This window comes from Pholcus phalangioides, unplaced genomic scaffold, assembly GCF_987345545.1.
Source record: "Pholcus phalangioides strain wild (caught in Gottingen) unplaced genomic scaffold, Ppha-v1.0 ptg000007l_1, whole genome shotgun sequence".
NCBI classification, from domain to species: domain Eukaryota; kingdom Metazoa; phylum Arthropoda; class Arachnida; order Araneae; family Pholcidae; genus Pholcus; species Pholcus phalangioides.
The window spans coordinates 31,451,949-31,578,440 of NW_028301600.1; the positions used below are offsets into that span (position 1 = coordinate 31,451,949).

Consider the following 126,492-nt stretch of genomic DNA (forward strand, 5'->3'; position numbering starts at 1 on the left):
CTTTAATCTATTCTATTTATATCTATTCATTATTATATTCATTATTATTCAACACATTTGAATTGTATTTTTTTTATTGTAAGCGTAGACACTTTCAAGTACCAGGTTAATTAATTGGCTATGTGCTAAATAATTTTTTAAATTTTTCTTTTCAGTTTTTATGCTTTATTCAGAACTGAAATGACCTATCAGGAAATTTACTTGATTACTACTTCATTTTCTTTCATGGAATGGTCCAGGGGGCGATAGAAGCTACGGATTTAATATAGGATCCAATGGGATCACTTGAGTTGGGGGGAGGGCGATGAGAGAAAAACAATTTGATGAAGGCGGCGATGGACTAAGAAGTTTGGGAAACTATGGTGTATATAGTATAGTATAACATATAGTACGATTTATCATATTTAATTTTTACGCTTGGCATTATCCGTAAAGTGATTAATTTAAGGAAATTTATCAAATTTACTAATGCCATTTGAGTACTATGCATAACTGCCAGTAAAAGTGATAAATTTAGAAAAATTTATCAAACTTTCAAAAATGCTCGGATGCATAATAACTGGTTATCATGTATAATGACTGCATTTGTCACATTTACCTTAATATATATATATATTTTTTAGCTTTCATTACTTAAACGGTTTCCCGTATAAAAAAGTTGACCGTAAAAACTCGGAATTATAACAGTATAAAAACTTATCAAATGGATTACATGGTTTCTAGTGAAAAAAGTTTTGGATTTGTTGGAAAACTTGCATAAAAATTCTAGACATAGAAAAAAAAAACACGAAAAAAAAAGTAATAGTAATAGCAGGCGAGAACAACACACAAAAATAAGACAAAATAAATATATATATATAAAAAAAAAAAAAAAAAACGAAACAGACCAGTGGTTGCAATGGAATTGTTTAATCGCAGCGATGTTTGTGCACGTTCACTTTATGTAAAATGCATCGGTTGGAGTGGGATTTTGTCGGAATTCGCGGAGGCACAAAAAAGAGAACGGACTTTTCGCAGATCAGCTTCGGCCATTAGATGCGTTTCGCACAAAAAATACACACACACAATAATAACAAAAAAAAAACAAGGTATATGTGTGCTTCTGGTACTGCGATTGGTGAACGTCGTCTCAAGTACAGAACACAACTACAGAGAAAGGGAGGATGAGAGACCCATTCGCAATGCACAACAATCGGCTCCATTAAGGAGCCGCTATCAATAAAAGATTCGATTCTCGGGGTGGTGTTTTTTTATTTTATTTTATTTTTTGGCGTGCGCGTGTTCCTCTTCAGTCTTTTTTGTGCATCACATACACACACAACACACTCTCTCACCTTTTATTTTTTTTTTTTTTGTACAGAGAAAAGCGTTCTGCATCCAAAGAGATTGGTACGACAGGGATGGGAAGAGGAAACCTAAAGATTTAGTTGGATAGGATTGGATATACGGGAGCGGGTGCGAAGTAGAAATGTGCGTTTGGTTGCCGTAAAGCTGTTTGGGTGAAAACAGAAGGTCGATCCGATGCAATGAGCACTAATCGGGACTAGTGGCTGCCGTTGCACTGAGACGTGGCCACGAGACGTTCGGGGACCCTTATTCCTATAACGAAATGCCATGGGATTCTCTGTATCACTTGCGGACTTTTACACTTATTTTCTGTTATTTTTCCCGTATCTGAAAACAGAGATTTTTTTGCCTGAAACTCTCGTCTCATCAATACAAAGGCAAATCCTTCAGGTAATCGTCAAAAAATATATCAGTATAACACCATTGAAAATTTTTATCGAGGTTTCCAAAATATTATCGGGGACGAACGTCTTGTGTTGCAGAGATGATGTTAATAATAATAAAAACAGAGATTTTCATCTAAATTTTTAAAAATCGCTCATTTCAAGAACGAATCTTTCAAATGGCATTCTTGACGCTCTAGGTCCAGTGTATATTTGAATACACAAGGCAAATAAATAGTCAAAAAGCTCATTATACCAATTTTCTTCGCTCAATCTTTTGGTATTTTAGAAAGTATATCTTAGTGTCATTTCAGTACAAAATGCAGCTAAATACAATACTTTTTTTATCTGGGAAGAGTTGAGTTTTTGTCAGTGTCATTTTTGAGAGATGCTGACACTTTACGTGTTCAGAAATTGATAAAATCACACCAAAAATTGAGGATATTCGAAATAAAAATCAAGGTAAAAACTATTCAACGTTTCGAAGTTTTTCATCTACTTGTAGATAACATTAAATTCGAGGCAAACTGTATATTTTACCCTTATATAATTAATCATTTTAGACAATTAAAAAAAATCTATTCTAATTATTTAAAATGTTGTGTTGATGTATTGTTTCAATTAAAAATATGTTAACAGCACCAATTTACATCCATTTTTTGTAAAAAAAATGCAATAAGTTTATATGGGGTGGACGATAAAGGGTTAAAAGAAAGTTGAGAAACAACAAATATTTCCTAAGATTTATAGGCTATAAAAAATCATTTATACATTCTTAATATCCATAGATGTGTTTAAATCTTCGGTTGCAAACAATACCTAAGAAGTTCAAAATAAAAATTAGTTGTAACGATTCGTTGGATACTTTCATTCGATGAAAGTATCCAACTATTTTTGTATCAATATTGTTCAATAATTACCATATTTCTTGGCTAATCTATCGAGATGTTAAATTTTTCACGACATACTTTTGGAGACTTATTGGTGATTATACCGAGAGAGGGGGGAGAGAGAGAGAGAGAGAGAGAGAGAGAGAGATGTGAGATGCAAATGATGATATGAATATTTTCATTTGTTTAATATACAGGGTGAATAAGTAACAGGGCGTAGGACATTTTACTGAAGAACCGTTGATCCTAGAGGCATACTTCCAATTAGAAAAAGTATTCAAATAACGTGTAGTACTCAGATATGCCATTCCTGTTGCAAGGGGTTGTATAGTTATTAAAATAAAAAAAGTAATTTTTTATACGACACCCTGTGTTCAAAAACCCAATTTGAAACTTTGATTTTTTCCAACAACCAAAAGAAAAACAGTGTTAAATACGGGTAAATCATTTTACCTGTATTTAAAATGCTGTTTTTCTCTCTAACTTTCCTCCGAATTCGAATATCTCAGTTAATATTGTACATAAAAACGTGAAAAAACGTTAAAAACGTTCTTTGTTGGCATCAGGAGAGACAGGGTAACAACTTTTTAATTGGGTTTTTGAGCACAGGGTATTCGTATAAAAAGTTTACATTTCTATTTTAATAACTATACAAAGCCCCTTGCAACACGAATAACTTATCTGGATAGTACACGTTATTTGGATACTTTTTCTAATTGGAAGTATGCCTCTAGGATCAACGGTTCTCCAGTAAAATGTCCTACGCCGTGTTACCTATGCTCTCTGCATATTTAAAAAAAATAAGTATTATTGAAATACCAACTAATTTAATTGTATTTCAACTTTTCAATGTTGTTTATGAATCTCTAGTAATAATTTTATGACCAATATTCGTTTACAAAATATAGAAAAACAGTAATTATATGAAAGTTGAGTTTTATTCTGGGAGATTTTAGATGACACTGAACAAGTTTTATTTCGATATATATAGTTTTGACTGCGGCGTTTACGCCGAGAAATATGGTACAATTATCAGTTCACACGAATTTTTATTACCGATTTAAATTAAGAATTAATACCTGGCATGAATGAAGAAAAAAACTGAACGTGACACACACACACAGCATAAATACGGTACATCTCGCATGAAAAGAGTACTTTGGAGATAAAATAAATGCTTTGCCACTTGACTACTGATAGTCTCACATGAATTCGCTGTAAAATTCATCATTATGACAATCATCCACTAAGGTATTACCAGAATACCAACGAATCCTATACGACTGCCTTATGTTAGCCTCATCCATCAATTCTTTTTGGAATGTTTCCAGCTTGGCAAGACTTCACGAGCGCTCGTTCTTCCTTTTCTTTTGCTGATAAGCAAGAGTATAATTGTTTAATTTATGGAAGTCTCAGACCATGTCGCCCACGCAACAACATGTGCATTAGATTCTCAAAGCACCAACCATCAAGAAACTGTATATTCAGTCACACCCGATCAAGTTTCTCTAACCCTAACTTAGGGAAGCGTCGCAGTCACTCTATTTGAGGTATGGAATCTATTAAAGCGAATATTCGCTTAGAAATTGCCAAAAAAATTATAAATCAGATATTTTGGGGTGGCAAATAGTAAAAGAAAAAACATTAAAGATTCAAAAGTTACGTAATATAAAAAAACGTTTAAATTTAACGTTTTTAACGTTTTTTGAAGCACGCGTGTAAGCTTCAACTAAATTTTCTTCATTTTCAGTTTAGATTTTCAAACTTCAATAGTGGCAAAACTATAGAAATTAGTAAAATATTATCCATTAGAAATATATTTATAACAATGATTGATTCTCTTGTTTCCTTAAAAGTTTTGTTAGCGGTACCGTCATTGGATTATGAACATTATAAAACAACAATCTCCAAACCGATATACGACTGAATGAGCATCGATAATGGATATCTATACACATACTCGTGCCATATAATGCGTAGCATTGGATCGAATCCAGTTTCTGTATTCTCTTTTTGTCATCTTATCCTCTAGTTTTATGTGAGTATGGTCATCAATACCGTTGTAGGAAAGTACACCGACCTACGGAACAAGCACTTTGGTTTGCTTTTTATTTTTAATCTCTTACTGTTATCATCAAGATGAACCTGTACTGTTACGGTGATTTTATCAGATATAAAAGCAGAAATATTTCGAGCACATAATGGTCACCACGAACAAACATTCTGACTCATCGATATAGTTCAGTCTTGGTTGCAGTATAATGTAGTTGAATAATATTTAAAAGAAAATTGCTATAAACTAAATAACCAGAATTTTCAAATTCGCAATTTATTTGCATATGATATTGTTCCTCTATGTGTTATATTCAGCATAACAACTACATTTCATGCAGGGATTTTCTGCCAGTTTTTTTACTAATTGTGTTATCAAGTCAGCAGATGTTTTTACATGATACTTTTTTTTTGGTAAATATATTTTGAGGTGCTTTTTTTTTATACATAATTTCGTGTGGTCAATCCCGACCTCTGAAATATTCAGTGATAAATCATACAGGACTGGAATTTTGGCCAAATGTGTCGTGTATACATTGGCTGTTGAGAAATCAATAAAAAATATTAAATTTCTGTATGTTTAATAACGATATTTCAACACATTATCGATTTAGTTAACGATATGAAACGTGTGTTATAAGATCTTTTAAAAGTATAATTTTTGACATTGTTTGTTGGGCGAATAGTTTCAAGAAGTGAATGTACTTTATTACAGTTTTGTAATATCATGCAACTGGGGTATGAATAGTGGATGAATCATAATAAACAATATATAAAAATAGTTTAATTCTTCCTCATGCCACACGTGCTAATTACCGGATAGGCAAAGTCATGTCGAATAAATAATTGAAAGATTGTATGGATCTTTGGACCACTGATAAATTTCGTTGAAAGTATAATTTGGTTTCGTTTTGCTCAGTTATAATGATAATATTTGCTGACGACAAGCTTCAACTTTCATTTAACCCTTTCCCCGACATAATTATTATCACTAACTAGCATTATAAATTGCTTTAGTAGAAATTGAATTCTTCGCAAAATCCCACATCTTCTATCATGAAGTAGTTTTTCTTCTGATTTCCAGCGGGTACTTGAGACTTCTCCATAAGACTGAATGTTCCTTCGAGAAGAAAGCTTAACGAAATCTTTGGGCTCATCCTTGACGAAATAGGAGACATTTAAACAGGCGAGATAGTTTGTCAATGCCGAAATACAAAGCATCGGTTCTAGCGAGATCTCCCGTCAATGACTGTGAGAGGGTTAAGAGACAGTTCACGTACACCTATACGACAGAAGTGCAGATAGGATCAGGTACAAAGTTTACCCAATAACCGCTAAAACTCGAGACATGACAACTCATTATCATGGAATACGTCACTTTCCCCCAAGTCCTGTACGATTATCACTGATTATGACATTAAAAAGAAAATGTAAAATACACTATACAAGGAGGAAAAAACACTACTACGCACGTACACAAAACTTTTTCTGCAAGGAAATTGATCTGCATTAAAACACGTGATGCATACTTTTAAATATGGGTATAATGTATACATATAATATAATATATACACATTGCATTCCATGAATTCTGCATGTAATTCTACCAACGGTGACGATCTGTTTCTTTCTCGTCAAAGTCACTCCAAAAAACAGTATCAGTTTAGCGTCACTGTTGCTTTCCTACACAAACATTCACGAACCATTAAAAAAAAAACTCGGTTGCATTTGATTCTCTTTCTTCTGTTGAATTCTTTCACATTTTCACATTCACAGTTTGCCGATGAAGAAAACACACAAATCGCACTTTTCACACGTTATTATTATTATTATTATTATTATTTAATATTTAATTATTGTCACAGAGTTAAAAGGTATTGGCAAACGGAAACGCAAAAGCTCGGAAGAAGTAATATGAAAAAATATTTGTCACGGGTCATAACGAACGAAGGATATTTTCTTCACGAAGACCTTTTTGTCAGATCAAGTTCTTCTTAAACACTGGATATGATTTCCGATTAGATTGTCAAAGAGGTGGTAATTCCGTTCAAAAAACTCGCTATATTTATATCTTTCATTTTATTTTCTTGCCGCATACAGATACGAACGTCACTAAACTGTACGCACGCAATCAATGTCAGATGAGGGCAAGTCGAGACGCTATGATAAGTAAAATCATCCAACGTTCATCTTTACCTATAAATAAATATTGTCAAAATCGAATATCAATTACTGAAATCAAAAAATTTTAAATCATCTAAAACTTTTTTGAATTTTTTTGCAGAGAATTCTCATACCGTATAAAATTATTGCATAATTTTAAAATGGTTTCTCTATCAGAATGATGCAATCATCAATTTTCTGTTCATACGCAATATTGATAACAATTTAACGACTCACTTATTACATTGTTATAATTTTACGTAATCACCTGAGCTTGCCGTCGAGCTAGAAGTTGCTATCTGTGCGACTTGTAATTCAGCTGTCTCGTGTCTACCTTCGAAAAAGACTTCTTCGCTACGTCGAACAATTGCTTTTGCAAGAGTCGATTCACAGCGAAGACGAAGCTCTCCTTGCCGTAGATGATGTTGCTGAACATGGAAGCGTAAACCCAAAACACGCCATGACTGCTGTGAGACTGGATCTCTCAGAGATGGATATTCCACTAGATGCATTCTAGGCACCTACGCAATAAAATAAAAAACAAACATACAGTCACAATTCGTCTCTCAATATAATGGGTATACAGCACTCCCCATTTATAAGTCCACTCAAATTTAATTGAGCCACCATTTTGATGAACCATGCTAAAAATTATATTTATCCTGCTCCTCCAAAAAGACTAGAAAAAAGGTGTTTTGGCAGTATTTTCCATACATCTTCAATTAAACAGGGTGTTTCAAAACTCGTGGCGCATACGTTAGAAGTTGATAGAGCACAATTAGACAAGCACAAATCGCCGTACAACCCATGCACAGAACTCAAGTGGTGAAGCGCTAGAAGGCGTTTTTCAGCGGATGCAATAAATACGCAGTTCACAGCAACCATTGTCATTTGTGCTGTCGATCACTGACAAGATGGATGCGTAAACGAACCGAGAGAACGAGGACATGCATTACATATACTTGGCTATAAAGTCAATGCAAGGGAAGGCCAAAAGTTCTACCAAGAACGTTTTCTGACAAGACACGTGCCAGAAGCGAAAACCTTTCAGCGATTACACTAACTGCGAAAGGCGCTCCTTTGCGAGTTGCATGCCAAGGCAAAGAACCTTTGGATTCAAGTTACTTATACTTTTCTTAAAGACCCTGAGACTTACAAAATAATGGTGTCCAAATGTAAGAGGCTTAATCGAGGAAACTGTAAGTACGCTTATATTCGCTTCCCATGTTTTGATGTTGCAGTTGTATTGGTAATAACGAAGTAACGGATTTTAAAAGCTACACCTAATTAAAATGAAAACAAAAAGGCAATTACAAATCATTAGAAAATTCAGAAGATAATCGAAATTATCTGCCTTGATTTGAATTCTAATTAATCCAATAAAACTAAATTCAACTAAATGATTCAACTGAAATAGATCCTAGACAAATTCTGTTAGTGGAAGTTACCTCATAAGCAAATGCAAAACTTCATATTTTAAATGCTTAAAAGGTAACGAAGCAAGCCAATAAATAAACAGATACTAATGGAAAATATTCGAAAGATAAATTTTGGAAAAAAATCAGTAAAATGGGAAGGTCAGCGATTGTGCAAACTACCGTAATTAACAAGGTAGCAAAGCGGGCTCACACTCGGTTCTGCAAGCTAATGACGTCACGCGTGACGTCAGCTGTTACCAACTCCAGCCAACACCATGAAACAGCCCTTGTTATAGGGCCCTGGTTGCATGCAGGATACAAACGTGCAAGGGAGTTGCTGAATAAAAAATGGTCCTTAAATTCATTGGTGTCCTTTTAATCTATTTGTCTTGTTTCTCATCATTTCATGACACAGCACGATCACCCTCTAGCGCTTAACCACTTGAATTCCGGACATGGGTTGTATGGTGATTTGTGCTAGTCTAGTTGTGTTCTATAACCCCGTAACGTATTCGCCATGAGTTTCGAAACACCCTGTTTACAAAAACTAGGGAAAATCATGTAAGTGTCCAACAAGACAACGCATTCATTGGCACAAACAGCATCACATCGTGGTTTGCTCTTCAAAAAAGTGGAGTTGGATTGTAGATACTAAACTGACTAGCATGCTAGCCTAACCTAAACTACATGGAAGATGTTTGGGGACTCGTTGAGCAAGTTATATGCAAATAAATTCAGTTTGTTGGAAAATTGAAGCAAGTAATAGAAGATATATGAAAAATTTTTAACAGGACCGATCTTGAAATTATTGTTGGGAATAGAATAAATACATTTTTTTTGCTATCATTTATTAAAACTATGGTCCCGTTATTTATTAATTTGGGTGAATCTATTGGAAAGTCTCTATGTCACTTTCTTTCATTTTTTTATTTATAAGTCAATGGAAGTTCATTGGAATGTTAATTATCCTATATAAGGGGTTTTCTTGAAAATATAAACTCACCCACATTTTATGGTTAGAGAAAACTAAAAATATCTGTCTGGGTTGGTACGCAGTGCCGTCTGAAGGCATGGACCCACCTGGGCACGGCCCGGGGGACCTCAAGAGAAAAGGGGCCTCACAAAAATGAGATCTGGTTAAAAATCCTGAGAATTTGCCTGGTAGGGCCTCAGAAAGATCACTTCGCCCGGGGGCCCATAATGCTCTTAAGACGGCCCTGTTGGTACGTCAAATTGAAATGCAGGTGTTGTTTTTGATTTCAAAAACCAAACATTAGAGCTCTTGTATTGAGTTCGAAAGTGGATTATTTGCCAACTCTGAAAGTCTTTGAGCGAAATAATGATTAAAATAATAATCATAAACTACAACTTCACTGTATTTTCGTAAAATTACTGAATGGAAAAGATTTCGCAAATACGAAAACGACTTGAAATCAAATTTCGAAATATCCATTGCATTATTTTTTCTTATGAAAATAGAAAAAAATGTTAGGCGTGGAGAGAGAAAGTTATCACATGTTGATCGTAGACCGGACTATCAACGTATTGTATTGTACTTGCCATGTACTTCCTCAATAATGCAGCTTTCATTGCGGTTTCTGTCATTTCGAACGAAACCTCCCATTGAGCTAAAGGATACGTGACTCATTTACTTTAACGCGGGGGGAAATCCATTAATCTTCACAAGCGTAAGTTAATCTGTCCGACTATCTATCGTCTATCATGTGAGAGTTCACTTCAGTCTACCTGATACTCCACTCTTTTCCAACAGCGTTCCACATGAAACTAATACGTTTACTCCAAAACGGTCATTCTGGTAATCTTAGGAAGAGTCATAAGTTTGAAGTATTCATCGATGATACATATGCACTAACATTAGCCGTAAATGTTCAGCGCACTTTATGGAGCATAGCATCAAAAGTTTAAATTTTTAATGAAATATAAGTCGTTTTTTAAAGTGGTTCTTTCTGTTAGGGCTACAACAAAAAAAATATAACATAATATATACACAGTCGAGTCATATTAGTGAGATCCCAAGCTTATATCCAGAAAAATAGTTTTGTGAGGTCCGAGCAGCAGTAAAATTGTCTGAAGTGGCATAATAAGATAATGAAGGTTGTTAAATATATCTAGATCCAAACAACTGTAACCCATTCAATAGCTGCTGAAAAGTGTGTAGAGGAAGAGCTATAGAGAGACCGATGGTGATCGTGTTTGTTCAAATGTGCTCGATTGGATTCAAGTCTGGAGAATTGGATGACCAAAAAAGTAATTAGAAATCTTGTTCATGCTCTCTCTACAATTTTCCAACATTTCGGAGTCACATAGAATGTCATATTGGTAGATCACATACGCCCATGAAAGACATACTTTTACTTATTTACACTATCTGCAAAGATGAATTCATAATCACAATGGTTGTGGTGAAAATGGCTTCCAGATGTATAAGACAATCTAGACCATGCCACAATGACAATTTTCAGCCAATATTGCTTCTATTACCAGTTTTGTGTTCTTTCAGCAATGATTATATATGCAATTTACTTCACTTCAGCAATAGGGTCTTGTTTTTCCCGGATGCAACAGTAGGCATCCATAACACGTAACATTGGATGCGATTCACATCCTACGTAAGACTACCCTAAGAAAGATACCACACAGCAAATTGAGGTTGTTTTTACCGGATCAACTTTTATTACCCCGAGTGCAGCGAGTATTCATTTGCTTTGGAGCACCATACACAAAAAGGTTCGATGCGCTGACATTTCAAATGAAATTCTGGTAGGCAATTGTCCCTTGAGAGATCATTTGCACAGCTGATTACTCAACTGTGAATGTTTCTGTCTGCATTTTACACTTTCTCAGTAGACGTTGTTTTGCGCATCAACGGCACTTGTTCCACTGTCTTTGCTTCAGTTTTTTTTTTATTCGAAGTGTTTTCATTTGTCTAGTTACTGGGCACTAGAACGACATGAGTACGCAAATGTTTCACAAACTGCCCAGAGTTTCAGTAATACTTTCTTTCTTTAAAGCCAAGCACAACTCCGGTCTATTATCATTAGCAATCTACTACCGAATGAGTTGTGCCGGAAATGTGCACCTAACAGTTTGAATGTGTATTTGGGACTGTGGGTGAATTTTTAGTGCTGGCATCTAATTTTTGAAACTATGAGCAAAGAGTAATGATTGAATATTTGTAGCATTATAGGCCGGTTGCACTCTGCGGTGAGACTTTTAAACTGGGCGATCAGCTTGCGATCGCATTTTGAAGTTGTGAAACCATAGAAAACCAACTTCGGGAGTTCAAATCAACTACAACGAAATTTTTTCATATCTTGATTGGAATTGCCTACAGGCTAATGTTAAACTCCTTCCGATGAAACGATATCCTTTAATACGATAAATTCCTCGGTAACGATACTTTTCGAAGAGATTCTGCAACTGCTACAAAGATTTTTTATATTTTGATCAAAATCACCTTCATTATATGTGTAAATTCATCACCGATTTTTGTTCTTTCGAGAGTGCTAAATAACATCGGTATTTTGCACTGTCCACCCTCTAAGTGTTAATGAAGTTTCCATGAAGCTACTTTCTGTGCAATACACACTTCGTTAAATCACTTCAAAGTGTAAGACAACAAACCGGATTTTATTAATGAACTTTTCAATTAAAATGTTGCGAAAAAATACTTACAAAAACATTTTACGGCTGTACTGACAACACCAATTCAGAAGAGACGCCAACAGAAGTGTTAATTTTTGCGGCAACTGATGATAATGCTACCTCTTGGTTTAACGATAATTCTTTTACAACAGACATGCTCAACACATGGCCCGTTACCTCAAACAGAATTTCATAAAAATGAACTGAATGATGTTTTGTACTAGTATTGTTTGGTCTTTTTTTATGTGTTAGGGTGATCACAAACAGAGGTTACCCAACATTGGGGGAGAGGCTTTATTGTAGCTTCCCCTACGAACAAGCCCCAATGTTGCCCGAATATTTCAGTGGCTCTGTAGTTAATATTGCTTCATCCATCGTACGTAAATTCCCACGTAAAGAAACGATGGTGGTTTTGGTTTAAATTTTTCACTATGTAATATAAAATGTAAAAAAGCATTCAAAGTCATAAAAAATTTTTTCATCAAGTTTTTCTGAAGTAATAATTCACTTCGTCCAATTTCTTTCAGCAAAAATGAATAACGTTAAATTAAGTTTTTAATACCAAAAAACCCGTTTTTATCCCTATTTTCTCACTTCAAAGTAAAAGCGAATACTTGATAAATGTTTGTTATGTACTTATGAACTGTACTGTTTTAAAAAATTTATTACAGAAAAAGGAAGTCCAAGAATAAAAATATTGCACAAATTCGAAGATAAACTTTATAATGACTTACTTAATTGCAGGAAACATAAAATAATGTATACTGTACAGCAGTGTTTTTCAACGGACCCTGTGGGTTCATGGGATTATTTTCACATTTACTATTACTACTCATCATTGCATGAAGGACACGTTTAGTGTTGTCAAATTGTAATTTATTATGATACGCAATTTTTATAATATGCTTCAATATTTTATGATAGGCAATACAGGGAGTCTGCGGTGCCTTGACCTTCCCTAAAGGGGATCCACTACATTAAAAAAGTTGGGAAATACTGCTGTACGCCTACATTACAAAAATACATTCATTTTCAAAATGAACAAAACAAACCTTCTTACAAAAATTATTTGAACTTATTTTACTCTCTCTCTCTCTGTTCAAAGGTAATATTTTAATTCATAAATGAATTATTGTTTTTAAACTAGCCGGATAGTACGGAGATCGGATAGTCGAGAGCCAGATAGTCTAGAGTCTACTGTACTTATTTATATTTACGCACTTATGTCTATGTTTTCAAACTACGACGCTTCTTTGGTGAACTGTTCGCTAGATAAAATTCATCGAACGTCGTTCTGGTACACCACACAGACGCGCTATAAGTATCGAAAGCAATGGCAATCTAGCGAAGGAGCCGTAAGTTGTCTGGAAGGCAACAACAACCGTTTTTCCTCAAAGGTACAGAACTTCTTGTGAGGTACTCGCTTTCCCCCCATGGTGGTAGGTCACTCTAATAAAGCTAATTACATCATTATTCAAGTCCCTACGAGTGGTGCGGAGTATTCGATCAACGTTTACCGTCTTTGCTTTTTCGAGTACAGCGTGTACCAATCGATCGGTCCATCGATCGCACGAAAAGGGGCATCTGCTTGGCGTGCTTTTTGGTAGTCTCTTGTTTTTACTATCGTTTCCATCTTTTATATATGTTTCATTATTTTTTTTTATGTTTCGTCTTCTTTTTGGTCGTTGACAAGACGCACCTGCTCGTCTTTTCTGTTCAGAAAACTTGCTCGGAAAGAACACAGTTTGACGAACTTTTTGCTTCTATTATCTCTTCTCTATTCATTTCAGAACAAGATTTAACGACGCCATATCAACGTTTAAGACAAAATTACTTTAGTCGTCGTCGTCTTGTGTCATTGTAAATAATTACGACCTTTTTCCTATCACTATATAGCTTCTAATAAACAGAGTTTGGATCTAATGTTTTTTTTTGCTCGACATTTTTTTTTTTTTTTTTTTGGAGCTTCTCAATACCCGTCACTCAATAGTATTTTTTAAAGGAAAAACCTTTTTAGCATTCCTAATAGCGGTGGAAATTAAGAAATTTCCCTTGGACAAACACAGTAGGAACTGTAGTACACCAGTAGTAGTACTGTGACTAGGCCTGCTAAATCCAGTGGTCACTCACGAACGCGATAAAGAAAACAATTTCAACGTTGGCTGAGAACTCCAAGCAGATATTACTTTCATACTAAGCTCATCAAACAAAGTACAAGTAAAAAAAATTCACTCGTCTATTTATCACATCTATCATTTATTTTTAGTAAGTATATATTTATTAACTGAAACATACCACACAGTCAAATCTTTGAGGTACGGACGCCTGCTTCATATGGAATCCTGCGCCACCAAAACTGAACACTCTCTTCAGATTTAAGTCCTCTAATACTTAAGCATTTGTATGAAAACCCTGTTTTCTACTGCATCTTTTTTCATTGAACTTGAGCTATCGTTTTTTAATGATGGTTTTTACTTTTTTTTCTTGCTCCATACTCTTTCCAACTTGACAGAGTGCTCGGTAGAACTATCAATATAATTTTCAAAATTTCATTCTCATCGTCTCAAACTTAGTGAGCTTTTGAGAAGTTGTCTTCTCCGACAGTGATTCCAAAGATATTGATGGTTTAAAATTTGCATACTTTATGTTTCTGAGCATTTTCCACTCGGAATATGATTTTTCTGTAGAGAGACCAAATAATTGACGCATTTCTTTCAGCTCACTGTCTCCATACTGTTGCAAAAATTCGTCTGACTGAGGGGAACATGACGGTATCTAATTTTTGAGCCATACGATCACATGGGCCATCTTCTCCACAAAATCTTTTTCCTATTTTTTCCATCTGCCAAATATCTTAATCCGTGAAATGATTCATTCTCATCTCTCAAATGTCTAACCACCACGTGGCGAGTCGATACTGTTAATTTTGCCTTTTAATTCCTATAAGTATAAACGTATACTTGGATAAAGACGTTATCGTAATTTTTCGATGAAGTACCACGGCGTTTACGTGTTTAAAAATTATATTTTGGCTTATAAGGCGTTTATGCGCACGTTTTGTTACCCGAATATGTATTTCCCAAAATTTATTTATGGGCAACTAACTGCATTATTAGCCAAGTTGATACTATCATACCAAAAAGAAAGTGATTGTGAGCTATGAAGTTTAAGTCGGAGGTGATTTTATTCATCTAGATACATAATACTAGCTAATTCGCAAAATAATGTAAGCTAAAGTGAATAATTAATTGGTTTATAATTATAATTATGCAATTATTTTTTAATTAAAATCTCCTCTTACAATCTCGATGTGAATTTGATGGTGTGTTGATTGCTACTTGAAGACTAAGTACAGTATAGCAGAGATGAAAAATCTTTGTCACTTCTATGCCTAGCAATACCAAGTTTTGTCAGATGCCTATCTCTCTGGCATTAACACCTATTTGCTTTTAATGGGGCTGAGGGGATTTTCTGATAAGAATTAATGCTAAGAATTGAAATTTTCGTAAAGAACAATTCCTTTGAAATATATAATATATAAGTATAAAATATCAAGGTTTTACAGAATGTAGCCTCCAATATTCAAGGACAAATATAAAACAATATCGAGATTGGCATTTCCGGAAGGAAAAACTCAAAAAAGGCATTTTTACAAAGAAGTTTAAAAATAGGCAAAAAAAGGTGTTTATGACATTTTGCCTGAACTTCGGGGCTGTAATCATGACAATAAAATATTTAGGAAGAGCTTAGACACGAAATTTCATACTTTCAATGCCACTAATGTTTGACATATCACGCAGGAAACAAGACCCCCAAAAAGCCAAGGAAATTTCACTACAGAAATTGCAAACGCGCGTTCATTGCCCCTTGCTCAAATACGAAATAATTATTTAATACAGCAGACTCTACTCCCATAGTTATTATTTAAACATTATTAAAAAAACTAGCAATTATTTATTTTAGGCATTACTTTTAAACATTAAAGTAGATAATAAGTATCGCTTCTCAACGCAGGGTCACACTGTGTGTGAGAGAGCCACTGTGAAAATTATAATATATATATACATATATATATATATATACACATACATATTTTTTTTCTTTGTTGCTTTTATGAGGAAGAGAGAGGACCGCCCTCTACCAGCTCAGACTCTTTTCAGGATTAAATGGAAGGGCCGATTCGCAATTAGCCGCAGCGCTCCATTATCTCGTGGATCTATCCATCTCTCATACATATATCTAACGTAAAGGGAGACGTGAATGACGTTGTGTGTTGGGAGGGCAATGTTGGATGAGTAGAAGTATAGCAAGATCGCTCGATGAATTTTGACTGACGGGCTATAACTCAGTGAGAGCGATTCCCAAGGGAACGACAGCCTCGCTGATCAGCCTCGAACAAGCAAAACCACTCTACACAATCAAACGACGACGGGCAACAGGCTTGCCTTTAAAGTCGTGTAAGTCCGACGCTTTCCAGCGTGTTTGCCAGAGTGCTAGCGTTAATGAACGTGAGAATACCGACCCCTAGTCTCTCATTCCTCTCTCTCTCTCTCTCTCTCTAGCTCATGCCCATGTTTTAAGTGCCGAACTTTCAGATCAACATCAAAATGAAACTACACTGTCCATTCAAATCGGCCAAAAAATATCTACAGTGGAACTTCCCAAAAACGGACACTAACGGGACAGAGCAAATTTATTGCAGGGCTGGACTATCTATTGCCCGACTTGCCCGGGGCATGTAAAAACTCCGTTGGGGCACGTATTTTTTTTCGATCACATGTCCGACGCGGGCATGTAAAAAATCCAAATAATACCGAACATTTTTTTTTAGATTGATGGGAAATTTTGAGAGTTAAAGCAAATGAAAAATGCAAAATTATAATATTATATGTTTCTCATTATTCAAAATAGATGGAAATATTATTAATCATTATTAAATAATTTTCATTAATAGATAGCAACATTTGGCCCGATAAGAGCTGATATATCCGTAGAATAATTTGCACCTTCTACGATGTGATATAATATTTTTTCATTTTCTCTTCGTTTGCTCTTGACAGCGTACGTAATGACGCTTTCAGAAAAACTGTCGTCAAACCAAACTCGCAGAGCTGGGCAGCTAAATTTTTCTAATTTGCTTACGTCCTACGTTAAATTCTAATGCCCTACGTGGCATTACTAATTTTTAATCGTTGTTTGAAATTATGGACATTTGATCCAGACACCCTGTATTGTGATTTGACCGTACTTATATCAAACCCCACCGTCGCCACAGTGGTGGTTGGCTGAAGTTGGTTTTCTGTGGTCCCCAACTTCGAGGCGAAAATGCGGGCCAAGGTCCCCGTTAAAATGTCTCCCCACAGAGTGCAACGATACAATTATTCAATCATTACACTTCACTCATAGTTAGAAAAACAGATAACGGCACTACACATAAACAGAATTACACAGAAACAAACTTCACGTGAGATTCACAACACGTACACACACATTCCAACATGTACTAATTCGTCAGAAGTTCAGCAGATGAATGAGGACGACGTGCATGTGTGGTTTAGTAGTAGTGCTTATATCAGAATCAATTGATTCAACTAATTTGGCAGATTTTCAGTCAGCACGTACCAAAAATATCCAATGTGCAATAATAAGATAGATTGAAGAAGATTAAAAATAGTTGCAGAAAAGAACACATAATAACAACGAAATCAATAAGTTTGGCTTCAAACTTATTATCAGTAAAAATATTTATCTACAGTATTTCTAGCATTTAACATCAGGAGCTCTGTAATCGGCAGCACTTTCATAGTTTGCAAAGCTGACTGATATGATTAACGTTCGGATAATACGATTAAAACACTGGCGATTTTTACAGGATTCTGAAAATTGTCTCGTTTTCAAAATTAGATAAAATCCAATTGGATTTTTAACTGGCACTTTCCCTATGCTCTCTTACGAAACGCACCGTCGGAAATATCAACTAGTAGATAACAAGGCTTTAGGGTTCTCAACCTTTTTTGACTCACGGAGCCCTTTTTTAGTATATAATATCCATGACGAAGCCCCGTTGGCTTCTTTTCTTTTGTATACAGGGACCCGATTATATTCTACTACGGTTATAACGACAACTCGGCTATAACGTCATTAATTGGCAGTTTTGTCTAATTTATATGAAAAGTAATGTTAACAGACCATTGTGAACGGCCAACTGAAATGCAACGACCTCGGATATAACGAATTTTTTGTCATTATTCTATTTTATCATACTTAGGGAGATAATATGACACGTATAAGGAAAAATTTTCGTAACTTTTTCCTTCTTGACTTTTTTTTTTCTCATTAAAAAGTCCATTCCCTTCAACACAAAGCTTACTTCAATTCATAACTCTTACTAAAATAGGGAACGAATGCGTATGTGCGGTAATTGTGACTATAAATATCAATATTGATCTCACATACAGGGTGATTATAAAAAAACCATCCCGACATATGGGCCCCTAACTATCATACCATTCACAGAAACTGAATGAAATTTTGGCATAAGGTATTTTGATGTATGCGCTCAAGAATGATATGGAAAACAACAGTGTGACTCTAACAGTTACGGTTACAGTGAGAAAATTTCGAAAATATCAAATGGCAACACCAAGTTTTTTGTATTGGAATTTGATCTCCATTGTGAAAAACCCTAAATAGCGTTCGAACGGCAACTGTAGCATGAAAATCACCGGCGGTAGATAGGCTAAAAGTGAGGACAACCAATAAGGACAGAGAAGCAGCATAAAATAAAGCATTTTATTGTGTTTCACAAATTTTCCACATGACCTTGTGGAGGACTAATCAGGCTGGGATCTCAGCCGGAGAAACGGTGTGACGAATGAAATGAACATTAATGCTCTGGTGCACGGCAAAGTCCTTTTTACTTTTTCCTTGCCTAGCTCCGGGGATTTTCGTGCTACAGGTTCCATTCCAACGCTATTTAGTGTTTTTCAGTATGGAGATCGCATTCCAATACAAAAAACTTGGTGTTGCCGTTTGATATTTTCGAAATTTTCTCACTGTAACCGTAACTGTTAGAGTGACACTGTTGTTTTCCATATCATTCTTGAGCGCATACATCAAAATACCTTATGCCAAAATTTCATTCAGTTTCTGTGAATGGTATGATAGTTAGGGGCCCATATGTCGGGATAGTTTTTTTATAATCACCCCGTATTTGCCATGTTCAGTGCAGTCTTAACGCATGGACTTATCCAGGCACAGTTCGAGGGCCTCAAGTGCAAAAAGGGCGTCGTGAATTTTCAATAGTGAGTATGAAATTGGGTAGCACAGGTATTTCTCTTTCTCTCTCTCTCTCTCTCTCCCACTCTCCCCCTCTCTCTCTAGCCAAGTAGGGAGCCCCAGAGAACAATCAATTCGCCCTTGGGCCTGTGATGCCGTTAAGACAGCCCTGTTCAACATTTTTTCCCCTGTGAAATACATTTTACATCACTACAGACTTGCTGTAGCACCGTATTTCTCGCCAAGGGTTATTTGTGAGGAATTGGTGATTTTTGTCTGGACAATTGCAACATTTTAGCGAGAATTGACGATGTTCCGCATTTATGATTTCGATTTCCCGTATTTTTCCTGATCAAATATGGTCACCCTGAATAAAACAACTTAATCAGCCCTACTTGATTGCATCTGAAAAGATTTCTCTAACTTAACAGGTCTTGAAAGCGTCGACCTTGGTTGTAACGACACCTCGGTTATAACGACAAAATTTCGCGGAACATTCGTTGTCGTTATAATTGAGTATCACTATATTTTTATCAAATTTACCCTCGAGCGGCCGCGAAGCCCCTGGGAAGAGCACGCGGAGCTCCAAGGGTTCCGGGAAGCACCGGTTGAGAACCGCTGCTTTAGGGATTCCCATGGTGACCAGTCCATAAAAAATGCTTGGAGTAGTCTTTACAAGGGAAGGTTCGAGAAGCAGAATAGATTCCTTTTTATAGATTGTGAAATATGAATTTTCTCTCCAGAGGCCAACCTCGAATAATTTAAGAACCATTCTTTGCTCGAGATACCATACCACCGCAAATTCATTTCCAAGTGATATAGAATCCCTACAGGATTCCGATGTATGAGAATCTTGCGGAATTTTCCGCGAAATGAAGTCATCAACTACGCCCTCCCGACGGAAAATGTCTTATCTCCAGAAGGAAACATAGGATGTCGAACATGTCTTTCTAATTTCGAAGCTTCCTCTAGCAGATAATCGTGTTCTGAATTCGATTTCTCTGGAAGATTTAAAAGAAAAATATTAATACTTGCCTCACGTGCACTCGTGACAAAAACGAATACTAAAAGAAAGGTGGGGGGATAAGCCATATTACGGGAGTAATTACCTTTCAAAGAAACGGTTTTCGTGTGAACTTACCTCTCTGTCATTGATGTACCACCTCAGAATGGGAAGCGTGCCTTGTTCTTTGGCTGATGTACAATTCACGTCCACCAAATCACCAACGTCGTAACGAACCCAGCTGCCGCTCACTCGAGGGCGTCTCTTGCTTGGCACTACGTGTGGAGCTACGACAGACAATGAATGAGCAAAAGAAAAAAAAAAAACATTACTTGCCTTTGAATGAGTCGAAGACTGAACATATTCATCAAAAAACAACTTAATTCTGACTCTAAAATGGCTTTCTATGGATGATTTTCACTAGCGACGGTATTAGAATCGAAGTGTTCGGCTGAACCACCAATTACTTCGAACGTGTTCTATTCTACATAGCAAAGAAAAAACTGCTTTGTATTTGAAATAACAGTGTTTTATCCCGTATAATATCACCAACTGAAAGCGGATCTATTTCTTTCAAAATTAATGAAGGTGGTTATTATCAGGATCTGTTGTATTTCCAGTGTGACCTTGTATATTGATGTAATGAGTTGCAAATCTACGATGTTCGGCCCCAAGTGTAATTGTAGGTTGATGACAACAACTTCAAGAACAGTCGTAACCAATTAGTTTTTACATGATTTTACCCTCCATATTGATTTATATGCTCATGATGACGTGTGTCTTATTTATTAAACTTTTTGTGAAAGTGACACAAAAATTCTGATTAAAACTTAAAGCTATATAAACTAAAATTTATCTGAGATGTAAAAGAATCTTGGAGATTTTATTAATATCTAAAAGTATTTACACACAAACCCTAAGACACAAATTTATAAAAAATTGTTTCATGTATTCATCCATTTTGCCAAACCAAAGGCAGATTATCCACTCAGAGACTGGGCATACAGTTTAGAGGTGATTTTAGATGATTTCAAACAATGATACCGAATTGAAATTCGTAGAAATTTTGGTGTAACAAGTGGTTGGATGCATCAGCGCAATACGAACCAAACGCACCCATATAATCCTTGATACGATAAATGGAAATTCTAATACAGAAGTTTTTACGATAGTATAGAAAACGATTCGAATGCAAAACCAAGTAGAACGCGAAATACCCATGAAAATTGCAATTTACATTTTTTCATGTCACACTATATAGATATTTTATATTATAAATTTAAATGGGTCTAGACATTTTTTCATAAGTGAGTAAAAGTATTAAGAATCTCAGAGAAGTTTTTTACACTGCAAATACAATGATTCAATCAAGTACAAACAAATATTTATATATTTACCATGTGTTTTTTTACATTTGCCCGAACACATCAGCAATGTGAGACAGTAAATGACGATATAGATGGTACATACCATTTTGTGGTCCAGGACCGGACAGTCTCTCTCCAATAATAATCTCGTCAAAAGCTCTGGCGTAAATAATATCCACCTGAGCAATGCACTGGAGGCGTAGACCACCGCGTCTTATGTACTCACCGGACATTACAAATAAGAGTCGAGCCGAGCACCACTGTAGACCTTCTTGCATGCGACGTGGAGGCAAATGAGTGACGTGACGTCCAGGAGCCTGAAAACGCAAAACCGCCTTTTGATGATAATAAAAATAAAATAAAAAAATTAAAAGAAAAGAAAACACTTTTTTGTGTGCTGTTAGAGAAAACTCGCACCCATAACACTGCAAAAGCTGCAGAAACATGATCCATCAAAAGACTACCACCCATTTCTTATTTTTTTTTTTTTTGTTTCCTCCGTTTCCCGAAATCGCCCCTTACACAGGAATGACTTCTCTGACAGAAAACTGCACGCAAACTTTAGAAGCCAGTAGTGAAGGCTGAAAAGTAATCCACAGAAGTGTTTCTCGTTAAACCACTGATTTGCAATCGCAACGTGTTTCTTTTCGCAGAGAAAACTCTAATCAAGAAAATTGAGGTTAGGGAAGGGGCATCGGCAAAGCCAAGCATTCCTCCACAAGACATTGTCCGTTCGCTTTCTCCTTATTTTCACTTCCTTCTCACTCAAAATCTTCTCTTCAAACTCTGTGTGGTATGTGTTCCGTGGCTAGCTCTCAAATTACGATAACTCTTCTTTCGAAACAATCGGATTCACATCATTACCTCTCATTACAGTGAGCGATATGCCGTCATTTATGAAGCTGATAGACTTTACATTGGCCCTGTATGGGAGAAGAAAAAAAAAACACAACTTTGCCATCACAAGCACCGACTTGTTTATATTTTTCGAGGAATGAATATCTTTGCTTCGAACACAGACGCAAAATACTTGAAACTTGGTAAATTTTAAAGCAAATATCTACATGATATATGACGAACAAACTTTGTTTTTTCGCGTGTGATTTGTACTTATCATTGGTGCCTTTAACTTTAATTGTGTTGAGAGAATTTCTGTCGAAATTTGGAATTCAAAGTAGCGTGAAGTCTCCGTATCAATTCTGATAATAATAAGCGTGATGACATTTGGCGTATAATTAGAACATTTAACGGAATGAGTTCTTATATTTTAAACGTACTTCACATTCACAGAATATCTTTCGTTAACTTTCAAGTATATATTGTCCATATACACGTATTATCGCATTTCATAAATAAAGTTCATTACCAAGGAAACAGTTATTTTCCGGATATTATGCTGAGGTGAGCTCGGAACGAAAAGTCATCACGTCTCCGCCGGGACTCGAACCCAGGCCCTCTTGCATACCGGGCAAGCATGCTACCATCTACACCACTGGAGACACATGAATCTGCCTTCCAAATTTCACGCACTGTGTCGTGAGGCGCTGAAGTAGAGGCATTAGTTGCCTCTCTTAACTTCAGGAAATGGCCCCCGGGTGGGACGGTTTAGAGAGATATAGATGGCTTTTTTCTCAGCCAGAGATATCAAGGAAACAGTTATTTTCCGGATATTATGCTGAGGTGAGCTCGGAACGAAAAGTCATCACGTCTCCGCCGGGACTCGAACCCAGGCCCTCTTGCATACCGGGCAAGCATGCTACCATCTACACCACTGGAGACACATGAATCTGCCTTCCAAATTTCACGCACTGTGTCGTGAGGCGCTGAAGTAGAGGCATTAGTTGCCTCTCTTAACTTCAGGAAATGGCCCCCGGGTGGGACGGTTTAGAGAGATATAGATGGCTTTTTTCTCAGCCAGAGATATCAAGGAAACAGTTATTTTCCGGATATTATGCTGAGGTGAGCTCGGAACGAAAAGTCATCACGTCTCCGCCGGGACTCGAACCCAGGCCCTCTTGCATACCGGGCAAGCATGCTACCATCTACACCACTGGAGACACATGAATCTGCCTTCCAAATTTCACGCACTGTGTCGTGAGGCGCTGAAGTAGAGGCATTAGTTGCCTCTCTTAACTTCAGGAAATGGCCCCCGGGTGGGACGGTTTAGAGAGATATAGATGGCTTTTTTCTCAGCCAGAGATATCAAGGAAACAGTTATTTTCCGGATATTATGCTGAGGTGAGCTCGGAACGAAAAGTCATCACGTCTCCGCCGGGACTCGAACCCGTTCCGAGCTCACCTCAGCATAATATCCGGAAAATAACTGTTTCCTTGATATCTCTGGCTGAGAAAAAAGCCATCTATATCTCTCTAAAGTTCATTACTTTTGAAAATATGCTGAATACGTCAGATGCCATTATCTGGTTCCCAGATAAAATAGTTGACATTTCAATATGAAAATGACCTTTTGTATCTTGTTATACAGGATGATTCCAAACCCAAAATACTCTGGATCTATCGTAGCAGCGCTACGCCTCTCAAAAACTGGTTTTTGCGGTTTGGCTGAGGCGATTCTTCCGTCAAAAACAAGTTTTTTCGTGGCACCCAGTTGCGAAGGACGGTGTGGAACCCAGGGCTATATAGTAACGACTGTCTCAACCTCTTGAATTTTCTCTTGCAGCGTTGGCTCAGTGGGCTTGGTCTCGGATCAGGTGCATGACACTCGTCACTGGTCTAATAATTTTACTTTTTCTAATAAATGACAGGGTAACCAATGGCAATCATCCTGTCCTGTCAGAGCGATGACGTCAGTTGGTACCGTTCCGGCGCGTCATGAGACAGCCCTTATTATATGGTCCTGGTGGAACCGGTTCTAGAAGTGATAGAGCACACTGGAACAAAAACATTTCTTTTGTCAGAAAATGAAATGGACGCAATTGACACGTTTAGGTTCATAGGCCTATCTGAAGGCTGTTAGTGGTATTTGAAACTCAACAAATCAACAAATTCTCTTCCTCTTTTCAATTTCTTAAAATTCCTTATCCACAATGTCTCGTCTCGTACTCATTGGTGTGTGTGTGTTTTCCGGTAGAAGGCCCTTTTTGGCTTGTTATGTCTGTATTTAAAACGTGTAAAACTGCAGTCACAACTAATCCCCCAAGTTCTTATGGAATGAATCTATTGATAATATTCCATTTAGGGGGGGAGGGGGGTATATTTTAAGCATACCAAGCAGGGTCGCAACTAGGGGGTGCAAATTTCATTCTGAAACCTCTCCTTCAACATTGCAAGGGGGCGTCAAAAAGTGCGCTTGTCCCGGGTGACCAAGCATCTAGTTGCGGCCCTGATACCGTTAAAAAAACACATTGCAAATATTAACGCAGTAAATAAGAAATTTGTTTTGGTTCTTGTGTCGCTTTTATCTAATAGCAATTTGATTTAAAATCATCTAAATAGTCAGATAGAGCCCAAATGCGTCACTTTATCCATCCATCTTGGTAAAAATGTTTATTTCTATATGCTCTATCACCTCTCTATCAGTTTATAACACGAGTTCAGAATCAGCTTCCCTGAAAATTTCATTTATCATCCACAAAAATAATTAGCAATAAGCATCATTAGTAGTACCCCAAAATAACAAACCCTAATAATAGGATGACCTCTGAAAATAAATTTACAATAAAAAATAATGTAACATTCTTTACCAATCTGTCATTGATGTACCATTCAAGTTTAGCTGGAGGTTTAGACGGTCCGAAGGAACACGTAATATTCACTTGATCACCGATTTGGTACCGAGGTTGTAAGCCACCTATCTCTGGACCATCCGAAGGTAAAGCTAAATACATATAGAAAAACTATTATAATTCCTATAAAAAAATACAGTAAAACTCCGTTGTGACAAGAGTTTACAATCAAAACGAAAACTCGTTGTAACGAACTTTCCGTTATAAGTCGAATCTCAATTTTTTTGCTTTGTCACGTTATAAAATTTTGGAAAATTGCTATATCTGTATTAAAACGATGTTTAGATCATTTCGTTCTAATATTAATGAATGAACAGAATTCTAGTCGTGAAATTGATTATTAGGGGTCTCACAGCAGTTAATTCTCTGAGACATTTTTGCATAGAATTTCGTATTATCAAAACTATTTAGTCGACCGACCAAACATTTAAAATTCTCAATTATTGTACCCCTTTGTACTCTCACATGGCGCTGTATGGACTCGTTAATATTTTCCCGCTAATCGGAAAGGTGCTTCAGCACGATTTGTCAGTAATTCGGAGACAGATTGAAATTGCAAGTTCTCTGGTCCCATATAGTCTCTTACACAAAGACAAAGGCCACAACAGGCAAATTGCCCAACGTATATCCGTTATTTTAATAAATGGCGTTAACCATAGTTACCGATCGAATAGTGTTATCCGAAACCGGAGTCCCGATGCGAACACATTAAGCGGCGTGCACTGTACCAGTTGTACAACAACTGAATAATTTTTCATTCAGTTAGAATTAAAATTATCAAGTCTGCCTGCGGACCACTTGTACCATCGCCCCGCGGACCATACGTTGAGAAACGCTGCTATAGACCTGTAAACGTCAGTATTGTTTTAGAGAACAAAAGCACGACAAGTATATAACCCGTAATTTCATTAATTAAATTTGTCAGGTTAATGAGACAGCCAAAATTGTTTGCTGAATTTGTACCATGTCTCAAGAGACAGTAGTAATAAGTTGTTGTGCGTGCCAGTTTCATGAATACCACCACCGCGTTTAGTTTGTTGATGCTGTTTTTTTTTTTTTTTTTACATAAAAATGGATAAGGACTAGCGAGAGGTTGAGAGTGTGTGGTGGCTTTCATTTTTGGTTCTTCTGTGTGTGTGTGCATGTGTGTGGCCTGAATTGTGTTGCGCCACCATCGCACCACTTACTCCGGTTTTGCTTCAATGGATTATTATCTATAGTTGCGACTAACGGAGCGTGCATAATGAAACAAGGATTGATGGCTAGTCAGTGGCTGTTCCACCATGGTGCGTCGTCGTTCTTGTTATCATTTTTATTTCTTTTCTTTCTTTTTTTTTCCACTTCTTGCTTCTCGGGGCATTTCATATACTTTCCTCACAATTCATTTCTTGTTCCGCATGTGAAGCAAGCGTGGGGGGGGGGGGGGGAAAGATGGTTGCTCTCAAAATATGAGCTACTCGTTACAATGATGGGGAGAAAATATTCATTGCGAATGATATTATAAAGAGCTTTATATTAACGCTTGCCAAAACGTAAACATTCCATTTTCTCATATATAACATCCTTTCCTTAATTAAATCTAGTGTAATTGCATTTTTTTTTAATTTTCTTTTAATATAGTACAGTTAAAGTCCGATATAACGAATACGGCTTATAACGAGTATCTCGCTACAACGAGTGATTTTGCAAGTGATTGTCGAATAGCTAATGTTAAATAGATTGAAGCCTGAGAGTGGCGTGGTGGAAAGATGCGCTTCTACCGTGAAGGTTGCCGTCAGGTCCCAGGTTCGATCTGGGGGGGGGGGGAAGAATATAGGTAACAAGGTATTTTTCCTAACGAGCTTGAGGTGACCATCCATAGATGGTGTCTTCATTTCCAACCCAATTCGTTAACGTCAGTGAATTGCGTATAGCGATATGGTTGGCGAAGTAGTATGTTAAAGATGCAAAAAATATTCGGTTATAGCGTGATGAAAATTAGGAGCATTCCCTATAACGCCGAAAAATTTCTCAAAATTGCCGATAATTTTTTTTCTCTCTCTTCAAGAATTGAGAGAGTTGAAGTTAAATTTTAAACAATTCTGCCAAGTCCAGAAATGCAATCTAGAAGTGCTAAACTATTGGAAGGAAAAATGAACCAAGCTTCATCTTCAATAGCTCATCACTAGGTTGTGAAATCACAAAATTTTTAACACGGGAATCTATATATATGTAAACAGTTCTAGTTAAACCTTCTTTTCCTCAAAATAAGTTTTAATTGACTTACACCACTCTGACTTTAACCCCCTCAATTGTACATAGTGACACTTATCATGACACGTGCCACTTGTCGAAGTTTACTCTGAGGTATTTCTAACAAAAGATGTTAGAAACAGAAAAGCAGGGCCACAACTAAAAACTAAAATTTTCTCTGTCGCCCAGGGCAAGTATGGATTTTGTGGCTCTCATTCTTATGTGATCACATTAAGCGGCGTGGAGTGTATATCTGAAGAAAATTTCCAGTTGTTCGACCAATAGCCTTCAGGCCACGATCGTCAAAGTACGATGACCACATGTTTCGTTTGATCAAATGATAGAACTCTTTTTCTTTCCGACATATTTCAAAATGTTAAATTGTGCATTTTTGTAATTGTTCTAAGTCAGAATTTTCCCTCCGTGAGCTAAAATCCTTTTCGCTATTCTGAAATTCTGAATTAGAATGGAACTGTGTGATATGTATTTGGAATTGCGAAATTATTTATAATGTATATTATATACCGTACATTCCATAGATTCCCTTGTGAAAGCTTTCCGGCCGAGGAACTGTCAATGTGGCCGGTCGAAAGAAACTGGCCATCAACTGAAGAAAGGGACTTTTTTTTACCTTGCATATACAAATACAAATACAAATACAAATACACAAATGCCTTCACTTTTGGATAGCCATTGCAAGTAGCTACTACGACCTGATTAGAACATTGAAAACCTTAGTACGAGAAAGAATTTTTATCAATAAGGGAGCCTTCGGACCTTCTACATAGTCTTGCAGATTGATAACGATAATTAATAGGGAAAAAATTCAATCTGGTTCAATCTTATCTTCAAAATATGCAAAAAGAGAAAAACTTTCGACACAAACAATTGATAACATAAACCGAAGTCCTGGTAACTGTAAACGAATTTTTCCCATGTTATGATATTGGTTCGTTCATAGCATTATCCATTATTTTCTAATAAGCTCCGTCCACTGTATTGATAATATTCTTCAAACAAAAATTAGAATTTCATACTCATAGTTACCGCATCTCATCCATGAAAATACGATAACTAAGTACAGCTAATTTTAGCCGAAAAATGCAATTTACGGCAAATTAGCTAATTATTGCTAAAATTGATGAATAGTAGAAAAATAAAGTACTACGGCAAATCGTAGTAATATATGTATTTCACGAGAAGAAAAAAAAACATTCATCATTATCAGGTGACCATATTTTATCCAAAAAAATACGTGAAACTGATTTGAAACATGGGATAAAATTTGAAATACGGGATATTGACGATTGTTTCCATAAACATTGCCATAAGTTGGTGAAATCACCAATCGTTGCTGAAGCGGCCGAAAATTGCCAGTGAGCGGAAAATAAAGGACTACTGGAACTGGCAGTAAATTGAAGTGTAGTTCGCGGAAAAAAAATTGAGCATGACTAAAATGTGATAAATATTTATAGTCATAATTACCTTATTATAATTTAAAAGTTTTGGAAATTATCTTCATTCACGATGCTAGTAAAAATTACAAATTCAAATAAGCTTCATTGAGACAACGGGAAAATTGAATAAAAAAAATCGGAATGAATAAAAATACGGTACACATGATCACGCTACTATTGTTGTCTGTCGAATTTTTTCATATCTTTTGCTGGTCCTTGGGTACCAGGTTTGAGAAAAGCTGGTGTATACAGGAGTATTACTAGAGCCCAGATTATATGCACTAAGGAAGCAGTAAAATATGCTCTAATATATGCAAATAGGCACTTAAATGCCAAAATATGCTCTTAAAAATGTCAAAATATGCTCTTAAAAGTGACAAAATATTCACTTAAAAATGCCAAAATATGAATTAAAAACTCAAAATATGCACTTAAAAATGCCAAAATATGAATTGAAAAACGAGAAAACATGCATTAAATAAATCCCCATGGGAAAAAACGAAATGCGTATTTACTATTTCTTAGTGCATATTCGTTCACCAAAGAATATCTTCACATATGTACAGTATATACTGCACATACAAATAACCTCTACATATTTTTTGATTTAGGCATTTTTTATTTTTAATGCGTTGCAGTAACTCAGTAACAAAACACCAGTAAAAAAAGAATTTTGACACTAACGCTTTGATTACACTATAAAAGTTTGATAAAAGCTCTTTTACAAAACTTGAAAAAACAGCTACAAGTCTATTAGTTACATTCGCTTGAATGCAAGCGGTAAGCTTATTAGTTGAATTTTTCAAGTTTTATAAATGAACTTTCATCAAATTTTCATAGTGGAATCCCGGGCTATTTCAAAAAAAAAATTGAACACATTTGACATATCTCTAGAAATAGTGTAAGGCTGGTATTACATTACAAATGTTTGATAAAAATTATTTTATAAAACTTGAAAATGTAACTAATAAGCACATCTGTTACATTCTATCGAACTTAACTGATCCGCCTATTGGTTGAATTTTTCAAGTTTTATAAAAGAACTTTCATAAAACTTAAAAAAAACAGTCAATAAGCCTATTGGGTACATTCGCTTGAATGTCACCGATACGCTTATTGGTTGCATTTTTCAAGTTTTATAAAATAACTTTTATAGTGTAATGCCGTCCTTTACAGTAAAACGGTTGATATTTGGAAAATACTGACATACAAAAATAACCAATAAACATATAAAAATAACCGGAAAAAAAACCAATGTTATGATCACATTATGAGCAATATTTATTTGAAAAATTATAAAAAAATGATTGAGCTTAGACCGGAATTGCACTACAAAAGTTTTGTAAAAATTCTTTTATAAAACAGCAAACGTATCTAATAATCTTATCTACTCCATTTGCTCGAGTGTAACCGGTAAGCTTATTGGTTGCAATTATCAAGTTTTGTAAACGAACTTTTATAAAACTTTTACAAGTTTAATCCCGGCCTTAAATGAACCTCTAAAAATATGCGCTTATTCTGAAAATTTTTTGATTTTATGCATTTATATGCATAAATGACCGAACTATACAAATGCATGCTTATTCAATCCGGGCTCTAATTCTTACTATATAAATAGGGAGTTTAATTGATATATAGAATATTTTCTAGTTTAAGAGCCATTTAACATACCATAAATTCTCATTTCATCCTCAGATTTAGCTGTGCTGAATGATGGAGCTTCTCCAGAAACTTCACAGCCATACAAACCTTCTGAATTCAAATTCGTAGTCGTGAGAAACACGTGACTGCTATTGGAGCGTTCTAACTGGAAATAAAATGCAGTAAATTCCTGTTAGTAACCAGCACGTAAAAAAAATGTTGTAATGAAAATGCCGCAGCAGTAAATTTGTTGAAACGAAGTGATTTGATTGTAAAATTCAGTAAAACATGACAAAATATCCATAAAACAAGAGAGAAATGAAATTCTATGATAAACTCCGTGAAATAATAATCGCGGAAAATATAAACATATTAGAATTTTATACTGGCTCCTAATCAAAAAATTGTCGACTAGTAAAATTTTCTCTTCTCTTTATTGTATTCAAAAAAAAAAAATTTCGATGAAAATTCGCTGAGGTATTGGTGATTGAAATTCTTTGTTTTTGCCCCTTTTCGAAGTACTGAGATTTTTTTAGATTAGCATATACGTATTTGACCCGGAATGAGATTCGTGAACTTGATTGGTCTAAAAGATATTCTATGTCTAAGATCCGATATTTCGCTGGTGTAAGAAGAGTTGGACTAATAAGTAGAATGGCGTTGGACAGTATTTCTCAAAGTGTGCGCCGCGGCTCCTCGGGGCATTGCCAAGCTTTCTCAGGGGCATAACCGTGAGCTTGAGGTATTGACTTGTGTGCCTATTTGCGTTTTGAAGTGGTTCTTTTATGAGTGAAAAATATCTACAAAACTATTCTTGGGAGCAGCAGATAAGCCTTGAATCGGGCAAGTGAGCCACTGGTGACAAAAGTTTAAGAGAGGCACTGGACTAGGAGATACATGGTGTGCTTGGCCAGACATGGTCTTGTTGAAAGAAATGACCACCAGAACACATGACATGGCTGTTGGAGTTCCTTGCATCTCGACCAGAGAGGATCTGCAGTCGTATGATATATAACATTTTACATTATTACACCCATGTCACAGCGGTGCACCGTTTAAGAATAGGATGTGGATTGGAGCACTATCCCGGTTGCATTCAAACGTGAATCCGACGATCGCTATCCCCAAAGCAGAAAACGGTTATTCATTATTACAGTAAAAACGATTCACGGTAAGTGTCACATATGTTACAGTATGTGCTCTGTTATTGTACCTATCATCCGAAATCGGAAGTGAAAAACTGTAATCAATGAATACGTATTTCTTGCTCGCTTCAGCGAGACATTTTTAAAGGGATCACCGGCTTGCATTTGCATCTCGAACTTTGAACTACAGAAAATTTTAGCTGGCCCTCCACTATGCCAATCTCAATGCTCTAACTCGGGCTTTCGTGAAGCCACGACGATACTCACACGACCGCACAGTGCACAGCTATCTAGCATTTACAAAGAGAGTTTTCGGGAAAACCCACATCACACAAACATATACTTCAAAAACTACATTGAAACAATCACTGCCGAATAGAAAAATAAAAGATGGTGGCACCTATATATACCGGGACACTATTAAAGCTATCTGTACCGTATATTCCAGACATAACTAGACCCTTTCGGGGGTAAAACGGTAGTAAATTAATTTAACAGCGACAAACCATCTTTGTCCTAAAAAGAAAGTCCATTCCACTGTGCCAAGACCACTTAATCACAAACGTTAAAAATCGAAAGCGAATCGGCATTCACACAAGCCCTGTCATAAGTACGTCTCCAACTATTTTGCACAGTTTTTCGTCTAATGAGCTCTCATTTGCACATTGAATGACCATGATTTGACTGGTCAATAAAATATGGTAGATTTCAGCAATGAGATCAACTACTTATATATAGCTATTATATTAAGGTGAGGGCAATATGGTCATGCTATGCTTCAGTAATGTTTGTTGAGGTATGATGAATTCTAAAAAACAGATAATGTTCAAAAAGACTTGGAGGAATTATTAAAAGGAAAAATTAATGATCCATGGTATATCTTAACAGAAAATATGAAAAATGGTTTCTGTTCAAAGAGTCTATTTCTTGGCCATATTCCCATCAGGTGAAGGTAAATCAAGTTCTCAACGTTCATATCTCAACAAATTAAGTCATTTGATTTAAAAAATTTATCCAACTAGGTAAACTTTCCATTGGAAATTAAATACAAAAAGAAATGTACTTCGTCCAGAAAACGAGTTTCGTATTTTTTTTCGTATATTATCGAAGTTTCAATTAAATTAAATAATGAATCAAAAATTTAAAATTTTTTGAGGGAATTAAGAGACACATTTTTCGGACAGATAAATCCTATTTCTTCCTTCTTAGTCAATAGAAATTGGAAAAAAGGGCCCCAGAAACCTTCTATTTGGCCCTAAAGACCATGATTCTAACATATTACTTGGCCCATAATAATAACAGTACAAAATGACTTGTATTGTAAAGTTATTCCAGTAACACTTAAGACATGGTGTCAAGAAAAAGATGAGCTTTCTCTCACATGAAATTTCTGACAAAAAAAAATTGATACTCACACATGCACAGTGAATATAGAATACCTGGCCATAAAATCAACCTATCAAATATTCTAAAAAATTAGATTGATTCGATCAGATTGAATATTTTCCGACAGAAACACTGTTATGTTAGGTCCGATAAATAAATGAAATCATATGATATAATTAGCCTCGAAACGACCGTTCATCTTTATTGACACTACAACAGTTCTTTGTCTCTTCATATTCAAATCTCGCGATACAATGAGAGAGTCAAGCTCGTGTACGAATATAACGGATATAACACGAATATGCAGAGGTCACTCTCCCCTGTTATAGGATTATTAGGAGAATTTATTTGTTAAGACTTTCCTTGTCTTCATAGTTTAGTTGGTAGAGCGCTCGTCCGGCAAATGAGAGACCGGGGTTCGAGTCCCCGTGAGGGCAAAGAGGAATTTTCCTTGCAACACCGATATCTCTTCATTGAGCCAGTTTTCCTTGTCTGTTATATGGCATGAATATTCTATGGTTAGTTAGGCTCTAACATGATTGTGTTCCATTTGGACTCTTTCTCTTAACTAAAACTATTGAGTCGCTGTTCATAGATTAACATTACCGTTGTTTGCCGCCTAACAATAGTAAGTTATCAAAGATGATACCCACGAGACACAACAATATTCTTGTTTAAACAAATAGTATATTTTCAGACTACACAAAAAACCTATTGGATTAAAGAAAAGTGTTTTAGTGATGATAAATTTCTATTGTTTCGTTGTAAACAATGTAACGGGAATCTAGAAATAAAGGTAAAACACCTGCAGTTATAGTTACAGGAATAAATGGGGATGGGACACAATCATGTACAGCTTCCAACTGAAAAATGTCAATCATTAAAATTTTCAACTTTCATCGTTTGCAGTAAAAGTAATTTCCCGTAGCATTTCGATAAAATTTTGCTGAGACATCAGTGTTTGTTGATTTTTGCGAATTTCCCTCAAAAATTCTTCTGAAACGTATCAAAAATTTTCAAGACTTCGAAAAAGAGAAATAGAGAAAAAAAAATCAAGAATTTTAAAAATCGCTGACATCTGTTTGGGAATTTTCATTCAATATTTGCAGGATAAATTTCTTTCAGTTTAATTAACAGAGACGCACATTTTCCTAATAATCATTTTTTTTTTAGTGGAGAGAGAGAGAGAGAACCATATAAAAACTTGAATATTCATGTCTCACCTAAATTATTATTTTACGGAAGTGTCACTATCAATGCTAAATTTTCCCATTTTTTCTGCTTATATTCTTTCATTTTTCATTTTAAAATTAACTGTATAATTTTTATTTTAATGCGGGTAAAACGGTTTTTCCGCGTTTAGAGATGTTTTTTTCCCAACTTAGTTGAACCCTAATACCCTCAGTGAATATTTCACATAAAAACATGGAAATTGTTTTTGTTGGCATCAGCAGAGACCGGGCAACAACTTCCTAATTGGGTTTTGGGGAACACGGAGACTGTGTAAAAAGTTGTTGTTTTTTTATTTTAATATCTATACAACCCCTTGAAACATGAATCACATGTTCCTGAAAAGTACTACACGTTATTCGGAAACTTTTTTCTGATTGGACGTATACCTCTATAAGATCAACGGTTCGCCGGTAAAACACCATACCCCTGTGTCCCTGTTTGCTACGTACCCGGTGTATATATATATATATTCGCTGAGATATCCGAATTCAAAAATTAGAGAAAAGTTGGGAAAGGAGCGTTGTCTTTTAGTTTATGCTGATCTTTCATAACTCTTTTCTCTGGTTTTTGAATTCAAATGTCTTAGCGAATATTGCACTTAGAAACATTGAATTTTTTTTGTTGGCCTCAGGATAGACTGGGAAAGAACTTTGTAATTGGGTTCTTGAGCACACGGGGACCGTATAAAAATTTAGATTTTTTTCTTTTGTGACACACTGTATTTCCACTCTGAAAACTGCTACAGGGTAATTTTTGAATGCCTTTTGAGCATTTTTAAAATTGGAATCATACCTCTACGACGGACGGTTGATGAGATAAAAGGCCGCATTCGCACTTGCAGGACACCCTGTATGCTTGGATAACACACTGATGGTTTATAACCCTTTCAGACCCACAAATATGGGGGTTGCTTTTCTCACTGTAGAATATTTTCTTTTAACCTCAGGGAGTTAAACTTTAACTTAAAGGGATTGTATAAGTTTTTAGTTACATAAAAATATGGTAAATATGAAGTTTGAGATAGCGTAATATATATATATATTATATACATATATATATCATCAACGACAACAACCATTTTCGATCCACTGCTAGATGATGGTCTGATAAATGTGATTTATTACATAAAATTTAGCAATAAAATTCTGGAAAAAAATTGTATGTGAAGATGAATATACCCTGCATCACCTTGACTGAAAAGATTTGAATGAAGTGAATTATTTCTTCACAAAAATATTGAAAATATAATTTTAATATTTACTATCATTGATGTTTTTAACGCAATTTCTGAGTATCGAAAATGCAAAAAAATTTTGAAAATTCCAAAAATGAATACTCGGGTCTGAAAGTGATATACGGAAAAAAAAAAGTCATAACATAAACATATTTCTGACAACTGTTTTATTTATTGCTCTGCTGTATCACGTTTCATTCTATTTCTACACGATACGCCATGAAAACGATAGAAAAATGGCGGGTTCTTATCAATCAATCAATCAATTAATGCTAATAATAAGTGAATAATTCTTATAACTCCTCACCCCGTTAAGACATAAGTACGTATCATGTTGCTTTTTATCGTAAATTGATTTCCACTGACCTGGATAATGTGAGTGACTGTGTGGAATTGCTTATTCATATTCCAAGAATGTCCTCTAAGTATTTGAACCATGTTCTGTGTGACACGTGGACAAATCGTTCTAATTTTTTTTACTTTTAAGTCTCGTTCCAAATGTTTTGTTTTGTTCTCTTGCTCATAGCTAGAAAATTTAGCTGGCAACTTCTAGCTAAAAAATCACCTTGAAGTTGGATTTTTACTAGATTTTGAGAATGTTCTACTCAATCATAGGCTACACAAATGTCATCGATTTTTCCATAGAAACTATAGAAGCGTATGCAATTTTTTCAGACACAAAAACAGATGGTCTAAATAGAATACGATCGTTTGTTTTTCGATGTTAAAAACTGCAGGGGGTGAAACAAAAAAAGACATCGTGTATTAACCAATTCAGTATATGTTTGTATGACACACTGTAGAACATCTATTGATATTTACGTATCGTAAAAAAAGGGAACCACATGCCGGGTTCCTGTGCTCTATTATAGTGAAAAGAGGGGAAAATTTTCATTCGGATAAGCATACGCTGCAGGCCGAGTCCAATCAATTCAATCGATGGTCAGTACAGTATCCTTCATTGAGTTTTCCTTCGAACTGGAAAATCGTTGACTGCATTTGACGCCAGAGTTCCTGTCGAGAGGAACAGAATGACATCCAAAAACTATATATATACAATTTTTCCTTTTTTTTTTTTTTCATCTTTTCTTATATACGATATATCTCTTTATAATACTAAATTTTTTTTTCACTATCATTAATGTTGAAATTTCGTTGCCATTTCCAGCACCTTTGGACATCGACTAATATCAGAACACCCACTAAACGGATACAAATATACGCACACCATTGATTTGTTAACGGCTTGGTTCCGTTTGCTTGTTTTCGATTTCGGTTAGCAACATGCGGATCGTCAGGAACTTGACATCTGTTGCCCGAATGCTCCTATCCCAGCCTATTTAGCTGTCAAGAAACCTGATTCTGGTCGATATAAGATAGTTTATGAACGAAAAAAAAAGTGATAAGAAGAAGATATTTCTGACAATTTTTTATTATTCTGCGATGTCATGTGTTTCCTTCTACTTCAGCATGTTACGACACGAAAAATGACCGATTTTTATGACTGTCAATCAATTAATGCTAGTCATAATTGAATAATTCTTGTGACCCTTCACCCCGTTAAGACATAAATATGATGTTGTTTTTTATCCTAAATTGATTTCCACTGACCCGAATAATAGGCTTGATATTGATTGTTTGTGACTGTGTTGAACTGCTTAACCAACCATGTTCTAAAAATGCCATCTAAGTATTCGAATCTCGTGTACACATTTTTTTTTATTTAGCAATTTATTTATTTAGCAGAAAAAAATTTACAACACACAAATAGAGAGAACGTGAACATGATTGTTGCATACTGGAAGATGGGTTTTTCATATTAATAAAAGTACAATGTGTGAAAAAGGGGAATAAATATCTATATACAACTTTTATAGATAGACGCAAATATGCATGGGGAGGAGTTCGTAGTTAAATATTAAGTAATATATTGGTGAAGGGAAAAAAATTAACGTTCTTCATCGTTCAACTTTTCTTACTTTCAAGTCTCTGTCCCAAGTATTTTGATTTGTTGCCTTGCGCATATAGTTATTATTTCACAGATTGAAAAGCAATAATCAAGTATAGAATTTTTAGTATCTACGTAATATCTATTTTAGTGTCAACACATGAAAATTCCATCTTAAGTTCTTGGGTTTATGCGGATGTCCAAATTCTGCTCAGAAAATATTATTGTATATAAAAATGAAGTTCTTGAAAAATAGAGAACTGAAAATTCCAAATGAGATGTGGTGAAATTAAGAGCATTGAATAGCGCAAATCATTCATAACTCTAATTCTGCAGGTATCATTTGTAGTGGGTACTTGATTCCAATGAGAATGAGATACTGCAGAGCATCTTATTTTGCACTATGTATACAACCAAGTAGAGTTCGTAGGTGTCCCCTTCCATTTGCGTTTTAGTCAGCTCATTTTTGTGTCTGATGCTTAAAGTCTTGCACTGAGAGAATGCGTGCTCTCAAAAAATAGGCTCTTTTTTCTTTTTAAACGCATATTCAACATTAGCTTAATCTTTCATTTCACATGAAATGGTTCAAAAACTTTCAGAAAGAGAAGTAGAGGTAAAATTTTGAAAAAGATTCTGAGGTGAAAATGAATCAATCGGGCTCGAACAATAATTCTGATGATGATTGGAGCTGAAATTAAGCTTACGACGCGGCTTCTTTATGTTGGCGCGTGCATTCACATATCAACGAAAATGTTCGTTAGCCGAGGCAGAAAAATTATGAAAAAAAAAATCTTCGTTAGCCGAGGTATCACTGAACAGAAAATTATTCTTTTATGTCTACAATATAAATTTGCCTAGTGGAAGATGCCTGTGTTTTGGTGTTAATCTTTAAATAGGATGTTAATTTCTTAAATTAATTAAAAAGTTAATCCGATTTTCTTTGTAATTTTTATAGGTTCTGGAGCCTAATATTATTTTATATGTTCGGGTCATCTCTCTATATAACTGTGTGTGGTTGCAACGAATAAAAAATATTGTCCTCCTCCCGCAAATATTAAACATTTCAGTAATAAAACAAGCAGTATTCAACAAATTGATTGAATTAGATTAATCATCCAAAGTTAAAATAATACGTATACTAACCAAAGCCAAATTTTATCAAGACTAAGATGTTACACTAAAATACTGCAGACAAAATTGTGCAATATTTTCATAAAATCCTTAAAACACAGGTTATGATAAAAGTAGGTGGTAAAGAAAATTCGAGATAATTATGAGAGCTTTGGGCACCATTTTTAATCATGGAGGCTTATTCTGGCGGCTATAATTCGAATCACCTCTCTATTTCATTTACAGCGGCTGTGGCGTCATCTAAAATAAGAAGTTAAAGTATATGCTCAAGTCACCCCAATTTACAGTATCCTAGCACTTGCTTTTCGAAAGTGGCCCTCCTTTTACTAGGGACTCCTTTGACCATTGAAGTTATTGCAAACATTAGAAAGCCTGATTCCGACGGTCCATCAGCGTTGACTCCGTCTAAATGGATTCACCAATTCAGTTTGAGTTTAAAAAATACAGTGAGAACTAGCACAATGCGAAGTAGAGGGAAATGAGAGAACGCTGATTACAATGCTCAACACTTATTTTGTTCCCAAAGATATTTCCATGATTTTTGGGCAATGATTCCGAATCTGGCATTGGTTTTGTCAGATTGCCTCTAGTTTTTGCGATTAAGTGAAAATGAAATTTCAATGATAATACATAAGCAGCGCATTGTAGCGCATAAGCAGCAATCACGTTGAAACTGTGCGAAATTTAAATCATTAATAAACTCAATATCAATACATAAAATGCAAAATCATCATAAATGGAGATCAGTGGTCTTTATGTATTGATATTACATAAAGATATTACATGCATTTATTTTTTTTTTGGTTGAGCAATTTAACTGAAAAGAGATCGATTATCCTTCCAGAGTGGTGCAGAATCTTAATGACTAATCATTCAGCTAGGTGCTGATAATTAAGGAGTTTAGTAAGAATGTAAATGTCGCTTGTATGGTTTCGAACAGTGACGCACCAATAAATTTGGCTCACTCTGGATTGTCAGAATAGAACACAAAATCCAAATGTAATGGGTCGGTGTGAATCCCTGGACCAACACTTTCTTCATTGGTTCCAGAATTCCTCCTCGATATGTTCTAGTTTGCTAAAAAAGAATTTCGGTATTTCTTTTTTGTCGGCCATCTTGATTTTTGCGATGTTGAAGATGTTTGTCGAGCAAACAAATTCAACGTCGCCAAGGGTCAAAAACCAGGGCGAAGTTGGAAATACCCAATTTGGCGCAACTCTGGAATCTTAGCCAAAATGGTGCTAAAATATACAAGGATAGCACGTTGACTTGAAAAATATTATTGTCGTAAATGAAAAATTAGCGCCAAGTGTTGGCGACAAAAATATAGTTTCCAAATTTGGTGTTACCCAACTCACGGAATCTTAGCGAGGCTTGGTATTAACAGCTCCTATCATATTGTATTACTATCCCCCTCCCCCCACCAGTGAGCTTTCTGAACACGCTCTCTATTTATATGCCATAAAAACCCCCATATTTGCTTTATTACGCACCCATACAGTTGTAGTGATTCGTAAAATGACTGATCTTGCAACGCCGCCGATTAATAAAAGCACAAAATTTGTTTTAATTTTTTGGTTTTTTTTACGTGCCCGCGTCGAGCATGTGGTTGAAAAAAATGCATGCCCAATAAGAATTTTTACATGCCCCGGCCATGTCGGACAATGGATTTAGCCAGCCCTGGTTAATGGTTTGAATTACTATAGCCAGTTATCTGTAACAACATTGACCTTCGCTTCTTTAAAAAACCACATTTTCCACACGAAAAAAAAAATATTTTTAAAGTTTCTTTTATATAAAACATTTGAAAAAACCGCAAAAATACAGATTCCAATTGATTCCTATATTTCGAAATGGAAATGGTCAATAGCCAAAAAATAACAACAACAATACAAAAAAAATCAATAAACCAGGATGCACGAGAATCCAAGAGGGGATAATAAATGATCGCATGTTTCTAGCAATTAACGCTCTAGTATAATTACTCATTACCGAAGCTGTTGGAGGAGAAGAAGAAACAAAGAAAAAAAAAAGCACTGTAGTAAGTGATGATTTTTGTGTTCTTTAGTGAGCGGCATACGGAACACCCAATTATCAGAACATTCATAGCGTTTCCATTCTATTAGGGACGAATTCCACACTGCGTTTTTCTAAACAGATGCGTATCATTGATCGTTTCACAGACAAGAATGTGTCATTATGCTAATAAGTAAATAATGATAATAATAAAAAAAAGTAAACATTTTAAATGCTAATTACTTGGAAATTTAAATGCTATTCACTCGTGAAAAATAATCTGGAAAAAAAACAAAAACATTTAAAGACATCCCTATCAATGTATCGCAAAACATTGGTTGGACACGTTACGTACAGGGTGTCCCGGCTGCATATAAACAAAGTTTACTTTCCTAGATATAATACATGCGGTTTGGCGCCTCGTGATTGGTCGCGATGAACCAATACGTCACTTGTAAAAAAGTGCTTGGCGAAATTTACGTTTGGCGCACTCTCTCTTTCTCTTTTTTTTCCAACTACGACGTACGTGTTCAGCGCTGACGGCTGTATAAATTTAAAATTTAATAGAAAACCGTAATTTACTGCGAATAATCCGCGGCTGCATGAAGTTCGGAGAAGATACGAATTTCACCACTTTGGAAAAAGCTTGTTCATTATATAATCCGTAATGAATATCATTCACCAACAATGACATTTTGGGGAATGGAAGAAATTTTTGGTCATGTTTTCAAAGAGAAAATTTTGATTTTTCAACTGGATATTGATTTTTTATTTGTTTAGAAATCATTGATTATTATTCCTTATAAACTTTTTTTTTTCAAATACGATATTTCTCTTTCAACCTCTCGGCGAAAAAAAAAACCGCAGATAACAGGCAGCGGTACTTAATCGGCATCCAGAAATTCAGATTTTTCTAACGAATAAAAGTTTATTAAAGTGAAGAATTTCTTACCGTATTATTACAAGAACATTGTTTCATATGTGCAAGATTTTTCAGTTACACGGTATTTTTGATCCCGAGAACTGAAAATGACGCCCTTAATTATCTGAGCAGGGTCAGATAATTATGGTGATAAGGTCAGATAATTAATAACAAAAAGTGTCCGAGGCTTGCTTCCCCGATGCCCGAGAAGGATGACTGGACCCAGTCGTAGTGAGAAGGGCCTTTATGGCGGAACGCAGTTTCGCAAAAAAGCTATGCCCCTCTTGACGTTTTGGTATCTTCTTTACCAATCACTGCGTGCTAATTCCTCCAGTAGAACTACTATTGAACCACACATGCACCTCGACCATATTCCTCTCCGGAACCTCTAACGAATTGGTACATGTTGGAATGTGCGTGTACGTGTAGTGAAACCTGACGTGAAGTTTGTTTCTGTATGATGCTTGTTATGTTAAGTGCTGCCATCTGCCACCAGTTTTTCTAACTATGAGTGAAGTGTAATTAATGATTGAATAATGGTATCGTTGTAGGCCTGTTGCTCTCTGTGGCGAGACCTCTAGTAGAACTAAGAATGTAAGCTTTGTAATTACGCGTCTGGGCTAAAATTATACAAAAGTAATGGTTTAAAGCAGGGGTCTTCGACGCATGGCTCGCGGGACACTTTTGGCCGTTGGAGCTCTTTACCGTGGCCCGCCGAGCATTTTTAGAAAATGATTAACAACATCGATAGCCGATTAAGGAAAAAATAATACTGTGGGGGTTTTTGCCCATAGGCCAGGGAGAAATGGAGCACGAGGGCCAAACAATTTTTGAAAGTCCCTGATTTTATATATTTCAGACGGAAAAGTTGACATCCAAAAAGAAATACCTAATTACAGATTTCACAAGAAATGCCAAAAAATACATACCTTAAATAAAAAATAATTTCACAAATTTAAAAAAATAAATAATTTCGGAAATAACGAAAGAAATCATTCAGGAACTTTTGAAATTATTTCGTAATTAATAAATGTTTTTAATTAATGGAATAATAATTCTAGAATTACTGAAACAAGTAGTTTCCGAATTGGTGAAAGAACTACTTTCCAGCGCCAGCGATAGGAATTATTTCATAACTGATAAAAACAATAATAATTTCAGAAATATTGAAAGATATTATTCCCGAATTACTGAAAGAAATCACTTCAGAATTAATGAAAGCAATATTTTCTGAATTAATGAAAGAAACGATTTCAAGATATATTAAAGGAGATAATTTCAGAGTTAACGGTGTAAATAATTACAGAATCATTTAATGTAAATTCAGAATAATTAAAAGAAATAATTAATCAGAAACTTTTGCAGAATTTGGGGAAGAAATGATGTCAGAACTAGTCTATAAGGTTTTCGCGGCCATCATTTGATAAAAATTGTTTTTTCGGGTTCGAAGACCGTCGTCCGTTTGAGTTTGTTCTCAACGTTTCCCCAACACTAGTGGTTGGCATCATCAGGAGAATTGATAAACTGGATCAAAGTCAAGTTTTCCGGAGTCTCAGGTTGTATTTATGCACATAAGTGGCTTGAACTACACTATTGTTTTGCGATTGGTCAGTTGATTCTATGGCTGGCAGCGTATTGTAAACAGTTGTTATGCTGGTAGAACCTGATTGGCCGAGAGATGTGGAGTTATCTGATTGGCTGTTGTCATCATTCTGTTGCTGGACCTTGAAGGGGAAGGTTCTTGTTCTTCTGAGAGCTGGTGTCCAGGATCTGCTCAATTTCAAAGTTTCTTCTCTTCTATTATAGCTGTTTTTGTGCTTGTATATTTCAATAGCCTCTCTGTAGATTCGTGGGAAGAAGTGGTCAACATTAGCTATTACCTGTGTTTTGCTGAACTGTACACTGTGGTTGTCGTAAAGCGCATGCTCTGCCACCGCCGACTTTTCTGTTTGGCCCATTCTGCAGCATCGTTCGTGCTCTTTTATAATGGAAATTGACAATTATTAATAAAAAAACTTTCAGAATACACGAAATCCTCCATTATTTTCGGTCCCTGTTTATCTCAGGGGGGTTACGTTGGCCCTTCTGTTAAGATGTCACTGTGCCATTACAAATATCTGGAGAGATTCCATCTTATAATTTTAAATTACTCAGTGATGAGTTGGAAGTTTCAATTTGACCCGCGATGTCTGAAAGGTTAAACCCCCCTGGCTTATAACGAGAGATAGTTATACATGATTAGTTATAAATTTTAGTTGCAATAAAGAGGATTACTTCTCAAGTTCATTTGCACGTTAATAAAGCTTAGTGTGAGCACTATTAGTAGCTGTGCAGATGTCCAAACAGTACCGAGTGTTTCCTAGCATTTGAGTACGTTATTAAATTTACTGCTGCAGAGATACGCAGTTGATGTGGGAGGCTTTATATCCCATTCAGTTTTTACACAGCATTTGACACACGCGTGACTGATTTAAATTCACCTAGCCAAAGCATACACTGAACCTTACGTCTTGCCATCCACATGCTGACTAGCAGTCAGCGCGCGACTGCTGTGAAAAGCGTCTCAAAGCAGCTGTCGACAGTGCACATGCGCACAACCTTAATAGAAAACTTGGATCAATTTCCCTATCGACGACACATCACTTTCATAACAAAACATGCATGGTTCTCTCTGTATAAGCCTTCTGGATATCTTTGGCCTGGACAACCTGTATGAGACCTTTATAATAACAGTATTCGAGTCGATGCGTAAAAACTTTATAACACTTCTTATCGTGTTGTACCGAAAAGGAGTATTTACACAATCCTTGAATTCATCAGACGTCTACAAACGATGTGTAAAACGCTCTCTTTCAAGTAATCCTAGAGAAAGTAGTCTGGATATGAATGGAAATCGTCAAAGTGGGAAATTACACTATTTGAAAAAGTCTGCTGCTGTTATCTTGAAAGAAGCAGATGGCGTCCACCAACTGTTCTTCTCGCAATTCTCGGATGACTACATTCTGAAAAATTTCACATTAGCGGTCAGTATTTACAATCACCACACGTCTGGTATCATCCTCAAAACTAGAATAGGAAACAATCCTACTCATTTGCAAATTGCACATCACTCCACCTTTTTTTACTTTTTTTCCGAGGCAACCCATGTGAAAGTCGAGGATTTCCACGCAACCCCATCTGCACCGGCCAACGATAATTGGTATATCGATTTTTCAACTGTTAAGTGATTTACGTATACCATGCATACAAATTCCGATAGGATTACCGACACAAATCGGAAGTCAACATACGCGTCACCTTGTATTCTACCATGTTGAGTAAACTAAACACTTTTAAATTTTTTAATCATGAAATAAAGGATACTTACATCCACCGACGTTCCTAAAAGCCTGTATTCTTGTCCAGGAGGCTTGTCTCGTGGCTGATAGCGATAAAATTCTACGTGGTTTTTATACCACTTCACAGAGTAAAGTTCATCACCTTCGAGATCGAAATCACATTTTAGCCATACACCTCTTCCTGAAGGTACAATTCCAGGAACAGATATGTTAAGAAACCTAAGGCTCTGGCATCCTGTAAAAGTATATATGACATTATATGAGACATCTATTCATTATATAATCTCTAAAAAAAGTAGTATAGGGGATACTGTTGTGCCTTGCACATTATTTTTCAAACTTTTTTTTCTCAGTTAATTAATTTTTACCAAAAAAATTCACTAAATTCATTTTTAGTAACTGTAAACAAAGTGTATGAAACATCATATAAATTTTAAACTAACTTTCTTTTCTTACTGTAATCATGAAATATAGATTTTTGAAAACACAAAAATGTTCCAAGGTACAACAGAGGGGTCTTGTACCTTGAACCCTTGTACCTCATTGTCGTACTTTGAAACAGGGTAAAATTACAAAGATAAAAAAATACAAATGTTACAGGAAAAATAATATAATAAGCATTTTTTTAAATATATAAATCTTATATTGAAACATCAAATATCAAAATAATAACACAAATATGATTATTAATATATATGAATAATAGTAACAATAATGGAGGTAGGAACGTAGATGAAATGAATAATTGTTCTCTATTATACTTGTAGAAAAGAAAATTATGTTTCTAAATCTTTACAGTAGCGTTCAAAAAAAAATCGGACATTCGGTTTTTTCCCTTGAAATGAAATGTAAATCATGTTATGCAAATCGGAATCGCGTTGTACGACGTCTATCTACATAGCTTAAACATGGTTAGTGGTTAAACATGGTGGTGGTAACGTGATGGTGTGGGGCTGCTTTGGATCATCCGGTGCTGGTCCTTTAGTGCGAATAATAAGCATCATGGACCAAAAAAGTAATTGAACATTCTAAAGGCTCATATGTTGCTCTTTGGCAGATCTCAAATGCCTCGAGGATGGATTTTTCAACAAGACATAGATCCAAAATACACAGCCAAATTTGTGAGGCGGTTTACTGCCAAAAAAATGAGAGTTCTGACATGTCCATCGTGGTCACCTGACCTGAATTCAATAGAGAATTAATGGCAGGTGCTTAAACGTCGCTGTAAAGCTACGAAATTTTCCAATCTGGATGTAAAATTTCAGTTTCTGCAGAAGATTGGAAAAAAATACCTACCAAAACTTTGAGTGATTTTATGGACTCAATGCCCCACAGATGCAGTGCAGTAATTAAATCCATGGAGTACCCTACCAAATATTGAAAAGTATGTTATTCGTTATGTTTATTTTTGATACTTCGATAATTCTTGTAAATCGTCCGATATTTTTTTCTATCTCATAAGTTTGAGTATTTTTGCAATAAACAAAGTATATGATTTTCGATTACGAGATCATTTTCAGATAAATATTTCATTAGTAGGAAGAGTCCAATCTATATGCTTTATATACCGATTTAACCCATGCATTAGAATATTTGAACAAAAATAAGAACGTCCGACTTTTTATGAATGCAACTGTATATTGGCAATAAGGATTTAAGTTATAACTTCGATTTATTTCAAGACTAAATACACTTGGGGTAGAAGCCTGATATTCGCTTGATATTGTCCCGTTCAGGGTATCTTAGGAAAAATGCACAAAATATTAATGGTGTACTACAATAAACTTGTTCTGAAAGTACTGAAACAAGACTTGAAACTCAATGTCTAATTCAGCTAACTTTTTCATTCTATTTTAAAATTATCTAAGAATTTCATTCATTTTCAAAGTGTTTCACAATAGAAATCGCGTGACAATATCAATGGAGGGAAGTAATTTAAAAACTGAATAAAGGCAATTTTTATAACCCATAAATATAATATTTAAAATACTGCGTGCTTATATTTAATATTTTTAAGCGATGTGTGTTAAATTAAGATTTAATACCACTATCTTATTCTATGTTTAAAACCGAAATTTGATGCTTGGACTCGAGAGGAAAAGTGAAAGAAAACTCTCCCCAAGTGTGTATATGTGTGTGTGCGATGCGATGAATCCCGAGCTCATTATACCCAAATCTGTCTACGTGGTCATCTTGGAGAAAAGCTTTTCTCGGGTTTCAATTAAGAATTACCCTTTTACGATAGAATGATACGATCCTCCTTCTCTTTTGTGCCGCGAAAACAATTGGATTTCCTTCCCTTCCCTCAAAAAATAATAATAATAAAAAAAATAAATCAATCAATTAAGAGCGAAAACTCTTCAGACGATGAGCCAACTAATTCGCGTAATGAGCCAAAGAGTTTGTTTCTCTCACATCCAATAAAAGAGCTCAATCATCGTTGAATGGAAATTTCGAAAACCCGATTTTAAGAGTTACTTTATTTTATCTTTTTCTTTTAATACAATAACACGGCTCGATGTACATATATCCGGCTGTTATCTTGAATGTTTATGAAGCAATTATCATCTTAAGCTTGGTATATATCTTAGTTAAATTGTGAGCTATCTACATAGATACATGTGTATCTACGACCAATCTTGACCAATCTTCTAATAACTCATTTACTTTCTGTTTTATTCTTATAAATGCTAAAATATGTTTATGAGTTTTCTTTATAGTATAACCTTATACTGACTCGTTATTTTGTGGGGTTGTACAAAACTTTTGGTAAATTCTTTGAGGGAAAATATAGGTCATCAAAATGAATCATATTCACATAAAAAAGCATTATCCCGAAAGTCACTTGAAAGTACGTGATGTTCGCCAACGATCTAGATGGTTTACTGTGGGGCCATGGTGTGTACGAAACGTCTGTTAATTGAGAAATACATATACAGTGATAACCCGAAGTTACGCGATAGGTGGGGCCATTGACGTACGCAAGGGGGGGGAAGGGTTTGGGGTTCTTACTCCCCCAAGCCGAGATTATAGTGTTATTTTGCCGGAAAAAACGTAACCCCCCCCCCCTTGAGTAAGAAAAAAACTGAAACCCCCCCTTGAGAAAATTCTGCGTACGCCTATGTGTGGGACCGACGGTAACCGCGTAAGTTGGGGTACGATTTCGCATACAAATACATGTTAATATTAGTTAGTTGGGAAAATAATTTCTCTTAAAAACTCCTGTCTTTTTTTTTATTTCTTATTATGAATGCACCATTAAGGTACTTTACTATGATTTCATAAAATTTAACTTGCTTTCTAAGGGTCCGGTCCTTAACTGGACTGTATTCAACTAAAATCAGAGTTACATGTTAAACTCTTTGAATGTTTTGACGCTTTGATCCATCAAAAGAAATGGGCTGCTTGTGTTAGGCAAGAAAGAACTTTCATCCGTGGGTCGAAATAAATTGAGAGTTACAGACAAGGTGCATATTGCCATCAAAGAGAGAGCATGACGTTGAATAAATTTTACCCAAGTCTACCAATAACTTTGAATTTCATAGATGCAATTGCGATTTCTTCTGCGAAAATCGCAGAATAAACCATATTCTGCGAATATGGTATATACCGATTTTCTGCCGAATATACCGATATATATACCGATAATATACCGATTTTCTGCGAAAATCGCATATACCATACAAGCTTTGGGATTTCATTTCCAAAGCTGCACGGCAAATTTTACTTCTTTATTTACTGTAGTCACTCATAATTTAGTGTACTTCCATTAAATATGATGTTCTGATCGAATAAAACGATTCTTGCTTATCACTTAATAATCTCTACTATTTCCACAATAATAGAGTGATTATGCTTGAATTTCAGAAATGTGCATTTCTGACAGAAAGTCGTGTAACACCGAAATCGTGCAATTCGGGATAGTGTAAGTTGTGGTATTGCTGTATTCGTAGAAAAAAAATCTAAATCACCGATATTAGCTGTGGTTCATGCATCATACTGGTGATATGTATACAGTACTTCTACCGTACATTTTTGAAAATATATCTGTAGTTTTACGGATATCATCATCGGCAATGACGAATGAGGTTCATCCCAAAGACAGTGGGTTTTTCTCATACCACTGCATCGTATACGTATATGGCAATTGAAACAAATTCTCAATCTTGACAACTGGTGACCAGCTCTTTCTATCTTCTTCGGATAAGTTTACCATCCACGCTCTTTATGTTAATACAATTCATTGTGATGCTGTATATAACCACTCCAAATTTCGCGCCTAGAGCTCTGAACTACCCTGCATATTCTTAGATTATACGAAAAATTTCCAGTATATTTATATACATTTCCAATATTTTTGATCTTTACAAATAAAAAAACTCAGAATAATCCAATCCTAACATCTTAAAACTGTTAATCATACTATAAAAGTTAATAATATTAGTTATTCAAACCAGAACATTTAAGGTTTATGACAATTCTCGAATCGTAGCACGCTACGAACCGCGCAAAAACACGTTTTTGATGGCAGAATCACCTCAGCACCACCTTAAAGCAGGTTTCTACAGCGCGTGCAGCGTGAAAACTCTGATTGGTTAAAAAAACCTGAATTTCAAGTTTTTAACCAATCAGCGTTTTCACGCTGCACACGGCGCAGAAATTCTACTCCTAGGAAAACCCGGCTTTAAAACCAGTTTTTGAGCTGCTTGGAGTGGCGTAGCACTGCGGCTGCGGAACCGGCGTACTGTGAGTATAAATTGCGCAATATCGTATGAAAGTATGCGGCACATTGCGAATTATCGCACGCTCTCCCGGCATACTCTACCGAAAATACTTCCTGCATTTCCGACCTTTCATTTTTAATTTTCAGTTTCAATTATTCAATGTTCAAATTTAAAAATTTAATACAAATACACCGCCACAACAGGCAAATTGCCCAACGAGGTGGCTGACTTAAGAACATCACGGATCCCCGAGCCATTTTTTGGAGGCCCTACCTACTACTGCTACACCACACATGCACCCCCCCCCCCACACACACACCCCGCCCCCGCGGAACCACCAACGAATCGGTACATGCGGAAATGTGCGTGTACGTGTAGTGAAACCTGACGTGAAGTTTTTCTTTCTCTGTAATGCTTGTTATGTGTAGTGCTGCCATCTGCCACCAGTTTTTCTAACTATGAGTGAAGTGTTATGATTGAATGATTTATCGTTGTAGGACTGTTGCTCTCTGTGGCGAGACTTCTTAATGGGGAGATCGGCTCGCATTTGCGCCTTGAAGTTGGGAACCACAGAAAACCAACTTCAGCCGGCCACCACTGTGGGGTTCGAACCCGGATCCTCGCATCGCGAGTGCGTCGACCACCACAGCGGCCTGAATTAGAGCAAGGAATTTAATGTCTATGACAATTATAGAAAAATTATTTACGATTTCATAGTTTTGGTAGTATATTTAAATCGGTTTTATACGCTTGGAGTTAATTAATGGGTGTACAAAAATAAATGTTCACATAATACAATTTGCATTCATAGAAACTGAAGGAATCGGTACATTTGAATGCGGTCTGTGAAGAAGTTATTATACAAAAAAGGAATTTTTTCGGTATAGAAAAAAAATTTACTTCCATGGTAAATAAAATGCCAGGTCAAACTAAACGTGCCCTAAAATACCGTTTAAACGAACATAGAAGATACGTAACCAACAAAGATTTTAACCGCTAATCCATAGCCCAACACTGCTGGTCCTTCGACCATTAATTTTATTTTTCTTCTGCCAAAATTTTGAAAAATGTCCCTCAGCGTCGGACTTGGACTTCTTCGACTCATTCCACATCACCAAGAACTCAAACCAGTTGGTCAACGACCTAACTAGCACACCACCCTTCTCAAAAATCTGGCAACAGTTTCTACAATATTTTTTTTTTCTCCATCAGCATCACTATCACGTTCTCGTTTGTGATTGGCTCCGCCATTTTTCTTTTCTTTCCTCCTCCTATGCTGTTGTTGCCGGTTCATTTTGAATTCGACTTTTTGTCTACAAAAGCGACAGAGTGGGAGCCATGTTCTGGTTTGGTGGTGGTGTCTACAACAGCGAGTAACTCCTGCTATAAGGAGCAAGACCATCTTAAGAGTATCATGGGCCCCCGGACCAAATGGTTTTTCGGAGGCTCTACCTGGTAAATCCTAGAAAATTTCAACCGGATCTCATTTTTGTGAAGCCCCTCTTCTCTTGAGGCCCCCCGGGCCTTACCAGGGTAGGCCCATGCGTTAAGACGGCACTGATAAGGTGTATTTTCACTAATCTTTCTTTGCTACTGATGAAGGAACTTCATATAGTTCCGAAACGCGTTTAGCCGGGGTTCCTTTGTGCAATTTTGGGTAGACATACGTTGGTCTTCCTTTGTGCAATTTTGGGTAGACATACGTTGGTCTTCCTTTGTGCAATTTTGGGTAGACATACGTTGGTCTTCCTTTGTGCAATTTTGGGTAGACATACGTTGGTCTTCCTTTGTGCAATTTTGGGTAGACATACGTTGGTCTTCCTTTGTGCAATTTTGGGTAGACATACGTTGGTCTTCCTTTGTGCAATTTTGGGTAGACATACGTTGGTCTTCCTTTGTGCAATTTTGGGTAGACATACGTTGGTCTTCCTTTGTGCAATTTTGGGTAGACATACGTTGGTCTTCCTTTGTGCAATTTTGGGTAGACATACGTTGGTCTTCCTTTGTGCAATTTTGGGTAGACATACGTTGGTCTTCCTTTGTGCAATTTTGGGTAGACATACGTTGGTCTTCCTTTGTGCAATTTTGGGTAGACATACGTTATTCTTCCCTGGTGTTATCTAACTCAAAAGGCAATTCATTCCTGCAATTGATGATGCTGTTTTACATCAGCCACGGATCACCGGCTGAAGCTTTACGTGCTTTTCGGATACAGAAAAAATGGAAGAAAGCTTCAGGTCCATCCTTCTGTGATTTTCTTTTGTGCAGCGACATCTATTGACAGATTTTTTTCACCAAAACAAAATCCTTTTTTGTAAGAATAACTTTTTCTCAAAAACCGAATTGAAATATACCAATTTCTTCAATTTTTATGAATTTTTAAATGATTTACACAAATTTATCGAACATCTTGTCATTATCATAAAAATTGAAATTTGGATAAAACCCCTTATTATAAAACGAATAAAAACTGCGTTATAACGTATGTGGTACAGTTCGATAACACCTCACGCTCTCTCGACATACTCTTCCGAAAATACTTCTTACAACGTTGTATTTTTAATTTGCAGTTTTCCTTATTGAAGCCGATTGGCCTTCTTTGGCTTTTTTTCCCTCTCCTAGAGACAACGCGGCCTACTAAAAGAATGGCGACTGTCACGCACGGTAATAACAGATTCAACTGCTAGAAACAACATTCTATCCGTTTCTAAGGCTAAATGACCAACTATAAGCTTCGGTCTCACGCTCATTCCATCAAGGATATCACTATCAAAAGCATGAAAAGTTACAATCTAGATCCTTTGATATTCTATTTCCAAAAAAAAAAACGATTATAAATATTATGGATTCGATTCCGAAACAAGGAGTGCCGCACGCGCAGCAACTAAGTAAAATCGAAAATGGGCCGTGAGTGAATTAAAACTTTAATACGAATGTTGATATACATAAATATGTGATGGGGGTGCTATTGAATCAATGAATAAAAAGCCTTTAATAAGCGTTTGGTAGTCTGTTTTAGGAGTTGTTTGATAGAGGCGAGACGAATTCTGGGGGCTAATGCCCATCACAGACAAGCAAGCGCAAAGCCAGTTTGGATGATGATGATACTGTTGCTACGCAATGAGATCGGACTCGCGGGAATTGCTCTTTGAAGTCGGGGTTAAAGGATAAATGGAAAGCGGTGAGGTCTACCTCATGGGAGTTGGTTTGCTCGCTGAAATGAACAGTGTGACTTTGCCTGTTGCTTACATCAGTCAAAAGGTGAATATTATATCTCATTTTGAACAGATGGCTACACAAAACTAAAAAGAATACCACCCGTTCTTCACAAAAATAATTCTGATGTAGGCAAATATTAGCTTTTCAATCATTTCTACTGGGAATGGACTATTACGAAATTTCTGCCACATTTATGCCATTTCAAAGTATTGCCAGGGAAAATTCTATAACTACCAAAGCTAGAAAAAAACAACTCTAATTTTATATATTTCGATAGTGATGTGGAACATCTATCCTCAATCGTCATCATCAATCATCCTTATGTGCATGATTTGTTTTTCGAGCTGATAATTTTTTCCAGTTACTGACACGAATAGAAAGCCAGAAAAGTCACTTTGAAAAATGAATATCGAATTGTGCTGCTTATACAGGGCCTCAAAGAGGATATACCGAGCCCCAAAGATCACGTATAAAATAAATGTAGTGTGAAGTAATATTACTTTCCAAATATATAACTTTTTTGAGATTCAAACTATAGTAAAAAAAATTGGGGTTGCAAACTTCAAGCTGAAAAAAAGCAATGCAAACAAAACATTTTAAGAAATTAGCGAAATCACAGCCACACATATTCTGCAACAAACAAAGAGTTGTTGTCGTTAATTGCGCCAGCTACTAGGAAATTTGAAATATAAAATGGGGAAAAATATGACCTCACCTTATGTGCAAAGGCAATTCTGAATTTCTATCTTCAAACTGGCTGCGGTAGTGAACGTTTAAAGGACCCTGTGCACATACCTATGTATTTAAGGGTCAAGTCCAGATATCAGTATTGAGATTAATACTAGAAAACGTAAACTACTAAGATTTATAACGAACTTTACATCGACTAACGTTGAAAACTCAATAAACAACGAAAATAAAAGCTCCACTGTAATTGGGCATATGCCTGCTATGTGTGAGCTATTATAAATAAATAAATCTTGTAACTGTAACGCAGAATGTCCAGAATACTGTACCTGTATATCTTGGACACCTTTCTTACTTGGACAGGCTTGAATAGAACCCTAACCATACAAAGCTCTGTACATCAGAGGCATTGGAATATATGTATGTTTGAAATAATTTCTCTGAAAATGATTCCTTTAAAAGTTCCTGGTTTTAATCGATAACGAAAGAGCAGGTTTTCTAGTGTTCAGAACTACAGGCCTACAACCGTTCTAATATTCAATCATCACACTTCACTCATAGTTTGAAAAATAGATGGCAGCACTAAAAATCCACACGCAATACTAGATAGCACTCAAAAGTACACATGCACACTTCCTTCTGTAGTAAATTTCCGTGGCAATGATAGACCGATGAAGGTGCCCATGGTTGTGCAGCAATTAAACTTATTTAAGCAACTTGAACTGAACTGTGAGCACCTGATTAATAGGATTAGGTATTTGACAACCAAGGGCTCACTTTCATTTCGAATTAAGCGTCTGATTTGGTCGCATGTGCTATCAATCTATTCATTGAGCAACCTGTGAAGTGTCAGGCTAGGCCAGACGGGAGCCCCAGGTCAGTGAGATTTTATGGTCATTTTCCAACATTTTTATCTTTCCTCCGAAGACGGTACCCATTGTGTGTCGGGGGAAAACATACGTCAGAGTTCAAAACTTGCATTCCTATATTTCTGATATACGGAGATTTGGTGTGGATATTATTTTTGGTACTAACCAAACTGCCGTATCATCTGTTCAAGTTAAACACCTACAGTTTCATTGAAATCTGTCCAAGTTAGAGATACAGTGCCCAAGGTATAGAGGAGCAGTATTGTGGAAATTCTGTGGGTAATAAGATTTATTTATTGATAATCTCACACAACAGGCATATTATGTGGTATTATCTACTCCACGAAACCCAGGAGCTTCTACCCCACTGTAACGCAGTTATAGTCGAGTAGTGGAGTAGAGGAACACATGAACATGAACAAAAAGCTGAACATAAAAAGAATGACAGAACATTGTGAAACCGAAAAGCAAGGATTAATATACAAAAATATAATGATTAAAAATATTCAAATAAATATAATACAAAATGCATGTGTATACATGTACACACGTGCGATAATAAAAAGCCATATTAAAAAGCGTATAACTTCCACACTTGCGAAAGCGAAAAAATGGAAAATTTCTTAAGTTCGTGTGGTATGATGAGACTTAAAAAAGAATAAGGTTTTTGAAGATTGATGTTATTAAAGTGAAAACTGATTTGTGCATCTTCACAGAAAAAGCAATTAATACATTCTGACGGTGAACTCCGAGTGATTTGTATTTGCATTACTTGCGTATTTGCAAGATTATGGCTGGTTCTATTCAAACCCATCTATTATAGAGAGTTATCGAAGTTGAAGGTGTTACTGCATTATAATAACATCGACTGGCACCTTCAATCATTTATCTATCAATAATAATATTACATAATCTAAGTAATAATGAGACAAGCGCTCTGTTTGAAGAACTAACTATTTTTGAATCGAAATAACTAAGAAAAACCATTTTCCTCATCAGTCATTAATCAAACTATATGCGATGGTAAATGAATCAGTAATCATTCTTACAGCCCGTCCTAAATTTTATATATGCAAGTGATTGTAAATTCATGGGACAAACTTGCAATCTGGGTAGCGCAAATTCTTCCACAAGTCATTATACCACTTGATTATTGTTTGGCGCAGCATAACCTTGTTGGTCTTTGCACCAATAAAAAACAAACTCCAATCCATTTTCGAAGGTGCATATACACCCGAGGTTGATAGCATATATCGCAGCAAAGTCCGTCGGAAAAATATGATCTTTGTTCTTGATTAAGTGCTGTTGAGCACTCTCTAAAAACACCCTCTACAACCTTTACTATGTATTGTAATTCAATGACGCATTTTATGACCAAAAATACTTGTATAGGTGTAAATCACCTCTTAATGTTTGTCCCATGAATTTAGAATCACCCTGTATTATAGGCTGAAACATTGGTACCATTTTCTGTCTTACAGTTTCTGCCAATTACAAAACAAAAAAAAAATTGGACATTCTAAATGCTGGGAAATATTACTATTCTTCATTAGAGTTTTATTAATGAAAAACTGTTATATTGCGTGACAAAAAGAAAGTAAATGATCAAGGATTTTCAAATGATAAACAGGTAGAAATCCCATTAGAGTATCGGAAGAATTACTTTAAATCTGTATTTGTATCAAGCCAATCGGGCTTTATTTCGGTCAGAAAATCTAATCGTACTGTCAGAGAACGGGGTCTGAGATTAAAGCCGACTGCACGCCACCTTTGTTTGTCTTCGCTTCTAATTGAATCGCACCAAAACACATGTTACTCAAGAGTCGCGAACAAGCACGCTAACCGACTTCCATTCACAGCAGCTGAAAAGTTAATCGAGACTGGCGTTCAACGTTAGCAGAAAGCAACACCGATACCCCACCACTAACAAACCAAATTAAGATCAAAGTTAAAAGCAAAGCAAAATTTCCGGTATTAATCAAGTCTCGCGCAGTAGTCGCACATGTCGTCCTATACTCAAATAAACGTGAGTTACATTCAAAGTCGTTTTTCCCACGAAAACAGTTTTTTTAGTCGCTATAGCTCAGACATCCTTAAAAGTCGGGCACAATCCCAAAGAAAATATAATGGAATACAAAACGACAACGTTGAGGTATCCGACTACGTTAAAAACGACATTTTGGAAGAAAATATCGATTTTTATTTATTTTATTTTGTTTAACATTTTTTATGAAAGTAACATTTCTTGTAATTCCAGAACAAGTATTGTTTTGTTTATATGACACTAAGAACCGAAGCTACGTCCAATTTAGTGTTGCATTTTTACGTAATTAATCTGTGAATAAAAACTTTAAACGCTTTTCATGAAGAATGCTATTTTTGACATTTTACTTAAGTTTGAAACATGATTTATAAAATTAAATTGATTTTATCATTACAAAATTGTAATATGATATTTTTCCATATATTTTTTAAGTTATGAACCAAAATCTAAGGTCTAATACATGTATTTCTCTATTTACATTGTTTTATACACGATGTGCTAAATGAAATTTCAAAAATATTCTCACGCACATCAACGGAGATGTAATTTATGAGCATACACCACACAATCATTCTAATTTTAGTTCATAATCTGCATCATTACTAGCCAAAAATGTATTATGTAAATAACAAAATATTTCATTCATAGAATTTTTTGCAATCGCGTTTCGAATACCACATGAATTTTGCTTAAAATTTGACGAAAAATGACTTTTTCATAGAAGATGACACACGTAGTCCAATGTTTATTATTGTGTTCACCATTTTGAAACACTATTACAAAAATGTTATTCAAGTTCGCTCCGGTATCATTTTATAGAAATGTGATAAGAAAGATAGTGTGTCGGATACCTTAATTTAAAATCACCAAGCAACAAGAAAAGTAAACGTCCGATTTTCGAAGCTCGTGAGTATCACATTTGTATATGCGTTTAGAAAATTTGGGGGCTTAGTTCTTAAAGCATACTATGCTTTCAAGAGAGCACACACACCTGAGTAATTACTATTGAGAAGGGAAATGTTAAAGAACCTAGAGTAAGACGTATACAAACCTGAAGGCGCATTCAGGAGTTCAAATCAACTAATTATCACTGCATGATCAAAGGTCGCTTCCGACATCTTAATCAATATATCCTGCAACTGATTCGTTTTAGCTTCATTAGGAAAGAGACCCCCCCCCCCCAGAATAGAAGTACATTGATTCAGGACGCGAGCAAATAATCTATAGATCTAGAGATTGCACAGATGCGTGTGGACTTTGATACTGTTGCTACTGATGTGCGTTAGAAAATTCTAGCTCTCCTCTCGTGAGCATGCATTTCAAAAGCCGAATTTCACGATGAGACTTACTGAATCACGATTTCATGAGTTTCAATGTATATTGATTCATAGAGTTCGAAATCAAGCTCTGAGATATGAAAGTAGTCTTGAAGTTTTTCTCATAATATCTCTTTACGGAAAAATTCATCACCAAATAATTCATTCATAAATATAGTCATAGCGACAACGAAAAGATAAACTTCTCCGCTAATTGTACAAAGTACCATTGACTGGATACCAAGTGAAGATGAATTTCTAAAAGAAAAAATCGCATTCCTCTGTGAGGAATTGAACCGCCAAATTCTCACAGTCGGGGCGAGTGCTCTACCATTAAGCTACAAAGACAAACATTTCCTTCCTTTATACAGTTACACCTCCCTGGGAGTCCTTCTCTATCCCTTTCCTATAAAAGACACTAAAACACATATAGATCCGGCCAAACAAAATGAAGTACTTCATAGAAGATACCATAAATATAATTATGTGCTTGATATATACCTAACCTTGGATTGTTATACTGTACGTTCGAGTGCCACTCCTTGTGATTAGAGTTGGTGTTGAAAGTGGGTGCCGTTTTCTTGAAGACACGCGGCCATTCGATGTTTCATATTCTTAGTGATGTGTTGCAGAGTTTGGTGATTGTCCTGATCGTAGCAGGAATGTTATTCTCTAAATTTTGTAATGTGTGAGTGTGATGTTTGCCTTGTGTACTATCTAGTATACACCCATCCTTTGGGAACGCTTCGAAACTTCTCCAAGATGTGAAGCAGAGTGTGTCTCTGGTCTTTCATTATTCAATATGTACATTCTGTTTTTCAGAAACCCCCCCCCCCCGTCGTCTTAAGGTATTCGTCTTAATCCAACTACGTTTAAAACATCACTTTGAGAAAAAATATCAATTTTTTCCCCATTCTTTTACGAAGGCCTCATTTTTTTTTTACTTATATTAAGCATAGAACCAAAGTTACGCCCACTTTGTTTGTATCATTACAAAATTTTAATATGATATTTTGCCATATACTCTTAAAGTTATGAAACAAAATCTAAAGTCTAACACGTGCATTACTCCAAGGCCGGGATTAAACTATAAAAGTTTGATATCACTATAACTGTACTTTCATATCATTATACACTATTAAAGTTTGATCCCGGTCTAATTACAGTGTTTTATATGCGATATGTAAAATTAAATTTCAAAAAATTCACACGTACATCAACAGATATGAATGTCTAACTTATGAGCATTCCATAAAATCCTTTAAATTTTGGTTCATAACTAAATTATCATCATTACTAGCTAAATGTACTGTGAAAATAACGAACATTCATTGAATTTTTTGCAATCGTGTTTCGAATATCACGAAAATTTTGCTTAAAATTTGACACAAAAAAATGTCTTTTTCATAGAAAATGATATAGATAGCCCGAAATTTATTATTGTTTTTATCACTGTGAAACATTCTTTATCAAAATTGTGTACAATACATCAAAATATTTGTGTATTACATTTTTCATATATATAGTGTTAGTTATATAATTGCACTTTTAATTGGGTTGCTGTATTTTAGAAATGTATGACATCCATATTTGTTATAGGCATCTTTTTTTTTCAGCCACTTCGCAAGGCATTTTGCCTGTTCTGACCTTGTATTTGTATTTGCATAAAAAATCTAATTAAAGTTCATTCCAGTACCATTTTATAGAAAAAGTGATAAGATAGGCAGTCGGATACCTTAAATGAACATTAGCAATCAACAAGATATTTGTCTCTGCTTTCTTTTCAACTGCCTACGTCAAGCACATAAACACACTCGAAGAAAATGAATTCCACGCAGTCTAAGTTACCGAAAAAAAAGCCTTATCCACACACAAAACTGGTCACACGTGAGCTTTTTTCGGAAGAGAGGAGGCTTAATTTGAAAATCATTGGTTTCGTAGGTCGGGAGGAAGGATTTAGTGAGGGTAAGTGCAAGTTGATCAGGCTCATAGAGGCATGGCGGACGACCGGATATGTAAGGCTTGCTGCAACACAAGAACAGTACTTATTCAAGAAGTCATTGCCTAGCACCGCGAGCCAGGTAATACATATATACATGTATATAAAATAAAATAAAGTAGGAGAGAGAGGTAGAAAAAGGGACTCGCGTGGCAGCGGACGAAGCGACACACCCATCCATTCGAAGCCCTATTAATCAGGTGCTCCAGCAAAAGCCCATCACGTTATCGAAGCAACGCGTCATAAATAATCGCCGATAACCTTGGCCGAACAGAGAAAAAGCTCTTTTGCGATAAAAAAAAAATATATATATATAAAATAAAATATAAAAAAAGAAAGAAAAGGAGGCAGAGAGAGCCCTTACATATAGATTCCAGGCCAAAATGGTTCTCTCTCTCCAACAATGAATAGATCAACGACCCCTGAAGGATTAGCCCAAGATGCCTGATAATCCTCCCTAAATATTCTCCCTTCCTCAATCAGTCGGAAACTCACTTCAACATCGAAAATTTTCAAATCTTTTGCAAGTTCTTTGAAGAACTGATTAACTAAGCAAAGCGTATTCTCGAGCCGCGAAAGACAACCAAAATGTTCGTCATTTCTGCAAATGCAGTCATTCCCGGATTTACGTGATTTCGGAGTTACGCAATTTTCTATGAACATTTTTTTGGATTACTATGGGATTACAGCTGGAATAGAAACAATGTTTCGGTTACGATGTTGTAATCAAGTACAAATATATTTTCGATTCAATCAGAACACTACACGTAGCCATGATGAGCTGATTTTTAAGGTGCTAAAAGTAGAAACTAGGAGAGAGCAGCTTGAGATCTAAACTCTCGCCAGAGATTTTGGAAATCAATTTGTGTGGGCCTTAGAGCCACATTTGAGAGAATCGTAGCTTCCATTTTTGAAGAATGTTTTGGTCACCATTTAATATGTCGATTCAAACGTTGCTGGTCTTGAAAGAGTTCATTCAAAATGACACTATTCAATATTTCTTAAAAATACACCGTGTCACTCACCTGCCACTCTAATTAGTTTTGACGCTGTTGTAAGTTTGTTTACTTGACTTGATGCAAAGAAACAAAAACTAATAACAAAATTGCCCTGCTTTAACACAAGAAGCCTACTTCTTCTGGTAGATCAAATATCGCACTACAAATGACGTTCGTTTGTATATATTTTTTGAGAAATTTAAAATTTATAACGATAATCTTTTGCAGGAAAATCTTTATTTTCGATTGCAATTTTTTTCGAAAAGACTAGGGTTTTCTGAAACATTAGTTCTAATTAACCAACATTTAATGTATGTGTATGCAAAATTGCACCCCGACTTACGCGCATATTGTCGGTCTCACCCATCGCGTTACTTCGGGGCACTACTGTACTGTAATAATGATGGCCGCTTTGCTGATTGAAGAGTTTTGAGGGAGGCGCGGTTGCTGCAATCCATTTGAAGCTAGAAAACCACTATGGTGAACAACTGAAGGGGATCATTTTGGATGTCAATGGCCATGTCGAAACGATGTGTTATTTTCCGATAAAGCTCAATCCCCTCTCCCCCCCCTCTCTCTCTCTTTCTTTCTTTCTCGTCATTTTTCTCCTTTTTTAATACCCCGAAAAGGGTAACGAGCCGCAGCAGCGCTTCATTTAGCGCGTGAATTGGATGTGCGTCTAATATGCAAATGGACGCCACGCCATGTACATATCCAAGTGTGTTTTCTTTCTTTTTTTAATAAATATACATGTTTTATTTAGCGGCTATATACGTTATTAATGAGAGTTCTCTCGCGAACATTCGTTACTATAATAAAAGCACCAAGCGTTTTACTTTAGCACAAATTAAAATTGGATTAGAAGCGTCGATAATTTCTAGTTTTGTTTCTGAACTTGCGTAACTTTCTGCGTTTAATCCAGTTTTTGAAAAAATGTCATCACATAGTCCGCGGCAGCGTATAACCTTATAACTAACGTAAGCGAAGATTCCGTTCATCGATACGCTGGACAACCGTGAAATTGCTTCCAACAACTACAATTCCGATTGATTTTGATCTGCTGAACATGAATATCACCATGAAAAACTTTTATTGGCTTGTTTTGCCCTTGTTTTTGAAATATTATCATGTTAACAGTTAAAAAGTGCTTTACGAGCGTTATTGTATGGCAAATAAGTGGTAAGGAGCATAGAAAAACTCGATGCTGGCTGTTGGACGATTGTAAGAGAGATCCTCCTTATATCCAGTACAAGCGTAATACAGAACGAAGTACGTTTCTGACGCCGATAAATGAATTATTGTCCTGTAATATATTTGTTTATTTGTGTATTTGCGTTGTATTTTTATGTATATTAATGTTGTGTTGTGCCCGTATATATTGGTAAGCGTTCTGTGTATTTGTGTTGTTTTTTCTGTATATTTGCGCTGTTTTTCTGTTCATTTATTTTGATTTCTATACAGGGCCATTCAGAATTCATGGAACAAACTTTTAGGGGTGATAGAACATACTTAAACAAGCATTTTTCGTCATGGAATGCGTAATCGAATATGAAAGGCTTAGGTACAAATTCTGTAATTAAACACATTAGTGACACATTAATGAAGCTAATTTTGGCGATGAGGTTCCCAAAAGTGCCAACAGAAATCACGCACATGCTTATTAGGAGATGGACTCACAAAACGTAGTCGAGAAAGAGGAGATATGGTGGGAGATTGGTGTCATGTAGTGGCTCGGTGTATCTAATCCATTGAAGCAGAAATGTAGTGTTTGAGTAATTTAAAATTTTTCCCAGCAAAAATGGGTTTACTTCATTATATTAGAACCATATGTACTCTCGGAGGGTTGACAGCACATATCGCAGTAAATCCGTTGGAAAAAATATTATAATTTGCTACTACTGGTGAAGTACTATTGTGCATTCTCTAAAAGAAGCTCTAACACCTTTGCTATTGCAATTCAACCACACATTCCATCACCAAAAAATGCTGTTTAGGTGTCTGATATCACCTTTTAAAGTTTGTCCCATGAATTTAGAATAATTCTGTGTATACGTTCTTATATATATATCCTTCATACGTACGCTATTAGTTTGCTGTACTTTTGTTTCACTACACATAGGTACAGGACACCAAGTCCCATTTCAATAAATAACAGGGATATCCACTTTATAAAACCCCAAGCAATCTCCGTAGAAATTCCTGCTAAAAACATCTTTAAACGGGTTTCCAGTAAAATTTCCCTTTTGGCACAAATTGTCATTTACCTCCGACATACAGATATATGTGTGAAATATGCAAATTTCAGCGAAAACCGTAGCCAATCCAGTCTCTTTTATGGTCAAATCGGTACTCAGCACATCGAATTACATAAGAAATGACTATTTTTGTTTCGGACGCAGAAACAGTCAAATTTGTTTTGTTTATTATAATCTTCAGGAATGCAAGGGGTTATTTGTCACCTTTTGTAGAAAAATTGCCGATTTTTTCACCCGGTATTTATGCCCATCTATGAATCTTGATAAAAATATTTTCAACACATTGAATTTTTTAAATACTTATTTGTATTACAATCTCGCTGTAAGAAACTGCAGATAATGCCCTTGTACTTTATCCGCACCAAGAAATTTGTCTTTTTTTTAAACGTACAATCCGCAGATGGCGAAAATACGAGATACAAGTTGATTCAACAAAAACTGATGATTTCACTTCAAATTGAGTTTTCTGGGAGTTTTCTGGAAATTTGTTGTCTCCACAATAAAAACAGTAATTTTTCGTATTTTTGGAAGCATCAGTTTCTCTCCGGACAAGTATCATTTGGGAAGAGTTTCTCTGTCGATGGTAATAGTAAGATCGAAAATAGTTTTGAAATCACTGACTAAGGCAGGGATTACGCTATAAAAGTTTTATGAAAGTTCTTCTACCAAACTGGAAAAAAAAATAATAAGCCTATATTGGTAACAATATGACCGATACGCTTATTGTTTGCATTTTTCAAGTTTTATAAAAGAACGTTTATTAAACTTTTATAGTATAATCCCGGCCTAACCTAAAATAACCGATTTTTTTTTAAAAAAACGACGAGATCCAAGTGAAGAAATTTAAGACAAAATATGTTCAGTATTTTAAGTTGCTTCAAAAACGGGCAGCCTTGATTTCTTAATTTATTTCCACATTTGTTTACATCTGGCGAATAGGTGCACGAAATGAATAAAAAATATTTTTATAGCACTAATGATAATCTAAATGAAAAACAAAGACAAATCTTCAGTCTAAGAAAGACAAGACAAAGGCATATCTCAATGAAAACAGAAATTAGAATTTAAATGCATTTAATGCAGTTTGATGTCATAAATTATGTGAGAGCTGGACGCTACGGAAAGCAGATGGCAAAATAACCGATTCCTTTGAACTTTGGTGATGAAGAAGGATGCCTAAAATTCCTTGGACTGATAAATCAGTTATCGATGAGGTCAAACCTGACTACTCTCTAGAGGCAAACGTCACTAAACAGAAACTATCTTACTTTGCATATAGAAACGTCCTCTCCACTTGTCAATACAAGATTCATCGAAAGACTGGTTATTTGTGGAGATGAAGATTACAAGGAAGAAAATTCATCACTGCCCCACGGGGACTCGAACCCCGGTCTCTCGCTTGCCGGACGAGTGCGCTACCGTCTAAGCTATGGAAGCAGATAGAATATCTCAACCTTGGAGCGTATATATACGTTGAAAGGCACCGTACCTGGACGGCGTCAACAATCAACTAATAGCTCGTGAATGACAAAGGCCAACCAGATGGCCATATGCATATAGAAACGTTTCTATATGCGGGGGGTTCGAGTCCCCGTGGGGGCAGTGACGAATTTTCTTCCTTGTAATCTTCATCTCCACAAATAACCAGTCTTTCGATGAATCTTGTATTTTACTTTGGTCATATAATGCGTACAGAAGATTCACTAGAAAAAATGGTAATGCTCGGAAGAAGAAGAGGCAGACTGAGCACCAGATGGATGTGTTGCAAAGCACCGGAATGAAGCTAGCACAATTGAGACATGCTGTGAATGACAGACCAGCTTGGAGAGCCATGATCTATAGTGTCACCAAGAGTCGGAATCGACTCGATGGTTTTTTCAACAGCAACAATAATAATCTTATAAATTGAGAACACGGAGTACGGGAAAAGCGCCCGAAATCTGTCCCCGTCTCTAATTTGCATGTACAGAGCTGCTATCTTGCTAGAGTGCCAAAAAACTCTTCAGAACCATTCAGTTGACTACTTGTAGTGACGCGGTTGCTCTGCTCTTTTAAAAGATTATATTTACGCTTTAATTTTTCGGAAAAAGTTTTTTTAACTCGTTACAATGCGAAACCAACTTTGACACATTTATGCCTTTTTTACGGTAACTTTTTCATCAGTTCGCGATTGATAATTATGTTTACTTGAATACTGCGTTACAATCATCATAGCCGTGTAGCTGTAGTCATTTAGACAGGAGCAGTCACAATTATTGTTGTAGCTGAATTCCTAAACCCGTCCCCCTCTACGTATCTCAAATCCGTCCCGACACTCATAATGCACTCTGTTCTTGCGATATATTTTTTTTTCCTGACTACTTAGACTCATTTCGATTGGTGTATGATCATTTGTGACCTTTTTAAACTTTATTTAACACTTCTAGCCTTCCACATCTTTCACAGCTGGGACCTCATTCTTGTGACTGAAGTCCCCATAAAACATCTCTGAAATTCTCTATGGGAAAGGGAAAATGATAGAAGAGCGTAAGAAGAAACAATTATATTAAAACTGGTAAAGAGAGTGTTCGAAATGCTTCGTCAACAAAACTCAAAACTTTGTTTGTGATTTCTGTTTGGATGACTAAATAATTTAGATGTAATTTATTTACAAATGAAACTTATAATGACTTAAACTTATTTAAAAATATGTATAGCAATGATTATATACAAGCTCTCATTTTCATAAATTTAATATACAAAGTGTTCTGTTAATGGACCGAAAAACTCAGAGGGTTGTTAGTAGGCATTAAGAGGAACAAAAATTGCAATGGGACATGGTGTCGCAAACCACGTTGAGAGGATCAAAATCGCGAAAAACGCATGCAAGTTTCGACGTCAAGCTGGAACGACAAAAAGTACAGTAATAACTACAAAAAGATTTATTTGATTAATTATTACAAGAGTTGTTGGAAGTGGTGGCCGCTGACGTCATTGCACACGTCATTTCACATTCTACAACGACGTAAAAATGATTCCCGGACGCGCTGGAAGATACCAGGTATGCTTTTGATGTCTGCCGCAGTGACGACGATCTGCGCTATGAGATCTTCCAGTGTGTCCACAGGCGTCGCATAAACGAGTGATTTAAGGTGACCCCATAGGAAAAAGTCACACGGATTGAGATCCGGCGAACGTGGAGGCCAAGCAATGGGTCTCGCGCGTCCAATCCATGCATGCGTTTTTCACCATTTTCACCCTCTCAACGTGGTTTGCGACACCATGTTCCATTGCAATTTTTGTTCCTCTTGACGCCTAGTAACAGCCCTCTGAGTTTGTCGGTCCATTAACAAAACACCCTGCATGAGAGATCTTAACAATGTTTTAATCAAGTTTCCAATAAAAATATTGTGTAGGTAATAACTGAAAACGGGGTGGAATTAGGAAACACACTGAAAATCCAACATTTACGTTGTTTGGATTGTTTTTGTTAGAAAAAAATTATTTAGAATAATCACACTTGCAGCACTATTAGGTATGGAGTTGAGGTACTTGAATCAGTTTTTTAATTATCTTTATCTCCAAACAAATTTTTAGAATTAACGATTTTGCTGAGTGTGCACGATGTTTGGGCACTTTCCCTTACTGAAACGTAGAGAGAGATGGTATTCTACAAGTATTTTTCTTCTGCTAATCAATAAGTGAAAAAATAAAAACCATTTTTATCATTGACGGCAGAGCACACCAATTCATTGCTCGTGGAAATGTTAATGGGGCTTTCTGACCTAAGATAATGATTCATTTAAAAGGAAAGATAACCTACTTCATCACACACCATCTCCGGCCATAGCGCTACACTGCAATTTACTGCCGTTAACGATTTGGGTTGGAAATGAGGGCGCCATCTATCGGTGTTCGACTCAAGCTCGTTTGGGAAAATATCTTGTTATCTATATTCTTCCGCCGCGCCGGTTAGAACCTGCAATCTGACGGCAATCAACATGGTGATAGAAGAGGATCTTACCACCACGCCACTCGGGCGCTGAATGTGATTACCTGTAAATATTATGTATTATAATTTAAAGAAAGTAAAATATTTATTGTAAAACCCAACGGCAATTAATTGCTATTCGCGAGATATTAGTGGTACTTCCTCGGGAAGGATGTAATGTGTAACAATTTTTTTTTCGTTGACAATAAATGCTCCCTTTAGGGAACCCCGTATGGTGAATCATATTCGCCAGGCCGGGGAAAGTATCTCATATTTTTATAGCATGAAATATTATATGGTAACTAAAATATTATATGGTTACAAAAAATTCGATTAAAATATGATTAATCACATACCCAGCCGATTAATCGTTTGAAAATTTTTTATTAACAATTGGTTAAAAATGTTAATCGATTCCCAGCCCTAGTATTTAGACATGATATTAGTGTTACGACTACGTAACATGCGTGGATCCAGAGGGGGAGGTGTTTGCCTTTACACCATTCACTGCTGAAGATGTCCGGCTCCGCTTCATTTGTAACTGAAGATATCACCTCGGTTTCATTTGCCGCTGATGGTGTTTACCTCGGCTCTATTTGCAGCTGAAAATATCTGCTTAAGCGTTATTCACAGCCGAAGATGTGTTCCTCCATTTACGTGCTCATCCTGGGGGGGGGGGGGGGCTTGGAGGCAATTGCCCCTCCCAAGAGCCAAAAAAGAGGGGCAACATTTCTGTCCCGTAAAGTACGGGACGATTCAACAAACACTGAGCAATAAATTGCCCCTCCCAATACATCGCCTGCTACGTAATGAGGAGAGGTCAAAAGTTTGTTGGAATTTCGCTAAAGTGATTTGAAAGTGCAGTCACGAGGTAAGAAAATGGATGAAAACAATTAAAAAACAATGAAAATCATAATTATGAGTATTTTTATTTTTACTTTGTGGTTGTTCTCGCTTACGAGAAAATGACTGCTATGAAATAACTGTTTAAACAAAGGATGTGTAGAAGAAAGGGGGGAAAAAAAACATGAAATGAAATAAAAGTACATAGGGTCTCATGCGAGGGAACAATCCGTCACTTGACCAAACGTCGCGTGCCTAATTCAGCACAATTTCCGGCTCGAAGAGGTTTTTGAAGCAAGCGAGCTGATACCTTTCGCCGCCTCGCATCCGCAACGTCAAGTGAACTTTCCGTGTGAACAAGAATCATACGGCCCGAGTCACGAGTCCGTCTAGAGTTATATGCAAACCCCCCCCAAAGTGTCCACTAGAGAAAAACACCAGGTGGGAAAAAGAAAAAGACGAGGTATGGGAATGAACATTCGAATAAAAAAAAAAGAAGCACTCTATCAGATTCTTGTCTCGTTCCTTCACCTACCATAAAATATAGAGTAAAGAAAATACTAATCGATTCCACCCATAGTTTATTTACGGATGGGCATTAACGCGGACAGTTGCATACAACGCACAATTCTTGTAAAAGCGCTTATTGAGAGTATTGAATGATTTCCCTGTAGACTAGACCAGCGGTTCTCAACTGGTGCTCCGCGGAGCGGCAACTCGAGGAAAATAAAATAAATCAGTAAATTAGATAAAAATAAATTAAAAAAAAGAGGCCTACAGCGTACCGCCATAAAAATTATTCACAAGAAAGGGCTCCTTGACCCGAACAGGGCTCCGCCATAGAAACTACGGACTGAAAAGGCCTCCGCGAGTCAAAAAAAAGGTCGAGAACCACTGTACTAGACCAGTGTTTCTCAGCCTGGGAAGATACGGTCTCTTTGTGGTCCTGGGATGTTCTAAAAGGAGGGCCACGGTTGAAAATCAGATGAAACGGTCGCTACGATAAGTGAGGAAGAGGGCCGCAGTGAACTGTAAAGAAGGACTTCCGCCTGGCACGCAGAGCAACAGGCCTACAACAATACAATTATTCAACCATTACACTTCACTCATAGTCTGAAAAATTGATGGCAGATGAAAGCACTACACACAACAAGCATTACACTGAAACAAACTTCACGTCAGGTTCACTACACATACACACACATTCCAACATTTGCCAATTCGTTATAAGTTCCGCAGAGCAATATGGGCGAGATGCATGTGCGGTTCAGTAGTCCGGTGGTTAGGGAGCTAATGTCTGACTATGCAGATTGTTCTGTACATTTTTGTTTGAGTGCTTGAAAAGTTCTGGCTTCAAAATTACAAAGTCACATTTCCATAGCTTTCTCATTAATTTTTTTTTTTTGATTGATTCAATATTTTTCTTAATTAAGAATTCTAATAAATTTTGCATCTTATTTATAAGTATTGAGCAAGCCATCACTGTTTTTGAATTAGTCAAAACGTACTATTTGAAATTTTTCCTTCCATATTTTCTAAAAAGATTCCTTTCGTTTATTTTTACTTTTTGTTCTAGTCTTTTAATTATATTCCAAGATTTAGTTTCTCTCCCATTGGCTGCTTATTAGAACCGGCTTCAGGGGGAACCTTAGCATGGCCACACAATATTATCCACAAGTACTGTACCTTATTTTTTTGGTAAATCGCAAAAATCGAGTAGCTTTTCTTTCTGATACATTTGTTTGTAACCTAGATCTGGTAGCATTTATTTTGCTTCTACGGTGGGTCAAACTACACATTTGATCCACTTATGATCCATATGTGAGTATACCTACAGATCTGCACGTTTTAATTTTATATCCTTATTCTGTGCCTTCTCGACGCATGCGATCACACGGCCACGCCTCGGGGAAGTGCCGAGAGGGCTTCGTGACAATTACATTTGGTTACAATTTTCGAGAATAAGTATAGGAATTGGAAGGCAGACATTTATAGCTAGATGGGGGCCTCGGAAAAATTGCTTTGACTGAGGACCCATCGAAAGCGTACACAGGATCGAGACATTTTGAGGGGCACAAGGAATCTTTCAAGAGAAATTTTGAGTTACTTAACCTTCAAAAAATCGTTTCAAATTAACAGATATCGATTTGGTAACATATAAAAGTATTTTCTGTATTTTCTTTCAATATTTTTTAATTCTTTTTACAAATTTTTTTTTATATTTTTCAATCGTCATTTGGTGGGTACGTGCCCCTTATATGCGTAAGCCTTTGGAGCCTATAATACTGTTAAGAATGCCCTGAACTTACATTTCCATTGAACTTACTTCAATGGAAATTTTGTGACATCTCATCCCAAAAAGTCAGCATTAACCCTGAATTCTAGTTTGAAATATTATGAGTTTCTCTACATTGAAGATTTCAATATTGTTGCTGTGGAAATAGTATAGGTCTATGTGTCTCATCTTACGGCAAAGAGCAATTTCAAGATACTTTCATTTCCAATATGATCTTTGAGAATTTTCTACCGGATGTTTGATACTGTGAGGAAAAATTATACATTGATAAAAAATATAATTTGATAACTTTTTGAGGGGCCCCCTTTTCTCCTGATGCCCTAGCACGTGCTTATTTTGCTTAATGTTAATTCCGGCCCTGTGTCCATGGTACCAGGGCAACCTTACCCATGTGTCCATAGGGCCTGCATATATCTGGTGCTATGGTTTTCGTGTGTAAGTATGCAAATACTTATTACTACCAGCTAACAATGAGGACCTCAGAACATCACTCTTCCCGACGACCCATGATGTTTAGACTTCCATTCATAAAACCCCACATGAAGGAAGCTCACTCAACTTTAGCCCAGGGTAGACACGGATCCAGGGTGAGTACCCATCGGTTGGGAGGATTGATTTATCGCGTAGGTTCGTAGATCGTTCCGTATTTTACACAAAGAGCTATATATTTTCCTATATAATTCTTTGTGTGTGATGAAACCTCCTCCCCTCCAATGTGGGAGAATCCCACATCCCCTCCTCTCAATCTGCAGAGAGCCTCAAAATTCTCAAACTGTTATTTTTGGAGCAATTATTCAAAGATCAAAAACTTCAATACATTTAAATTATGTTTCTAATGGAACTTTTGTTTGTTCCAGTCAATGTGTTTTAATTATTAAGTGTGTTATATACGAATAAAAAATATCAGTTTAAATTAGATCTTAATTAATTTTTTCACTCTTACACACTTCTTAATTGTATTTCACTATTAACCCTTCCATACCTTGCATGCACAATTGTGGTGGTTGTTTTTCCTCACTGTAGAAATATTTTTTTAACCTCAGGGAGTTTTGCCCTGACTTTTTTTAAAGGATTGTGTAAGTTTTGAGTTCGAAATATGGTGAATATGAACTGTGGAGGCTTTCAGCAAAAGGCAGTACTCAAAGCTGAACTTTTAAGGGGTTTTTAAGATAGCTTCCAAGAGAAAGTGCATGCGGGAAAATTGTGATTTCTTACATAAAGTTTAGTAATAAAATTCTGGAAAAAATTGTATGTAAAGATGAATATACCCTTGCGTCATCTTGGCTGAAAAAATTAAAAGAAGTGAAATATTTCTTCACAAAAAAAATAAATAAATATAAATAAAAATGAATTTAAAATTTGGAAAAATAAAGATTTGCTGACATTTTATGTTTTTAATGCATTTTTTAGTATCAAAAATGCAAAAACATTTTGAAAATTCTAAAAAAATGAATGCTCGGGTCTGAAAGGGTTATTATACTTTTTATCAGTCACCTCGTTGGGCATTTTGCCTGTTGTGGCGTTGTATTTGTATTTGTATTAATTGTCTTTAACTTCAGCAATTACTTTGATAAAATACATATTTTTTTATGTGCGAATGACTTTAGAGGTATTAGATCCATAAGTTACCATATATATATCATTGCAGGGAGTTTATAATTAAAGTTTCCATACTCTGTGAGTAGCTTTTTCTCAAAAACTTTACTTATCCGAATTTTCAGGATATCTTAATGAGAACATGCGAGAGTGATAGCTCAACTTTCGACCACCTGATGAAAAAGTCACGTTTTTTTTTTATTCGATTCCTCTTTTTCCCCCACATCCTATATAACGTATGCACCATTTTCTTTTTCATTGAAGTTCGTCCACTAAAACGGGCTCTACATAGGTCTGGGTAGCGTCTGTATAATTATAACCACCTCATGATGTAAAATTATTTAAACTCAAAAAGCACTGAGAAATAAAGTATTACTAATCGTTCAATACGTGATGTTGTTTTACAGACGATGAACCAAACTCCGAGAAATGGTACAACACACAATGACGATAAATTTTTTCATTGGCTGCATGTTCGGAAATAGTAAACGAGCTAGAGCAATGGTTCTTAACCTTTTCGAGACCGCGGCCCGGTGAATAAAAATTAAGGCGAGAAAAACGAATAAACAATTAAATTGCATGTTACACACTATGTATTTATATTATTACTCACTAACATCAGATTAATTATCTAATTGAAACGGCCAAATAATTATTACAGATGCATTAGTCGGTAAGATTGGTTGTGGTATGCACTATTGACTTAGGAGACGATTGATGTCATAGCCCGTTGCGGTAGTTGAGAAACACTGAGCTCGATGGTGCACCAAGAATTCTTTTCGCTAACATGAAAACATCATTGTTGCCCACACCCAATAATGGCATTCACTTTAATTCCGACTACGTATTCCATCACAAAAAATGATTGTGTGTTCTCTACCACCTCTTAAAATATGCCGCCTATGGTATTACTATCTCGGATGCATCTGGGGTCACCGATTTGGGAATTTTCATTGACGATTGACGAACGGCTTAGGTTTTCTGAATATTATTCAGCGGTGGTCGAAAAGTTGCGTTGAATAGAATGCTCGGATTCATTCTTAAAAAATTTTCTTCACGTTCTCCTGTAGTCATTCTTCCGCTTTTTCGAAGCTTAGTTCGTCCTGCACTGGAGTATGCCGTAAAGTTCTGGAGACCACATACCTACAGAGAGACATAGACTTGGTTGAGGTGGTGCAGAGAAGAGCCACCATGTTCTTGATGGCACAAGGGGGCTTAAGCTATGAAGAGAGACTTGATTTCTTGAGCATGTTTACATTACAGGAACACGGGTGTCGGGGGCATATGATCGAAGTGTTTAAAATTTTCAACGGGATGGGAATAGGATGAACCATGAATTATTAATACACCGTGAATCAACTACTTCGACAAGAGGACACCAGTATCGTTTAGTAAGGGACAATTACAGGTTATGGTGTCGCAGGGCTTTTTTTTTATAATAATGTTGTCAATAAATGAAATAGCTTACCTCCGGGGGGTCTTGAATTCAAACACAATTGATACGTTTAAAAAGAAGTACGACAGACATAGCGGGATAAATCGAGATGCTATCCATACTTAAAATGATATAGATCTTACACATAACATTTCAATGAGAAAATAGTCAAGTTAATTTTACGTCGTATATCGCTTCACAAAATTTCATGTCGAAGATTCTGAACACGAGACGCACGTGGTAATTAAACTTTGCCGTGTGTAATTTAGATGACATATTCAATTCTCTGTTCGAATCTTTAAACTTCACAAGAATCATATATTGAAAGAGAAACCCTATCTGATTCCTTGAGGAGACTCTCGGGGATATATGTAGTGGTAGTTGGTGTCTCAAAATACATGAAAGATAATGTTTTTATTAACAGCTAATCAAAATTACTAATTGATGCCCGAATAAGTTATACTTTCTTATAAGTATTTAAACTTATTTATTTTTAGATCCACAGAGAACCCAAAACTGGTGGCAATGGAATGTAGGAAGCTCAGTTAATTTTGGTTCATGGGATATGTAAATGGGATATAAGGGGTTGTTCAAAACTCCCCGTAAAAGTTCTGATGGGAAAGGTGACATCAAAATGAATCATATTTACATAGTAAATTATTTCCGAGAGCATCACACAGTTTTGAATAGGCAGCGCTATTCTCTAGTGCTCCAGATGGGCAATGGAAACTTTTTATCTGTGATGGACTTCCAAACCATAGTATAAGGTTAGGAATCTACCTCTTAGCAATAAACACCTCTATTAGCAGTGACGTGTTCATGACACCGGTGATCAAATTTTTGAAAATATCTGGAATTTCACGGATATCAGCAATGGTGATGGTGAGTCTTATCACAAGGTGCATTCTTAAGCCGGATCCGCCTCAGCAGAACTCTGTAGAATTCAGTGGCACAAAAACCGGTTTTGAGGTATGGTTACGCACAGCGCTGTTGATTTAAATGGTCGATTTTGCTTAGCCACACGTATAACTGGTTAATTCCAAGACGCGGAACCGCAAAGAAATGTTTGTAGTCTCCACCGGGAATGTGGATGTCAGGAACTGATGTGTTGGCTGAGGAAAAACATCTCTGAAGGTTACCCTACAGAAAGAAAGTCCCAATTATCGACCTGAAGTCCTGGCAAACATCTTCCATAACCTTTGTCAATCATGCTTTCCCATAGAAATGTGGTTCATTTTTATACCCAATATATCACCTCGAAGTTTTTACGAGAAACCACTCACCGTAAGACCTAAACATCTTTTTATATCTAAGTTATATTTATCACTATACGTCTATAGATATGGACATCCATTAACCCATCAACAAGTTTCTCTTAATGAACAAAAAACGATTAAAGTTGTCTTAGCAAAAGCCGGAACAATAACGCTTTCTCTTTACGTTGATACAAAATTAGTGTATTAGCATAGCCAATGAATTATGACCTCTAATGACCATCCGCGAGGTTATAAATTGAGAGAAACATCCTTATATGTACAACCAGAAAATTCATTTCCTAAGCGCATCCGCACACCGTTTATTTACTCGCCCATACATTTTCATGATTATATTCGGCATTTTGCTGCTCAATGAATTAATTGCTTACTAATGATTTTAAGTGAGTAACAAGGTTATACTGAATCAAAAACTATTATAAGAACACACGTGTAGTTTGTGTTATCGATCATCGAAACATTTGTACTCATATTTTAAAGCATAAAATATCAGAACGGAAGGTACAAATTTTGGATAACAAATGTTATTATACGAGACAATTTTCAGTTAATTAAATTTCGAACCTATTTTGGTCTAGATCAGGGGTGACCAACTTCTTTCTGTTCGCGAGCCAACATAATGGTCATCTATAGAATCGCGGGCCGCATCAGTGGTGTGCACTTCGGTGTATAAGCCGCTCCATTATTAATTGAATTAATTAGTTAATTATTAAATTAATTTCGTCACTAGAAATAAGAAGTTTGTAAGCAGTTTGTGTTAATCAAGAAATCTGCTGTTGGAACCCGATAGTTCAACTAATAATCACAAATTTAATTTTTTCACGGTACTTTTACCTTGTCGCGGGCCGCACAAAATCACTTCACGGGCCAGCTGTTGGCCACCCCTGGTCTAGATAAAGAAAATATCAACAAGAAAATGAATAATTTACATCAATACTTTACTGTATGCAGTGACTGTCCTTATTTCTTCCTATGACTGTGTATTGCATTCATGTTGCGAATCTCCAGTCGCATTCTTCATGTTACAGAAGAAACGCTCAAGCACTGGATTTCGTTTTTCCTCAGCTTATGATATTGTGAGGTATATCTGCTTTTTCTACCCATAGCTGTTGGCCATAGAGGCCTATATGCCTGCTTACAGATGTAGTGGTATACGTATGCGGCTGGCTCGGTCCACGAGAGTTTTCAATAATCTCTTTCGTCTAGAATGATGGTTGGAACCGATATATAATCATCGAGCTGTAGGAGTTGGTTTTTTGTCTACCCAGTGTCCAAGTCTTTTTGTTCTGTAGTTCTGTAAACCAAAACATTTCTTAAAGCTAGTTTGTCATCCTGCTCTTTCTCCTTAAGATGAAATGTACGTAGAAAACGTACAAAACGATTTACAAGGAGTGCATCGGGTCGGAAGTCAGTGAATTTACCTCTGAAGATTTCCGCCACAGCAACAATGAAAAAGTAGGAAATAACGAAAAAACTGCGGTCAAAAATCCGGTAAGATCTTGCTTTCCATTAGACACTGGCAGTAAAAGTTTACGCCAACGCAATCTTAGTAGATTTTGAAAGTTTTTGGGTGCTAGACGGATAGCAGCTGCGCTTTTCTTAACATTTATCCTGTTTTGTAATATTTTGTGGCTCAATGTCTTTTTATAGCACTAAATATATTTTGGACTTTAACTTCAGACATCAGTGTGTAATCTATCAACTATGAGCATGTAGAATCCATGAGCATGAAGACGTAACTAACTTATAAAGTGAACTAAAATTCCAAAGCCATCGTAAAAATTTCCAGAACAAAACTTTTAAATTAAATACACGAAAAGTTTTCTTTTTTAATTATAGTATTTCCAATAAAAATCACGAGACGCTGATTTTACTCATATCCCATTAGAGATATATGATGCTAAATAAACAAGATTTATAACTTATATCCATTATATATTCGTTACATTAATAATTTTTTTTTCTCTTTAATACTGTATATGTTAAAGATTTTCAAAGATCAAGCCTAAAGACTCGAGAGATCGTTTGGGTGAAGATTGATAATGTGGATCGTCAAGAAAACTTTTTTGTTGAGAATATGATGCTGTTGGAGAATTTCGCAAACATCTATCATATTGCGAACATCGATGAGTTCAAAGGATAAAAAAAGTCATTGCTGACTAAAACATCGTAAGGGGTTGGTTGACTGTCAGCTAACGAGGCAATCGTCTGCCCATTAAATAACCATTTTTGATGACACCGCTTTCCTCGGCAGATGGTTCGGCTTCTCTTCAGGAACTGAAAATAGCTTATTAGAAGACAACGGCACCTTCCGATATCACATGCACCTCACAGATCACCGACACTCACGCTACACATATATCTCTCCATCTAGATGTTTGCTCAAGAAATATTGGTCCAAAGATGAACATCACAAAAATATAGAACAAACGATACAGATATACATTTCTAAAAAAGAGATAATTTTTACAATTTTATACAACTTATTCCCAACAAAGGTATCCGAAAATTATACAGTTATTACATTATTAACACCACCTCCTAATTATTATTACAACTTGTGTGATGCGAAATGATGATGCGAGATGAAATGAAGCGCGCAAGTAAGCAAGATTGGTATAAATATGATGCGAGGTATATAAGCATTCTAAAAATGTATGAGTCACTACTGTCAAATTTTCATGAAGAGACTGATTGTAGAATTTTCATCCGAGCATCATAGAGTATATCTTGAACTAGGCAGTTGAAGAAATCTTGACAAAAACACGATCTGTAATTTGTGGGAATTAATATTTCATAAACATATTTCCCGCGAGACTGGTATATTTTTTATTATCAGTATATTTAAATTCAATTTCTGAACTAAGTATATACAGTCAACAACTTTATGAACCAACACGTTTTTACAAAATAGTTCTCTGATCCCAAACAATATGCCATTCTTTCAACATTTGCCCCACTTACAAACTTTAGATTTTAAGAACTGATTCTTCAAATTCGTTGAAAACGAGCGTCTACTGTCGTGCGTAACGTCTAAATTTCGTAAACGGAAAACACGTTCTCAAAGAAACGGCATATTAATAGGGAACCACAGAAAACTATTTCGTGAAAACGTGTTCGTTCATAAAATCGACTGTACATAAACAATATCTGAATTAGGAAAAATAGGAAACATCATATTTTCGATGCCAGATTAAAAATAGGGTTCATAACTATTTTTGAAAGTGTCACGTTTTATTATATTATATTTTTGACAAATGGTACCTATGAAGAATTAAAGTGGTGACATCGGTGAATTAAGTACCCTTGTAATGAAAGTCGTCTTTTAAGAGGCTTCATGTCCAACCACCGCATTATAGGTGAACAATTCACAGCCCAAACGAATAAAGAAGCCATCACAGACATGACTGAAATGTCAAAGCCACGTACCATTCTGATTGGCAAAAGATTGCATTCTCCGGAAAAAATCGCATTTCATATACTTCAAGAAATGGTTTTTGAAACTAATGTTGTGTTTGGTCACAAACCTCCGAGAACAAGACTTTGTAGTCATAGATCAAATAGCAAAAGTCAGTTACAATAATTATCTGTAAATTGTTATTGTAGCTAGGCTCGCTCACACCTGAGAAAAATTTCCAATCGATGTGGCTCTAATTCCTTCATTGCAGATCTTGTAGTTCCATAAATGTTGATTGTCTTTCTAGGTGTGTGTGTCATCTTTCAAACTATAATGCGACATATCACGTGGCCAGAAACATTTCACAATAGTTGGAAGAGCGTGATCAAAACATCCAAGTACTTGCCAAAATTATTTCCATTTAATTCCTCAGACTTGAACCAATCGTGCACATTCGGGACCTATTTCGGTCACTATTTTTTCTATATTATATGACTCGTTATATCAATTCTTTATATTTGAAGTTACCTTCAAACAACCCTCTACGAAACCTATCATGTTGAACCACAAAATTCTAGTGTTTTTCGAGCAAAAATAATTTCATCAATTCACAGTGAAAAATTGTTTATGATGGATGTTATAATGTATTTTTATATCACTTAAAAAAAATTTCATTATGTCTAGAAAACGTGTATACTCGCAGCTATTATCACCCACATTGAATCTTTTGCCATGAAACTGCCTTTAATTCAGTGTTTGATTCCAAAATTACTAAATACTTGCAATTCTTTCCCGCTGAAGCGAGAATGAGTATTAGGCAATAGAAGAATAATATTAAAATAGTAAATATACTGAAAACGTCTGGAGTACGTCTGAAAGAGGATATTGCGTGTCATCGCCACAGTTGGTTGTCTGGTCAGTTGTTGAGAATTGTTTTTAGAATTGTTATAAAATGTTTTCTGTAAATTCTACCCATTAGAAAACGTATGATTTCTGTCATGCTCACTATAATTATCACTTCGCTTGTTGGAATAATTATAAATAATAAATATGTAATTATATATATATAAAATACACTTATTTCTTTATTTGAGGCATTTCAAGACTTTTTATTCTACTAAGATTTTTTCCTTACTCGATAACAAACGAAATGGTCGACCAAATTTATTATTAAATAACTACTTTAAATATACTGAGGGATCATACAGGGTGTCTTGTAAGTCATAATTTAGCCTTTTATCTCATCAACCATTCGTCGTAGAGGAATTGTTCCAATTTAAAAACCACTCAAAATGTGTTCAAAGTCACCCTGTAGCAGTTTTGACAGTGAAAATACAGTACGTCACAGAATAAAAAACTTAAAATTTTGTATAACACCCTTTGCTAAAGAACCCAATTAGAAAGTTGTTGGCCTGTCTCTTCTAAGCTCAAAATGATTCAAGTTTCTAAGTACAATATTCGAAGAACTATTTGAATTCAAAAGTTGGAGAAAAGGTGATAATAAATAGCATAAACTCACCGACAACACTTGTTCCCTCGTTTATACTGTTCTTTCCTAACTTATCTCCAATTTTCAAATATGCTCAACTAATTCAAATATCTCAGCAAATATTGCACTTAGAAACGTGAATTTTTTTTCTTTGGCCTCGAAAGAGACAGGGATACAACTTTCCATTTGAGAGTTTGAGGACACGGGAACTGTATAAAAACTTAATTTTTTTTTATTTTGTGACACACTATTTTTACTCTCGAAACTGGTATAGGGTGATTTGTGAACACATTTTGAGCATATTTTAAATTAAAATGATTTCTCTACGACAAACGGCTGATGAGATAAAGGCTGAATTAGGACTTACAGGGCACCTTATATCATGGCCTCTAGGCTGGGACCTTTGGCGGGCCCCCCAGACCAGACTTTTCACGGGCCCTTTTAGTCAATTTATAGCGTGAAAAAACAAAGAATCATCAGATTCGTCCCGTGCACCCCCACCCTTGTGTGTGGGGGGGCCATGCTCTGTATACGCGCGCGATGTACCCGATAAAAATAAAATTATCCGCCGATGAATTCCCACGAATAGAATCAAAACTTATTTTAAGGGGTCTCATACCTTTTAAAATGGGAAAAAACTGTGCTCTAGTAGAAATATCATTAAAAATACTAGTTAACAATTGATTTATTTCAAATTTTTTACACACATTTTTGATTATATGTGCTATCCTACGTCAGCATAAAGTTTTACATATACCTGGTGCTTAATTTTTCACAAATTTTCAAATTAATGTATTAAAAATAGCTTGCACGCATGATAAAATAGCATGACATCAGTGTAATTGAATAAAAATTGATTCAAAATATATGAAGGACAAAAAAATCAAAAGTATACTAGAGATATATAAAAATTTATTCTGACATAAAATAGTATGTATATAATTAAAAATATACGTAAAAAATTTAAAATCAAATCAATGGTTGAGTAGTACTTTCAATGATATTTCTACTGGAGCATAATTTTTCACTATGTTAAAAGGTATGAGACCCCTTAAAACAATTTTTGGGCTTTGTACACGATCTATTATAGCATACCTGTTGAAATCGGTTCACATATTTCAGATATTTGGAAACTTTAAAATATTACAAGGAAGATCTGTTTAAAAATTATATAAATGAAACGAATTTTCTTTCGATTTTTTTTTCCCAACAGTTCAACAGGAAAATTGCTTTCCCACTTCAATAGAAATAGCGTTTTATCCGTAATTTGATTCGAGCAAAAAAATTATACGTAAAATCCATTTATACTTCACAAAAGATGAGATTAAAAAAAAAGGCTCTTTTGAATGCTCTTGAACTTGTATTAAAATAAGGAATAAACGTTCAAGAACATGGAAAAGACTCTCGTGAATGGGTTTCATGGCTTCGGTTGAATCCAACGTCATTCGTGTACTCGTAACGACTTTATGATTGTCAATAAAAGAAGGGTCCGATGGGTCGTATTTTTGCCTGGATATATATACAGAAATCTCCCATTAAACTAATTTCTTTCTTTTTCTTGTAAATAGTGAAAGGTTTTAATTTGGTTTTTCTTTTTTCCTTACCTCTTAATAGATACAAAGCACTTTTATGCAAAGTGACGCACGATTCAAAGTTTATGAAGGTTGATATTTTTACAATGTGAAACGCTTCGAGTAAATGGTATTTATCTCTCGAATTCTTAAATATCTATCTTTAGTTTTTAGTGCTTATGATTACTGTAATTCTTGTTCCCAGAACTATATATATTTAGCTATACAGGGTGCAAAGGTAACGGGGCGCATGCCATTTTACTGGCGAACCGTTGATCCTAGACGCATACTTCCAGTTAGAAAAAGTATCCAAATAACATGTAGTACTCAGATATGCCGTTCATGCTGCAAGTGGTTGTATAGTTATTGAAATGAAAAAAATTACTTTTTATAAGGTCACCCTGTGCTTCAAAACCCAATCAGAAAGTTGCTGCCCTCTGTTTCTCCAGATCCAGATACTAACAAAAAAACATTCTACGTTTCTAAGTGCAATATTCACTGAGGTATTTGGATTCACAAATTGGGGGGGGGGTGGGGTTATTGGGAAAAAAACAACTTAAGTGAGTGAAACTAGCATTGTCTGTTAGTTTTAGCTCTTCTCTCCCAATTTTTGAATTCATAAATCCCAATGAATATTGCTCTTGGAAATTTGGAATTTCTTTCGTTAGCCTTAAGACAGACAGGGCACCATTTTTCTAATTGGGTTTTTGAGGACAGAGAGTCCTTATAAAGAGTAAGTTTTTGTATTTTAGTAACTATACAACACCTGGCAACATGAATGACATACCTTAGTACTACACGTTATTTGGATACTTATTCTAATTGAAAGTATACCTTTCGAATCAACGGTTTACGGGTAAAATGCCACACGTCCTGTTACCTATGTACCCTGTATAATGCGTTTGTTATAGGTCCTTGTATTCATATAAATAAGGAGTGTGACATTTTATTGCTTGTTTTAATTAAAACTTTTTGTGGGTGTCGTTATTCGAGTGAAATGAAGCAGAAAGAATCCCAGGGCAAAAATAACTTACGGCCCTAATTGATATGCTTTTACCGGATTTTTAATTTATGGTAATTTCTCAAATACATTTCCGGAACCGTGTATTTTTTATAACGTATCTAATTTAGTAATTTAGGTAAATGTGAAGTATCGTATTCAATACCAGATTAAAAACGGGATTTTGAAAAATATCACGTTTCGGATACAATATGGATATCGTTATATATCTTATGTGATCGGAACATTTACGAAGAATGTACGTTCTAAACAAAAATATCAAAAAGTTTAATTTCCCCCTGTAAATCCCATAAAGTGTATTTGCTGTAATGTCAACTATACTGCAAAGAAGTTACACACAAGGAGAATTTTTGTTAATCACGATATGATAAGAAATGGGTGATTTTTTTTTTCTCGATCTAGATCAGCTTGGAAAACATCGAATTTCAACTGTACGACAAAATGGAAACTTCGTTTAAATTCACGAAAATTAGTCTACTACATACTCTTACAGAAGTACATACTGTATGAAGTGAACCGCGACTGTGAAACGCTATTATATTAGATTTCACTGCAATAATATTATTATTGCACAAAAGTTACACATAAGGTACTTCATGTTCGTTATGAAGTTTCTTAATTTTTGGCTAAAATTTAAATCCCAGAATACAGAAGGGCAGGAAAGCCCTATTTGAGTTAGGGTATGAAAATTTCTTAGAATCCGATCTGAATCATCTATAACTTGAAAGCCTTGAAAGGATCTCTCACGGATAGAATAACCACGATCGATGCCATGAAATAAAAATATATATATACGTAAAATTACCGTAAATTTCAAAAAAGTTTGTATGTTTAACGAGCTTTAAATGAAATCAAATCATTACTTCAAATTTGTAAAAAAAATTAGTTTCATTTGGTTTTTAATTTTATTTCATATTTAAAATTTAGCAAAATGAAGCTCAACTTGCAATATTAGTTGCGATATAAATTAATCATAAAATTGGAAATTATGTTTTTTATCATTTATAATTTTTTTAGTGTAAAAAATATTTAATTTATCATAAGGTAATAGAGAAAATACAGTAAATATCTCAGATACCTAAAAAATTGTATTAAAAAATTATTTTCATAATAATCAGCATAACTTTCGTGTATTTTCAATACTTCCCAATTTCGCAAAATTTTGCATACTTCCTTACGTGAACTTCTTCTTCCGCAATGCTTATAGCCTTTACATTTCGAAACCGAAACTACAAAAAATATTCAATTAAAATATTATATAATTTTATTTTATTTATAAAATGATAAACTTATGATAAATCTATTTCGTAATTTGATATTTAGTAACACTCACAATAAATATTTAAAGGTAAAATAAAATATTAAAACTATTATTCGATGTAATTTTTGAATCTTCATAATTCTGCGTGTGTCTTACCGAAAAATTACAATTTTAGAAAAACTATAAAATAATACACAGTACTAAAATACATGACACTGACGACTAACCTGGAAATGTGAAAATGATTGGCAACATAAGAATGGGCATGAAACGTATGCCGGCCGTTGTTGTCGTCGTCGACGGAAGATCAAGAGGCGGCATCGTCCCGTTTGCTGAATGAAGAAGCCCCCAACACCAACAAACACTAAACGCCGAGCCGAGCTTTTTGGATCGATGGAACTCTCTTTTCAGCAGGTGCAGGCACCGGCTGCGAATGGACAGTGACGCTCACACCTGCCCTCGAGCGCGGCGCGCTCACGATATGGAAATAAGACGCAAAAGGGTGGAAGACGAAAGCAATCCGAACAACCATCTCACTCTGTATGAGTGTGTGTGTGTGTGTGTGTGGTGGGAAAAATAGACGGTGGCGCACGTCAGTCACCCCAGCAACCGGTGCCCAACAAAGAACAAGAAGAAACAACCCAAAAAGCCTCCCACAAAACTTTTCTCCGCAAGAAAACTTTTTCCTCTCTCCATCCGAAGACGCTCTCTTTCTTACACACAAAAGACAATCCCGGAGTAACTAACTCCTTTTTTTCCTGTTTTTGTCCCGACTAAAAAAAAACTGAATCAAACGAGGAACTCGTGCATTCTTTATTAAGTCTCTAGCGACAAAGATAGACCATGGATAGAAATTCCTACGATTCGTCGGACCCAATTCTTAATAAATTACCCGATCTTAAAAAAGTGCAATATAACCGAGTCTCTCTATGATTACTATCTAAATTAAGAGTGTATCTAATTTCTAATATTACTGTATTCAAATAAATACAAATATAAAAATACAATGAAAATGTAAATACAGATAAAGAGGCCACAAGGGGCCCATGATGGACTGTGTGCTGTTAGATAAGCATGTGATCCGTGATGAGTCCTTGAGGTCTTCATCAAAGTTCATGGTAAGGTTAAACCTTCTGAAGAGTGCTGATCTATTTACTATATTTGAATACCAGTCGAATGGGTCCTGATTAGATATTATGATAACAAGACTTGCCTTGAACTGTACGAACCCTTCTTTTATGGGTACACGTAGAGGATATTGGTCTATCAGTCTCAAGAGTGAGTCGAAGATTAGCCATGAGTAGAAGTCGTTAATGATAACTACGTCATGTTCCATGTATCCGTCCCACGAGTCACTTCGCATCTTGTGGTGGGCATCAGGAAAATTGAGTGCTGCTTGTGCTGACTTGCCAGTACCAGGGGGTCACCAGAAAACTATACAGGCTGTTTGAAAGTCTCTGAGGGTTTCATATAGCATAGCATAGCTTTGAAAGAAAGTATGAAATCTAGCGCTTACGCTAAAGAATTTGTCATATATATCTTTGATGCTGTACCCTTCTTGGAATTTCTTGAATTTAGAGTATAGTGTTATACTTTTCAGGAACACCCAGTGTGTGTACTGGTGACACGCTAGTCTCTTGCTTTGAGCAATAAGAGACGTTGTCTTGCAACGTTCCACGCATCACTTCCCAGTGACACCCGGTATGCATAGTCTTTAGCTGTGTTAGTCTCTTTTCTATTGAAGATAGCGTATCCTTGATAATGAAAGGTACCGGACTCACCTTGCTCTACCTGGCACACGAAACTCTTGCAATCGTCCAGCTAGACTCCCGGGTGGTCGTGAGCGTAGAGGTTGTTCAGAGTGAAGCACCAACGCTTTTCTTGAGAGCCCATTTCCAGGCGTAGGCGAATTGCGAGGTGTAGTATTACCCTAGCAATGTTCTAGTAGTAGGTGCCGTAGGTCCCCAGGTGGTCCTAGAGTTTAGCTGAGGAGTGTATTTGATAACTTATATATATTGCCGGAAAGCCAACTTTTAGGATCGAAGCTCCACACTTGAGTCAACTTTAAGGAGCACACCCCAGTAATGCAGTGAAGCCTCTACAACTCACCCGCAAAGTGGGTAATTGAGAAATCACCCATACAAAATATCTGGGCTTGTCAATGCTAAAATAAGAGGCTTTAAGAAGGCGAGATATATCTCGTCAGTGCCACTGAGAGGGTTAAAATTGTATGTATTTATACTGTATAGTGTATAGGATTTCATATTTCCTACAATTAAGTCAGCCATTATAAAATTTACCTCAAAATGCATACAATAAATTTATTCTTAGACTTCTTTTTCCTGTAATAGATTTTTCTAGCCTATCCGGCTTCTTGTTATCCAGCCTGCCCTTCCGCCACATTAGGAAGGATACTTGAAAGTCTTCTGTATTGGTACCTATATTCTGTCATTACTTTGGTATCCAAAGTTTCCACTTTTCAAGCTGTTTTTCTAATGGTACGACGAAAACTTTTCATCGAATGTTATTTCTTTCCTACCCTGATCCCCCCACAAAATTTCTCTCAACTTATTCAGGCTAAGTTGAGAAAATTTTTGTGGGTGATCATTTACAGAACTTTAGCCTTGCTTTCAATTCTATATGGGCCATCTATCTTTCTTTTTTTTTAAGGGTTTTTGGGGCTACTCTTCTTCAGAATAGGCTTTTGGGCTCAGGAAAATACATGATTACATACTCACGAAACCACTGGATACCCCATCTTCTAAGAAGTGGATGATCTCTACGACCGGACCACCACACCCGAAAGTTTTATGAGCTGCTGTTTATCATAAATTAGTGGGAATAATGGAAAAAAAACGAGATAGAAGAAAAAAAATTGAAAAGCCATCACAGAGGGATAATTTGTTGTGGATATTGGTTGCAAAATGCGTTAACGCTGTCATTGAAGTGCATATAATCGAGTGCATTCTTGTTTAATTGAAAAGAAACAGCTTTGCTTCTGCATCTTGGTAGTCACGGAAGATTCTCAACTAACTAGTACTTTTTGGACCCCCATGTATACTTCTTTTAATTCTCTATTGCCCCGTATATATTTGAATATACATGGTAAAAAAACCCTTACATCAATTTCCTTTCTCAATTCTTTTTTAGTATTTCAGAAAGTACATATGTTAGTGCCTTTTTAATGCAAAATACGTCTGAATAAGAGTATTAATTATATTTAAATAAATAAATAAATAAATATTTTTTTAACTAGAAAGAGTTGGTTTCTTGTCGGTGTCATTTTTTGAGAGCTGCTGAAATTACACGTGTTCAGACATTTACAAAATTGATTGAGGGGATTAGAAATAAAATTCAATCATTGAATAAAACTATTCAACTTTGCGAGCTGATCTTTTTATAAATAGCGTTAAAATCAAAAAGGCAAATTGTATATTTTTCCCCTATTCACCATTTCAGCTAACTAAAAAAATCCACTCTAACTAATTAAATTGCTGTATTGTGGCACTGTTTCAATTCAAAATATGCTACCTTTTTTGTAAAAAAAAATTCAATACTGTTTTTTATGGGGTGAACCATAAAGGTTAAATTATCTGACAATACTGGATGCATCACGAAGAAGTTGAGTAACGAGATGCTTTGAATGTTCATATAGCAGGAAGTATTCAGAATACAGTATATCCAAGTTTTTTATGTGTCTGTGGGTAGATCTCGTTATAAGACAAATCCAATGATATAACACTAGTGTTAGTACTTCTTCCGGTCTGCGAACTAGGCCTGTTTCCCGCATTGATAACGAAATTGTTTTACGCTATATCTCAGAATGTTCACAAATCACAATGCAAGTAAATGCCAATGATATCATCTGATAGTTATAGCAGAGACAATTCCAACGATACCCTACGGATTTTAATACCTCTTCTGGTCTGGGCATCAGGTCCCCGGCCAACGTTTGTAACGAAATTGTTTTACGCTATGTTCCGGGAAGTTTGTGACTCAAATGAAAGCCAATCGTATTGGTATATTCCATATACAAATACGATGATGTACCAATTTCATCAAGTCAGTACCTACCACGCGATCCAAGGCGCAAAAAAACGCATTCAGGTCAAAAAGAACCAATTTGTTTTAATTAAAAGGAATACAAACATCACATCCTCAAATTTAGTTACAGATCTAACGAAAATTCCGATCACAGCGTCTGATTGTACAGACATATTTTTTCGTTCGGCAACCGGGAGTTAAGATATAGTAACAAGAATCCACTTGGGATCCAGGGCTATATAGTAAGGGTAAGGGGTGTTTTATCTCTTTGATGTTTCGCTTGCCACTTTGGCTCAGTGTGCGGGGTTTTGGGGTGGTGTGTGACGTCACGGCCCTGCACTTTTTTTATAGCAGTCGACATCAGCATACGATTGAGAGAGAGATTTCTCGTTTATGCTGTTGCTTTAGTGTCCCAGGTATGCGCATGTAGTATTTTTATAATCTGTAAGCTAAGAAAGAGATCAAATCCAAACAATAGTCGATGAGTTATAATGTCTTTTGATATTAGCCATTCAAAATAATAATAACTTCAAACATTTTATATTAGGAATTTTTTTTATATTTGCTTCCCACATGGTGTCGGAGGTGTTTAGAATTTGTGGGTGCTCATGTTGATCTTTACATAGGAAATTTAGATTTCTGAATCAATTCAGTGGGTGCTCAGACCCGTACTATAAATTACCGTGAGGTGCTCAAGCACGCCCGGATCCGACGACACTGGCTTTCCACGTTTTTATCTTACAGTTGTATTGGTAATAACGAAGTTAGTAGTTCTTAAAGCTACACCTAATTGAAGTGGAAACAAAAAGATAATTAAAATTCTAGAAAGTTTAAAAGGTAATTTTTTGAAATTATATCTGTCTCCAGTTGGCTTTCAATTAACCTAATAAAAGGTGACCGTCTAGCGTACGTGATTCAACTGAAATAGATCCGAGGAAAATATTTGTATAATGGAAGTTATATCAAAAGAAAATGCAAAATTTCTTATTTCAAATGTTCAAATGGTTTAACAAAGCAAATCAATAAATACACAGATACTAATGGCAATAATCGAAAAGATAATTTTGGAAATAATTCACTAAAATGGGCAGTACACAACGATTGTGCAAACTACCGTAATTAACAAAGTAGCAAAGCGAGAGTACTCGGTTCTGCGGGGGAATGACGTCAAGCGCGACGTCAGCTGATACCGACTCAGTGCAGCACCTCCTAGAGATAGAAGGCCTCCGCAGTCTGCTTGTGACGTCAGTAAGTAGTCCATTTTCCCTCAAAATATTAAGGGCAAAAAATTCCCTACCCTTGCCAGTATCATCGTTGTAAAGGAAAGAAATGATCGGGCTCAGAATTGGCGATTTCTATGCTGCACATCCAATCACTATGCGGTATTTGTGAACCAATCAGGAAGATTCTACGCCAAAATAAGAAGAAACGTAATAGGATGCTGTGTTTCAAAATGTGGCAAACTTGCTAGGTAGTCTGAATGACGCTTATGACAAACAGTGCAGAGGCCTTCTATTTCTAGGCGCTGCTCAGTGCCTCATGAAACAGCCCTTGTCATATGGCCCTGCATGGGATCCCCGGTCAACGCGATAGTGTGGTTATAAACCTCGTTAGCGGTCCAACCGGATAGCACGTCATTCCGTGTCAATTTTTTAAAATGCGATTGCCCTCTATGTTGCTCTAATATTATTTAACTCCTGATAATGCGTCTTTAAACTCCGCTGAATAGGGTTACTTTTGTAAATGCTTTAATTTTGTTTCTGGTCTCAAAAAAAACCTGAACCATTATACACGACTACGATAACTTTGCTAACAGAAAACGTATGAAAATTTTTTTTCTGAAGAGGTGATATTGTTGTGGTATTGAAATACGTATTGCACAACAATGTTTTTTAACAGAAAGATTTCTAAGACATTTCTGAAAGGTCGAGAAGCCTAATATAGGGTCAATTTTACCTATTACAACGAATTTTTAAAAAATTCTCGCACTTTCTTCATGTTTTGAAAATCCCACTTTAAATTCCCGAAAATGGCCAATATGCATTCACGCGAGAACGCTTGTGGTACGCTTTTATCATTTCATTTATTTATTTATTTATTCAATACTGCTTGGCCGAGGCGTATACAAGAGGATGCGGAAGTTATGTATGTCGAAAATGACGATTGATGATATACAGGAAAATTCGGAAATCATAGTACAATATTTGGTGGTAGGTTGTTCCTGTCGATAATAGTTCTTGGGAAGAAGATAAATTTGTGTGACAATCTGAAGAAGCAAAGATGAGCTGAATTTTTAAAATTGAATGAAAAAGCTTTATTGGTCTAAACTCAGGAAAATAGGTGCAAATAACTTTCACAAGCTTTCTTTTTTAGTTTTAATAGTTTCGATCACTAAATAATGTTGTTGTTTTTTTTGAATAAATGTAAATGGTTTATTATTTTACCTTTTTTGGATTTTTTTTCTAATTTTTTAGCCCGAAAACTGAAAAAATATTTTAGTTCAGATAACCCGATAACCCCATCTTTAAACTTTATATTTCACGATTTTGGAAGGCAGAGTTAATTGGTATGAATAATATAAAATAACTTAAATTGATTAATTATCGTGTGAATCACGAAAGGTGATTTTCTGTGCATGAATGCATCAATGGGGAAAATGCAGCAGTAGGGGAGTTGTAAGGTCATGATTTACTCCGTTTAGTGGGTCACTCCACTTACGGAGTCATATTTTTGCTTTCCCTAGAGTGAAACCCTTAATTAGGTTTATACCCTCTGAAGACGTTACCCAAATAAAGTGTTAAATTACTTAAAAGTAATCAATGGATTTCCTTGTTATTTGCCTTTGTCTTTGGTTACTTTTTGTTGGTTGTTTCTGCAATAGTAATTATCAATCTGTCATTGTGGAACGGGACTACATAAAATAGTGGAAATTCACGCTCGCCTTTTCTGAAAAACGATGATAATGAAAGTATGATATTCTCTATTAACAGGACGGATAGATTAGCTAATGTTTTCTAAAAGGTGGTTAAAGTATGGTATGGTTCGCTTATTTTTCAAGCCCCACTGGAATATTGTCGATGAACGAAAATGATTGAAAAAATCATCCCCATGAAATCTGCAGACCAGCCTTACAGAAGGACATTTCTTCTCAAAAGTCTTAAAGAAACCATGAAAAATAAATGCATTGTGTCGTGTGTTGAAGATCCAGATCGTGTTACCATCGTACTTGATCCGTCGATCAACTTGAGAAAAGATAATTTCTGTAACTATTTCGCCGTCTCTTGTTTGAAGCGCGTTTATTATTCCTGCTGTCGCATTCTGTTCCAGATGTAGGGATTTGCGCCACTTCATTTAAATAAAGAGAATATGGTATCTCTATCTTATACTGATCTGAAAGGAGATCCAATGTAAGTTCAGATAAAAATGTGTCTGATCATCAGTAATTTCCAACTGTACACAAATCGACTGTAATTTGTATTAAAACGAATAGAAAATGCCTATAAAACCTTACTTTGTGGGTATGAGAGAAAAGTTTCTCATTCTACTGCGTTTCACTCGCTCGGGACTCACGATTTTGACTTATAAAAATCCAACTATCAATCATGATGTGATGGAATTTGCTACGGACATACCTTGGGTATGAAGAGCTTTGTGATATTGCAGCAATTGTTAAAAGCTGCATGCCTGCAGACGCCTCTTCATGTTACGGAAGATAGACACCGGTACATCAGAAGTCACAGCAACAATTTTCCGCCGAACGGTGTCTTGCAGTTTTGCGATAGTTAGTGGGCTATTGTGATAGACCAACGTTTCCCAAAGCGGACAATGAGGTCTTCTGGGGAGAGAATGATGGAATGGTTCAGGAAGGAGTGGGGGGGGGGTAGAAGATATGGGGTAATTTTCAATCATACACATCACTCACTTCACTTGTGAAATATAGATGGCAGCACTGAAAAATCAAGCACAACACTACATATGCACTCGGACTGTTAGGTACACACACGGTTACACTTTCGGCACAACTTACTAGGTAGTAAATCGCCCATAGATGGTGATAGACCTGAGTTGTGCTCGGTTTGAAAGAAAGAAGCTATGGGAATAACATAAGATCCTGTGGGTTGGCTAAACTTGGGGAGAGGGTGATGATTAAAAAAATTCTGAAGATGAAGGTGATAGAGAGAACAAAAAGGTTGGGAAACTCTGCCAAAGACTTTCCGTACTGTTATCCTTGCTTAGATGTAAGTCCTTAACGAAGCATGGTTACATCCAAGTGGGATCGGAAATTCCCAGTATACCAAGATTGGTGCTAGCGAGAATCCTCACTCTGTGCATGCAACAGCACTTCCTGAAGAAGTGGCCGTGATATCGGTTCCATTTTATCTGTTGCATTGATAGACACCGAAGTTTACGTGGGAATCAGCTAGGATCTCGTAAAGTATTTGGATAATGAAGCATAATAGCACCATTTACCCCATACAAACTCCAACATGAAAAAAAATGGGTTCTTCTAATATTCTGTCATTTTCAAACGACGTTGATCATCCGTAATCGGACCTTACTCTACTGAATTTTCTTTCAGACTTACCGAAAGGCAAACTCTATCGCACCAAAACAACTCATGGAATATCATGAAACAGTAAGAGAGTATTCGGCAGGAATTTATGTGTGTTGGGAGATTTGGTGTGTGATTTGTTGTGTGAGAAGCCGGTTATATAGGCTAAAATGAGATTTGATCCCGGAATCCGGCATTTAATATACAAACTGATTTGACAGCTGCTACTTTCCGTAACATAGAGAGGCGAGCATTGATGCGAGCAGCATATGTTTGCCGTACCGTCATAATGCTTTTCGAACGCTAAGGTATGTTTGAAATAAATGTCATCACGTTTGATTTTTATAAGCAAAAAGTAAGGTCATAGAGTGAGTGGAAAACCCCGTATAAGAGGATTCAAGAAGGAAAAAATCCCATGATTAACGCTATCGAACACTTTTGTAATGATGAAGAAAAACCTAATCTCTTCATTTCGTCAAATGTCTCATCGTCTTAGACTGCAAAAAATAAAGGAATTATATTTTTCAATTTCTCAAATTTTACAAAATCGCAGTAACTGGTGCCATCAATCTATCATCATCGCAATGCATCGGAAAAAATGTACAAGATTATACAGGGTGAATGGGGCAATTCCTTCATCATGAAATAACTCGCAAACCATTGATCCTAAAAGCACACTTCGAATCGCAAAAACTAGCCAAATAACATGTAGACCTTAAGATATGTCATTCATATTGCAAAAAATTGTATGGTTATTAAAATAAAATAACTTTTTATATGGTCACTCTGTCCTAAAAAGCTCAATTACAAATTGTTTGTAAATTTACAAATTCTTTAAATCGTAAACTAAAGGTGCTTAAATGTACTCCTGAGCCTAAAAAAAAATTCCATGTTTTTATTTGCAATAATCGCTTGTATATTTTTATTCAAAAATTGTTAAAAAAAATGAAAGGAGGAACCTCTTAAACTGACGGACAAGCTCGTTCTTCGCCTCTATACTGTTCTTTTCGCCATTTTCAGCAATTTTCGAATTCGAGAATATCTCAGAGAATATTGCACTTAAAAACATGGAATTTTTTTGTTGGGCTCAGGAGAGACCGGGTAACAACTTTCTCTAATTATGTTTTTTAGGACTGAGTGACCAAATAGAAATTTAATTTTTTTTTAGTTTAATAACTATACAACCCTTTGCAATATGAATGACGTATCTGAGGTCTACAAATTTTTTGGATACTTTCCAATGTATCGAATAGTATGCTTCAAGGATAAACGGTTCGCGAGTTATTACAGGATAAAGGGGCTTTCCTATTCACCCTGCATAAGACTGATTAATACCTTAGATATATACCTTAAGATATATGGGTGCTCTATATAATCTCCTTGTTTAATTATTCTTTAAATCGTAAACTAAAGGTGCTTAAATGTACTCTTATAGGGGGTGGTTAAAATGTCCACGTAAAAACCAAGACACAATTTTACGCAGAAGTATAATAGTTCTAGATGATTTATCAAGGAAAATTTCTAATTTGAAGTCGAAACCTCTGTGAAATCTCTTTGAAAAATTGAAAAATTTTTGAGTTTGATAAGAATTGGCTTTGAACTGACTTTAAAATTATGTTCGTTAATTAAAGGTTATGTTAAGAATTTAAAATGATGTTCATGAATTTCTTACTCTAATAATTTATATCGGCAGTATCGATGAAAAAATTTGTTTTGGTGTCGAAACACCGAATCGATCGCAACCTGTGCAGCAAGTGGAAAACTATTTTCAACGTATGGCATCTTTATGAATGCTGTTTCTTGTTTTCGTGCTTGATATTTTGTGGGGGGGGGGGGGGGGGCTGAAATAGAGTGTTTTGAAAATGTGTTTGGAATTGTGCCTGATAGGTGTTCAGTGAGTGCTGCCATCTTTCTTCCACACAGACAGTGAGTTAATACAAAAAAATGAATGTTGAACTAATTCCTCCTTTTTTTAAAGGGGAGCCGACTCGCATGCAATTTATTTGAATATGATAACATCAAATCTTATATTCAATATAACATTCTTATGGGCAGATTTCTCGTTTTAGTTGCATGCAATCTATTATTTCGTAGTTTCACAAGTGTTTCTATTAAATTTATTGTGCTGTCTTTTGAATTTGAATTTTAATAAACATCAATTTCAAGAAAATTAAGATCAAATTTCATTTACATACATAAAACCAAAACGGAAAGAAAAACCAATTTTAATAAAAATTAAACACTTTTCTTAAATGGACATGAAGTATAAAGAGGACATAATTCTTTACTTCAATTTCTCCAGACTTGGAATGTCTTTGGAGAAGATAATCAACGGAATGTTTCACAGGAATTCTTCACGGCAGTTATGTCAATATGATCTAGACATGAGTGTAATACATTAGTTGATGTCTGGAGAACATGCCAATCATATTTCAGAAATTGTATACAGGATGATTACTTAATTTCCCTTGCCGCATTTTACTGACGAACCTTTGATCGTAGCGGAGAATACTTCCAATTAGAAAAAGTATCTAAATAACGTGTAAAAGTCAGATACGTTATATTCATGTTGTATAGTTCTATTAAAATACAAAAACTTACATTTTATATGGACAACTTGTCTTCAAAAACTCATTCGTAAGTTTTCGCCCTATCTCTTGTGAGGCCAATATTTGAATTCAAAAATGGGAGAAAAGTTAAGAAGGAACAGCATAAAAAGTAATGGAAAACGCTTTTTTCCCCCCATTTATGTGCAGATCTCACTTTTTGACTTTCCTGGTGCTTTTGCTAACTCTAATTAGATTCATTTATTCGGATTCTGAGGAATCTGATAGCCTGCTTTGGGACAAATCTGGATAAATCAAGTTGTTACCCCTCTAGGGTTTAGCCCTATAAAAAAGTGTTACATTTTTTTTTTCTTTACGAATACGAATGCACATTGGTGCCGTTGGCATATTTTTAATTTAATCAACACAGTCATTTAATTAATTGGAATGAACTTTTCAATAATATAAAATGACCAACTGAGAGTAAAATATACAGTTTGCCGTGATTTTCATGTTACCTATAAATGAATAAGATCTTGCTCAGCAAAGATAAAACCTTCCTTAGTAAAGTTGAATAGTTGTTTCCTTCAATTTTGTGCGATTTTATAAATCTCTGAATACGTAAAATTTCAGCATCTTTCAAAAGATAACCGCAAGGAATCAACTCTTTCCAGGTAAAAAAGTATTGTACTTATCTAGCCGTATTTTTTGCTGAAATGACATTAGAAGGTGTGTTTTCTAAAATACTAAAAAAATTAGAAAATAAATTGATGCGATGGGATTGCATTTCCATGTATATCCAAATATACACGGGGCTAGAGAGTTAAGCAACATATTCAATCGTAAAAAACATTCGAGGCATGTCGGCTGTTTTTTTTTTTCAGTACAAATTGATCGGACAATTTAATTAATTTTTCATTCACTAATGGACAAACTTCACTGAAAGAAATTTCCATAATCGGTTATCCTTACAGACGCAAATTTGAATCCTTTCCCAAGAATTTCTGTGAATACATTCAAAATATATTTTTATCATATTTTCCAAATCGAATTGTTTGTAGCAGTACTTAACTATTCTTTGATATACGGCTCGGATTAGTTTTCAAATACTGTGATCTTCCAAGGTTATTTTAGGTAATTATTTATATTTTAAGGGGAAAAAAATATGTTCCATAAATAATGAGTAGATTTTAATATTCGCCAAAAAAAAAGTGAGAGAATTACCGGCACTGCTTGCAATTAATTGAGCAGTATACTTAAATTAATGAGAAGCTCAAGCCTTCGTTTCCAAATATTCAACTTGGTACAGTTTCGTTTTCTTGCTCCTGTACTTGTTAAAATAAAATAAAGACTGGTCTCGAGAACAACTTAACTATGCATGCGTACATGAGGAAGAAGAAGAGATCCACAAAAGAGGAGGGGGGGGGTGTTTCTTGAAAGCCGTACGGGGGTAAGAGGAAACATGTTAATATTCACGATTTACGACCACATGCTCACCTTAATGCTCTTGAAGAGAGCTCCTCTCTCTCTCTCTTACATTCACTCACTCACCTTCGATCCTCGTGAGCTTTAAGTAAAGGATCGTTTTGAGTTTTGGGGCTGCTCTTAATCCCTTATCTGGTAGGGGCGGCCGTATCGACGGCGTTCTTATCGGGTCGGGGAGGCTCCGCCTGATAAGAGGCCGCCTTCTGACCGTTGATTAAGATTGCGGTCCGACCGCACCCAAGTACCAGAGGCACGCCCACCATAGCGGGCCATCGCTCACATTCACGGCCCCCCTCCAGCCCCCATTGCCCAAATCGACCGAAAGGAGAAGAACATCTTCTGCATCTGCACCAGAGGAGAAGATACTGCCTACTCTTCTTAAGAAAAAACAGGTCACTGTCACACTTTCTTCGCTGAAGTACCTACCCGGTGATATTTGACATGAAAAAGGAATTCCGAGCGCCACCAAGAGGAGATGTTCTTGATGCTCTCTCTTTTTGCTCGAAAAAAAAAAATGACAAGAAGTACTTTGATGAGATATTTATGATGCGCTTTTTGCCTAATATAATCTATCACAGCTTATAATGAAATCGTATTCTGCGAAGTATCGGTTGTATAACGAATTATTAATTATTTTGTGTCCCGATAAACATGCAATACCAAAATAATGTTAATCGCCTAGGTTCCGTGTATATTTGAATACACCTGGCAAATTTACATGGTCAAACCCCCCCCCCCCTCCATTATACCTTTTCTTTTACACCATTTCTTTTCTCACATTTTTTTGACATTTTGTCAAGTACATTGTCATTTCAGTGCATAATACGGCTATACAAGTGCAATACCTTTTTATCTAAAAAGAGTTTATTCCTTGTCGATGTAATTTTTTGAAAGCCGCTGAAATTTTCCGTGTTCAGAGAAATATAAGATCTCACCAAATTGAAGAAATTGGAAATAAAATTGAAGGTAAAACTATTCAAGTTTGCTAAGCAAGATTTTATCCCTGCATAGATAGCATTAAAATCGAAGCAAACTGTGCATTTTACCGTTAATTAACCGTTCTAACAAATTAAAAAATCCATTCGAATTAATCAAATTGCCGTGCTGATGTATTGTTTCAATTAAAAATATCCTAACGGCACCAATTTACATCCATTTTTGTATTAAAAATAAATTCAATAAGGGGGAATATGTTTTTATGGGGGTAATGCCATAGAGGGTTAAATGTATCTCTTGTAACCGTGTATGTGTTGCGCACCATTAATAAGTTTGTTTCTAAGGAATGCCTGTCATCTTCTGAATTCCGAAGCAAACAATTTGGTAGTTTATCTTGCCTGTATCACGTGGGGAATTTTTAAAATATTCGTTTAAATCAGCGGTTCTCAACCCTTTTTGACTCGCGGAGCCCTAAGTAAAAAAATTCTATGGCGGAGCCCCGTGGGCCAACTTTTTAATTATTCATCAAAGTTACTGATTTATTTTTGACTATTTACAAATATTTATAATTACTTTTTTTATATTTTACTGTTTTTTTTATTTTCGTCGAGCGGCCGCGGAGCCCCTGGAGAGCACCGGTTGAGAACCGCTGGTTTAAATGCTGTAAGTCTGATTGTGTGTGCTCTCTGTAGAGAGACTTTTTCTCCGGGAGATCGGCTCACATTCGCACCTTGAAATAAGCACAGAAAAACCATCTTCAGCCGACCACGGCGTCTCTGTGCAGGCATTCAGTGCAACCACTGTGAAAAAGCGTCTCAAAGCAGCTGTCAATAGTGCGCATGCGTAACTTTGATAGAAAATTTGAATAAAAAACTTGGAGCAATCCCCCTATCGAGACGATGTAGCAATTTCATTAACAGATCGTGTGTGGTATTATTATTGTTTTAAATTTTCATAAAAGAGAACCCCATTTCTTGTGGTTCCAAAATAGGCCTTGTTTTGTTTATATGAACTGAAGTTACGTCTACTTTAGTGTTGCGGTTTCATATGAAGTAATCTGTGAGTAAAATCTATGAAGGTGTTTTGCGAACCTTACTTTTGGCATTTTACTTGAGTTTGAAACATTTATTTCTAAAATTTTATTGATTGTATCATTACAAAATTTCAATATGATATTCTGCCGTATATTTTGGAGGTTATAAATCAAAATCCAAGGTCTATCACATGTATTTGTCTGATTATAGTGTTTTATACACGATATGGTAAATGAAATTTCAAAAAATTCACAAGTACATTAACAGATTTGGGTGTGTAACTTATGAGTACAAATATACAATACTTTAGATTTTGGTTCGCAACCTGCATCATTACTAGCTGATTGTACTGTGAAAATAACATTTCATTCATAGAAGCTTTAGCAATCGTGTTTCGAATATAAATATATAACATGAATTTTGATTAAAATTCAAAACAAAAATGACTTTTCATAGAAAAGAACATAGATAATCTAAAATTTATTATTGTTTTCTCCGTTTGGCGACACTTTCTCTCGAAAAATGTTATTGAAGTACTACTCACTCCAGTACTATGTTATAGAAAAGTGCTAAGAAAGATAGTCGGATACCTTAAACGCGCGCGTATGTGTGTGTGTGTGAATTGTAATGCCACAAGCGTGTTGAGGCAAAATTTCAAGACATTCTGAGCACGTGGTCTTATTCGGAGCATTTCGAAATCAAAACTAATCATAATCACCTTGTACATACAGTATTTTTGTCATTTGAAAGGAAAATTAAAAAAACGTGGTCTAGCTTGGTCCTATACTCTTGTGTGTTTTCGATGTTTCAATTCTATATTTACTGTACTCCATAATTCTGGTTATTTCATTGATGTTGTTTTATCTTTAACGATTAGGAAAGGGCAGTAAAACGAGCAATATAGAAGCTATTTATACAGGGTGTCCTGTAAGTCCTAATTCGACATTTATCTCATTAACCGTTCGCGTAAAGGTATGGTTTCCAATTTAAAAAATGCTCAAAAAAACGCGTTCAAAAATCACCTTGTACCAGTTTTGAGAGTGAAAAGTTCCCGAGTGGCATGGTGGTACGATGCTCGTCCACCATCATGAAGGTTGTTGTCAGGGTCCCGGGTTCGAACCCAAGGGAGGATATAGATAAGATATTTTCCCTAAGGAACTGCAAGCGACCACCAATAGACAGCGCCTTCACTTCCAACCCATCTCACTAATGGCAGTAAATTGCAATATAGCGATATGGCCAGAGTTGGTGTTTGGTGAAGTAGTTTTGAGAGTGAAAATACAGTGTGTCGCAAAATAAAAAAAAACTCAATTTTTATATGGACACCCTGTCGTAAAAAGCCAAATTAAAACGTTGTTGCTCTGTCTATTCTGACACCAAAATAAAGCAAATTCCCGTTTCTAAGTGTAATTAATTGATTATTCACTAAGGTATTTGAATTCAAAAATCGGAGAGAAAAATTGGGAAAGAACAGCATGAACTTATCGACAACGCTTATTTCCCCCATTTATTCTGTTCTTTCCCACCTTTTCTCCAACTTTTGAATTCAAATATCTTAGCGAATATGGCCAGCTCGGGGCCATTTGGCTTCTTGGTTTTTTTTTCTCTTTCTCTGTATGCAATATTTCTCACTAACAATTGTTGTTGAAATTAGTTAATTAATATTAAAAATATATATATTGCACTTTGAAACATGAAAGTTTTTTTGTTCCTCTGTCCTCAAGAGAGACAGAACAACAATCTTTCTAATTAGGTTTTTTAGGACAGGGTGCCCATATGGAAATTGAGATTTTTTTTCATTTTGTGACACACTGTATGTTCACTCTCAAAACTGGTACAGGGTGATTTTTGAACGCGATGTTTTGAGCATTTTTTAAATTGAAACCATACCTCTACGCGAACGGTTAATGAGATAAATGCTGAATCAGGATTTACAGAATAACCTGCGTATAAAGTGTCTTTGTCTGCTCGACACAGAAGTTATATATTCTTCCTTTAGTTGTTAAAAATGTCATAGTTTCTAAAAAAATTTCACAACTAAATTGTATAAAACCAGTAAAACACTGTGAAATATGTCTTCATAGAAATACTGGGTAGGGTTTCAGAAAAATTATTATTGAAACTTTTATTATAACAATGGAAGAATCCGGTGTAAGAAGACCCAGGCAGCTACATTTTACTTTTTCAGGTGACGAAACTTTTAAAAATATTAGACGATAATTTATTTCTAATGGCACCCATGGTACCGAAAATTTCTTTCACTAACAGGATGTCCAATAATAAGTTCATTCTATACATTGAAGTTCTATTCCACGAGTTTTTAAAGAAATGCCCGTCAATGGGAGGTATCCACTTACAGGGGGTACACGTTATGGATGTTCCATTGTTTACAGAAAGACGAAATATCATGGGCTCGAATCATAAATCCATACAGGGTGTCCTGCAACTCCTAATGCGGCCTCTATCTCATAACCCGTTCGTCGTAGAGGTATGGTTCCAATTTAAAAGATGGTCACAATGCGTTCAAAAATCACCCTGTACCATTTTTGAGAGTGAAAACACAGTTTGTCACGAAGTAAAAAACTCAGTTTCTATAAGGGCACCTTGTCCTCCAAAATCCAATTAGAAAATTGTTGCCCTGCTTCTTCTGAGGCGAACAAAAAAAATCTTGTTTCAAAGTGCAGTACTCGCTGAGGTACAGTTGAATGCCGTTTTAACGAATACCGATATAGCGAAAATCTCGTTTTAACGAACACGTTTCTAATCCCACAAATAAGTTTATATAGGAACAATGCAAAAAAAACTGGAATTCCTTTACAACGAAATTTCGTTGTAATGAAGTGATTTCTCCGGTCTCTTGGAGTTCGCTACAACGGGATTCGACTGTATTTGAAATCAATAAAGGCGAAAAGTTGGGAAAGAACGGCATAAAAATGAAGGAAAGAAGTGTTGTTCGTTAGTTAGTTGCAGTTTAAAAGATGCTCACCATGTGTTCAGAAAATCACCCTGTACGAGTTTTGAGAGTGAAAATACAGTGTGCATGTTTAGTGAGTGCATGACGTTTTTATATTATCCAAATTTAAGTAAATCATATAAATACAATGTATTCCCTGATGTGCGACTTCCCATATTTTTGAAATATTGACAAGATTTTTTTTTTGTTTGTAGTTTGAAAAAATATATAAATTTTTCAAACACCTTAATACAACATTTTTTTTTTTAAAATACAGTATTTTCCACAAGTTAATAGGTCAGTCTGAAGCTCATTTTTTATTAACACGTGTCAAATGAAATTTCAAAATTCTTGGTGCAGTAGTTTTTTGTTGTTTTTTTTTTTTAATCTTACGAATGGGTTCAATCTAAGAAAATCGCGTTTAAAGTTTTTTTCTTGTGCATGTTCCGGCCAAAGCCCGAAATTCGTCAGTTCGAGCTGGCCGTTGATATTCTGTGGAAATTCGGACATTGGCCAAAACTGGAGGCAGATTCCTATAACACCGATATCAATACCCTAAGATATCGATATTCCGATTTCTTTGATATCGTTAGGGTTCCCATCGCTAACCATAATTATAAGTGGCGATGATCCCAAATCATACCTTTTCTTTGGCAGGGGATCTCTGGCTACTTCGTAAATAAACTGGCCAAAGCCCGAATTTCGGCCGGGTCAACTGGCCGGACAGTTCGCTTTCGGGCTTTGGCCGTAACGTATACATTTACACTATAATTCATCACTTCTTTCTTTTATTTTTAAAGACAAAACTAAGCGTGGTCACGGTTATTTTTAAGTTACCAAAACTAAAATACCGTGAGTGGAAGAAGTCATATATCGCTGAACATTCGTCATCAATGGTACAAAAGTAAGTTAGCGAACAATAAATGACATTTTTATACTATTCAAATCTACTTACATACATACAGTGTGTTCTCTAAAGTGCAACATCCCATAATTTTTTAAAATTGACAATAATTATTTTTGTCATGTAATAGCATTCGGATACCTCATTTGCTTAATATAAGCCCTCCAAATTTTTCTCTTCTCGATATTTCAATGTTTGCCAATTAAAGGGTTAAAGATCTATCATATTTTTTTTGCTGAGGAATAAGCGTTATACTCGTACGCAAAATTACTTCAGAGACAAGTAATTTTGACTAATTTTTCATCAGGAGAGCCATAATGTTAGGGGCCATTCAAGTATTACGTCAGCATCGATGGGGGAGGGGGGTTTCCGATTTGCTGAGTTTTGATGACAAGGGGGAAGGGGGTTTGAATAATTCTTACGTCTCACCGTCACCACAGTGGTGGTCGGCTGAAGTTGGTTTTCTGTAGTTCCCAACTTCAAGGCGCAAATGCGAGCTGATCTCCCCGTTAAAAAGTCTCGCCACAGAGAGCAACAGTCCTACAAACAGTACAAATATTCAGTCATTACACTTCACTTCTGAGATATAGATATGGCAGCACTAAAAAATCATACATAACACTAGATACGCACTCAGACTGTTAGGTACACATACTTACACTTCCGGCACAACTCACTAGGTAGTAAATTACCAATGGCGATAGACCTGAGTTGTGCTCGGCTTGAAAAAACAAATGCTTACGTCATCAACCACCCTTTATTAAAATATGAAATTTTTTTACTGGCATCTTACTCGGTGCGCCAAAAACGAGAAAACCTTCCGATAGTTTATGGGCACTTGAAACAGCATTCCCCTCTATTAATAAGTGCCCTACAGAGCCACTTTAGTGATCTCTAAATGTTTCGTGGATCCAATTGATCTGGAAATGTGTCCGGTCGAGTTAAGTGCTCTGGAAATGCGTCCGGGCCGCTTAAGTGCTCTGGAACTGTGCCACGCATCACTAAAGTGATCCATAATTATATGCCGTGGATCACTTAAATAATCTGAGAATGTGCCACGGATAACTTGAGTGATGTATGATGTAGAACCGCACTGGGGGCCACTTAAGTGCTCTAAAACTACGTCACATGTCACTCAAGGGATCTCTAAATGTGTCATGGATCGCTTAAGTCTTCTGGAACCACGGGACACTTAAGCGGTCTGTAAATGTGCCGCTTAGAGGGTGGGAATGAATTTATTAAAAGATAAATTTTGAGTTCATATAACATTGAAATTAACAGAAATTGATATAATAACATATAAAAGCATTTTCTTAAGAAATTTTAATTTAAAAAAATATTTTATTTGTTTTAGATCGTCGGGTGGGCACGGGCCCTTCTATGCCCCCCCCCCCCCGTGTACGTCCCTGATCCCACCAATATGCGTTAGGATTCAGAGGAGCAGAGCTGATGACGAAATTTTGCCGACAAGGGGGGAGGAGGTCAGAGATTTGCTGACTTTTGCTGACAAGGGGGGAGGGGGCCAAAAATGGCTAAAAATTTGCTTACGTAATACTTGAACGGCCCCTTATGCCATTGAATGAAATCTCAAGAAATTTACTTTGTTATTAAATGTGAATTTTTATACAGTTCATTTAACCTTGGTTGGAATAATGCGTATTTTGACGAGTAATTTGTAGGAAATTCACAAAACTAAACGCGAGTTTCATTACTCGGTCAATTTCAATCGTGAGATTTTTTAATATATCATGCATGAAAGTTTTTTTTACTAGACATAACTACAGAATCGATGAAATGTATATGAAATAAAATTTCTTTATTATTTAAGGTGAATATCATGCTTCAAATGACAAATTTTGTGGAAATTTTTAAAAATTTATTTGAAAGCGTATTATTTGTAGAATCCAAAAAAATACTTTATTCTTATATTTGCAAGAAATATAAACAAAGATATAGTTGAGGTAATTACTGTGGAAAAATGGTTTCGAAGGTAACCACAAATTTTTAAACGCGTTTTTTGACGATTCGTATTTAGTTGCTTTAACGCATACAAAACTTAATTTTTCAAAATCATGCAAGATATACTTCCGTGAACTTTTTCCCCGCTTTGTGATCAAGTGCCAATCTGTCATTCACAAATAATTTAAATAAATAAATTTTTCAGCAGTGTTTCAAATACTACTAAAAACTAACTAAGAAATGTGTGAAGACTATATGTTAAAAATTTAATATTTTCTTTTCTTTAAAAATAAAATATTGGATTTATTTTTTTCAACATTCAGGAATTGTTACACGAAAAATGGCATATTTCTCTCAGAAAATATTTAGGGTACCTGAAAACCTTTAGTTTATTGCACAGACAACTGTCATAGAAACGTATTACAAAATAATTTACAAACGTACTGAGATTCAACCGCTGGCCGCGGACCGGTGCTGGTTTGTAACAATTTCCTATCTGTCCTCGAAACATTTCAACCAATTCATATAGTCGTTACATAATTTTAGATTTATTTTTAAATATTATTTACTGTCCCTATATTTGTTTCTACTTCTATCTTAGCTGTCAGGTATGCAGTTGCAAATGCTAAATGCTATTGCTAAATGCTAAATGCTAAATGCTATTGCTAAATGCTATTGCTAAATGCTATTGCTAAATGCTATTGCTAAATGCTAAATGCTAAATGCTAAATGCTATTGCTAAATGCTATTGCTAAATGCTATTGCTAAATGCTATTGCTAAATGCTAAATGCTATTGCTAAATGCTAAATGCTATTGCTAAATGCTAAATGCTATTGCTAAATGCTAAATGCTATTGCTAAATGCTAAATGCTATTGCTAAATGCTAAATGCTATTGCTAAATGCTATTGCTAAATGCTAAATGCTATTGCTAAATGCTAAATGCTATTGCTAAATGCTATTGCTAAATGCTAAATGCTATTGCTAAATGCTATTGCTAAATGCTATTGCTAAATACTATTGCTAAATGCTATTGCTAAATGCTAAATGCTATTGCTAAATGCTAAATGCTATTGCTAAATGCTAAATGCTATTGCTAAATGCTAAATGCTATTGCTAAATGCTAAATGCTATTGCTAAATGCTATTGCTAAATGCTATTGCTAAATGCTATTGCTAAATGCTAAATGCTATTGCTAAATGCTATTGCTAAATGCTATTGCTAAATGCTAAATGCTATTGCTAAATGCTAAATGCTATTGCTAAATGCTAAATGCTAAATGCTATTGCTAAATGCTAAATGCTATTGCTAAATGCTAAATGCTATTGCTAAATGCTAAATGCTATTGCTAAATGCTAAATGCTAAATGCTATTACTAAATGCTATGCTAAATAGTCATTTATAAACCCTTACATATTTTTTTGAATGTAATATTAACGCAGATGTTTAACTCCGAAGTTTTCAGTATTTATCGCCAATGCTTGAGAGTGGTTTTCAGCAATTGAAAAAAGTAAACTAAATCAAAGTTGCAAAATTCAATAATTATCAAAATAATTGTCAAAACATGCAATTGTTATTCGTTGTGAATAAAAAATAAAATGGTTGAGTTCGATCTACTTGCGTACAGTCGCAAAAAATTGCAACTTTTGAGCCAATGGAAACTTACCAACACAGTGATAAGTTGCCAAAACATAGTGATTTTATATATTCAATATCTCGATAAATATTGCATTTAAAAACATGCATTTTTTTGCAAATGAATTTTCCAAGAGGGATCTACATTTTAATAACTAGAAGTTTTACCACACAGGGAATGCATAAAAAGTTAATTTCTTTGTTAGTTTTTTTTAGTTAGTTCCTTTTTTCCAACAAATCTTGCTTCAATTAGGGGGTCAAAATTAATTTGCATAATTTACAAATTGTGTTATACAGTAAGACCTCGTTATAATGTCATTAATTTTAGCATCGCATGGTCCATAACGTCACTTTTTTAAAGGTCCCTGCCAGCATAGTTAGTCCATTGGGATTACTCGTTATGAAGTCACCGCCAGGGCCGTCTTAAGAGCATCATGGGCCCCCGAGCCAAGTGGTTTTTCTGAGGCCCTACTTGGTAAATTCTAGAAAATTTTAAGTCGATCTTATTTTTGTGAGGCCCCTCTACTCTTGAGGCCCCCGGGTGGGTCCATGCATTAAGACGGCACTGGTCACCGCGCTTTTGAAGTCGTTTTTACTAATTTACTAAATATTTGGTCCTCAGTAGTGACGTTATACTGAGGTCTGACTGCAATGAATATGACTATAAATATTTTTTTCACATATTAATCATGTTAATTTCTTTTTCTCTGTGAAATACATTTGAAATCACTGTAGACTTGCTGTGACTCTGCATTTCTCGTCAAGGGTTGTTTGCAAGCGATATTTGGCAATTGTACCAACAATTGGAAAGAATCGGAGATGCGCCGTGTATTTTTATGTGATCTCGATTTCCTATATTTTCATTGATCAAATGAGGTCACTCTAATGGTAGTGAATTAACAACTTCACGCACAGTATTTGCACAGCATCTGGTTACATTTTTAATCAGAAAAGGTCTTGAAATCGTCAACCTAGATTATAACAACACCTCGGTTATAACGACAAAATTTCACGCAATCTTTGATGTCGTTATAACCGAGTTTGACTGTAACAACCTCCTAAAACTATCAAAATATCTCAGAAATTTCAATGCATATGAAAGTTTCCAATAGTCACATATCTTTAGCATTGATTAGGTTCAAATTGCTATAGCGTGCGGGACTAAATAAAGCGGCGTATTGTATTTGTATTCAAAAGAATCCACTTGAAATTCTTCTGTTGCAAGACATTCATTTCTCTTTGTATAAGCGTGACATCATCGTTTCCTAAGAAAGATTTTTTTTTAATCTTTGCTCTTTCACACCCTTCATTTACATCAATTACCTAAATATCTCCTTTGCAACTCCTAATTATTCAATTTGACATTAATTATAAGTTGCTTCGTTTTGAAGGTGAGGTAAGGAGGGTTTTTCGCTCGTATCTTTGTGATCAAGGAAATGAGTTTAACCGGGATCGAATAGAATAAAAGGTATATCCGTGATTGTGTCTTAGAATGGTAATGATTTACTGTTTAAAATATGATTGAAAGAGTACGAATCATTTTAAAATTAAAGTCCCACGCGAGAGAAGATTCTTCCCGATAGAAAAAAAAAAACAAAAAAAACAGCCATTTTTTCCCCCTTTTACCTTTTTTTTGCGATTTTTCTTTTTTTCTTTATTTCTTTATATTTTATCTCACTATCGATTTTTCTACGAAAATTTACCGTAATTTGTTTTATAGTGTTCTTGCCGGTCCTGCTAATCCAAATTTTGAAATGCATTTTAAGGCACGAGTCTTCGACCCACGGTTCGGAGACCAAAAATCCAAACTTTTTGCAATTTTTAGAAAATAGCTACTTCATATAGAAAAATTAAAATACCAAAAGAAAATTCGTTTTGAAAGAGCTCTTCCCACTGAAATCTGTACTACTGTATTAAGAGTTATATAAGTAGAAATACAAAGGCCACAACAGACAAAATTCTTAAAGAGGTGGCTGAAAAATATGTCCATAAAAAATATGGACGTCGAATATATGTATATCTAACTACATCCAAAACTACAGCAACCCAATAAAAAAACAATAATTATGATAAAATATAAAATAATAAATAAATAATGCCTATAAAAAAGATTATGGTTTGTCTCATCTAAGTATGGATAGCTTCTCGATTTATCCCAATATGTTTATCGTATTTCTTTTTAAACGTGTTAGAATTCACGACCCCAGGAGAAAAGCTATTCCATTAATTCACAGCCCGATTAAAGGAAAAACTCCCTACGACACCGCAACCTAGAATTGTCCCTTACCAATCGATACTGGTGTGCCCTTGTCAAAGCAGTTGATTAACGATATAAATATCATGGTCCATTTTATCCATCCTTGAAAATGTTAAACAGTTCGATCATATCCCCCACCCCCGACATCTGCGTTCTTCCAATGTAAACATTTTGAAAAAAATATGTCTCCATAGCTTAAGGCCCGTGTGTCATCAAGAGAATGCGTGGCTCTTCTCTACGTCCTCTCTACCAAGTCAATGTCCATCTGTACGTATGGTGTCCAAAACCTGATAGTGTACTCCAATGTACTCCATGTCCCATATTTTACTGGACATTTTCATATTTTTGGCAGCTCCTCATTTTTTTATACGAATATCCGGTTTCCCTAAAACCGTGGGTGAAGAAATGTTTTTCATAATTTATAAATTGTGATAATTATGGCCACAACTCATCTCATGCATTTGCTTTGTGTTCAACATTTTTTCGTCAACCACATTCACTGTGATTTCCAGTAGGGGGCGTTCAAGTATTACGTAAGTTTTTAGCCATTTTTGACCCCCTCCCCCCCACGTCAGCAAAATTTCGTCAGCACTGCCCCCTACCTCCTAACGCATATTGGTGGGATCAGAAACGTACGCGGGAGGGGGAGGGGCTCGTGCGCCTCCCTCCCCTAGACGAAAAAATATATCTTTTTTAATGCAAGTTTTTTTTTAATTAAAATTTCGAAAGAAAATGCCTTTATCCCATAAACTTCGTGTACCCTTTGATTACACAAGAAACGGCAGCACCTGACAAGTGCCACAAAAAAATCATGTCATTTTTTTTAGAAGCATACGCGTTGTGTTATATAATCAATAATTTATATGTTATTATAATCAATTTCTGTTAATTTCAATGCTATTTGAAGGGTAAGAGCTCAAAATTTCTCTTTAAGAAATTCATTGTGATCCACCCTTTAAGCCATATGTAAACCCTTCACCCGCAGACGAAATGTGGTCCTGAAGGTTATCTAATGTGGCTTGCCCCCCCCCCCTCCACACCTAATTTTGTAAAAATGAACTAAGCGGCACATTTACAAATCTCTTGAATGACCCGTGGCACAATTTCAGAGCATTTAAGTGGCCCATGGCACATTTTCAGATCACATTCAAAGATCACTTAAGTAACCCACGACAAAATTCTAGAACACTTAAACGATCCGTGGCACATTTAGAGATCCCTTGAGTAATGTGGTACAGTTTTAGAGCACTTAAGCCGCCCCAGTGCGGTTCTACATCACTCAAGTTACCCGCGGAACATTCCCAAATCGCTTGAGTGATGCGCGGCACAGTTCCAGAGCACTTAAATGGCCCAAAAATTTCCAGAGCACTTAAGCGGCCCGGACACATTTCCAGAGCACTTGAAGGATCCATGAAACATTTAGAGACCACTGAAGTGGCTCTGTATGGGACTTATCAATAGGGAGAATGTTAGTTCAGGTTCCAAATAACTATCGAAAGGTTTTTTCCGATTTTGGCGCACCGAATAAGATGCCATTAAGACCCATATTTCATATTTTCATAAAGGGTGGTTGATGACGTAAGCATCATCCAAACCCCCCTTGTCACCAAAAGTCAGCAAATCGGAAACCCCCCTCCCGCCATCGATGCTGACGTAATACTTGAATGACCCCTAGTCCGTAATTTGCCACCAATTAGATAATTTTTTTAGGGATTTTAGCATCAATGGTTGGTGATTTCGCGTACATATTGGAACGGTTTTGGACAAAATTGTGATATGTTGCGTATTTTTCCTTTTAAGATCCCACAATTTCCATATTTCTTTTAATGAAATATGTCACCTAGCTATGATGAATGATTTTTTTTTCCGTAAAACAAATTTTTGTTCACTGCAATTTGTAAGTATTTATTCCTTACCTTTTTTGGCAATTTCAGCAATAACAAGCAAAATTATCCCATGATGTATTTTTTGGTCGCAATTAGTGATATCCCGTGTCTAGGATTTCCGTACGGTTACCCGAAGTATAAACATCTAATTTTTTTATTAAATCCATAAGTACATTATTTAAACAATTGAATAATGTTTCATTCAATTAGAATTAAATATCATTCTGCCTGAGGACCCCTGTACTATCCTTCCATAGGTAGAGAAATACTGTCATAGAATATAATGTTAATGAACCTTGGTTATAACGTCGATGAAAACACAGCGGCCTCGGATAGAACGAACATTTTGCTCATCACTTTTGCTTCCGTTATTGTATTTTTCAAGAAATTCTCATAATTTTTAGGGCTTAGAACATTAAGGAAATGTTTGATTCATCAAAAGGTTTATTACATGCTTGACGCATCAACTGTACGGAACATATCGTAGTTTTGTTCTTCTAGAATCTTTTTATATACAGGGTGGTCATAAAATAACTTTTCCGATATACGACCCCCTATCGGCAGCAAAAATCAACTAACAAAAGTGAAATTCGATGTATAAGTGTTTCAGAGTATGCGATTGAGAATGAGATGAGAAACAAAAATCTATCTCTCACGGTTACGGTTACAGAAACAAGTATTTCAAAAAATTCAAACGACAACACTCACTTGTATGCATTTCAAAAAATGATCAGCGCAGTAAATTAACATGAACGGTAGCACCGTAAACGCCGATGAAGGATGCAGACAAAGAAAGATCTCAACAAAGGGTTGGTGTGCTAACCGCTGCGTCTCAGTCAGATCTGCAGGAAGTCCCCGTCCGAGCGGTTAGCACACCAACGTCTTATAGCGGGATCTTCTTTCTTTGTATGCGTTTATGGTGCTACAGGTACCGTTTTAACACCATTCATAGTTTTCTTTTGCGCTGATTATTTAGCAATGGATAAAAATGATGTTTCTATTTGAATTTTCCGAAATTTTGATGCTGTAGCCGTAATCACGAGAGATAAGTTTTTGTTCCCTATTTCATTCTCCAGCGCATACTCTGAAAAACACCTATATCTCGAATTTCATTGGCATTAGTTGATTTTCGCGGCCACTAATGGCTCGTATATCGGAAAAGTTATTTTATGATCAATCTGCATATTAAAATGTTCCATTATATTTCAACGAAAATTACTCTTCAATTGATAATCTTCACTGAAATCGGAGAACGAAGATGATACACCTAATTTATAAATTATGTTTGAACAAATATGATTATACTCACTTATTTGTCATATTAAAATTGTTGTTTTCGTATAAAATACATTAAATTCTCTGAAGACTTGCTGTGACGCTTCGATTTTTCTTTCAAATGTTATTTATAAGCAATAATTGGCAACATTTTTGGAGAAAATTGGCGATGTCCCGCATTCATGATCCCAAACTTCTGTAATTTTCCCGATAAAATAGTGCCACCATATAATCATAATGAAACAACAACTCCATGCGTAATATTTGAATACGTCTAATTGTATTTTCTATCAAAAACTTGAACCTCAATTATAACGGCAAAATTTTGTGCAATCTTGGATATCGTTCTAACCGAGTTTGACTGAATGTAAATAATTCTACATGACTTTAATCCAATGGTTTCTTGTCATATGAAAAATTTTGAATATGTTAAGAATGTGAAATAAACTAATTCTTTTTGATTTTTTTAAATTAAAATTTTACGGAAATTTTTGAACATATATATTTCATTTTCTCTATCTATATCCATCTAAAAATTTGTAACGTTGTTCACGTTCAACTCTTTTTTGAAAAAATATTTGCCGCACAGCAATCCGACCCGTAACAGAGAAATGCGCCTATGAAAATAGACGCATTTCTCTGTTACGGGTAATAAAATCATTTTTATGATTTTCAACCTTCGATTTTGAGATAGATGGCAGCAATTTCCCCTTTTCCCTTCATGATACAAATTTACTAGCCTTAGACAATTTTGTTTGGCCGTAATTGACAACCTTAATTGCCTTAGTTTTATTGACACGGTAATTAGCACATTCACTTGCCTTAGACAATTTTTTGGCTATAATTACCAAGTTTACTCATCTTTGATAATTTTTTTTTTTGATTTCCCGTATTTTTATGAAGGAAATATGGTCGCTATAGGCTTTTATGTAATTCGTCTAATTATATTTGCGTTGTGTGTATTGATAATTTTGTACCAGAACAACTTTCGCAGGCCAAATGGAACCTCTTGAAAGGCCGCATTTGGCCCGCTGGCCGGAAGTTGTGCACCCCTGCTCTAAGCAAACTCAAGATTTCGATAATTGAGGATTCAAATGACGTGGTGGAAAACCCTATTAAATTTGCGCAATGAAATCGGTATTTTTAACATTGATTTCTATAGGAATTCTCCAGTGCGTGTCCCTCGAAATGATGCTGATTATGATTATGACGTGCGTCTATGCCATAAATGCTCGACCCATGGCCCGGGAGTCAAATGTGACCCTCGGAGTCATCTGATGTGGCCCGTGACCTCAAAGCTAATTTTATAAAAATGAAGTGGGCGGAAGATTTTTCCAGATCATTAAGTAACTCGCGTAATTGCGTTACTGCAGTTCCACATCACTCAAGTGACAAAAACCGCACATTTACAGATCACTTAACTGACCTGTGGTGCTGTTACACATCTACACACATCATTATATTAAGTGGCCCGCGATACATACCCAAACCACTTTATTGACCAGCAGCACATTCCCATATCATTTAAATCACCCGTGGCACATTTAAATATCTTCTTCGTGGCACATAAAAACATCTTTTAAGTTGCCCGAGGCATATTCTCATTCGAATTAAGTGGTCCACGGTGCATTCCCAGATCACTTAAATTCCCCCCCCCCCAGTTCCATATCACTTTAGCAGCCTGGGTGACATTTACACCGATGACACCAAGGCCGTCTTAAAAGCACCCATGGGTGATTTTTCTGAGGTTCAACCTAGTCTCAACAATTTCAACCGTTTCTATGAGCCCCCCACTGGGCCGTGCCTGGGTGGGGTCCCTGCATTAAGACGACACTGCGTGACATGTTTTCGAACCAATGAAGTGGCTCGCACTCTCCAAAAGGTCGAGCATCCTTGATTTATGTGAAAAATCTCAGAATATAGAAACAATACAGAAATGTATTGTTCACTTCTCCCACAGAGGTTGATTCCGAAAAAGAAGTAAAAACCTTAATGAAATTTCTAATTTTCATTAAATCCTTAATCTAAGGAAATGGTTGTTTTCTTTGTTTTGTTTTTTTAAATACTGTAATTCTGATTTACTCCAGATCAGTGTTCGCCAATACGCATCTAGGTGCGGATTAACGCATCGAAATTCAATTTCGCTCCTTCAAATTTTGTTGAGGAGTGAAAATAATCTTTAAAATTTTAGAGATAAAGTGCAAAATAATTAGAGTTATTTCTCTGTTTTCCGTGAAAAAAATATCCCTCATTTCAAAAAATTACCCTTGAAATTTTGGAGAGGAGTGAAATTACTCTTTAAAATTATTTTTTCGAATAACGATGCTCCATACTGGCCATTCAAATATTACGTCAGCATCGAGATCGGGTTTCGAATTTGCTGACTTTTGATGACGAAGGGAGGGGAGGGAGTTCAATGATGATTACGTCATCAACTGCCCTTTATGGAAACATGAAATATTCTTAATGATATCTTTAATTTGTGCATTTTTGTGTGCATTTATTTACTATGAGGATTTTTGGATCACAAATAGGAATACAAGACCACAACAGGCAAAATGCCCAACGCTGGCTGAGAAAAAGATGCCCATAACAAATATGGATGTCATATATTTCTAAAATACAGCAACCCAACGAAAAATGCAATTATAAAAACTAAAAGCTATGTATGCATGATAAAAAATTGTGCAATGCCCACATAAAATGTATTTACGGTTGTCTTATTCTAAGTGTGGATAGTTTCTCGATTTATCCAAATATGTTTTTATCGTACTTCTTTTTAAACGTGTTAGTTGTGTTACAATTGACGACCTCCGGAGTTAAGTTATCCTATTTATTGACAACTTTATTAGAAAAAAAAAGCCCTGCGACACCACAACCTAGAATTGTCTCTTAAGCCAAGTTTTCCTAGAAGCAGGTTTCTACAGCGCGTGCAGCGTGAAAACGCTGATTGATCAAAAAATCCTGAATTTCAGGTTTTTAACCAATCAGCGTTTAGCAAAAGTTCTACTCCTAGGAAAACCCGGCTTTACCAATCGATACTGGTGTCCCCTTGTCAAAGCAGTCGATTGACGTCGTATTAATTGTTCATGGTCCATCCTATCCATCCCGTTGAAAATTTTGAACACTTCGATCATATCCCCCGACACCTGTGTTCTTCCACAATATATTACATATTCAAAAAATGAAGTCTCTCTTCATAACTCAAGCCCCTTTGGCCAACAAGGACACGCGTAGCTCTTCTCTGCACCCCTTCAACCAAGTCTATGCCCCTCCGTAGGTATGGTCTCCACAACCTTACAGCATACTCCCAAGACGAACTCTAGCCCTCGAAAAAGCGGAAGAATGACTTTAGGAGAACATGAAGAGACCTTATTCAAAATGAAACCGAGCATTCTATTCGCTTTTTTTGACCACCGCTAAACACTGTTCAAAAAACCTAAGCCGCTCGTCAATGAGAATTCCCAAATCGGTGACCCTAGTTGCATCCGGGATTTAGTGACACTATTCAGAAAGTGATATTTTCCGCTTTCTTTGAGGGACATACGAACTGTATCCAAGGTAACCAACATGGCGACTTCCGCGGCAGCTCATGAAACCCAAATGAAAGAACACATCTAAATTTTAAAAATGTAGGAAAGAAATCTGGATTTATTTGTTTGTGAAGAGCGCTAAACATTTCGATTTTTTTTTTTTTTTTGAAGTTCAAGTTATTTGCCTGTCAAATTAAAGCTGCGGAATCATTTTAATGTAATTATGAGCCACTATTAATTATAAAAAAAACTTAGACTGCATGAATATTGATGCAGTCGAATGTTAACAGGCAATGAGGAGACATTAACTTTCACATTTTCATACTTGAGACGATTTAAGTAAAAAGTTGAAGCCAATGTGTTATTGCATAGATGATATTCAACTCAAAAGTAGGTCCGGCTAATTATTTCATATTTAATTTTCTGGGCTTCGTATCTCTGAGCGAACTCAATATTTAGAAAATCAAGAATTCAATTCAATTTTTAAAATTATTGATATGGCGGAAAACTCTGTTGAATTTCCTCATTTCTAAAGTAAAATCGGCTATTTTAACATTGATTTCTATGGGAAATATCCTGTGCCTGTCCCTCAGTGATGATTATTACATTAGACCGGCTATTCGAAAATCCTCCTTTCCCCTGAAAAACTTGATCATGGGTGGTGTGGGCAGACCTTGCACTTTATAGTCAAGACCAGACACATCCATAATAATTCCATGAAATCGCATCGATAGCTAAATAGGAAGGAATTACCCCAAATCACTTAAATGGTTGTTTTTAAGCAACCATCTTGGCATGACTGTGATTAACATCTCTGGAATTTACGGAAACCATGATAAAGAATGCTCGCACCAACTAGGGACGGCAATCTGTACCACTCCATTAATTTATGCTGAAAACTTGAAACACAAGCTAAAAATATAGTGTGTTAAGTTTGTTATCATGTGAAAAATTATCCCTGTGCATTCATAGGAAAGTTCACTCCACAGTGTCAGACAGTGGTGGTCGGACACACTATGTATATTCTCGAAGGGCAATCCCAATCAGAGGAGTATACAGGATCGACCTTTGGAAGGGCACAAAAGGGTTAGGGGCTGTGTGGGGCAAAATGAATTTTTTTATAGAGAAATTTTGAGCTAATAGCCTTCAGATAGCATTGAAATCAACATAAATTGACCATAACCACATATAAAGGTATTGCCTTTCAAAATATAATTTTTTTTTTGATTTTTTGAAAAATATTTTTTTGCTTCGAAAATAAGCTTTTGATCATCTTGGGGGAGGGGGCAGGTAACACGAGCTCCCTATGCCCCCTCCTGCGTACGCCTCTGATCCCAATATGCAGTAGGAGGGGGGGGGGCAGAGCTGACGAAATTTTGCTGACAAGGGGCAAGAGGGGGGGTCAGAATTTTGCTGATTTTTTGCTGACAACGTGGGAGGGACGTCAAAAATGGATAAAAATCTGCTGGCGTAATACTTGAATGGCCCCATATTCGAGTAGATTTTCCGCTTGTGCTGACATCTATGTATGAATTTTTCCATTAAAATCTTGCGTAATTTATCCAGATGAAATTATTTATAGTCGGCCTGAACGCAGATATATACATTTTTGTAATATTTTTTATATACAATCTTATTCATTAATTATTACTTCTTTCTTTCGGGATACATCATAGACTAAAGATATAAAGATATTATTCTTACTCTGTGGAATACATGCTTTTATATTGGGTTGCTGTATTTTGGTTATATTTGGCATCCATATTATGGACATCTTTTTCTCAGCCACCTCGTTGGCCAATTTGCCTGTTCTTGCCTTTGTACTTGTATATTTGAGCATTTTAACGCTATTCAAGCATAGATTTTCATAACTCTTTCAGACACGTGCATTCATTTTTTGGAATTTTCAAAATGTTTCTGCATTTTTGATACTCAAAAAATGCATTAAAAACATAAATGTCATCAAATTTTTATTTTATTTTTGTGAAGAAATAATTCATTTCGTTCAAATTTTTTCCGCCAAGATATATATAATGCAAAGTATATTCATCTTCACATAAAATTTTTTCCAGAATTTTATTGCTAAATTTTCTGTAATAAATCACACTTTTCCCGGGGACGCTTTCTCCTGGAAACCATCTTAAAAAACACTTGAAAGTTCAACTTTAAATGCTGCCCTCTGATGAATGGTTCCAAAGTTCATATTCACCATATTTCTAACTCGAAACTTACACAATCATATAAGTCAGGGCTTCACTCCCTGAGGTGAAAAGAAAAAATTCCTACAGTGAGAAAAAGCAACCGACACGTTTGTACCACCAAGGTCTGAAAAGGATATGATGGCACGTTAAATTTGAAAATGTACATATTTTTTCAGTGATTAATAAAAGATGGTTCAGAGGATGATTTTATGGCTCATTGAATTATAAACACAGGCATTAAATGTTATACAGCAGGGATGGCAAATAGCTGGCCCACGAGGTGATTTTGTGCAGCCCCTGACAAGGTACAAATGCTGTACATGTAAATTAAATTTGTGATCATTGTTTGAGCTATTGTTTTGAACAGCACAGACTTCCTGTATTAACAAACTACTTGCATTCATTATTTATAATAACGAAAATAATTTATTATGTTCTCACCCATACTGCTTTTCCGAACACACAAATTGCTTATGAAGTTTGTTATGGGCATTGCCCCACCCAGGGGTGGCTTAAGCGAGAGTGCAAGGGGTGCGGCGCACCCGGGCAGCAAGTTGTAAGGGGTGGCAGCGTAGACTTTAATTAAGACCCAAAATTTAACACAGTAAAAATTGACACGACACCACGCTTTTGAGTCGACAATGGAAACGTTGAGAAAATAGACAGTGCCTGTAATACCAAAAACAAGAATGTAAGCTAGCTGGGCGGCTCGAGACAAAATCTGTACCCGTGTGGAATTTATTTCTTGCGTCTCCTACCTATTGCCTCCTCCATAGTCCCTACCTCCTGCATCAGGGCCTAGGCTGGAATCTTTCGTGATTCATCATTCATCATTCTTCTACAGTTAATTTATAGAGTGAAAAAAGAAAAGTTATAAGGATTTAGTCCCAGGTCTCACAATTTATCCAAATAATTCCTAACAAAAAAAAAAATTCGCTCTTTCATTTCGGATTTTGCGCCCCTCCAGAGGGACAGTTTGATTTTTTTCGGCCAATTGAACTTTTTTTTTACCCATTCACCTCGCATTTAGCACCCCTCTTGAGTGGTGCCCCGTGTGGCCGCAATGGGTCGCATGGCCAAGCGCCCCTGTACTCTATTACAAGGGCATGAGTGCATTTTGTCCCACACCCATGCCACCCATAAGAGCCCGGGACAATTCTCATAATTTTTTGGCTTTTTCATGCTACAAATTAACTACAGAAGGGGCCCGTGGGAAATCTGGCTGAGGGGCCGCAAAAGATCCCAGTCTAGGGGCCCCCGCAGCCTAGGATGGGGACCCTCACTCAGAATTCGTTCTACAATAGTCAAATGAAAGCAAAGGAAAAATTTGGCTTTTCACTTGTCCGGCCCCTGGAGTACCAGAAACACCTTTGAAAAAACATTTCTTAATAAAAATTACCCCGTTGAATATCATTTTACAGGATAAGTGATGATGGCTCACAAAAATAAGTGCTCTTTCAAGGATTAAGTTATCTGGCATTAATAAGAATGATAAAATAATTCTGGAACAAAAAAAATTCTACTTCAAAAGCGGTACGTATGGTCATGCACGTTTTGCGTGGTAAACTATGATGTGCGGCTTTCTTCTGAAAAAAAAATCAGGTTTATCTCCAGGTCCCCTTCAATGAAGCCCTATGAGCCCCCTGGCAGGGTCGTCATTAGGGGCGGCACATGAGGCTTCGCACCAGGACGGCAGGTAAACTCGAGCCGCCCCTGGTCCCACCCCTTTTATGCAAGTTGGCTCTTGCGGCCTCTGTATTTGTAGCTCAATGTCTGTTTTGTATTTTCTGCTCACTGTGAATCAGGCGTAAGAAGAGGGCGATGAAGACGATCACTCCTCCCAAGACAATAATATAGGTTAAGTTTTTCTGCCCCGTAAAATACGGGATGATCCAATCCACCTTCATAATAAGTCGCTTCTCCGACACATCACCCTGGTTCCGCCTGTTTCCACTCCATTCGAAACTGAAGATATCTGTCTCGGCTTCATTCGCAGCTGAAAACGCCTGCCTCCACTCCATTTGCAGCTAAAGATTCTTGGCTCCATTCTATTTATTGCTGAAGATGTCTGCCTTTGTTGCGTTCGAAGCTGAAGATATCTGACTAGGCTTCATTCACAGCTGAAGATGTCTTCCTTCGCTCAGGCACGGATCCAGTTGGGGAGGGAGGAATAGGGAAGATCGCCCCTCCCAAGAGCTGAATAATAAATTCTGTCCCGTAAAATACGAGATGATTAAAAGAACTTGCACTATTCGCCCTCCCGACACATCGTCCCGGATTCGCGCCTGCTGTGACGAAACATTTTTGAAGTGGATGCCAAATCACAATAGCACCTCGAAACTTCAACTGGGCTGGCTACACAGGTCCTAATAATTCCTAAGGGCAAAAATTTGTCATATTTAATACTGGGGTCGATATTGTGCTTTTGGCCGTAGAGCATTTACAGGGGGCTTAGTGGACTACAGCCCAGGGCAGCAAGTTCTGAGAGGCAGAAAATTTTAGGAGTAAGTGGTCAATGAAATTAGTAGAATGAAAAAAGGATGGCGAAATTTGTATAACCCTCAACAAATCCGCCCGCTTTTTCCCAAACAGCAAAGGACTAGGTTAGTGAATGACCTAGAGAGTTTGCAAGCACGTGAGTGAGCAAAAGAGTGACTTAGAGCGTGAGCAAAAGAGTGACTTAGAGCGTGAGCAAAAGAGTGACTTAGAGCGTGAGCAAACATGTGAATGACCAAACGAGTGACCTACAGAGCGAGGGACCAGGCCAGTGAGTGCCCTAGAGCATGTGCAAGTATGTGAAAGACCAAAACAATGTGCAAGCATGTGAATGACCAAAAGCGAGGCACAGGTGTACTTGCAGGAGTGAGGGGGAGGGCGATTGGGTGGCCACATTGTGATGAATTCAAAGAAAGAGTAGTCAAGAAAACTAGACTAGAATGGAAGAGAAGGGTGATAAAATTCGTGTAGCCCAGAGGCGGCAAAACCATAAATGCGCCTCTGGTCTTTGACCGAGGGAGTCGGAGAGGGAGCACCGCCCGGATTCGATGATTATTTGCAGTGCGTCGGAAGTGTTTGGAACTTGCGGGTGCTCGTTTTAATCTTTACGTTGACAATTTTGATTTCTGAATCAATTTAGGGGTGCTTAGACCCATGACATAAATTTCCGTGGGTGCTTGAGACCACGGAAACGTCCCCGGCTCCGACGCCACTGATTATTTGAACCAAAAAGAGTAGCATTCACCGTTAAATTTCGACATGGCAGGTTGGTGGCATTCCACGCTGCAGCAGACTGGCACTTCTTCAAACCGAACCACCAACATTTTGGTTGAAGAGGATAGCTCACGTAATGACAATACATGTATCACACAAATCTCTGGTTACTTGTAACTTTATGGAAGTACAGGAGCACCAGGTAATGGTATGCATGCATTTTTTCACATCTACGGATAGTCTACTTGGTCCATGCGAGGCTGGTTCTTCATATCCAATACCGTTTTAACGCATGGGCCCACCCGATTACGGCTCGAGGGCCTCAAGAGAAGAGGGCCTCACAAAAATGAGATCCGGCTAAAATTTTCTAGGATTTACCAGGTAGGGCCTCCGAAGAACCACTTGGCCCGGGGGCCCATGATACTCTTAAGATGGCCCTGTTCATATCTTGGTATCATCACGTGTCTACCGTGGACGGCAACATTAAATAAGCTTGACAACTGTAGGAGCATCGTATTACTTTTTGCAGATTATGACAGTTCTACTTCATAAACATCTACTATATCATTAATATTTGTTTCTCTTTTTGTTGACAACTTAACGGGTGAGTTCGAATAACCTTTTTCATAACTAGAGCCCGGATTATACGCAAATGCAGACGTGCATATGCATTTGCAAATTTTGACCTTTCTTAGTATCAGTCATGGCCCCCACATCTTGGAACAGGGCAATGAACTGCAGTGAATTTATAGCGTGAAAAACAAAAAATGATGAGAATCATCCAGGGCCCCAGGGATGGAGCCCCGTTAGCCCTACCCTTGTGGTAACTATATGGTATTAATGCACACAAATGCTTAAAATTGAAGAATTTCGGAATAAGTGCATATTTTCTTCACATTTATCAACATTTTTAAACGTAAGCAACATCACTGACTCCATCATCCTAGGCTAAAATTTGAGCAAAATTTCCGGTAAATTTAAATAATTTATTGACGATTTACTATATTTACCAATACGAGCTAGGATAACACATAATCACCGGTAAATGTGAAAAACAAAATTTATTAAACTTACAAAAATGGTTGGTTGGTAAATATGCATAATAACCGGCATAGGCGGAGATAGACTTGGAAGTCTGCGGGGGGGGGGGGGCAAGATGATGTGAATTCATATATACATTAGATCAGTTGACTCCACCTTTGACGCTGAGGGGGCAATGCCCCCCTCCGTATCTCCGCCCATGATAACCGGGTTTATCCATCGAGCTTATATTACTATATGTAATGTTATATGTAATATAAGCTCGATGGGTTTATCAAATTTCCGTAGCATATATAGGGGTTCTTTTTTAGTTGGGAAAAATTATTGTGGTGGTGGGTATTTCCTTTTTTTTGGAAGTAATGTGTCGCCATCTATTGCGGAAATTGGGGAAAATGACGTCAAGGGTGTGCGCAGGCAACGTGTTGGCGCAGGTGTGTCCTCCTTTCTCAGTTTTCGAACCTGGTAACCCTAGGCTAGACTGACCATATTTCATCGACGAAATTACGGGAAAATACCGGACATTGCCAAATTACGGCCGAATTCCAATTATCGCAAAAAAATTTCAAAAATGCCCCCAAATATTAGTTTGAAACTAGCCCTCCCCCAAAGTTTGAAAATATTTTCAGAATGAGTTCGTTTGTGGTGATTCGAGAGAATTCCGAAACAGACTTCGACTATCCGGCCTGGTTAAATAATCACAATTCTTCGTGATAAAATGAGTAATAATTTATACTTTGCCAAGGCATTCCAAGTGTTATCAATTTGTGTAATCATTTATCAATGAACAGTAAAATAAATTTGAATAATATTTTGTAAGAATTAATTAATAGTTTGTTTATTTTAAAAGTTTACGTATTCATACTGTACATTTTACTGGATTTTATATTCCTTGCAATTAAGTTAGACATTATCAGATTTATCTTAAAATATGTACAATACTTTTATTCTTGACTCTTCATTTTGCCGTAATAAATTTTTAAAACGTAGAATACCATAGACATATGCCAGGTAAAAGGGGGGTTAGAGCCGAGATTATGGTGCATTTTTGCAGTAAAAAACGAAACACTAGGAAACAATAAAAGAAACTGACCCCCCACAAAGCCCTGCTTACGCTATTGTGCAGTACAATGCATAACAAACATTTATAAAATACTCGCCTGTACTTAAGAGATTAGAAGTGTGAATAAGAGAAGGGTTTGGTATGTAAAAGGTTTTTTAATTTATATATGGTATGGTTTTTTTTATACCACAGTTTATACAGAACTCTGGCCTATCTAGCTCTTTTGTTATCCGGCCTGTCTCCTTCCCCCACATTAGGCCGGATAGTCCAGAGTGTACTGTGTTTTGTTTTTCAAAAAAATCGATTTCAACTTTATATTTATTGCCGGCCAGTTTAATGAAATCAAACTCTTTTTGGCGCACATCAATGAAAACTGCATATACGGTTTTGTTTTTTTAACACATACAATCTCAATCATAAAAAATTGCTAGGGCTATTGGCAACGAAAGGCTCTTTCCCTATGATATTTAGATAAGGGTAAAGTTAATACAGAGCAGGGTCTCCTGTGCAGAAGTAAAAGCAGAACTAGGGTAACCATACGTCCCCTATTTCTCGGGACAATCCCAGTTTTTTCTGTTTTCCTGGCTGTCCCGACTTTTTTGCGGAAATGTTCCGGTTTCTCACATATTTTAAACGAAGCCAACTTGGCTTTTTATTCATCAAATTGACGAATAAAACTCGTTCTTCCCAACTCGGAAAATATATTACGACAACAAATTAGCATATTCATCTCGCATATTTGTCACGTTTTTTTATTTTTTTATTTACTGCAATTTCAAGTGGAGATTCGTTTTCAGCGATTGGCGACCGTTCTGTGATTTCACAACGAGTTGGCAACTTTGCTTACTTTTGACATCATTTTTAGCGATAAATGGCAATGTCCCGTATTTTCCCGTATTTCAAAGCCCGATTTTCCGTATTTTTCTCGAGCAAATATGGTCAGCTTAACCAGAACTAAAAGTCAATGTATGACACTTGAAGTGTTGCCAATATGTGTAAAATTCAAAGAAAATACAAATATATATATATATATATAATTAGAGATAAAATGAGGAGACGTAAAATAAAAATAAATTAGAAGAGATTGAAAAATTGGAAAAATATGGATCAATGAGGAGGTCGTTCTCAAGGGGGAACCCCCACATTGCTCCAAACTGCAAAAATGTTTCTAATGATGGTAGGCCTAATAAGCATAAATTTACCATCAGTTCCCCCGACATTTTTAATGAATTAAGAACTTTTCTTAAAAAGTTTTTAATTTTACAATAATTCAGAAAATTGAAACATTCGACTTTGAAAATTTGTTTACAAATATTCCTCATGAAAACATCGTAAATATTTGTGAAAGTTTATATGTAAAATACAAGAACATTATTCACTTGGAAAAAAACTCTTGGAATGATCTTGTAAAATTTTGCATCTTTGAGAATTACTTATACAATGGCACCGACATATTTAAACAGATTAAGGGTATACCCATGGGCACTTGTTTTTCCAGTGCTTTTGCCAATATTTTTTTACATTTTTACGAAACTAATATTTTTACTGAACATAAAATCATGGGTTTTAGATATATCGATGATCTCATTATTTTTAATTTTGAAATTTTTCTGGAATTTAGCAGTGACATTTACCTTACAGACTTGACACTCAAGAGAACCAATCATGACCCCCCCCCCATCTACTGACTTCCTTGATCTTAAAATTCGCTTGTCTAATAACATAGCCTTTGTTGGGATTTTTGATAAAAGAAAAGAATTTAAATTTAATGTTAATTTTCTCTCTAATTTCAATTCTGATATTAGTATTAGAATTTTGAAATATATATTTTTTGGACAATTATCAAGAATTAAAAAAACTTGTAATAATGCTAAAGATTTTTTGGAAGCTTATTCTGAATTTTTAAACATCTTGAGTGGCAACGGTTATCCGTCTTATTTTATGGGTTTCAAACATGGAGGAAAGAATAACAGGAGGTGACGCGACCAGCGCCTCCGTTGAGAAAGCATGGGGAATCTGGGTTGCCAGATGAAGCCCGTGATCACTCTATTAAAGGGACCAAGTAAGCCCAAACAAACCGTGGCTTCCCATGCTTTCCTATGAGAAACATCCCCGTTTTTAAAAATCATTTAAAAATTTAATATTCATTTTAAGAACTTGATTTTTTTCCCTCAAATTCTTTGGATATATTTATACAATTGAACAAGAGCTTTTACAATTTTAGTTGTTATTTGTTTTCGAATATTAACTTCAACAACATGGAACCTTTTGCAAAAATAACCAAAATTTACCCATATCTTGTGCCACAAAATTTCTTCTCGGCATTTTAATTTTAAAAAAATTATGCCAAAGTATGTAACACCTCAGTGCTGAGAGAAATACAATGTTTAAAGACACTTGAACAAGCGGTGTTTGAAAAAATCTGACTTTTTTGTGAAAAACATTATATATATGCAAAGCAATAGCATATATAATGCCTTTCAGCTGTTTATATTAAAATTGTAGAAATATTTCTCCATTCCAGGCAAAAACTCCAAAACAGACACAATTTTAGATTTCAATTTAGAATTAAATTCGAAACATTTTTGTCAAATTTTCGTACACATACCACTTTAAAAGCAAAGTAATTGGTACAAAATGAAGAGAAAAAAAAAACAGCCCAGATTATTTTTCTAAATACTATAGGCCAGAGAGAGATGACTTATCAAAGCTCGTAAAAAAAAGTTTTTTATTTTTTAATATTTTTTTCTCAATACATCTACATAGCGGAAAGTTCGGATGGGCGGCATATATTTCCAGCAATACGTATTCAAGAATATGAGAGTGGAACGGAAGAAGGGTGGCGAAATTTGTACAGCCTACAGGCAGCAAAACCATAAATACACAGTGGCGGACGACTTTCGAGCACTTCCATTACTTTGAGGCACGGGGGTGGCAAAATGCTGTTTGCCCCGGGTGGCAAAAATCCTAGCTACGGTCCTGTCAGAAGGTGCTCAAGCACCTCAGAACTGATTCAGAAATCAAAATTCCTCATGTAAATCTTAAGACGAGCACCCACGGGCCTGAAACACTTTCGAAATGTCCCGGATCTATCATAATGATGAACGAAACAAAAAGGCAAGATAAACAGTTAAAAGAAAAAAATTATGAAATTGCATTTTATTGCAGCTTCATATTACATATTTTAATTAATCATATTCCCATAGACATTAATGTGATGCATCAAATTTTTAAAATAAATTGAAGCACTGAACTAAAAACTTATGACGAGTCGAGAGGGAAAAGTGATCTTCCCCTTTTTCAAAAATAAATTAAAAATATAAAAACCCCTTATAAAAAGATAAAGTTTTATCTTTCCCCTTTATTAGATCATGTAGATTACCCGAAAACGCATTAAATGGTCATGGTGCTTAAATTTATTTAGCTATTAATATTTTAAAAGAATTCGATCCGGCAAAACACATGTCAAGTATAGGGAAAAGAGCGGTTTGTTTGGGCTTTCTCGTCAGCCCATAGGGTTGCCACAGCGGCTTCAATTTTTGTTCCTGATGTCACCTCCTGTTATTCTTTCCTCTATGGGTTTCAAACATGGAGGAAAGAATAACAGGAGGTGACGTGACCAGCGCGTCCGTTGAGAAAGCATGGGGAATCAGGGTTGCCAGATGAAGCCAGTGATCACTCTATTAAAGGGACCAAGTAAGCCCAAACAAACCGTGGCTTCCCATGCTTTCCTATGAGAAACATCCCCATTTTTAAAAATAATTTAAAAATTTACTGTTCACTTTAGGAACTCTATTTTTTCCCCTCAAATTCTGGGGATATATTTATACAATTGAACAAGAGCTTTTTAGTTGTTATTTGTTTTCGATTATTAACTTCAACAACATGGAACCTTTTGCAAAAATAACCAAAATTTACCCATATCCTGTGCCACAAAATTTCTTCCCTGCATTTTCATTAAAAAAAAAATTATGCCAAAGCATGTAACAAACATCTCAGTGCTGAGAGAGACACAATGTTTAAAGACACTTGAACAAGCGGTGTTTGAAAAAAATCTGTGACTATTTTTTTTTGCAAAAAACATTATATATACAAAACATTAGCATATATAATGCCTTTCAGCTGTTTATATTAAAATATTGTATAAATATTTCCAGTCCAGATAGAACAAAAAGTCGAACACAGACACACAATTTTAAATTTAAAATTCAATTTGAAACTGTGTTTTTTGTCAAATTTTCGTACACATAACCACTTTAAAAGCAAAGTAATAGGTACAAAATGAAGAGGGAAAAAAAGCAACCTAAGTTATTATTTTCCTAAATACTATAGCCCAGAGACTTATAGCAGCTCGTAAAAAAAGTTTATTTTTAATATTCTTTTCTCAATACTAAATCTACATGGCGGAAGGTTCGGATGGGCGCCATATATTTCAGTAATACGTATTCGAGAATATGAGAGTGGAACGGAAGAAGGGTGGCGAAATTTGTACAGCCTGCAGGCAGGGAAATCATAAATACAGTGGCGGAGGATGCTCGAGCACTTCCAGTATTTTGAGGCACGGGAACGGCAAAATGCTGTTTGCCCCGGGTGGCAAAAATCCTAGCTATGGCCCTGTTAGAAGGTACTCCAGCACCTCAGAATTGATTCAGAAATCAAAATTCCTCATGTAAAGCTTAAGACGAGCACCCACAGGCCTCAAACACTTTCGAAATGTCCCGG

General features: G+C 36.0%; 1 protein-coding gene and 4 non-coding genes across 5 annotated transcripts; 1 reads left to right on the forward strand and 4 right to left on the reverse strand.

Annotated features, from left to right (window-relative positions):
- Positions 1-4,482: 4,482 nt before the first annotated feature.
- On the reverse strand, positions 4,483-83,791 carry LOC149085177 (uncharacterized). Its single transcript, XM_089233038.1, has 8 exons — positions 83,488-83,791; positions 45,026-45,231; positions 30,674-30,809; positions 25,272-25,405; positions 21,671-21,884; positions 20,339-20,487; positions 7,104-7,356; positions 4,483-6,868 (listed from the first exon to the last, which is right to left on the reverse strand). Exons 1-8 carry the CDS (start codon positions 83,579-83,581, stop codon positions 6,810-6,812), a joined length of 1,245 nt encoding a protein of 414 aa, XP_089089164.1. The 5' UTR covers positions 83,582-83,791; the 3' UTR covers positions 4,483-6,809.
- Positions 22,994-23,067, reverse strand: TRNAT-GGU (transfer RNA threonine (anticodon GGU)). Its single transcript has one exon. It is a non-coding gene; the product is annotated as a tRNA-Thr (tRNA).
- TRNAT-GGU (transfer RNA threonine (anticodon GGU)) lies at positions 23,273-23,346 on the reverse strand. Its single transcript has one exon. It is a non-coding gene; the product is annotated as a tRNA-Thr (tRNA).
- On the reverse strand, positions 23,552-23,625 carry TRNAT-GGU (transfer RNA threonine (anticodon GGU)). The gene has a single exon. It is a non-coding gene; the product is annotated as a tRNA-Thr (tRNA).
- Positions 33,540-33,611, forward strand: TRNAA-GGC (transfer RNA alanine (anticodon GGC)). The gene has a single exon. It is a non-coding gene; the product is annotated as a tRNA-Ala (tRNA).
- Positions 83,792-126,492: the final 42,701 nt, after the last annotated feature.

Bases quoted from the DNA above. Each gene is read 5' to 3' on its own strand.
- LOC149085177 (XM_089233038.1), bottom strand. From the start codon at position 83,581: ATGCCGCCTCTTGATCTTCCGTCGACGACGACAACAACGGCCGGCATA. The intron at 30,810-45,025 runs GTAAGTATCCTT...TTTTATTTCCAG, and splicing joins TTTTAGGAACGTCGGTGGAT to TTAGAACGCTCCAATAGCAG. The intron at 7,357-20,338 runs GTAAGTTCACAC...TTTATTGCGTAG, and splicing joins GGTACATCAATGACAGAGAG to GTGCCTAGAATGCATCTAGT.